General features: G+C 38.0%; 1 protein-coding gene across 2 annotated transcripts; it reads right to left on the bottom strand.

Moving 5' to 3' along the window:
• Window positions 1-49,405: 49,405 nt before the first annotated feature.
• LOC131071444 (protein THYLAKOID RHODANESE-LIKE, chloroplastic) lies at window positions 49,406-128,620 on the bottom strand. 2 transcript variants are annotated; one of them, XM_058007279.2, is made up of 7 exons: window positions 127,537-128,620; window positions 127,301-127,403; window positions 50,924-51,277; window positions 50,650-50,811; window positions 50,361-50,540; window positions 50,036-50,233; window positions 49,406-49,909 (listed from the first exon to the last, which is right to left on the bottom strand). In XM_058007279.2, exons 1-7 carry the CDS (start codon window positions 128,154-128,156, stop codon window positions 49,862-49,864), a joined length of 1,665 nt encoding a protein of 554 aa, XP_057863262.2. In that variant the 5' UTR covers window positions 128,157-128,620; the 3' UTR covers window positions 49,406-49,861. The 2 variants fall into 2 exon arrangements, with proteins under 2 accessions (XP_057863262.2, XP_057863263.2); XM_058007280.2 differs by lacking the exon at window positions 50,650-50,811.
• Between the last annotated feature and the right edge of the window lie 15,559 nt (window positions 128,621-144,179).

The raw sequence follows: 144,179 nt of genomic DNA, 5'->3' as shown, positions 1-144,179 counted from the left end.
ACCCTAGTACCCCAACCGGTAAACAAGAATGTTATAGGTAATAAATGGGTATTCATAAACAATTTAAATGAAGATGGTGTTGTAGTTCGCAATAAGGCAAGACTAGTATGCAAAGGTTATGTGCAAGAAGAAGGAGAAGACTATGGAGAAAATTTTTGCACCAGTAGCAAGACTGGAAGGTGTCAGAACACTACTTGCATTTGCATCTCATAAGAAGTTCAAAGTATACCAGATGGATGTCAAGTCTGCATTCTTGAATGGGATACTAGAAGAAGAGGTTTATATAGAGCAGCCCGATGGTTGTGCGTTGACAGATAAGGAAGACATGGTATGAAAACTGCATAAAGCTTTATATGGATTAAAGCAGGCACCCAGAGCATGGTATGAACAACTTCATACTCATCTGATGAAGATAGGCTTTTCTAGAACCAATGATGGCATCAACATTTATCTCAAGTCTGAAGGAGATGTTATACTGGTCAGTGAAGTATTTGTAGATGACATTATATTTGGAGGAAATGATGCATGAGTAATTGTTTTGCAGATGAAATGAAGAATGAATTAGAGATGTCATTAGTAGGGGAAATAAAAAAATTCATAGGTTTACAAATACAGCAAATGAAGAATGGTATTTTCATTACTCAATCCAAGTATGTGAAGGAGATTTTGAAGACTTTCGGTATGAGTGACTGTAAACCAGTTGGAACCCCAATGGTTACAGATTGTAAATTGACCAAAGAAGATACATCTAAGTCTGTAGATGAAAAGGAATTCATGTCAATGATTGGCAAACTACACTATGTTGTTCAAAGTCGATCAGATATTGCCCATGTAGTTGGTATTGTGGCTAGATTTCAGAAGAGTTCAAAGGAGGCACAATTGATGGCAACTAAGAGAATCTTTAGATATCTGAAAGGTACTGTTGACTATGGATTATGGTATCCATATGGTGGAGATTTTGACTTGCAGGCATACACAGATGCTGATTGGGCGAGAAATATTGATGACCAGAAGAGTACTACCGGTGGAACATTCTTTCTAGGAGGAAGGCTAGTCTCATGGAGTAGTAAAAAGTAGAGTTGCACTTCACAATCTATTATTGAAGCTGAATATATAGCAGTTTATATGAATTGCACACAAGCTAAGTGGATGAGGCATATTTTGGAAGGTTTGAAGATGAAAATCTCAGAACCTATAAATATTTTGTGTGATAATACAAGTGCAATAAACATTTCTAAAAATTATGTTTTGCACACAAGGACTAAGCACATTGAATTGAAATATCACTTCTTGAGGGAAAAAGTTCAAAGTAAAGATGTTATCTTGGAGCATGTTTCTACCAAGGAGAAGCTTGCAGATATCTTTACCAAACCTCTGCCTAAGACCACTTTTGAGTATCTTAGAAGTCAATTGGGGGTTGTCCCTCTTCATGAAGTTATTTGAACATGATGTTGATTGCATCAGTCCCTGAATTACTTGTAGAATCTTATATGGATTGATGAAGGCGTGGATGTATTCCACAAGGAGAGCATCAAGTTGCAAAATGATGTTGATGCATGGTGAGAACAGAATTAAATGTCTTACTTTCACTTTGGCATTGTTGTCAAAGGGGGAGAAGAATTATGTGATTAAGGAGAATAATTATGTGTCTGATAAGGTGAATACTTGGTAATGTAAACCAGGATTCCTATTCACCACCGGCAAGCTGAAGACACACAGAGCAAAGTGAATACTTGGTAATGTAAACCAGGATTCCTATTCACCAATCTCAGCAGCAATCAGAGGCATTGATATTTGTATTGCCATCAATGCCAAAGGGGGAGATTGTTGGCATTTTGAGTTTATTATCATTTTGCATACAGATTGCATTAATGATATGTTGTCATTGATGTCAATTGAACCGTTAAATGGTATTCATGTTATTGCTGATATTGTTGTTTTTTTTATATTGGCTAGTAACCCGTAAGAAGAGAGTTGTAGAAGATGTTGTAACCAGTATGTAAATTTTATGAGTTGAACCGGTGAACTGGTGTAAAGGGTCAAACCTTTCTATGTAATGTAACTGGTAAACCCTATCAGCTGTTAAACCCTAATTGATCAAGTTTGTTGGTTTATTATCTGGTGAGCAGTAATGATGGAGACACGTGTGATCATTGTATGAGGATAAATTCAAATTGGTTTGCCATGTTTGTTTATTATCTAGGGAAGCAGCAAAGTGGATTGCATTTAATGTACAACGTGTGATGAGTTACAAAGTCCGATGGAGCGGTGATCATGGAGAGGTTGGAATTGTCTTGAAGAATGTGAAGAGATTGTCATGATTTCTAACAGTCAAGATTGAACTGACTTGTTTGTAATCTCAATGATGAGAATTAGGTTTTTGTTGTGTTACCGACCTAATTGATTTGTATTTAAGGTCGATCAAGTTGTTTGTAAAGGTTGTTGGCAAGATTGGTAGAAAACCTATTGAGTGTGTTGTTTCCCAACCAGTGAATGGATTTTCACTTTGAGTGAAGGCAGATTGAAGCTTAGAAGGATCCGATCAAGCAAATGTAGTGCTACTCAGATAGATCAAGAAAACCTGTTGTTTTCTAACAATTACAGCAAAAGCAAAATCCCTTAACCGGGTAAGCTCTAACAAGCTTGGTTACTCATTAAATCCTCTAACAAGGTGGTCCATTAACTTGGATTCATAAATCCTCCAGCGAGGTTACTCCTAACAGGGTATTGTGCTTCTAACAAGGCATATTTGTAAATCCCTTAACTGGGTGATTCCTAACCAGAATTCGTTCTTAACAGGACCTATTGTAAAGCTCTAACAGGCTTTGGCTCGTAACAAGGTGAACTTTGAAAGAGTTCAAATAGCTATCCTTGTGAGTCCCATCTCACCGTGGTTTTTAACTATTTGGGTTTTCCACGTATAAACATTTGTGTCAAGTGGTGAATGCTTTTGTGGTTGTGATCTTATTTGTTGATTTGGTTAACTTTTGATAAGGCATGTTAAGTAGAAGCATCGAGAGATGAATATGTTGAGTTAAGATTTGGCATTGTTGATGTTTACAAGATTGAAGGTGTTTACTGTTAAAAGTTGTCATAACAGTTAAACCGGTTAATGTCAAGTATTCCTAAGAATATTGATCTTAAATGAGATATGTTTACATTGTTTGACTGAGCTTGAGCTTGGGAACTTTGTATCAATTTTTCAATATACTGATTCACCCCCCCCCCCTTGCTCTTAGTATTCCACCGGATACTTATTCTTTCATCATACCATCACTCACAACATAGGTTTAACCATACCTTGGGTTATGCTTCATATTTCCCTCCTGCAGCAAGCTATAAACAAGTTTCCCCGATCTGTAGATCTCAAACCTACTCGTATCCTCCTTATTTATTAGACCATCATGTTGCTTAATACTCAAATGCACAAGATTCTGGTGATGGATATGTTAGAGGAATAATGTTGAGTTTTCAAGAATAGTTGAGGTTTATTGAAAACAAAAAATAGAGATTTCGGAACTAGTTCACTTACTATGTCCGACTACAGTAGTAGAATTAGAGAGTCAAGAAGGGAAACAAGAGAAAATTCGGGCACCTTAGCTTGTCATGAGGAACAAAGGGTGGTTCGTATGCAAAGAAAAATTGACTCCTAATTTCAAAACTTTAAGTTTCAAAAAAAGGGGTCACTAATCATGAAATGTCTACTTGCGAAGGCTCACAATCTATTATCTCTCAGAGAATCCCTGCATAAGTTTCCCATATCTTATTCAAGACACATATTTCCTTCTCGGATTTCTTATTTCCACACCATCTCACTCCTCAAAGGTGGGATAGTTGTCTGAAGATCAAACTATTCTCATGAACAAAAGGAAAGGATGAAATAGTATGGGGATTGCAAGGTCCCATTCACACATGAAGAGAGACAAGCAATAAATGATGAGCAACCTCAACAATAAGATGTCCACTATGATTCCAAAAATGATGTAGCTGACGAGTCATGCCTTTTCTTGCATGGCCTTCCCTTTTTCTTTAAGGATGAAGGAAAAATGATTTCATGTCAATTTTAGGGGCAAAACCAGAACAACAAGAGACTTAACAGACCTCCACAAATAATCAAGGTGTTGAGTCAACTTTGGGAACAAATAAAGTGATAAATGAGAATATGAAGGTTTTTTTATCCTCACAAGAAATCATGAAAATCTGTATGAAGCAAAGAATTCCCTATTCAAGAAGAAAGAAAAGAAGAGATAGATGAACATCAATTCTGGGATGAATAAGAACTTTTCTACTCATCCATAGAGGTAAATTCTTCATCTCATAAAGTAGAAGATTGTTAGAAATATCAAAGAGACAAAGTTTCCACACCATCAAAATAGTCATCAAGCCCAGTTCCTACCAATAGAAAAAGTACATAAGAGGCAGTGTGTTGTTGTAGTCTCATTATTGAGTACCTAAAATTTACGCATTGATGCCCTATTTGACATCTAGCTCGGTAGGAAACTTGTTAGCTACATCTAATCATGTTTCCTTGAAAGCATGAATATGAGTTTCAAAAGAAAGAAGGATCGCCCACTCACTCACTACTAGAATACAATATCGGGGGGGGGGGGGACGGTATACATCATGGTCTTTGATGCATGGGAAATGTTTAGATAGTCTGCTAGCTATTTGTTATTTTTGTATTTCCAACCATTTGTTTAGAAACATGCAAAATATCAGAAATTGAGAAGAAAAGGAAGTTATTTTGAAAAACATAATAATGGTTTAGTTTAGTCTCATTCTTTTTAGGTTTAGGTTAGTTTAGGATACATTTAGGTAGGTGTGGTTTTGTTTTCAATAAGTGCTTCTACACATGTCCTTTCCTCCTCAAGGGGATAAGTATGTATAGCTCCCAATTTCCCTCCAAGAGCACTCGTACACATGTTTTTGACCCCTTTCCTTTTAGGAGTTCCTACATGTGGTTGCTTGAGTTTCCAGTTCTACAATGTCTACAAATTTCTCAAAGATTTTTAGCTTTCACGTATAGGAGATCCAAAATTGATAATTCACAAAGTTTCGCCACAAGATGATGCTAAGTTTATTAGGTAATAGTGACACAAAAATACCAACGCATCTTTGTTCTTTCACAATCAATGCTACTTAAGAACATAACATGTTAAGGCTTGAGCGTGGTTGATTTAATATACTACCTTTCCTCATCTAGTTATAGGTATTTTCTATTCAGCATCAGTTGTTGTATGCAATGTCTAGAGGCCATATCTAAATTATTGTACCAAAAGAGTAGCTAGTACTATTATGTTTTGGCTAGATTTGGTGTTCTTTCGAATATTTAAGATTATTCATTTTCATGCATAGTTCTCACAATGAAAATTCATTATCCTAACTTGTGCATTTTAGACATGATGAAAAGAATTTTTTTGTAGAAGCAAAATGTAAAACAGGAATACCATAAACATTTTTTTTGAAAAATATTTAAAGTTGTATATATTCATTATATGCGAATTTGTAGAAGTATAAATATATTTTTTTACCCTTAGCGTGGTAATTAGAAAACTCTAAAATGGGTCCTTCTATAGTTTGCAAAATCAGTCATAGAATTGTTAGTAAAAAGGGGCACAAGTGTGAGCAAAAAATCAAAAGCAAAAGAGTGCATGTAACTCTAAAGGGTTGTCATCTCCATCTTCTTCATCCTTGTCATCCTTGTCAGTCTCCAAGATGGCTCTCTTGTTTGACACACTATAATCATTATCCAACTCCCATCTGTACACCATGATCCTAAACTCTTCTAACTAAGATAAGTCAAAACTAGAATCTTCTCCTATTACCTTCTTCAAGAATGAAGAAGGAGATGAATGGTCTCAATGTTCTCCTATGGAGGTGGTCCTAAAATTTGAAATGAAGGGAATCCATGACACAAGTGAATCCCTCTATAGGTACGCCCCCAGGTCAATGACAATGGGAATGTCAATTCCATATTGAGCTACAACTAGAACTTCATCCAAGCCACCACTGTAGTCACTTCCAAATAGGCCCCTAGTCAGCCTCACTATTCCAGGCTTCAACTCCCTTAAGTCCAATAGAGAACCCACAAAGTGATACACTATGTTAGTATCCACTCTATAATGAACCTTGTTGACTAGTAAATCTTCTCCTAAAATCCACTTCATGGCGACAATCACCAAGTTATTGTTAGTGTTGAGTAGGCACTCTAAACGTAGGTCTGTAACTAGTCCTATAAATGCTCATTGAGCTTTGTTAGCACTAAGCCTAATTGGAGTATCCATTTATGCCTAATCTTTCTCTATTAAGCTAATGCTCTCTACAATAATAAGCTTGATTTCTAAATTTGGAATGCATTATCCAACAAGATGGCTCCATTTTATAGAAAATTTTGGCTCCCCTCACATGAACAAGCAGTCATCCGCCTACAATTTGAGGCAAGTAATCATGTCTCTAGAACTAAGTTTGAGGTGCTAGGTTGGCATGTGTAAATATTTCATTATCAATGCCCATTAATACAATTTCCCCTTTGACGACAACAAGGATTATATGAAAACTTGGTTTCCTTTTCAAGTTAAAAGGAAACTAATGCATTTATTATTTTTATTTGTCATAAGATTTGATCTAAAATTCACAAGATTTTGGTTTTCCTTTCAAGAATATCTACATGGACAAATGTCATATCATAAGCCAACACTGACCTCTATGGAATTCAATAATAATACTAAAATTTAATGCTTTCCCAAGTGGAGGTATGACAGAAACATATGTTCTTGTTTAAAGTGAAAAATCCCAAGGTTTCCCTTGCTACCACTTTGGTTTCCAACCTGGCAACCTAGCTTCATTGCCAACCAAATTAAATCCAAATATAAAAGTAAATGTCCGGAAATGAAAAATACAATTCAAATAATTAACACTCAGGTGATAAGAGTAACTCTACCAGAGCTACATATGCTTGACTGGTAGTAGAGCTATGCTCGAAGCAAACCAAAGTGATATCCTTGTTGGGACTATGGACGCCTATCCAGAAACAAAGCTCTATCTAATTGGCTATGAGGGACGGACCCAGTTATGTAACTTTATGAAAGCATGGTTTTTGTTTTTTCCCACCTCGAGAAAAGAGGGAATGAAACACAATGCACACACTAGAATAACTAGAGGTCTATGCACTATGGTAATATTTTCTTCCCCACATAGATTCTCAATGAGGAAAAAAAATAATTTGGAAAGCTTCTAAAACTTTGTCATAAATTTTAATAATAAATGCAAGGATTTCTTCTTTTCTCCAAGGAAGTGACTCATTACGTTTTTCATAAAGTTTCATATCAATCATGCTCGAATTGGGACACTTCCATTGTTTGCTTAAAGATCATTAAATTTGTTGCCAATATAATCTTTTTGCACTTTGGTGAAATATGTCACGTAGTTAACTCTTTTAATTCTAGTTGTACCTTTGTGCTTGCCACATATCTTTCCTATGTGCAACTCTAAGGAGGGACGCACGTTGCACATCAAGAGAATTTTGTAGTAATGTTGCGTGTCTCATTCAAACAAAGTTCAATATTCAATGCTTTGTAATCTTCCTTTTATGATCCTAACGTTGTTTAAGAAGTGTAAGAGTCGATAAAGTTTCTTTTCAAAACTTTTGCTTGATTTTTAATGACAAATTTCCGTGACATTGGAAATATTTTTCTTGTAGGAAATCGAGGACCATGTGGAAGCATGACACTCTCTCTTGAAGGTGCAAATTATTTCTTACCACTAAAACCCACGGGCATGCCACGTGGTATCCCACGTGTTTTTGGATAGGATGCTTTGTTTAAATTAGACATTAGGAAATGCTTTGTTTTTTATACTTTCCACTCATCCATTCTCTTCGGATAAGGAAATTAGAATATGCTATCAATGGATGAAACTTGTGAATGGTTAATTATTGTGAAAATCTTGAAGGATCTATACATTTTATCAAGTCTTAAAAAGTGCTTCACATGGTAAGAATTCGAATATCATACATTATGTTTGTGTAACTTTGTGTATTTTTTCTAACAATGAAAGGTTTGTGTTGTGTTGTGCTCAATTCCAAAAATTGATATTTCCTTGTGTTTTTATTGGGGAAGGTTTGAAGTGTTGTAAAAGCTCTGCATCGATGTTTCACCTTAGTTTAGTAGTTTTCATGTTTATTCCCATCTCCTTTCTCATCCCCCTGAAATCCAACGAGTTGGCTTCTAAAATCCTGAAGGTTATTTCATGTTTCACACAAAGTCACATAGTTGTGAAACATTCAAACTGCCCTCATAATAAGAAAAAAACTTCAGAGGTCAATACTGACCAAAGAGACACACAAGTTATAATCAAGGAAGACCCAATGGATGAGTCAGTCCCATTTATTAGACCTTAAGATGCCATAAGTTTGTTCTAATTGTGTTTGTGGTAAAAGTAGATGTGTAGAAGGGTAAAATATCAAAGTTAGTTCACACTATAATAAATGAAATGATCAACACAAATATAGTTTTTAAATTATTTATGTTTTGAACTTTTAAATGATATAAACTGATTAATGTAGAACTCTTACTATAGTTTATTTATATATTTTTCACATAAATTGGATATAGTTTTTTCTAATACCATATTAAGCACATATAAATTTTGGGAATTATTTTGTATATCATATTTTTGTGCTAATACCTAGATTAATCACATATAATTTTGAGTTGTATAAATCTATGTAAGTTGACACCACTATCGAGATGGGATTTACAAACCTTTATGATCAAAGTCAATTGCAGGAGTCATCAACTACATTTTAGGTTCAACTTTTTTGTATGAACAACTTGTAGGTCTTTTAAATAGATTAAAACACATGTTTTAACCTAATTTATATACATGTGCTTTATTTGACCTTGTAGAACATTGTTAGTGACACTTTTGGTCCTGATCCTGCCACTCAAACTACGTCCCGAGATGAGCAACAAAAATCAATATTTGAATATTTTCATTTATTTAAAATCAATTATAATTTATACATGTGGGTTATAATGAAATTAGCTATAATTTCGAGCAGACAACTGAAAGGGGGGTGAAACAGTTGTCTCAAAAACTTACACAACTTAAACTTATTCTCAGATTTGATAATTAAGCATGAAAGAATAAATCAGCAACACATCAAGAACACATATAAAACCAATATTTTTGATGTGGAAAACCTAATCAAGGGAAAAACCACGATGGGAGCACACCCACAATAAGATTATACTTTGTTAGAAGTATAGAAATATTACAATGGTGAATGCACATGCATTTAGACACACTTCCTATACCTCACTGCTCAAAAACAACAAGGGCTACAACCTAGGGAAGACTCACAATCTTACAAACAAATTTGGATCACATCTGAAAGATTATGAACTGAAAAATAGCATCTCCTTAATGTCGAGTTACAATTCCAGTTAAGCACATAACAACTTTCTCTTCTTCACACTTCTTCTCTGCCTCTAAAGCATTAATACATTATTTGCTCATATACACTTCCTCTCATCCACAACACACTCAATTACAAAGATATTACATTTATGTATACATGACATCAACCTTGTGAAGATCATCAAGGTCGACTCAACACACATAAAATAATTACAATGGCATAGTTGTTGATCAGATACAAATTATCACACATAGACCAAACCAATGTCGGCTAAGTCATAGCATGGACCCAAATCATCACCTCAAAAATGCTACACCTCCAAGAATTGTGTGTCGAACATTTGCAACACGCTACAAGCATTTAGTTAGCCAAAACATGAAGAAAACTAACACATTGGAGAAAATCATCAATTGCGCGCACAATGATCAATGCAGATCACCAACACAAAAGGCACACGATCCAGAAACATCCACAAGCATCATGGATTACCATCGCAATATCTGTATCAACACATATTACTAGAATCACATCATCATCACATCGAACCTCAAGAACACTAACTGCAATGACTATCAACCTTGAAAAATCACTTGCGGAGCTCCAAACTATGAACCATCTGAATTAAGGATACACATCAATATCCCAAACATACCTCCAAATCCGCAGATCAAGATATACAATGTGAAGCAATGCAGATCAAAATACTGACACTTTGTCATCACTGAACAACTGAAAAACCAGCCACAACACAGATACCCATAACTCACTCAAATCTTCATGCGGACCTTTGAACTGAATCAACTATAAACAATCCTCTATAAACCCTTTAATCCACTAAATTTGATCTTCACCATGCTGACTACACTGAACAAATTAACTCACTAAACTTCACTGCATCACTATCACAAACAGTGAAATATGTTGACATCAATGACAATGCATCTCTCAGATATCATTCAAGCACATATTTACAACATGCTTCCAAATCTCCAATAGTTTAAAGTAAGTATAAATCAAATTTTAGTGTTCATGTGTTTTCCTTTTTCTTCTATAGCATGAGATAGGTCTGAGCCTACCCATAGAACCTATACCTAGACATGTAGAGCACCTAGACGTGGGAAAAGATGACTAGAATCGTATGGTAATTTATCTAATTTTATAAATTGAAGTGAATTAAATCATTTTAAATAGTTTTAAATCTTATTTCAAGTTGTGGGCTAAAGTAAGTTTGAATTGAATTTTAGTGTGAACATGTTTTCCTTTTTCTTCTATAGCATGAGACAAGTTCGAGCCTGCCCATGGCACATGTACCAAGACATGCAAAGCACCTAGATGTGGGAGGAGATGAATAGATTTTGTAGCATCCTAAATTGTACTCGCCAATAACTTTTTCCTCACCTAGGCCTCACTTTGGTGTTCTAATGTCATGTCCATCACAAAAACACTAAAAAACAAATTATAAAATCTAGAAAAGAGAGAAAAAAAAAATTTAAGTACAACTCATTAACTATACTAATTCATTTACGACGAGCTGGTGATAAAGGCGGAGGACCTGTTGAAGAAAATTACTATGTAGCGCCTTCTTTGTTTCTTTGTTGTTGTTTGTTTTGTTGTCCTTTTTGTTTGCTGGCTTTTTTGCCAATCATTTTGTATGCGGTTCTTAAGCATTGGACTTTTTGGTGTCTTATTTTAATCACCTTTGTTAAAGGTTTTGGGTCCTGAAAACCTGCTTTTTTAATTAATCGGAACTATACTAATTCATTATTCTTAAAGAATTACATACACAAAATACATAAGCTAAAGTGCAAAAGTGGAATATTTCAGAAAAAATAAAAACCAATTCTTCCCTAGGGTATCATAACATCATTACTTAACTACAACATCAAATAAGATAATATACATCAACTATCAACGATGCATGTTCATTCTTCTCTACTTATTCTCACATACAATACATCAGATATATCGTAGAATGATAATCATGAAAAAGCTCCATTAAAACCATTAAACATACTAATTCCAAATATTAGCAATTCATCATATCATCCTAAGATAATATCCACACCCTTCTAACCACTATTACATATGTCATTTTATATTACATATTGCATCATATATTGGTGACATGAACAAATACATATAATATGATGCATATAGGAAATCATGATATACAACTACTCCAAGAAGCCATAGCACAAGAACTGAAGATAAGTAGTAGCATCCATCACTCTCACAAACATCCAATAAAGAGAAAATATCCCAATGGAAGAAGGCATCAACCACCCGGCTTTGTGGAACCAAAAGGAACCACCCCCCATGATCCGAAGAATGATATAAGACCCCACACACACTAAGCTTAGATTTACACCTACTCCCCAAGAAAACACAAGATATAAATATGAACACAACAACACAAAACTATCAACACAAGACATTGGCTCAAACATAAAACAAAGACTAACACTAGAGACCAACCAGAGACTTCCATAAAACAAAGGCTAAGACCTAGGACACAAGTAAGGGAAAGTGTCATCACATGTTGTCATCAACGTTATCTCGGTAGTCTCTCTGGACCTCGACACCAGTGACACCCATGTGGAATGAACTCAATCTTTGAGAGAATCAAGGGAGTTCGGTTTGCCTCTCCAAGGCCTTCCCAAATCTCATCTTGAGCCTGCACTAGCACTCTAAGCCATGAGTGAGGCACCAAAACATTTTATTATCTTATTAATCTGAAAACCTACTACCCAACCCACCTAGATTTAATTAATTAAGATTATCGCTTGTTTAAAACATAACTTCCAATGAGATCTATTGGCAATCCTCTCTCTAGACCCTAGCACCCATGGAAACCACTTCCCCTACCATGTTCCTAAAGTCTAGGGATAAAATACAATAATCATAAAGATATTTCATAATTCTATGATGTGCATAATAACTCGGTTCCCATATAACAATCTGAACCATCATAGTACATTCGCTCCATACATATCATTCTAGAAGAGCATATCTTATGCAACATCAAGAACATCACAATAGTCAGGTTCACAAATTAATTAACCATCTCTAGAAGAACATCATAGACAATCATAGTACAATTGATTCATACATAATTCTAAAGGAATACAACTTATACAATATCAAGAATCACGAAATTCCTTCAAGAATCCAATCAAGGAATTCTAGAAAAACATCACAAGAAATTCACAAATCCGAAAATAAGTCTCTAGCATGATTCAGATTGTCAAAAATCTAAAAACAAGTTAAAAAAAAAGTATAAATAACTTGAATAACACATTTGCACATTCTTGTCGCACATTTACACATTTGTTTAGCACATTTATTAATTCTTCTAGTGTATTTGCGACTTAGATTATTGCATATGTGAATTAGAATAGCACATATGTGACTCAGAATAGTGCACATTTCACTTATTTTAATGCATATCTTAATTCTTTTAGTGCATATGAAAAAGCAATAAAATATGAAACGAAACATAAATAAAATTCATAAACAAACTCTGAAAAACTCAAATAAGGCCCGACATAATAAAAAACAATCCAAGAAGAGACGTCTTTCACTCAAAAGCAAAATAAATAACTCCAAACAGAAAATTCATCCTTGAAAATAATTTCTCAACAAGAACCAAAATCCCCAAAACAAAATTTATTTTCACCGGATAATTTCTCAACAAAATCAAAACAAAACTTCCATATACAATTTAATAGAATGTTGGAATAACACACAAAAATCACATGCACAGAGACAAATCTTGACCAGAAAAAACCTTGAAAAAGCCCCATTGTTGGAATCAAGGTGTTGACCAGGTCAGCACCTAATATGGGTCATGACATGTGCTTCCTCCTGCCTCCCATTGATCCTTATCGCTTGTCGCTCTCCTATTCACTGAAAGCTCAATCTTTGAACATAGATGGACACTGAGAGGGGGTTGAATCGGTGTATTTATAAAAAAATTCTAAGCTAAGTGTGCAGATATTAAGAATTCAATGCAAATGAGAACACACACACACAAGAAACAGTCAACAACACAAGATTTACAAGGAAAACCAACAGTGGGGAAAAACCTCGAAGATAAATGTTGTTGGAATCTACTACTCCAAACTAGCCTCACAGTGAATAACAAATTACAATGTTTAAGGCACCAACCCTTGAACTTTAGGGCACCAACCCAAGGAGCACCAACCCCTGATCTTTTGAGCACCTACTCAAAGGAGCACCTACCCCTGCTTTGAGCACCCACTCAAAGATTTACAAAGATTATCAAAGTTTATAATGCAGTGATAAAACCTTGTTACAAATGAGTTTTGTAACACTTACAAATTTCTCATATCTTGAGAATGAATTTCTTTGCCTGCTAAAGTTCTTCCTTTGTTTCTTCTTCTTCATATGTCTAGTTGTCTTTTTCTCTCTGCTAAAGCTTCACCTTGCAGAATACTTTGTTCTTTCTCTATATGTACTTCCATAGATTGCTCTATTTTCTCTTAGCAACGACAACGCACTTTTTACAGTTCTTCACTACACACCCTATAGTAGTCTAGTTGAGACTTCTTTATTTCCACCTCTATCTCTCTCTTAACAGCTACACCTACCAATGTCATATCTCATCACATCTTTTGTTGGATTCAATCGACTCTATACACCTCATATTTTTCCTCCACTACAAAATTTGAATGTTTTATTCAAGTCGATTATCTTGGATATTTACACCTCTAGAGATTTTATTCTCTATCTTGAATATGATCTCAGGTTTGCCACCTCTAGTAAATGCATCCCATCTTTCTTTAGATCGTTCTTTGTACTTAAATTACAAAGTTTAGTAATCTTTCTTTTCCCAAAATGATTTGGAATCCTTCCTCGAGCCACACAACTAGCCTGCAAGTCGGTCACCATTAATGTATTCTCCATCCTCTATCAACCTACCCTAAAAGGATCAGCAACTACCTCCATCATCACCGACTTCTACGTATCTGATTTGTTCTTTTTCCACCAGGGAGCCTCATGTATTCATTTTCTTCATCCAAATCACTCAGTCAAGGTTGATCAGCTGCCACATAAAACTCTATGACTATTGGCATGCATAGATGTCATCAAAAGTCTTCTTAATCGACATCCAAGTCACTTGGTCAACCATGGTCAAACACCACGTGGACTCTTGAACTACACAGTGCCATCAAACTCCATACTATGACTAACTTTTATGTTATGCCTATCTTAGATATGTCTGCAGGATGGAAAAAGCCACTAGCTACTTTAACTTCGTTAGCTCACATCGTCATTCTCAAACCCCTTTTCCTCATGCGGGCTGGCAGGATGCACTATTTTTAATTTCTCTTGGCTGGCAAGAGTTCCATCCTCTATCTATTGGCATCATGGGATAGCGAGGAATGTATCTCCTTCACTTTCTTTATCCCACAAGTTTATCTTCAAGTCTGTTTTACTCATGTGGTCTAGCGGGATGTATTAGCCATCTTGCTTCTTGATGCCCTGCAGACTCCTTTTCATCTATGCTTCCCAACCCTGGGATAGCGGGGACACTATTTACTTTGTTCTTACTTACCCCACATGACTTTTCATCCTTGACATCATACAGTGCAGGACAATAGGAGACATATCTTGCTTCTCCTTTTGTTACCTCGCACGACCATCGCTTCTCACGTTTTGATGATGCAGGATAGCAAGGATCCTCATGCTTCACTGTTGTGTTATCCCGCGAGATATTTTTGTTGTGGTCCATCTTGCTGGAGGATAGAAGGAGTGACCTCTTACCTTTATCCTTGTTACCTCGCACAGCTATATCACCTCAAGCTTCTACGGTTTAGGGTAGTTGGATACACCATGTGCCTCCAACTTTGTTATCCTGCAAGGTCTCTTTCCTTCACTCGAACACACCGAAGGATACCACATGCATACATCATCATCTTGATGGACTAATGCATAATCGCCAACTGGACTTCAAAGCGCATGAGGAGGGCCCACTCGACACAAACTGCTTGTCATCAACACACGATGACCACAACACCGAAGATGAATTTGTTGGTATAACAATGAAACTCAATGAATCAAGTAGATGGTTTTGCCGAATCTCCATCTTACACCGAAAAGCATCGTCGGTGAGAAAGAATCCTTGTCTCACCAAAAAACTACCATCGAAGGGATTTTTTACCTCTGAAACCTACATCATTTGTGTAGCATAACACGACATGTTATGCACAACTGCACAACCTGCAAGTTATGTGTTTGTCATGCTTTCGTGTTATGCACGTCTACTACCTTCTTCTCTTCAACCTCTTGTCATCCCTATTACTCTTGTTGACATCAATGACAACAATGCCAACACAAGGAACACTAAGAGGGGGGGTGAATCAGTGTTCTACAATTTTTAACCTTGTTAATTTGTCCTTTTAACCACTTAATGCAAATGAAGAAAAGAAAGATGCAGAAACACAAAGAAATCAACAACAACACCATAACACCAAATTTAATAAGTGGAAAACCTAGTTAAGGGAAAAACCACGGTGGGGATGACACCCACAATATCAATATACTCTACAAAAATATAGAAATATTACATAATGGTGCAACCATGGTTAGGAGGGTCCTCAAAAAGAATAGTCTAAACCACACAACAAATAAAACACGACTCAAACAACTCAATGTAATGGAGGCAATGCAAAATCAAATTTATTATATCATAAAAACCAATTACAAATTGTCGACAACATTCGGGCACATAGATTTGGCTCACAGGCATGGGCACAGAACGTGCATGTTATGCAACATTCAACTCCAACAAGAATGCAAGCCAACTCGAGAACTCCTAATCTTAATATTTTTCTTTTATATGCTAAAACTTCTTTCTAAATTCTCAATTACATTGATTTTTATGATCAAGGATGATCCTCGGCTGCCCAAGATGAACAAATCTCGATGAACAAGTCGAAACGTGAAAACAAGGTTGCTTCAGCCAAAGAGATCCCTCCGGAAAATCCAAAGGAATAAGTGAGGACCTAAGGTAAGGTTGGCCACATGCCAAGCAACACTGGAAACAACAAAATCAGGCTCTGCAAGCAACGGAAAAGATCCGTAAGCATCAACAATAGCAAATAGGTTCAGGCGGCTTCGGTACATAGGAAAGAAAATTGTCCCATATTCCAGAAGCGACAACTTGTCGAAATAAGATCCAAACGTCCCATGGACCAAGGATAAGATTGATGAACATGTCCACTGACCAAATCCAGCTCCGCAACATCCAATAAGAAAACAAAAAGATATGCTAAAATAAATACTTAAATTACAAAATAAGAAACAAAATGAAAGGAAAAAAACATTGGTTGATGCAAGATTGCGAAGAACCAGGGATGCTCTTGCATCAGACATCCGAGGTTGATTGAAAAGTGAGCCTCTCACTTTTTCAGGGCTAAATGAAAACCAAGATGGTTCACCTCAACCTGAGAAATTCATGATGAATCTTTTTTTAGTCCCAACCGATTCTGAGAGGGGAGGGGTGAATCAACACTATACCGTCTCTACCAGATTTAACCTTAATCAAAGTTTCTATTAAAACTCAACACTTATTAGTATAAGAGGCATTAATAAGAAACATGCACACATAAAATCAAACGCACATGACTACCAAGATTTATCATGTGGAAACCCAAACGGGAGAAAACCACAGTGTGAGTAGAAACTCACAAAATATGCACTCTTCTAGAGTACGCCCAGTGAGGAGCCATCCCTATTAGGAGATTACAAAGACACTGTTAGGTGCCACTCGGTTAAGGTATTTTCTTCAAGACCAATTAGAACCTTTACCCTGTTAGAGGTAGCATTGTTAAAGGACTTAGGAACATCCACTAAAGTTAGATCCTAGCATCCAACTTCCCCATCACTTTGTTAAGCAAAGTGATCATATAACTAATCTCATCATGGAATTCTATTCTTGTAAGGTTCTTGGGAATTTTGGTGATAAGCTTTCTTTTTTTTAAGAAACCAAGAATTTTTCAAATATTTAATATTGTCTATTCATTTTCTTTAAATACAATTATTGATTCCTCTTAAGTCTTAGCACTCTTCCATGAAAGGGGAGATTGAATGTGTGAGATATCTAGTGTAGCATCCAATATAATGTTCCCATGTGCATCTTGTACTTTCCTAGTTGCAACATTATATTCTTATGTAGGCCAAAATCAATTTTGGGATTTTTACTTATAGATGGAAAACTAATTGCATGTGCTAATAAGCTTGATTGTGACAAAATCCTAGCACTAGGATCCTGTTCATCTCCCAAAACCTTTTCTTTCTTTTTCATGATAGAAATTTTGATTTGTGTCAAATATTTGAACAAACAAACAACATAATGGCATGTACAAATGGTTGAGCTTGGAAGAAAGAGATAATATTGATATGGTATTGGACGCAAAATAGATTATTTGAAGTAAAATTGTTTTTGTTTTCGTTTACTCAAATGCACACACTCTATTGATCACATGTTTCTTAATTCAAATATCATAGACACCTTGGACTTAGTAGAGAGTAATGGACATAGTAAAGGTGGGGAAGTGGTGGATGTTATCAAGTTTTTATAAATGCTTGCACATTTCTATTGAATATTGTCAGGGGTTTCTAAGAACATAAAAGAAAATGAATAAAAAGATTCAAGAATGAAAATATTGTTGTCTTCATTTGCACAACGATCATCATTTAGGCTAAGAAAATTCCCATGCTTTACCCTTTTTTCTTAAACAAGGAATATTTGGTCAAAAACAATGAGGATTTTTGTGCTAGAGAAAACATAGGAGTTGTGGGGAATACATGTTTATAATAATATTTTTATTATCAATTAGTATAGTAATTATAAATATTAATTAGTATAATAAATAGAAAATATATCAATAATGTAAATTTTGATCTATAGTCCCCCTATCCCCAATATTTCGTACATAATCCCCAAATCCCAAAAAATGTTTGGGTAGCTATAGCCCATAGCCCCCAATACGCAAAACTATCTATGTGTCCCCCATCCTCATTTTTTGAAAATCCACATGACATACCAAATTTATTTGTTGGGGTATTGACAAACCAAGATCATTTCTTATTTCAATAATCATACATACCACCATCTACTAAAAAAAAGATTGAAAGACAACCTCAACAAACTCTCCAACACACTATCCAATGGCTTCCACGGCCTCTTTCTTCTAGAACTCAAAGGGAAAACCAAACAATCTAATCCAATTGCCCTAATAGTCTTATGTCAAATGACCACTAGAAAATTGAAGAGATCAAAATTTAACTTAAACATTTATCACAAAAATGCCTTAATTTGGATCCTTCAAAGGGGTATCTTGATGGTCTTTATGATTATCGGATACCAAAATAACCATGCAGCAAAGACTAAAAAGAGAAATCTAAAGACCAAACCTTCTATTGGGACTCAAATTTTCATTATCTTTTTTGCTTGAGTCCCTTTCTTTTATGTTTTTGTGATGTGTCCATTTTGTGATCCCTCATAACTAACCAGTCTAAGGTAGTCTACAAACATCATCATGTTAAAATATGGCCCCAGCTATCTTTTCCCTTCCCATGTCCTTAGTCATTTACCCCATGTTAATAATTCCAAAAAATTGGTTGTTTAGAGTTTGTCTATGTTGTAAACAATGTAAAATGCTCAAATGGGTATCTATGTTTCAAATTTGGGGAAGATTAGTCAAATTGTGCACATTATGGTCGATCAAAGGTTTTCTTTGTTCTAGGAACCTCTCTCAGTGTTGACAATAGTTCCTAGAACCGCTAGGACCAACAACATGTTCCTAGTTCCTACTTTGTTGTCAATTATTGCCTTTTCTTCCATGCCTTAGCAAATTTTTTTGGAGAAACATGTTTGAGTTGTCCTTGGTTCTTATTCCTATTCTCGGTGAAAGTGTCAACAAAGTGGTGATGAATTTTATAAAGTGTTAGCGTCAGTGGTTCTGGTAGCTTTTGGAACCTCTAACTTGGTTCCTAACACCCCTTCGAGTTTCAACTTGCTCCTAATGGATCCTAAACCGGCAATTTGGGCATAATAGGTAGTCTATGCACGATTTATAAATTTCATATTGAAGATGGGCTTGTGGGTTCCTTTGTTTTTCATTGGACATTTTTTGGGGAAATTTCAACTAAGTAGTTTTGAGTTGGGGCTTCTAGTGGTTCCAAGAACCACCAAAACTTCCAACATGATTCCACTAAAACTTCCAACTTGGTTCCATATATACTACCAATCACCAACTTTGGAGAAATGATGAAGGATAAAGTTAAACAAAAAATTGATTTGGGGCTTCTCATACTTGTTCCTCTTCAACCATTGATGTGAGCTGTTCAAAAATACCTATTCTTCAAGGCTCGGGATTTTTGTGTTTTGCTTGTCTTCTTTGGCATGTAGTAAGGCTAAGACCCAATTCGCAACAGAGGCCTTCTCGAGAATGTCATTAACGTCATGAATTTTCACCTAGTCATTTGCAAAAAAACAAGAGGTTGAAGGTGGTCCTAAGGGCCAATTCCCCACAAATGTGAATGGAAAGAAAAGTGTGGAAACAACCTTCCTAATGCAAAATCTCACAGGAGAGTGAATTCAAATATTTCTTATAAATGAATACATAGTTACAAATTTAGAATCCCAAACGCAAGGTAGCTTCAAAACACATAAAACAAAAAACACCAAATTTACATGGGAAAACCCTTGCGAGAAAAAACCCACACACCAAAGCATAGATCAATTTTATTATAGTAATAGAACAATTACAATACAATAGAAGAGTCTATGCTCTTTTTAGGTGTAGTTACAATCATCAATATTTTTGGAGCGATTTTGATAGCCTCTAAACATCTTAGAAAATAAACAATGTCTCTTATCAAATCAACTAAGGCATTAACATATTTATAGAGCCCAATACACTAAATGTAGGTTCCCATGGTTTCCTAAACCATCCTCCATACCTAGCTAGACAAGTGGTGTCCAAAACAATAGCTTTTCATGTTCATGACTTGTTACAAATATAACTTTCTGAACCACTAACACTTGTCCTTCCAAAATTATAAATTTCATTATACAACAACACCCACATCATACAAACATGTCAAATCCATACTTGGGGGTCTAGCATGCATAAAGCTACTTGCTAAAATGAACATCATTGCATATTAACTCCTCTTCCACCAAGAGTTAACTCCACACTAACATGTCACATGGCATCTATGCGCTCCTCCCAATGATTTTACAATTCCCTTTGCTAAAATGAGTGCCATTGTGAAGAGTGGCTCAATTTTGTGCTCGCCACTTTACATGTGAGAATGCATCTCTCCATCGGGTCCCACAAAGTGATATGCAACATTAGAAACTTAACTCTTAAGATATATAAAATAAAATATGCACAATGGGATTATATAAATAAATAATGAAATCATGCTAGGAGTCTCAAAGATTAAAGTCACCTTAATCCCAACAAAGTGTTCTTCTTGGTAGGGTTTTGCATTGGTTTTTGCTTGTGTTTAGGGCCCAATTAGCGTGCGACCATGAGGTATGTTAATTTCTCAATCCCTAATAGCTCCTTTTGTAAAGGATTAGCGGATTTTTATGTCAAAAGACGTTTTGGGTTGATTTTTGCATTGGTGATGTTTTTTAAGTGATTTTTGGTGTTCTTTGTGGCCCATTGACTCTCTCTCTCACCGATCCAATTATCCAAAGTAATGATGCCCAATCACCCATCTACCAAAATTTAATGTGATTAATTCCCATTGATTTGGATCAGCATGATTTATCCTCAACCATGGATTTGGGTGGCTCTACAATGTTGTTTAAGGTTTTGGCGCCTAATGTACATATGCTGTATATTTTTCTCATTTTGAAAAGATTGGTTTAGTTGTGATTCTTCAAATTCCAAGGAGGTTGCAAGGCAACCATTGGTGCAAGTTTGGTTCATTTTGTGGGTACAAACTGTCAAAATAAAAGAAGACTAATATTTCAAGCCAATTTTGGTTCATGATGTCTCCAAGGCATTAGGTGTATATTCAAAAAGGTTTCTTAGACACATATAGGGATTTTTCCTTGATACATTTGCAAGCATGACTATAATATTTGGTCAAATGACTGTAACAACAATTTGAAAACATTGCAACTATTGTAACATCTCTCTCATTTTATACATGAATATATATAGTTATCTTGTGGATTACTAGGTATGTTTTATTTAAGAATTGCATGATCTCTGGTGTATGCAAATGCATTGAAAGTGTCAACAAAGTGGTAATGAATTTTATAGAGTATTAGTGTCAATGGTTTTGGTGGTTCTTGGAACCTTTAACACAGTTCCTAACACCCCTTCAAGTATCGACTTGTTCCTAATGGAGCTCAAACCACTAATTTGGGCAATAATAGGCGATGTATGCCCAATTCTAAATTTCATGTCGAAGATGGGCTTATAGGTTCCTTTGTTTTTCATTCGATATTTTTTGGGCAATTTCAACTAAGTAATGATGACTTGGAGCTTCTAACGGTTACAAGAACCACCAAAACTTCCAACTTGGTTTTGTTGACAGGTATTTTGACACACTCGCTAATAGTCAGGTAGTTTATATGAACACTCACTACCTCTCCTGAAAAGGTCTCTATAGTTGGGTCACGACATTGTTGGATCACTTAGTGGTTGATGTGATTGTACCTATCAAGGGGCCTACTGGTTGTAATTATTAAATTACTTCTTTTTTCTGATTTTCAATTTCTCAAAATAAACAGCAAAAGATAGATCAGGGGAACAGGGAAATAACAATGAAATTGATACAATAACAATTGAATGATCCACATGGTTAGAATTTCGTAATCCAAATATTATCAATACCACTGAATAAACATTCAGATGACAAACTCCAGAAAATATATAAAGTCAAGCAACTTTACACACCAATGGAAATGAATATCACCCAACCAATAATTGCCTTATCAATTTAATCCTCATATACCATTTACATGTGCAATATGATTCATAAAATAATAAAGCATCCAAAAGAACTAGTTGTTGATTCAGACGATAGAAGTTACCAGATCACGAAGAACACAACCATATAGAACACACAAGTAGATCAGGCAATCCACAAGCTACTTTTTGTATTAAACTTCAAAGAGTATCACAAAATCTTCTAAACTTATAAAAATCTGCATAAAATCTCTAATGAAATCTCTAAAATGGACCTCAAATCATCAATTCACGGACCCTGAAAATGGCCCAGATCCTACAATTTATAGGGTTTTGCCCTACATCCCAGGAAAGAATCATGCCTACACACTAGGGTTACAAAAAGGAAGGAGTCGCAGTCGCCATGCAAGTCGTTGCTTGTGAACTCCAGTTAAATGTTGCTAAATTGACACTCCATGTCTACTTCAAAAACGGTGCTCCAACAGCAAGTATTTTGAAACATGCATAAATCTCGCCCCGAAAGGAAGTATGAGAGACAACTCCATTTGACAGCTCAGTTGGGGTGATGGCGACAGTGCTCTAGCGTGCACTTGCTTTTTACAACTACTTTTTTTTTTTTTTATTCTTCTTGTTCTTTCTGTAGTTGGTGAGGAGACATTCCATGGAATCAGCCAGTGGGTTAGCAACAAACTGAATTCAGAACTTGGATACTCTAAGTATCTATTTTGCATTTTCCAACCTACTGACTATATCATCCATTATGGGCTCTACACCCTAACATTTAAAAACCACATGCAAGTACCTATCCATGATTTCTACAGTAAATTTTGTGATGTCCGCAAAATGGTCAGCAATGTATGAATCCCATCCGCTAAGTATGGTTTCTTGGTGTAGCAATCCTTCCTGCTTAAGGCCATAACCATACTTTCCCAACAACTTAATTATGAGTTGTTCATATTGATCAAGTGTCTTAAGAACTGGAGGCTTCTCTTTAAAGACCTTATCATGACACTACCCCACAATCTCTATTTTTAAATCTGTGATATCTATATAAGACTGTAACTTATCAAAACTTTCCCCTCCTAACAAATCTTCCTTTGTGATGATTTCTTCTCCCAGTCTTTGAATTTTCTTCAGAATCTTTTGTAACTGGGAGACATGAGAGATTTGTTGTTCCCACTACTTGGAACATGAAACAAGAGCCTTTTCATTATCATAAGCTTCTAAGACCACTTGCAATGTGCCTTGTAAGAACATTTTGACTTTATCCAATTGATTGTTTTCCAAGTCTTAACTGTTGAGGCTACCTTTCTCATCTCATACAATGCTTTTATATCACCTTGAGGAAGTGATGAAGTAGATGGTAAAGCATCATTGGTTCTAGAATCAAGAGGTTTGGCTATCTCTCTGATTAATTATTTGTATTGCCTCAATTGTGGCTTAACCTCCACCTTGGTCTTGTATTCTTTCTCCATCCTTGATTGGACAGTAGACGCAGCAACAACTAAGGTAGCCATCTCTCCCCACTTGGTTTGTTTTCCCAAATTCATTGTAGACACTTGATATCTGAGGGTAACCTAAGAGGGTCCTTCAGCATCTTGTACTGGTACTGCTATATCAACGACTACTTCTTTGGAATCTATTCTTGAAAGATGATGAATAGTTTTTTCTCACTTTGTTCTCCTTGGAGAATCTTGTAGCGTCCTAAAATTGCGACACTTGCAATTTCGACTGCATTTCGGTCTTCACGATGGCGACGCAACACGCAACCTGAATGGAGACCCCAAAACTTGCTCACGACACTGAAAACTGTATTTTTCAAGCACCATTGGCCTGAACCTCCTTGCACCCCGCTGTCCCGGAGGTGGGACCAGAGCGCCCAGCGCCCTGGTCCCTGGGTCCTATTTTGGGCCCGGTTTCCTAAGTGATATCGGGTCTTTTTTATTGCAATTTGGAAATATACTTCCCTGGTCGGCCTAAGGTCGGGAAAATCAATCTATCAGCCCTAATTGACAAGTATATAAACTACATTTTTCTCTCTCATTTGGGATAGAAGACATACATGACGGAAAAAGCGTGGAAACTATACTCAAGCATTCAAGCATTCAAGCAATTGATCATTCCAAGTCTCCATTCAAGGCTAAGTGTTGCATTCAAGTCAAGGATTCAACCATTGAAGAGGAGATCACTTATTACATGCTACATACTACAACATACAACATCTAAACCTTTGCACATAAGGATACAAACATCCTTAGAACAAGGTATTAGTACTTGTTTTACATTACAGTCATTGACATTTATAGCACTTGCTCATTTCTTGGTTAATTCCAAAACCGGGGTTTGACCTAAAGGCAAACCCCTAATCCCTAACCCCCCAATCGTCTTCGCTTTTCTATGTGTAGGTTGCAGGTACACGGCTGAGATTGAAGATTTGGAATCCTTGTGCAGAGACGAACCGATCCCACTTCGTTTCGCGGATTTTTCGGAGGACCGTGGCACCGGTCGCCATCATCCCGACAACTTTTTCTCAAATTTGCAGGACAGCGTCGTATCGACATTCTACTGCTAATTCCAGGTCCGCAGCTTCATCCTATAACCTAAACTCAGTTTATAAGCGAATCTTTATGACTTTCTATGCATCCTTAGCTTAATTTCCTTAATCAACATTCTTTACAAAAGAGGGTAGCTTTGCTTTCCAAACCCTTGAAATTCATTTAGCATCCAATCTTACATCGTGTGGGATTGAATCTTATGAGTTTCAACCCCTCTTTTGAATGTAAAGTCTTCCCCCTAAGTGAAAACCCATCGAATCCTAGTGAACCTCCCTTCTCTCTCCTCGGAGTTAGAAGAGGGGAGACCAACTAGGGTTCGACCGCGATTTTCCGCTTTACATTTTGGTGAACCCGACGTGAACATCCTTTCTGATTATTCATGATTAGATCTGAAAATTGATTCCTTGATTACATTTCCATGTTTGATCTTTTGCAAAATTTTAGAGGTGATTGCATAAAAACCCTAAATTTTCTTTTTTTGAACACTGAACTTGCGAAATGTTTAATTATTAATGCTTGCTTCAGATCTGCTTTTCTATTATAAATTATCAATTCATATCTGTACTTTAATTTTGAAAATTAAGTGGTTAAATGTCAAAACCCTAATTTTTGAAACCCTCTTAATTCAACCTTTGTTTGACAATTTGACCGATCAAAACATCTCCAAATCAGCTGTAACTTTGGATTCTGTAATAAAATCACAATATCTTTCATCCCTGAAAATTTGGAAAAAAGTTGCGAGGACCGTGTTGCACTCCGAGCGCCATCATCCCCGACATTTTTTCCAAAATTTCGGGAGCGAGATCTTGCTGTATTTTCCTGCTAAAATCCAGAATTTTGGCTGATTTTGTCAATTATAACACTTTCAAAATTACAGTCAAAGTTGGTCTTGTGATTGCTTGGTTTAAGGCTCCTAATCATTCAAAAATTGTGGAAATTGAAATTTTGTGTCAAAATTGCTTTCTTACTGTCCTAAATCTGAAAATTGTGTTTGCATTCATTCAAAATTTCAGTGCTTTATTCAAATTCTTGCAATTTGTGACTTTTGAAATTAAGTGCTTAATTACAACAACTTTGATTTCCGCTTTCAAAATTGAATTTTGCGTAAAATTGAATCAATTTTTAAATTTCAAAACTTGCACTGCTTTTGACATTCCCTCTAAAATCATAAAATTCAAAATTTCAGTTTCCCTCTCTTTTTCAAAATTCAAATTTTGCATTTTTCGACAATCTTGATAGGGTTCAATTTTGAGATTGCAACTTTAATTTGACCTATCTACAGATCGTAAAATCACTCAATTTTTTCAGATTAGCTCTAAAATCATCATACCTTTCATCCCTGCAAATTTCGAAAAAAGTTGCAAGGACCGTGTTGCACTCCGAGCGCCACGGTCCCGAACATTTTTTCCGAAATTTCGGGAGACTGTTGTGATTGCATTTAACAGCTTAAATCTGGAAGATTGGTTGTTTTTACTAAAAATTGCTACCTCTAAAATCAAAATCTTCTCTCTCTCTCTAGTGCATGAGTTTTACAACAGTAAGCCCTACTTACACTATTCCCGTTAGAAGAAGCCGTAGAATTAAGTCTTTCCGAGGTTTAACTACTGAGGAGATGGAACCTAATTTGAGTAGCCTTTTTAACGAGGACATGGGTAATTCCTCTAATCCTCCGAATGATGAAGAAGCTCTCCATGAAGTTTCCGTTGAACAACTTTCCAAATTGGATAACCAATTTGACGATTTTCACCAATGGATGTCTCATGAGTATCTCGATAGTCAAGCTCTTCCTTTAATTGAGGGTCTAAAACGCATGCTTCAAAGTGATAAGAATGGAATTGATGTTTTACGTGGTATCGCACACATTGTGGATTCGAATGTGATGCCTATGAAGAGTTGTGCTGAATCTTTAGGTTATACACAGCCTCCTACACAAGTCAATCATTCTATTCCTTTGACCACTTCTATTGCTAGTATACCTACCTTTACATCAAACATCATGGCTACTTCTATACAAGACATTCCTCCTGTGATCACTAGTCATGGGGGCAATCCTCCTTCTTCAATCAACCCTATTCCTTCATTCAATCCGACTTCTTCATTCATTCCTTCAATAAGTGTTCCTATTACATCTTCACAAATGAACATGACGCAAGGGGGCAATTCATTTAACCATTCCATTCCTCCTTGTAGTGTTCCTCCTATCCAATCATCCCCTATGGTTGACTATCATAGGGTCCCACCACCTTACTCTTTACCTTCTTTCAATAACATCACACCTCCATCTCAATCTAACACACCTAATATGAACTCTTCGACTGAAGCTACCATTAATAATCTTGCACAAACTGTCTCTTCTTTACAGCAACAAATTGCCTCTATGAATCAATCTAAGTTTAGTGTGCCCACATTTGATGTTGCGAGCCCACTTTCTCTTGACATTGTTCGAGCTATCCCTCCTAAACATGTTGAAATCCCGCATTTGGAGCTTTATAATGGTAAAGGAGATCCTCTAACACATGTTAAGACTTTTCAAACAATATGTACTGATTTTGCTTATGACCAAAGGTTGCTCGCAAAACTGTTCACTAGAACATTAAGAGACAAAGCCCTACAGTGGTATTGCTCGTTGCCTTCTTATTCTATTACTTCTTTCGAACAACTTGCAAATGCTTTCATTCAACAATTTCAAAACAATATAAGTCCTAAAGTTACTTTGATTGATTTAATGCATTGTAAACAAGGTGTTAAAGAAAAAGTGACTGATTTCATTGGTAGATATAAGCATTTGTATGCTCAAATTTCTTTTCCAGTGCCTGATAATGATATTCAAAGAATCTTTATTTCTAATTTGCAAAAAGATATTCGAGACAAACTTCTGTTTTCTGAGTTTACTTCTTTCCAACAGTTGTGTGCCACTCTTCACAATTATCAACTGACTGTGAGTCAAATGGAACAATCACATCCTATGGCTCCGAGTGATAAGGGTGATAGCAGTCAACAACCATTTGGGAAGTTTAAACCGAACAGAGATTCCATCAAATTCAATGAAAACATCATCAACAACAATGTGAATGCAGCATCAGGTGTGCCTCCTATTTCTAAATTTTTCAGGAAAGAAAGAAAGTATACTCCTTTGAATGAATCATTGCATGATATTATGAATAAGTTATTGGAACAAAATGTGCTTACTCTTCCTCCTGTACGACAAATTGATCCTGCAAAGATTACTTCACCTTATTTTGATCACAAATCTTTTTGTCACTTTCATCGTCAGCCTGGGCATGATACTGAAAAATGTTTTTCTTTAAAGGGTAAAATTCAAGATTTGATTGATAATAATACTATTTCTGTTTCTGGAGTGAATGATAAAGGCAACACATCTGTAGCTCCTCCTAACCAAAATCTTCAGATTTTTACTGATCCATTACCTTCTCATACCTCTCATACCTCTAATGCGATTGAGGCTAATGATTCCTCTTTCTCATCTGATGGTCTTGTGTCTATGGCTCCGAATGTGATTAACTTTGTAGAGCAGCAAGAAATCCCTAAAGAACCTTCCATCACATTTGATTCCAGTGAAACCATTAGAGCACCTGATGGTCCTTTATACATAGTTGCAAAAGTCAAAAATACACCTTGCCGTGGAGTGCTTATTGATCCTTCGTGCATGGTTAATGTTATTACTGAAGAATTTCTTTTTACTTTGCAATTGAATCAAGTGATCTATGACAAAACAGATGTGATTGTGAAACTATTTGATGCATTTTCTTCTCCTGCAATTGGTTCTATTACATTGCCTATTGAGGTTCATAATAAATCTCTTGATGTGAACTTTGCTATTATTCCATCTTCCGAACAATTTCGTGTGAAGCTTGGCTATCCTTGGCTATCTTCCATGAAAGCTATTGCTTCTCCTATTCATAAGTGTTTAAAATTTCCCCATAATGGTAAAGTTGTTACTGTCAATCATAGTCTCTTTAAACCAGCCGAAAGAACCTCTAGTGTTCCTATTGATTACTTTTGGCTCAAACAATTCCAATCTCTTCCTCCGCGAAGTGATCATCTTTTTAAATCTTATCAAAAGTGGAAAATAGATATGATCCTATCTCTAAGTGAACCTAGAACACCTAAACTTGACATTCCTATCATTCTTGAGAAGGAAATTCTTCCTTTGAAAGACAAAACTTATGTCTTTCCTCAAGAAGATTCCCAACCCGTCCCCATGGATGTGACTATGTCTATGCCTAATAAATCTTCTAAAAGTAGACCTATACCTCCTCGTCATGATGGACTTGGTCTTCTTCCTAAACCAAAAATTCTTCCTTTATATGGAGCAATTCCTCCTCCTGCCTTTTATAGAGAGAAGAGACCTTCTTCTTCTCCTATTATCCAGCCTAAGAGACCACAACCTAAACACCCAAGTGATAAGGATGAGAACATTCCTCTTCCTCTATCTTCTACACTTCCTACTAAGACTAGACGTAATCGTTCTGCACGGGAACGCCGACGAAAGCATCGTCTTAGGGCTCAAGCAGCTGCTTCTCAAACTTTACAATCTCCAAAAACACCTTCAACAAGCATTATTCCATTTTCTCCTCAACCGGATATTGAGCCTAAATCTCCTAAACATAAGATGCATGATGGTCTTGATCCTGTGCGAGTTAAAGATCCTATTTTTATAAATCTTGATGATGATATAGATGAAAATGTTATGCATGATGAAAATGTTACTCCTCTTGCTTCTGATAGCGAATATGAACTTGTTGATGTTGATAACCATTTATCTAATGAATTTTCTAAAGCACTTATCCTAGCTCCTAGACAAGAACAATGTGGCTTGGAACATGAACATAGCCCTTGTTTGGATCTTGTGATAGCTCCATCTGCTGTGTTGGATGTTCCTCCTCTAGCGTGTTCCCTGCCTTCCCGAAACATTGATCAGCAAGATCGGGGGGTAGATGACGTGCTAGACTAGTTACATTAGCATAGCAGATTCTCTCCCCCTCTCTTTTGTTACTTCTTCTATATGTTATTCTCATTCTTCTATTTGTCGTCCTTAGTGTTGTCTACTTGAGGACGATGCAAAGCATTGAGATCTCTTTGGTCTCTCTCATGTTGACTCAAAAGACACATGTGTTCCCTTCTTCTAGGTGACCTTCCTTGATTGGGGAATGAAGAACAATTATGCATACATACATATGATATATACATGACTTATCATACAGCATACTGACCCCGAGGAAAGCGAAGTCACCTCGTGCTTTGTGTTTTGTGTCTATTATCCTTGCGTTTATCTCACACTTGGGGGCTAAATCTTTGCGATAACGTGCTCCTTTTCCTTTCTCATTTCTTATGTGTATCACTATGTTAAAACAATCACCACCGTTGAGGCGTGTGCGATCGCTTTAACGTAGGGGGGCATACACCCTGTCTATCCTTTCAAAGATACTTGAAAATTTCTTGGCAAACTTAGCTTTGTCTTGAAGATTTTTGGTATTTCTTTTGCATGACTCATAGTGAGGGAACCTTACTACTGACAGTCATGGTTCTCCCTCGTGATCTTCCCTTTTACTTTGTCAATCGAAGTCGTAAGATCCTTAGTCCACTGGGGGCTTGGTGTATCTTGCCTCCTTGACGTGGTGAAATTCTTTCAACGTTGTTTCCTTGTACTTTACCGGAAGTATGAGCATACATACTCCCGCTAAAGTGGGGGCTAAATGAAGAGTCCTAAAATTGTGACACTTGCAATTTCGACTGCATTTCGGTCTTCACGATGGCGACGCAACACGCAACCTGAATGGAGACCCCAAAACTTGCTCACGACACTGAAAACTGCATTTTTCAAGCACCATTGGCCTGAACCTCCTTGCACCCCGCTGTCCCGGAGGTGGGACCAGAGCGCCCAGCGCCCTGGTCCCTCAGGACCAGGGTGCCCAGCGCCCTGGTCCTCCAGGACCATGGCGCCCAGCGTCCTGGTCCCTGGGTCCTATTTTGGGCCCGGTTTCCTAAGTGATATCGGGTCTTTTTTATTGCAATTTGGAAATATACTTCCCTGGTCGGCCTAAGGTCGGGAAAATCAGTCTATCAGCCCTAATTGACAAGTATATAAACTACATTTTTCTCTCTCATTTGGGATAGAAGACATACATGACGGAAAAAGCGTGGAAACTATACTCAAGCATTCAAGCATTCAAGCAATTGATCATTCCAAGTCTCCATTCAAGGCTAAGTGTTGCATTCAAGTCAAGGATTCAACCATTGAAGAGGAGATCACTTATTACATGCTACATACTACAACATACAACATCTAAACCTTTGCACATAAGGATACAAACATCCTTAGAACAAGGTATTAGTACTTGTTTTACATTACAGTCATTGACATTTACAGCACTTGCTCATTTCTTGGTTAATTCCAAAACCGGGGTTTGACCTAAAGGCAAACCCCTAATCCCTAACCCCCCAATCGTCTTCGCTTTTCTGTGTGTAGGTTGCAGGTACGCGGCTGAGATTGAAGATTTGGAATCCTTGTGCAGAGACGAACCGATCCCACTTCGTTTCGCGGATTTTTCGGAGGACCGTGGCGCCGGGCGCCATCGTCCCAACAACTTTTTCTCAAATTTGCAGGACAGTGTCGTATCGACATTCTACTGCTAATTCCAGGTCCGCAGCTTCATCCTATAACCTAAACTCAGTTTATAAGCGAATCTTTATGACTTTCTATGCATCCTTAGCTTAATTTCCTTAATCAACATTCTTTACAAAAGAGGGTAGCTTTGCTTTCCAAACCCTTGAAATTCATTTAGCATCCAATCTTACATCGTGTGGGATTGAATCTTATGAGTTTCAACCCCTCTTTTGAATGTAAAGTCTTCCCCCTAAGTGAAAACCCATTGAATCCTAGCGAACCTCCCTTCTCTCTCCTCGGAGTTAGAAGAGGGGAGACCAACTAGGGTTCGACCGCGATTTTCCGCTTTACAAATCTATAATCGCATCTTGCAATGTTATACTAGGGAGGATGACCTTCTCTTTCTATTTTAAAGTAAAACTTAACCATTGTGGGACAATGTCATCATGCTCCTCTCCTTGTACTGCTACTTCTACAGTGACCTTATGAGCCTCTAAATTTTACTCTCCCTCTTCTTTATGTTGATCTTCATCTTGTTGCTCCTCCTGTTGATGCTCTTGTTGATCCTATTGATCTTCAAGAGTTGGTGGTCTTTGCTGAAATTGAGCAGCTTGTTGGGCAAGACTAGTTTGAAGAGATTGGTCGAGTTGTTGTTGTATTTCTTCTAACTTTTTTAGAAACCTCTTCTCCATATTGCCTTTGTGTTTCATCTTTATTCCCCTGCTCATCTCCTCTAACCTGTTGAAGCAAAATCTCTTGATCCTGATGAGTGAGGACGATCCTTTCATCTTGTTCATCATCTTCATCATCAAGTGCCTCTTCTCTTGTAACCTGTACATGAATCTCCATAGGTTGCACTTGTACGGTTGGTTCTTTTGTAGCCTCTGGTTGCTTCTCTGGTTCTATGGAAAGCTCCTCCTGTGGTTCTTTTAGTTTCTTTTCTACTTTCCTCTTCTTTGCTACAATTTCAATAGGCTCATCGTCTTCATCTAAATTATTTCAAGATTAGGGATGATAACCATTTCTTGTGTTGGCAATGGAGTGGGTGTAGCTTGTTGTGTAGAAGAAGCAGGAGGAGGTTGCACTTCAGCTTCCTTCGTTTGAGTGGTAGGAGGCCACGGTGTTTTAGTTGTCTTAGCTTGAAAGACACCTTCACCTGGACCAAGACCAATTGTAGGAAGGACGGGAGTGATAGAATCCTACAGGATAGCTTGTAACCCTGTAAAAATCCCATGTTTTGCAGCAGTTTTCAAAAATTGGGACTCTTTCATCTTAGCATCCAATTGCCTTTTGAGCTCCCGATTGTTGCCTCTTGAGCTCCCGATTGTCAATTGGCATTGTTGCTTCTTCCAGATCGGTAGAGGTGTTCTTTCTTGAATCTGACCTCGTTCTCCTTACATATTCCTTGTGCACTTTGGTCTGAGGGTTATCGGTTGCTTTCCCCTTCTTCTTCTCCTTAGCAGCACTAGGATGGATTCTTAAACTTAACCTTTGCCTCGTCTTTTCCAAAACTTTTGTTGTAACAATTTCAATATCCAACTCTCCTTGGTTGGACCATTTGATGGGAGTGAGTGGTCTTTGATCAATTCCCTTTTCTTTGAATACAAGGTCAAGTAGTTCATCGTCGTCTCTCAACTCCTTAGGGATATTTATCTCAATCTCAAAATTCCTGATTTGGGGAACTGACAACCTATAATATCCCTTCTCTCTTACTTCAAAACTATCTTGGAGGTTGGCCCAAAAATCCTCCAATGCGGGCTTATGTCCTTCATATGATTTTGGCATCATTTGCTTCAGTTTTCCATAGGGATCATACCATTCACGAGCATAATCAAACTCTTTTAAACTCAAATCTTGAAGTTCTTGCTCGGTTGCCCTTGTTGCTTGGATGTTTGGACATGTATAATGCTCGAGAGAAACAAGCAAGGTGATTCCAATCTTATGCTTCAGTGTTAACAATGTTTGTAGACCCGCCAAGTGCCTGGCATACTCCAAAATAATGATTCTATTGCTGCAATATTTGGGTAGGAGGAATGGGTTACCTATGAACCCCCTAACTCGAATGTAAGTAGATTGTTGGTTTTGCAAGAACCAACACCCCCACATTTTAATCATTTGCATGGCTTCAATGGTTATCATATCTCCTACATCTCCTGTCAATTTTATTATTATACCATAAACAAATACATCATTTATCTTCTTGAAATGTAGTTTAGCTTGAGAGAGAGGTAGCTAAGTATGATACTCCCATACCCTTTTTTGTCTTGGCTCTTCTCCTAGCTTTCCCTTAGTCTTTAACCCCTGAAATTTACCAGTTCGAATGACCACCCATACTACATAAGAAGTTATAAAGAACTTCTTTGTCTGCTAGACTATAATCATTCGAGTGTGGATATTGTCGGAAATGATCTAAGGCCAGTCAAAATAATCTTTTCCAATCAAAATTGTGGTCATATAGTGAAACATTCATGTATAAAAGTGTCTACAATCTACCTTCCCAAAGGCTCTGCTTAGCATAATAATAAGGTCTCTTTGGGGCTCTTTAAAATCCGCCCTCAGAATATTTGTTGCTTTGAGACTGGTTTTTCTTGGCTTTGATGGCCATGCCTCATTAATATGCATTTTGTAATTAGAAGTGTTCTTTGTAAACAAAGAAATAGCATGTTCTTCTGTTGTCACCAATACCTTTTCCCTTACTGGTGTTCCGAAAGTCATTGCTATCATGTCTGGGGAAAGGTCCACAATTACATTTCCATTGCCATCCATGCATTGTCTTGTCTCTTGCTAATAGTTTTTTGCAAAAGTTAAGATGAGCTTAGGTGACTGCATCGTCTGAGGGAAAATGCTTACTTCTATTAAGCCCAATATTTTGATCCTTCTATACGGGGCTTCTAATGCTTTGGCTTGCAATTGAGCTTCAATGTCCTCCAGCTCTATGTGACCAATCTCTGTATCAATTACCCATTGCACTTTGTCTTCCAGCTTGGAAGCTAGAGTTTTTCCTTGATATTGATATTCATCACTATCAGCTTCTTGTCCAACTTTACCTCTTCTTTGGTCTTCTTCTTGCTTGGGGATGGGTCCATCAATCTTCTTTATCCTACAAGAAGAAATCCATAATTAGCTATCATATCCTATTATTAAATCATCACATACTCTAAAACTCCAAGGTTCTAAGGCATGAAAATCTTTGAAAGTAGCTAATTTAGGGACTCCAGAGTTCCAGGGTTCTGAGTTTGGTAATAGACCTCAAAAGGGTGATTTTGGAACTTCAGGGTTTTGACGTTCCGAGGTGGGTGAAAACACTATAAGGATCAACTTCATAACTCCAGGGTTCTGAGGTGGGTAAGACTGCTCAAAACACAAACTCCGAGATTCTGGGGTTCCGGAATCCCAAAATGGGATAAATTTCTCAAGGACGGATCTCCGAAACTACGAAGTTTCGGGGTGGGAAAGACCAAAATTTTAAATTGAGCTCAAGGGTTCAAGATTTCGGAGTTCCAAAATGGGTAAAATCTTTTAAACAGTCACTTCGGAATTTTGGAGTTCCGAGATCCCGAAGTAGGAAAGAAGGGCAAAATTACGGATGCCTCGGGATTTCGGTTCCAAGATCCTGAAATGCAGAGACTAGGGTTCCGTGAGGCAAAAAAAATGAAAAAGGCCCAAAAGTTATTGAAAACATGCAAATCTAATCTAACCCTAGCTAAAAAAGAAAGAAACACAACAAAGGAAACCAACCTAGAAAGGCGGCGAGACTAAAAACACGGACGAGTGAGGAGGCGAGACGCGCAAGAGGAAGAGCTTGAATTTCGTAGAAGTAGATTGCACAAATGAATGAAAATCATTCATTTCGGCCTATTTATACTCCCCCCTTTGCAACTGTACGACCTCACTAAACACGCCCTTGGGATTCCAGGGTCCCGAGACAAAACAAAGAGAAGCTTAGAACTCTAAGGTTTCGGGGTTCTGAGGCTCTGAACAAAACACAAAAACACACCTCGAGACTCAGGGGTTCCAGAGTTCTAAGGTGGAACAAAAAACAAGCTCAGGATTTTAGGGTTCCGGAGTTCCGAGGAGAACACAACAAGGCACGAAGACCTCTGTATTCCGAAACTCTACGATCTTGAGGCTTCAACAAGACAAACCACAAGACTTCGAAAATTCGGGATTCCGGGGTTCCGGGGCCTTGAAGCAAACAAAAAGGGGAGGACCTCGGGAGTTCAGGGTTCCGAAGTTCTGGGGTCCTAACAGAACAAAAGAACAAAGGGACAAGGAAACTATTTTGAAACTCCGGGGTTCCGAAATAGACCAAAACAAAAAAAAACAGCAAAGAGACTATTTTGAAACTCTGGGATTCTCAGGTTTTGAAACAGAATAAAAACAAGACAAAGATCACCTCGCAACTCTGGGGTTCTGGGTTTCCGAAGTGATCAAAACAAAAATTCAAAGGAAAAACAAAAAGAAGAAAGACAAACAAGAAACAAAAGGGGAACCAACATTTTGAAATCAAAGAAAATGATGGGGTGGGTATGCAAGGCATAACAGGTTCCTAGTTCCCTATATACTATTGATCACCAACTTTGGAGAAATGATGAATGATGAAGTTAGACAAAAAAAGTGTTGGAGATTCCCATACTTTCTCCTCTTCAATCATCGATGTGAACTTTTCAAAAAGGCCTATTCTTCAAGGCTCAAACATTTTGTGTTTTGATTGTCTTCTTTGGCATGTAGTAATATTTACAAAACAACACAAGGTTGAAGGTGGGCCAAGGGCCGATGCCCTATAAGTGTGAAAGGAAAGCAAACTGTGGAAATAGCCTTCCTGATGCAAAATCTCACAGACAAATGAATGCAAAAATTTCTTACAAACCAATACACAATTATAGATTTAGATGCTCAAAGGCAAGGTAGCTTCAAAACACATAAAACAATAAACACCAGATTTACATGGTAAGACCCTTATGGGAAAAAACCTACACATCAAAGCATAAATCAACTATATTACAATAATAGAACAATTACAATACAATAGCAAAGTTTATGCTCTTTTCAGGTGTAGTTACAATCACCGATATTTTTGGATCATTTTCGATAGCCTCTCTACATCTTAGAAAATAAACAATGTCTCTCATTAAATCAACTAAGGCATTAACATATTTATATAGCCCAATACATGAAAGGTAGGCGCCCATGATTTCCAAAACCATCTCCCATGTTTAGTTAGACAAGTGGTGTCCAAAATAGAAGCTTTCCATACTCATGACACGTTACAAGTATAACTTTCCCAACCACTACCACCTATCCTTCAAAACGGTAACTTTCATTATATAACACCTCATACAAACATGTCAAATCCATACTTGGGGGTCCAACAGGCATAAAGCTACTTGCTAAAATGAACTCACAATTGCACATTAACTCATCTTTACTCACAAGTCCTGACTTAGTAGTTCTCGTATCTCACCAATATTTAACTCCACACTAACATGTCACGTGGCATCTAGGCGCTCCTCCCAAGGATTTTACAATTCCCTTTGCCTAGAATAAGTGTCACTATGACTAGTGGCTAAATTTTACATACTCTCCACTTTACATGTGAGAAGGCATCTCCCCATTGGGTCACACAGAGTGATATGCAACATTTGAAACTTAACTCTTAGGATATATTAAATAAAATATGCACAATGGGATTAAATAAATAATTAACTAAATCATGGTAGGACTCTCAAAGATTAAAGATACCTTAATCCCAACAAAATGTTCTTTTTGGTAGGGTTTTGCATTGGCTTTTGTTTGCGTTTAGGGCCCAATTAGCGTGCAACCATGAGGTAGACTAATTTCTCGATCCCTAATAGCTCCTTTTGTAAAGGAGTAGTGATTTTTTATGCCAAAACGTGTTTTGGGATGATGTTTGCATTGTTGATGTATTTTAAATGATTTTTGGTGTTCCTTGCGGCCGATTGACTTTCTCCCTATCTGACCTACTCCAATTATCCAAAGTAATGATGCCCAATCACCCATCTACCAAAATTTAATGTGATTGGTTCCCATTCATTTGGATCACCCATTTTGGGCATGATTTGTCTTCAACTGTGGATTTGGGTAGCACTACAATGTTGTTTAAGGTTTTGGTGGCCAATGTATATGTTGTGTATTTTTCTCATTTTGAAAATGTCGGTTCAGTTGTTGTTCTTCCAACACCAAGGAGGTTGCAAGGCAGCCATTGGTGCAAGTTTGGTTCATTTTGTGGGTACAAACCATCAAAATATAAGAAGATTAATATTTCATGTGGATTTTGGTGCATGATGTGTCTCTATGGCATTAGGTGTATATTCAGAAAGGTTTCTTAGACACAGGATAGGGATTTTTCCTTGCCACATTTGCTAGCATGAATATAATGTAATGTCCCTTTTTGGATATCTTGGAATTATGGGACGATTAACTTGTATTCTTTAAACTTATTATGAATTACAATATCTTATGTCACTATTAACTTATGCAATTTATAATGTAAAGATAATAATATATTAAATGATTAATTTCAATACCACTTGCTATCTCGGATTTAGACAATTAGATGTATGCTTTAGCGAATTGACCTTGTAGATGAATTTGCACTTAGTGCAATAACCACTATGATCTTTGCTATATCAAATATGGCCACTAAAAATATGCAAGATGATCTTGTCTTATAGTAACTTATTGCTATGTCTGATGTGTGCAATAAAATGTAATATAGTATTGCTTGTAGCGATAGGATTATTGTCTCAGATATGATCCTTTAATTCATGCAATGTCTGATATGATAATATCACTTAGAGCGATATTGTTGCTATCTCAGAAATGGAAGTATAAACTTGCAACAAATCTGACGTTGTGTCTCATATATTTGGTTCTTCCTTGCAATCAATGGTGTTGTCTCTGATTTGTACTTGATGTGCTTACAACCGATAAAAAGTCAATAAGGCAGATGCTCAAAGAGAAAATCCAAATATGGATAAAAGAGATAAAAGCTTCCAAATCGATGATTGTCAAAGTGAATCTGATCGCTTCCTTATATCTTGCAAAATTGGAATGATAGTTTGTGTCCCAAAAGACATATCCAATGCCTATTCATGATCGCCTCTTTTCATTATAAGCTAATCGCACCACATAACATATAATTTGTTAGTTATCTCATGAATACAAATTAGTCGTCTTCTCATTAACCATTGTCTTCTTCAGTCATAATAATAGATTGCTGCCATTAATCTTCTAACTTGTGCCTGTTCACAACTCCATCGGTAATGATATAGATTATAATCAATGTTGATTAACATAATGGTTGTTTATTATAACTAATCATTGTCACTTAATGGTTGTTTATTATAACTAATCATTGTCACCCATAACAACCTGTTGTCATTAAAGTTGGTTATGACTAATGATCGATTAGTCAACTCATTTCTTAAACCGATATCCTTAACCATTGTTGATAATGTAATCTCTTTGATCGTGTCTCCTTACAGGATATCAATAGATCGAATATTACTTGTATAATCGATGTTATCCATTTATGTGTGGCATTAGTTAACTTATGTCTAATGGGTGACAATTGATTGCCAACCAATGATCTTCATTGTTATTCATTAGAACCGAGATGCAATGATAGTTGTCTTCATAGTAATCAATATGATTATGCTTATGTGGATTCTATACTGAGTGAGGTACAATGATCACTTTTGTCTACAAGCTTGATTATCTTTAATCAAATCCTTCTTCCATGAAGGTGGTCTTCTCACTTCGTATAAGAGAAGTATGATGAAATGAACATGTTACTTATTATCTTTATTTGAGATGATGATCATTGCCATGATAGTGTTGATGGAGACATCATTCACCTTGGATCCTGATCTATCCTTATATCTCCTAATGTGACTAAGGGAAAATTGTCATATTCATAATATTTCACGATTTTTCAAGTATCTTATTATTCTATCGATTTGCTATATATATTTACTTCAAACTATCTTTTATAGGTGCTCAGGGGCTGCCACCCCTTAACCACATAAGTATCTTCTGGCTATTATAACATTAGGGCAAAGATGGAGACATCACATAATATTTGGTCAAATGAATGTAATAGCGTTTTGGAAACATTGCAAGTATCGTAACAATCTCTCTCATTTTATACATGAATATATGTTGTTATCTTGTGGATTACTATGTATCTTTTATTAAAGAACTGCATGATCTTTGGTGTATGCAAATGCACGGCTTCATATTCTTTTATTTTAGATTGTGTCTTCTTAGTGTGTTGTGGCTCTATTGCTCTATAGATAAGCACCACTCTAGGACCATTCGCCAATTTCAAACCATTAAAAAACACAAACTAGTAGTATATAGGAGCAGTTTTGTGTATTCATGAGCTCGCATTATAATCAAAGATTTATCTTCAAGAGAGCTATTCAAATGAATCTATCTCATGTGGGTCATGTTGTAACCTTTTCACACATCGCCTCATTGCAAATGGGGACCCCCTTGTTTTTGTTTTTTAGGGCTTTGCCTTGGCATCACAACTACTAATCATCAATCTTTTTACAATGAGGAGTTAGAATTTTTAGGTAGGCATCAGAGTCAATTAGAGAAATCATGATCGGAACAGTGTTTAGACACCATCAAAGTGCTTAGAGGGCCCGAAGGACGAAAAACGCAATTGATATGAGTCAAATTGGACAACTTTCTATTTTTAGAAAGTTTGTTTTTTCTGCTTTTTTCTAATTTTTAGGGAGTTTTGTTTTTGGCAATTTGGGACTGATCCCTGAAATGGCTACTTTTAGAAAGTTTTTTACTATTTTTTAGTGAGCCATGCTTTTTCTATTTTTGGAAAGGAGATCTAGGGTTTGGTCAGTTCCTGTCTTCAGAATGCAAGTTTGTACCTCCAAGGTAAAGAAATCAAGGAAAATCATCGAGAAATCCATCAAGTGTAAATGGCCAAAAAAACTTTCTAAATGGAGATAGCCATGTCTCAAGCCAATACAAAATCAACCATGATGGAAATGGCAATGTCTCAAGCCATAACAAAGTTTGCTTGAGAAAAGCACAAAATGTCCTGACGCATGATGAATTCTGCCAAGGTATGATAGAAATGTCCTAGCAAAGAGCAAAGTCCGCCTAGTCAAATCATGCAAATGGCTTGCCAAAGTGTCTAGTCCTCCATGGAGGGAGATGGGAGTGTCTCGTGCCAAGTTAGATTCCGCCCAAGCAATGCAAGAAATGTCTTAAGGAAGGGTGAAGTCCGCCATGCCACATGAAGGGAATGTCTTGACTAAGTGTCAAGTCCGCCTAGGAAAAACATCAAAGTGGCATAACACCTAGCCAACTCTGCCAAGGAAAAGCAAGCATTGGCATGACAAGGTAGCAAGTCCGCCAAAGTAAAAGTAAAGATTGTCTTGCCAAGGTGCCAAGTCCACCAAGATTGGAAAAGAGAATCGTTATAGCACCTAGCCAAGTCTGCCTAGCACTTAGCATGAAAATGGCATGGCTAAGGGTAAAGGCTGCCCAAGTCATAATGGAAATGTCCCTAGGAATGGCTAAACTCTTCCAAGCATGAAACAAAGATGGCATAGCAATCAACAAAGTCCCCCCCACCCCCAAAAAAAGAGTGAATTGTCTAGACCAAGTGTCAAGTCCGCCCTGCATACAAGCACATGAAGTCCACCAAAGGGTTAGAAATGGCATGGAAAAACTTAAACTCCACCCATGAAGGAGAAAGAAAGGCCTAAGGCCACATAAAGTCCATCATCTTGAAGTTGGAAATAGCATGACACCACATGAGCTCCGCCAAGGTCATGAAAAGAATGTCCTAGCACATAGCAAAGTCTGCCATGGATGAAGAGTTGACCAGGTTTGGAAGGTCAAGAAAATTCGCCCAACACTTGGAGAAAATTTCCTAAACACATGAAGAATCTAAAAAAAAATCCTGCCAACACATGGACAAGATGAGGACAAAGTGTGAAGTGGCGCCAAGAAACAAGAATAGAAACTTTCTTTTGAATTTTTTTTTTATGGGATTGAGTTGCCATTTTGAGGAAGATGAGAAGAGTAGGTTCGATGAATCCATGAAAGAATGTAAAGATGCTAAAAAGGATCAAACTTCTCAACCTTATATCAATTTCAACTTGTCATTTTCATTCTCATTCATTCTCAAGTTTGAAAGTGAAAGTTCGAGGAAGGAAAATTATTTTCAAAGTCCTACCCAAGCGAGGAAAAAAAATGTTTGAAGTCCCACCCAAGCAAGGAAAGGAATTTCTAAAGTCCGACCCAAGTGTTGGAATTTGCCAAGAGGAAACAAAAAAAAGGGGGGGAATGAAAAATGGCTAAGTGTGGAGTTTTCCACATTAAAAGAGTCAAATCTTGGCTAAGTTTTGAAAGGTCCACATGAAGGTGTTACAAAATGAAAATGAATAGCCAAAATTTGGCTGTGGGGGAAATACTTCACAGAGAATATTCCAATTTCCTCCATGACTGGCAAAAGCACAGGTGAGTTCTTCTCCAAATTCAGGGCACTTGAAAGAATTTCAAAGCATCAAAAAAGAAAAAACCTCAGACTTGGTGAAAATATAGAAAAAAGAATTTCAGACTTCTTGGGGGATTTCATCTACAATCCCAGACCTATTGAAGCAATCAGAGCAACTTCTTGAAGGATTTCATCTCCTAAGGAATTGAAGACAAGCTCCCAATCAAAATCAAATGGAAACATGGAAACAAGAGGAGTACTCCAAATAAATTTCCATACTTAGACAATTTCTTGACACAAATTGGAGAATTTAGAAAGATAACATCAGTCCAGTTCAAGTAGGAGGAATTTCAAAGCAAACTGGAAAGAAAATTTTAATAACTTCAAGCACAGGCATTGCTCCAAACGGAGACTTCCAAACCTCAAAGATTCAAATGCAAGTGAGAAAAAGAGATCAAAATCTTGAAAGGAATCCAAGATCAAAGCTAGGAAGAAGTAAGCGCAAAGGACAGAGTTGTCGGCAAGGAAAGATATTCTAAGGCAAGTACTTGGAAGAAGAACAAAGTGACCAAGGAGGACATCCAACACCCTAAGGTCGCACCTCGTCATCTTCCAACCAATCAAATTGTTCCAAGTCAACATGTCCAGGTTCAATGAACCTGACCTATCCACGGAGGCTTCTAGAAGGCACACTCCACAACGCAACAACTTTCTATTTTATTATTGGTTTATATTTAGCAAAAGGACAAGTGTCCCCAAATGTAGTTTTCTCATTGGTAGAGGGGTAGTTGTGACAAACCCTAATTAGGGTTTTATTTTGTAATCTCGATCGTTTATTTGAAATCAATCCTAACCATTGAATTGTAATTGAAAAGCCTATAAATTGAGCTCACCCCCCGTTTGTAAAACATGGAAGTATGTTGCAAAACATATTGAGATAAGCAAATTGTTGTTTGTGACTACCAAAGTAATAAGTAATGCATTGTTTGAATTGATGGTGCGATTACTTCTCTTATTTTGGAGTTTGCATGGTTCTTGTCCCTCGTCATAGTTTAAATTTAATTTCATGGTTGTTAGACGAATGCAAGATCTGATAAGTATTGATTTATGGTGAATCTTTCGCTCATACTTTTGATGAACAGATGAATTTTGTTCATTGTGTAAAGTTAGTCTAAGTTTACTTTGTGGATGCTTAACTTTTGTCTGGATAAATATTGTTCGATTTGATGGTAGTTATTCATGACGTGAAAATCATAAGCACATCCCTTGAAGATTGCACTCACTTTGTGTAGTTGTCCCCAGCATGGTGAGGCAAAGCGTGGTTATTGGTTTCACCGAGTCAATACCGTCTCTTGAATTCTTAGGAACAAATTAGAACTGTTACCTATTTTTCGCTCCTGGCTGAAAAATAGGTTGAGAAATGCTAGCATGAACAAAGGAAAGCTAGTGTATACTTATTCTCTATTTTTGAGTTTTAAAGATGGTGTTTCTAAGTACTTCTATTCTGTAACAATAAAGAGAGAAACATCTCATTGCAAAAGAAAAGTATTTTATTCATATTCAAAATTGCATCCCACACAAGGAGCCGTGGGACTAGCTACGTGCATCCAGTGCAGAAAGGAAATATACATATATGTATGCAAGTACAAAGGAAAAAATGAGGAAAGGCATGTCAAGAATGGAACCAGTCATTGCCTGAATGACTGGAACAGTTGAGGTACGCTCGTCGTCGCCTTTGTCTTGCTGCTCCACCCTGGTCCGTTGATGCTTTCCCTCTGATATCTGCAAAAAGTTGAAACAAACAATGTGTTAGAACATTTTGTTCTAAGCAATAGCTGGCTGCATTTCTGACATATGTACTAATGCACGCATATATATATATGATCCCTACGTGCATCAAATGCATATAGCTCGCATCACAAAGGAATCTCGAAAGGCAAAAAATCAGATCAAAGGAAGGTCACCATACATATGCATTTTTTGCTAACAGGTTTGTTTCATGTGCAGGAAAAGGAAAAAGGACAACTTGCTGGTCATAAAGTTCACTAAGATGAGTGGAGATGAATGCGGCTCCCACAAGGGTTGAGCCCAGCTCATGTGGGGAATGGCAAGGTTTCATACAAATGATCAACAAGACGACATCTTATGCATCAAGCCTAAAAGATTTTTATGATAAGCTGGAAAAGGTGTGATTGATCAGACATTTCAACAAATTCAAGACAGTTGCGTCCTTGGAAATAATATGCAGATTTTAAGAGAATAATGTTTAAATGGCAGCTACAGTTTTCATAAAATACATATCTTAATGCACAGCATTAAATGACAGATGACAAAGGGAGAGTTTTTAATGTTGTTTTTTTTCACCATTTTCAGTCCAAACAGTCATTCAGAAATGCACAACAAAATGCCAAGTTGCTATTGTTGGAAGTATCACAATAAAGACTATATAAAAGGGTGAGATTATGACAAAATTCTCTGCAATTCCTGGAATAAGGGCCCCTAGAGCTGGAGAAAGGAAAGCAAAGGATAAACAACCTTTCATGTTTAGCAAGGTTTCAACCATGCAGTCTGTTCGCAAGTCTGAAGTAACTATATGAAGATGACAGACTTTAAAGGATCATGGAGGGTTAATGATTTATTCTTCAAAGAGATAATGAGAATCTATGGTCCACCAAAAAGCAATAATATGGACAGGAATATGAAGTTTTGTAGCTACTCTTGGAAGACTCTTCCAAAAAAGTTGAATACATAGTTGCCATTCAGTCCTACAATACCCTCACAAAACAAGGATTTCCAAGAATCGAAACAGTTTTGGCTACATAAAAATGGTTTGGAATTTCCCAAAGATTGTTCCTATGTAAATGTTCAATCTACTACGTATGAGGAGAAATATAAAGCCTGGATCCCTTCAAGTCTTGTGTTTAGAAGATCTGGACTGATGCCAGTGGCTCATACAATAAGAGCTTCAAAGGTGTTGCATGCTCTTGACAACTTTAAAACATGTTCAAGGAAGGCCAATTGAAGCACATAGAGCTATTTTAGTAGCACGCTCACCATTTTTCAAGAAGAAATTCCAGACAGACTGGAGGCTTGATATAGCTGTGGATGACATGGAAGATTTGGTTAGAATATGTAAGGTGTGCAAATGTGAGGGACTGAAAACTGCTGTTGGGAATGAACTTAAGCATCAAAAATATGCGAACTATAAATTGTTGAGAGATGCCGATGATTCTCAAAAGAGATTTATTTTACAGGGATCCTCTCTCCCAGAACAAGAAAGGCTTCCTGCTGCCATGCACCGTCTTTTACATTTGTCGCTTGAGAAGTCTCAAAGAGAGATGAAAGGTTCAGAAAATATAGGACAAAGCACTGGCCTTATTGATTTTTCGGACACCTTTGATAGTTCGAATATATCCAAGACTATGAAAAATACAAGTGCAAACATGGAAGTTTCCAGTGAAAACGGGGACTTAAAGGAGTTTTTTGGACAAGATGTAACTGCATGTGGCCAGAAGATGGAAATGGGCATTCAGTTTCAAGATAAATGTGAAATTTCAAACAGTAATCAGGCAGAAAAGTGCTGTCAAGAGTCTGAAATGCATTGCAAGCTTGATACTGATGAAATGTCTTTGATTGATCATGCTGATGTCTGTTTCATCGTTGAAGGGAAAAAATTCCGGAGCCATCAAGTGATTTTGGCTTCGAGGTCAGACTACTTCAAGGCCAGGTTGTCAAGAACTACTGGTTTTCTTGAAGGAAAGGATGTATTGCAGAATGGAACTTCTTTGATGGAGGCACTCCAAATTTTGAGAGCACGGGTCAAGTTAATTCATCCCTGGAAGTCAGTACATGGGTCACAGCCAAAGATATTCTTGGACAGAACAAGAAAGGAAAGAGTTATCTGGCACAGAAGATGATTTTCGTATGTCAAGACTAAATGCTAGTAAGGACGAACATGAATACCTGTGAAGAATAACAGATGCATTTTTTTTTTAATGTTTATCTATTCCTTCAAAGTTTTTCGAAAAACACAGAGAGAAAGGCCATGCATACTTCATAAAAAAGCATTTTTCCTTCTAGAATCGGTAAGGGATAGCGGACCTGTGCAGAATAACGGATGCAAGGTGAAAGGATCGCGCCCAGCAAGGAAGGAGTCACTTCGAACACCCAAAAAATGCTCAGAAACGCAACGGATTTCCACAGCGGCTCCAAAAAATGAGCCCGAAACTAGCAAAAACGCAGACAAAGAGCAGGCCGTAAGGAGAAACAGAGGCCCAGCAACCATTTCGACACCCAAAACAGTGAAGAGACCAAAATTTTTCTTCCTTCCACGCCCAGTTCGAACCCTAGCGGCGCCCAGAAGGATGCAGAGCGAAGTTTCCAGAAGTCTTGTATATCAAATGTGAAGAGGCGAAATGAGCTTTTAGGGTTATTTTTTCTCCTAAAATATCTTCGAAATCATCTCTATTTTCCTTCACTTTCTTTTCCTTTCTTATGCCACGCAATATGCATGGGGGCCGCATGTTAAGGTTCGCAACATGCTTCCAAGTGATTTTGATCACTTTAAAATTTTGTAAAACTTTCTTTTTCCTAAGTGACCTTGTGTCACTCATTGTCCCCTCTTGCATTTAGCTTAGCAAGTTTTTTGAAAAAACTCAAAAAATACGCCCTCAAAGATGTAAGCAAATGTTTTTAAAGTTTTCCTTTTTATTAAAAATTTATTATTATTTGATCAAACATAGGTTTGATTTTATTTTTATTTTATATTTAAAAAATAATAAAATATAATAAAAAAATTTATTTATTAAAGTGTTAATCAAACACTTTTATTAAATATATTTTTTATTACATTTTATTATTTAATAAATAAAAATAATAAAATTGTGTTATTAAAGTGGTTTATTTATCACTTTAAATAAAACAATTCTATTATTTTTATATTATTAAAACCTTTAAATATAAATGAAAATAAAGTCAAACAAATGTCTGACCAGATAATAATAAATCTTTTTAAAAAAAAAATCACTTTATTAGATATTTTGTTTGGGCAAAGGGAGGGATATTTTTGCATTTATGAGAGCTTGCAGGCCTGTCAAAGGCATTTCAGGGTCATTTATGTTGCATTTATGAGGTTTTATGGTTGCAGAATGGATGACTTAGCCTTTTGGCTCAGGTTTATCCCTTTTGAGATATTTTTGAGGCCCAAAAAGTAGGTTTTTTGAGTTTGCTCGACCTAAAATGAGGAGGTGGAGTCTTCTTGATAACTCTGGGAAAAAAACATATATACTGGGAGCCTTCATTTTTGTAAGGGTTCTGATTCATTCATCTTGGAGCAGACTGTAATTTTTTTAGTTCTCTCTGCAAGAAGGGATGTCTTTGTAACACATTTTCAGGAGTTATAAAGCTTGGTGATACCTGTTTGGCAAGGATAATAGCTTGGTTTGCTGCTCTACTTCTCATCTTTCTCTGTTACTGCATCTTCAGGGTTAGTCAGTTCTTTGGTGGTTGGCTTTTGCCCCCCTTAAAATTTACATTTCCTTTTGATGCCTTATGCAGAAACATATATACTACTTGCAGGTCATAAGCTGTGTTTTTTAATGATTAATAGTCTTAGGTTGTGAAAAGGATTTTTCCCTCTTAGGACTGTGATTATCCAGCCTGCTTTTGAAGCATTGATGCAAGGGTCATGGGTTGTTGGTTAGTGTAAAAAAGGGTTTATTATCACTATTGTACTGTGTGTCCTTTGCTTAGTTAGATTTCAAAAATACCATCTGGTGCAATCACCTTAGATTCAAATTTTAGTTTTACATTTTCTCCTCCTTACTCTTTTCCCTGAAGAAATTGTTAGTTTAGGTGCAGAATCTGAAAAGAACCAGCTTACTCTGGAGGTTCACTCCATTTTTTAGGCAACCCACAGGCCTAGGAGGGTTCCCATGTGTCACAAGCCTGCTAAGTTGATAGCTTAGCAAACAGGGGTACAGGTTCAAGTGATAACAAGAACTTCTAAACCTTTGTCTCCTTTTCATTTTTCTTGAAGTCCATGATCCAAGACCCAAACAATAGAGCTTCATTGTCTAGATCTTCATTGTGAATTGAATGAGCCAAGCGTAAGTCCCTTTGTGTACTACCAGCATATCACAGCGCCCATTGAGCTTATCCACACGTCACGACCTGACAAAAGAAACCTTGGAATCGCCATATGATCTTCTTGCAATCTTAGCATATGCGGTGATTTTGTTCAAGAGAGGATAGAGTGTCTTTGGACATTTTTTTGTGTTCGGTGGGTAATAAAACCTACACCAACAGGTTATAATTGCATATTGTTATCAACTACATAGGGATTATTGAGGCAGCCAGTTGTTCTTGGTCCAATAACAGTCTTTGCGCCCAAGTCAATAAGTTGGTTTGGTTATCGTTAATTGTTAATAGTCCATTTTGTGTGAATTCAATACCAGTTAATGTGTACACCTGGGAATTCCCTCCTGAGTCTAACTTGAGCTCAAAGTGTAGTTGATTTAACTCACTCTCGTAGAGTTGGCCTTTAAACTTCCATGGTCAATTGATGAGCAGATTTCATTCGCATGACAATAACCTTGGCCTTGTGAGTGAGATTTTTATTTAGGAGGTGGAGCAACGGTTTTGGGACCCAACACCTTCTTCATCAACTCCCAAACTCCTTCACATGATTTGACCTGTCCTTGACTGAAACTAGTATCACCATATTGGATAGAAAGCTTCTTTCAGCCTCTACTCCAGAACTACAACAGGAATCTTAGCGGAAACTGCAAGGACTTCAAGCAACCTTGAAGAGAATAGCATCAGGAGAGTTTTTCCCAATGGATATTGTGCCCATGTGACCACAACTAAGCCCGCAGAAAATCTGGCTCCCAACAGTCTGTCAACACCTGATAAGAACTGCCTGGAACCTCTCTGCCTCCATTTCTGATTTTCCCACCTATGGCCATTCATAAACCCAAACCTGTATTTCTTCTTCATTTTTCATTAATTAAACAAAAAGAAGTGTTATGGATGTTATACATTAAGATATTGAACTTGGGTAGATAAAGCAGGGCTGTTAATATAAAGCTGCACAATCACTCAAAATTTTACCATACAATTCATCAACAAAAGGGAATTTTATCTTTGTTTGCAGCCAACGATGTAGTTGCATCCAAATATGGTATAAAATTTGTATATACTAATCAATGCAATATATTAAATAAAACTATTCTGCTTCAACTACTTGGTGGGGTTTTCATCACTTCACATATACACAAGCCATTGATGGTACCTATTTCATGACTCATGACCCAAAGGCATCAAACGGAACAAACAACATTGTTAACAAAAAAAATTTAAACATTTTATGGTCAAAATCATTCATCAACAAATTGATTGAAAAAGAATTACAGAAAAGGTAATAGAATACCAGGCTGCTTCACACTTACTATCCTAAGAATATAAACGCACTCTTAGTCGCAATTTTACAACAGCCATAATAAGCCTCCTATAAAATTTTCCTAATCAACAAGGAAATTCCTTGACTACATCCTCACTAGTTCTCAACTTGCAACCGTAGGATATTTCCATACAGGATTGTGAAATAGATAATTGAATGTGACTGACTTCTTGAATTAGAAAACCCACAAGGTAAAATATCAATTTACAAACAGAAAATTGCAACCATCTGCCAGTAACATGGAAGTTTTGAGTGGATATGTTCATTTCAAACTATGTACAAGGCCAATTAGGGAAACCTCTTCAATGCGTACAGGGCCCATTGGGGAAACCTCCTCAAGGCCTTGATGGAGTTGGTGATGTGGGTGGTTTCAAATCTGGATACTGCACACAAAATCATCCAGACAAGTAGAGTATAAGCGTGCCTTGAAAACCAATCTTCCATATATATGCAAGCATCTTTGTTTGTAGAAATAAAGAAAATAATATCATTCTAAAACCATAAATTACCACAGAGTATGGTGATAATGTTTTGTAATGGCAAGAGGCCTCAAAAGCAGGTGCAATTGGTGCAGATTTAATTGCTGGAGCAAGTTCATCAACATTTTGATCCAAAACCAGTGGAATTCTACCAGTAGCAGCATCTATAGCTTTACCCAAACTTGGTTTTGATGGAGTTGGTGATGTTGGGGGTTTCAGATCTGGATACTGCACAAGATATCAACAAAATAACTAGATGACAAGTAAAGCTTTAGATACAGCAATTTTCCATCCAATCTACTAACTATATAGATGCATCAAGAAAGATACCAAAAATGATTAGAATATTTGATACCTGTGCATATGGAGACAATGGCCGTGAGAAGCAAGGGGTTTCAATTGCCGATTTAGTAATTCGGGCAGAGCCGTCAACAATTTGGTCAGAAATCACTGGACCATTGTTTGTAGCAGAATCCAAAGCCATTCCAGTTGGCTTTGATGGTGTTGGTGATGTTGGGGGTTTCAAATCTGGATACTACAAACAATATCAATTGTGTAACATCAAAAACAACATTCTCTGCATTAATTATACATAGTAGTTTAGATGCATCAAAAAAGGAAAAAATGATAAGACCACATGATACCCGTGCGTATGGTGACAATGCCTGGGAGAAGAAAGGGGTCTCACTAACACCAACAACCACCTTCTCATCTGCCATAGCTGCACCATTATCGGTAGCAGCATCCACAGTTTTGCTGGTTGGTTTAGATGGAGTGGGTGATGTTGGCGGTTTCAAATCTGGATACTACAGAGAAGACCAATGAGTTAACAATAGAGGATAAGAATATTGCGAAAAATAAATTCATTGCATCCAATATAGAAAGCAGTTTCAAACGCATCGACAAACCATGGAGTACCTGTGGATATGGTGACAATGCCCTGGGCAAGGAAGGAGCCTGAGAAGAAACTTCCACTGGTGCAGTCTGAGATGCTGAATTCACTCCAACATCTCTGTCCAAAGATGACGGAACTGGTGTAGTTACATCAACCTTTTTATCTGGCATAACTGGAGCACCCAGAGGTACCAAATTAGTTCTGACTTCTGGGTCCATAGAAGATGGCATGGTCCTCGATTCGGTACTTTTATCTTGTAGAGATTCTTGTTTTACTGTCGAAGAGGCAGAGGCATTGATTTTTGGATTTGGAGAAACAGTTGCCCCATCTCTAGCAACGACTTGTGTACTGTTCGTAAATAGTTTTTCTTCAACTGCCTGTGTAACACAATGCATAATCTTTATTTTCTCATAGTTTGACAAGTTCCAATTAACTATAACTATAACTATAACTTGGGCAAGGGCAAATTCATAACGAGTTCAAAAACTAAAACAAACTTAGCACTCTTTATATATGCTGTGTGCATAAAGCTCACATGTATCTCAATGGCATCCCCTTTACTCCAAAAGTGAAATCAACTCCTCTTTCAACAACAGAAATTTTTTAACAAGCTAGTATCTGAAAAATTTATTCTTTCCCATAAAAACAAGCTATCCTTTACCCAGCAATTTCCATCAAACAATGTTTGAGATTAATCATCCCAAGTAATAGATGATTTCTTTGTAACAGTTCCTTCAGAAGTATCAATTTTCAACTCTTTCTCTGCACAATTTGTTAAAAGAATGGATGAGAGTCTGTGTCATCGAGCCTGTTGTGTGACAAATTAATAATTGAACGGGCAATATTAATTAGTAATTGTGCCTACCCACTATCCACATAAAATTGCAATCTATTCTTATTGAATATATTGTGATATTGGAATCCTTGAGGGATTCCTCCTCAATTCTCTATATTCAAATATTTCAATGCATATTGTGAATATTTACTTTTTGTTAATTATGAATATTGCATTTAAACACTCGCATGGTACTAAAGCCTGTGGTTTTTTAACCTACAGTTTTGTGTTTTTTCTAATCACACAGTTCAATGAAAAGCATACTGAAAAACAATGAATTTGGTCAATTAAGGCTAGTTTGTTAGGGACTGGATTTTGAAAAGGGAATCTCATTTTGATATATGGGTGGTGTTGTGACCTTTTCACACATCGCCCCATTGCTAACGGGGACCCCCTCTTTTCCAGCTTCCTGCGTTGTTAGGTTAGGGTTTTGGCTGCCTAGTGGGCAATTTTGCGTTTCCCATGCCCGAGTCTCGGAGTTTTGATCATGCCTAGTGCCGTCTAGGGTTTTTGAAGTGTTAGGATCAAGTTGCAAAAGATGATATTTTAATGATCCTAAGTTTTGTCTAAGTGTAGACATATTGAACGTTAACGTGTTTTTAAACATGCGCATCAAGTGATATTAAAGTGCTAAGATATTCACAGACCTTTTGGAGTTGTTTTCTCGCTCCTAAGGTAATATTTAAGTTGGTTTCTGTTGTGCGTTGCACACGCCCCCTGTCGCCGACAGGGTCCCCCTTTCCGGTTTTGAGTTTTTTATCGTCATCCCGAGAATCGAAACAGAGTTTCTCGTGTCTCCTCGAGCGAGTTCGTGATCAGTTCGTAAGCTGATCGACGTTGGAATAATGAACCAATGAGTCCTCTTGACTGATCTGGCTTTCGGGCGTAAATACCGAAAGTTTGTTCCAAAATTTCAAAGTTTAACATGATGCATCTCCTTTTCGGACCCCAGGTCCGAACTTGGCAAAAGTCAAGTTGAGGTAAAAAGGAAACGTTATGCGCTCCCCCTTTTGGATTCAAGCGTCCGAGAGTGAAAATTCAAAATTTAAAAGCATAAGGTGGCAATCGCATTTCGGACCCCAGGTCCGAAATTTCCAAAAGTTGAGTTTTAAAAACATAAGGCGAACGCCGTTTTCGGACCCTAGGTCCCGAAAAGTGAAAGTTAAGTTAAAACATAACAAAACGTCCATTTCGGACCCCCGCGTCCGAACTTAAACCAAGGCAAAAGATTAGGTTTTTAAGCATAACACAACGCGCATTTCGGACCCCCGCATCCGAACTTCAACAAAGCAAAAGGCAAAGCCAAAACATCGGGCGAATGCCGTTTTCGGACCCTAAGCCCCGAAATGACAAAAAGGGAGAGTTTAAAAGTTAACAACGCCCATTTCGGACCCCCGCGTCCGAACTTCAAAAGGCGAAGTTAAGTTTTAACGCAGTGCAAACAATGCCCACTTCGGACCCCCGCGTCCGAACTTCAAAAGGGAAAGTTTAAAAGTTTAAAACATCCGTTTCGGACCCCCCCCGCGTCCGAACTTCAACAGGGAAAGTTTAAAAGTTAAAAAACGTCCATTTCGGACCCCCGCGTCCGAACTTCAACAAAGGCGAAGTTAAGTTTTAATGCAGTGCAAAACAATGCCCACTTCGGACCCCCCCGCGTCCGAACTTCAACAGGGAAAGTTTAAAAGTTAAAAAACGTCCATTTCGGACCCCCGCGTCCGAACTTCAACAAAGGCAAGTTAAGTTTTAAAACAGAGTGCGATACACCCATTTCGGACCCCCGCGTCCGAACTTCAAAAGGCGAAAGTTAAGTTTTAAAACATAGTGCGATACACTCATTTCAGACCCCCGCGTCCGAACTTCAACAAAGGCAAGTTAAGGTTTAAAACAGAGTGCGATACACCCATTTCGGACCCCCGCGTCCGAACTTCAAAAGGCGAAAGTTAGGTTTTAAAACATAGTGCGATACACTCATTTCGGACCCTCGCGTCCGAACTTCAACAAAGTGATAGGGCAAAAAACGTTTTCGGACCCTAAGCGTCCGAAATTCCAAGGTGAAAGTTTAAAAGCGAAACATAGTGCGATCAACTCTCCAGACCCTAAGCTCCGAGCAAAGCTTAAACGCAGAAAGCGAAGTCCAAAAAGCTCCGAGCAAAGCTTTAACGCAGAAAACGAAGTCCAAAAAAGCAAGCAAAACTTTATCGCAGAAGGCACAGTTTGTAACGCGGAGGCCAGGGCGAGCAAACCCACGAAGGTTAGATCCGAAAACAAGGAGGTAAGACACTGCATCATCCTCCCATCAACCATTTAAAATTCAGGTTGCTAAGCACAGAACCATGTGAAATTGATAAATCCTCTTTCATCTTCCAAACCGCGAAAATTTAAACAGGAAGGATAACCGTTGGGATTCAAATTTTGCAGGGTCATCCGCTCGCCCCGCGCGACAAGGTCGGGCAATCACCCATCATTCGCTCCAATCAGGATAAATGCCTAAATCAGCGGCAGAATCATCAAAAACACCCGCTGCAGCAGAAACCTCACGAGCATCCAAATCAGACATCCCACGGAAAGTTGAAAGAATGAAGTATCAGTATCAGAGGGGAGGGTTAAGAGAGTCAAAGGTCCAGAGCATCTGGGACAACATTGGTGACACCGACCTTGGCCACATTGATATTCAGGATTTCAGGGATCGGGTCTTCTCACCCAATGCATATGGCAGGCCTAGGCAAATGCTGGAAAGTGGCATCGCCCAAGCAGCAGGTTTTCCTCCAGCAATCCAGAACTATGAATTAGTAGTGGAAGCTGCTCGGCATTACGAGCCAAAGTCCAGATTAGTGCTTCTGGAAGATATCACTATTGCCGACTTCTCCCCTGAGGCTATCGGTGATGCATTTGATATCCCCTTTCCAAATAATCCCATAGCTACAACAATGGACGAGGCACAGGGGGCGTATGATATGAACCCAGCCCGATGCAGGGCATTGATTAACGAAGAATGGTTCAAAGAGAAAAGGCCTTCAAGCACCAGGATTGTGAAAAAGACCCCCAGAAGTGACTTTCATAATGAACATGGCGATATGGTCACCTTACTTAGCCGAGTCATGGGACTTCCTAAGTCCAACTACTTTGAAGAATGGATGTTCTATTTTACAGAACAGGTCTTTGCCGGAAAGTCTAAGTTTGACTGGGCCCAGATCATAAGTGATAACATCCACGCTCAGCTGATTGAGCTTGAGACAAAGAAGTATTTCACCATGACCTCCTATTTGGTCTATATGTTCGCAAAGAATCAACCACTGCCAGGATTAATAATGAAAGGTGAGATCGGGAATGGGCCTGGTCAGGTAAAGGTTTATGATTGCTACCCGCAGCTGCACTACCAGGATATAGCTCAAAGGGAAAAGAGCAGCCCGGCTTACGCGGTCGGACAGTACGAACGTGTCAACGACGCCTTCACAATGCGCCTAGTCAAGCTAATGCAGGGAGGGTTACACATAAGGCTCTCGGAGCAAGCTACCATTTTAGTGCAGAGGTATGGGGCCTGGTTTATTCAGTTCCCAAGATTCTCCTACATCCGAATTGCTGGCTTTGAAGGTGCCCCCCTTCGACTTCCGCGGTACCCAATCGATAAAGTAGTCCTCATGGAGGTGGCAAGACAATCACGCCCTGCCGGCATATTATTACGAGAAAGCAAGCAGGCTGGATTCGCACTTCCAATGATCATAGGCAACCATGATGTCCAATTGAGAACTCCCACCCTAGCAGAAGAGTCCCTTGCAGAGCTAGCCTCTTATGGCCTACAGGAACATTTCCCAAGAAAATGTTTTGATCATGACAATTTGGCAAAGAGAGCTTACGGTAGGCGCTACAGAGCAAAGGAGTCAATTGAAGATTACTGGAAAAATTACTCCGATGACTACGAAGTCAGGCGACGGGAATATTCTAGATTGAGTGTGCAGCAAATGCGACTCTTTGAGTACCGTCAGGTCCCGGATCAGCTCACAGACTCGGGGAACTGTCTCCAAGTTCGGGAATTCGAAGCAGTAAGGCATCTCTTGCCAGGCGTTGATTGGTCTCAAGACCCAATCACGGATTTCGAAGCAGTCATGGCAGCCCCGGCAAGATACACGGATCAATGGTTACAACACCAGATCGAGAGGCTAGTCCATGAAGGGGTCCAGTTTACTTACCATCTGATGGGCAGTTTCGACTCTCAGTCTTCCGAAGATGAAAGGACATCAGCTGAAAAACCAGAGAAAAGGAAGAAAACTAAGGCTTGCAGAGGGACTCGGGCATCCAAGAGAACAAGGAGGGAGAAGATTCCCATAAGAAGGCCAGAGACCACTTCATCCTCAAGGGATCCCAGTTCGTCCGACGACGCCATAGATTTGGATTGCATACCTGCTCCGCCTTCCCAGAGCAACATAGAGGCATTCCAAGCCAATGATCCTCCTGCTCCAGATATGCCGGACACCGAGCAAAAGGGCCCCAATCCGACTAAGCCGGGTGACCAAATAGAGGAAGGAGAAATCCCATCCACCCAGGGGATCGAAGTGCATGAACCTACCCAGCAGAGCCGCCACGAATCGCTACTCCTCCATGCAGCCAAGGACGACTCAACTGTCGAAGGGGAACAAAGAACAGACGAGATCCATGAGCTCGAGGGAACCAAGGAGCCACCATCATAGGAAGATGTCAGACAATTATTCAGTGAGATAGGGGAGAACTCAGATGCAAACAAGGAGCTTCCTCCTTCTTCCACCCCTCCGATGGCGGGACAACTGTTAATTTGTGATCAACCAGTTGAAAGCATGGGAGAACAAGGTGCTAACTTAACCCTATCCTCAACCCAGACAGTGCCTCAAGAGTGGCTGATCGCTAGAGCTCAGCGCAGGGCCGCCACCAAGGTGCCCATCGATCTAGAGGACATCTTCTCACGAATGGATCAAGCAAAAGCAAAAGGGAAGAAGAAACCAAGAACATACTCTAAGATAACCAAGGATGAGCAAAGGAACCGCACTCTTCATATTGCTACCCCGCCCGTAAACAAGCCAGCAGATCAAATTAACACTGGCAGATTATAGCATTACGACTGTCCCCATCGGACGAGCTACAAAAGAGCAAGAAAAGGAGGAATTCAGGGACTCAGTGCAGAACATACTCAGACAGCTCGAGGAAATCACGGCTGAAAAGGATATGTATCGGGCCCGTGCTGAACAAGCCGAGGGATACATCGATAAGCTCCTACGGCCACTACACAACCCCTCTGAATCCCATATTCCCCCAATGGCATTAGCACAAAGGACCACAACTGAATTTGAAGGAATCCGGGATACCTCAAAGGCCGTTAAGGAATGGGTGCAGGACATCAAGAAAAAGGGAGAACAGATCCTCAAAGAAGTAAAGGAAATGGCTCTCCATCGAGAGCTAACTCTAGTCAGGCTGTTGGAAGTAAAGAGGGAATCCCTTCACATGCATGAAGTAGCGGCCTCTACCCTTCCCCTCCTAAGAGCTCTTTTCTGGACACATACACAAATTCCCACACTGCCTGACATCCTGGATCCCCATAGCATCAGTGTTCTCAAGGAATGGTACTGGACCGTCACCATGAAGAACGACGCCCATGAAATTATTGACAAAGAAAATGACGCATGTGAGGCAATTCTGGGGAACATGCAAGAACTAGGCAAGACCATCCTCCGATCAATGGTTTCGGGGTGGATAAATGACCTGTCCGACAGTGTAATCCGGCCGGATTGGGAGGAAAGGTTGGGAGCAGATAAGGTTTCTTATTCCATTGAAGACTTGAGTTTTGCTGGTCAGTTCCATTCAGACATATTGTGCTTCGAGCGTAATCGCTCCAGCTGGAAGGACGGTTTAAGGCACGTGGACCAGTATCTCGAAGGCATGCAGTACAAAATTCGCCACCCTCCCATGCCACCTTTTAATCCCCTCTTCCAATTATGCATCAAGTTTTAGGAATATGTCCGCGAGGAACGAGCAGCAGGTCGTGATTTATGGCGAGAATACCTGCATGGCAAGGACCAGTTTCTGCAAAAGGAATGTGAAACCAGAATAGAGAAAATAGTTTCTCAAAAATGCCTTTTTCCCTCCAAGTCTTAAAAGGTGCACTTTTGTCCCAAAAAGGTGACAGTTGACTTTTGGTCAACATATTGTAAAGTTTTTGTGCACCTCCCTTTTTTTTGGATTATTTCAAAGTTGTAATTATCCTTTGGTAGTTATTGCTCCTTTTGGGGTAGTTGTAGATATTTATCCCCCTATTTATGAGTGTGGGTCCCTCTTTTTGTAAGGATGAATCTGGGCCACTTGTCTAGATTAGATCTTGGCCATTCATCCATTTTTGGAAACCTATTTAAGGGGACTGGTTTTCCCTCATAAAAGGAGGAAGTTCTTGAATTGTTGCGAAAGCTCTGAAGAAATTTTGCAGGAATTAATACAATGGATTAAAATTACCTTCAAATTTCCTTGTGAGTGCATGGTCTCCTTCTTCATTTAAATTAGAAAGTTTTTAAATTATGTCTGTTCATTTTGTACAGCAGTTCTTACCAAGCATCTGATAGAACCTTCACAGTCCATACCATTAGAGGATAGCTGATTGCTTTTTTTCCTTTCTGCATGGTTAATCTGGGCTATTTTATGATTCAGTTCGATTATCAAATGTATACATATCATGAATGTAGAAGTTCTAATATTGTATTTGGTAATATGAAAATCTGGTTTCTCCTTTGAAGATTGCACTAAGTTTATGCAAACATTGTGTCTGAATGACTGATGATGCTTAATTTGGTTTCCTGGAGGTGTCTATCTGCTTGGGTAAATCTGTTGTCCTAGTTAACATTTACAGTTCTCTTTCTCCCTAACCTTCCTTTCTTTCCTCCCAATTTTATCCCCTTTTTTGAAATCTGCAGTCCTGCTAAATCAGCTTCAAATTAACCAACATCACCTGAAAGAAAACCGTAAGAAGTCCCTGGGAATTCGTATATGGAATTGCCAATCAAACGTAAGCCCCCTTGTGTTTCCAGCAAAAACACATCAAGCCACTGAGAGATCCCGCAGTCAAGACCTGACAAAAGAAACCTTGAGGTTATCCCCATTGATCAAAACGTAGAAAATAGCATTAGGGATTCCCTTATTTCAAGAGAGGGTAGGATACTCAATGAGTTTATTCTATTCTGCGTTGGCCGTATGGAATTTGCAGCGATGCGATTTCATCCACGTCAACAGTTTCGCACTTTATTCCAACATTTTCCTAGCGTTTCGCTCATATTTTTGGAAAATTAGTCTAAGCCCAGTTAAATTTAAAGTCGCTGAGTGATTTTGACTGGTTAAAATGATAAAATCCTAAGGGAAATTCATATTCCAAGGGTTAAAGGGTCAAAATTCATGCTAGAGGTGATTTTCCCCTCACATTCCAGACTACCCAACCCATTCCCCACTCAAAATCCATACTACACATGGGTTTCCCCTGGAATCCATACTGGCCACTAATTTCCCCCACTATTTATCCACACCTAGAGCGATTTTCCCCTGGAAATGCTAAAATTAGGCTAAGTGTCAGGATTTATCTAGACTGCCATCGAATTTCCCCTGGGAGTGCGAACTAGAGTGCGGACTGGAGTGCAAGGATAATTCCATGCCTGGGTCGTTTTTCCACCAGGATTTTTGTGACAACTAAGTGAGGATTTTTGTCCGGATTTTTATCCAGACAGGGATAGATCTTCCCCTAAGCATTTTTGTAAGGATTTTTGTCCGGATTTTTATCCAGACAGGGATCAACTTTCCACTAGGAACATTATGAAGAGTTTTGAGTTCGGATTTTTGTCCAGACTGAGGTCGAATTTCCACTAGGGAGGTATTTTTTTCAAGTTAAGTGAGTTTTGAGTGTGGATTTTTGTCCAGACACCCATCGAATTTCCCCTGGGGGGTGATTTTTTTGCAAAATGAGTGCATTTTTGTCTGGATTTTTGTCCAAACTCATATCGATTTTCCCCTGGGATGGTTTTTTGTGCATTTTGATGAAATTGAGCATGGATTTTTGTCCAAGCATGGGTCGAATTTCCCCTGTGGGGCAAATTTTGACACTTAAGTAATTTTTGAAGGGATTTTTCAATCCCAACTGATAGTGATTTTCCCCTGGAGGCTTTATTTTGGATTTAAATTGGAATATTTTAATAAATAAGCCCCATTTTGATTTCTTTTAAATAATTATTAAATGATTATTTAAAATTTAAAAGCAAATTTAATAACTTGCAATAATTATTAAATGTTTGAATCTTCTAGAAGCAAGTTAGGGTTTCACCAAGCAAGTATTTATACAAGTGTTTTTTATTCCACATTGCTTGTGTGGTGAAAGTTGGAAGTGAAAGCAAGTATATGAGAGGAACTTCAGCATTATTTTATTATTATTATTTCTGCCAAGTGTCTCCATGAAAGCGATTTTTTCTCCAAGTTGGGCGAATTTTTATCAAGGCATTTTTGTGAAGTGTGGTATTGAGGATTTATTTTCCTCCATTTTTTCCAGCTTGCTGATTTATCCTCCTTGGCAAAAGTTGGCAAATTCATGATTGAAGACTTGGGCGATTTTTCCTCCACCATTTGTGCTTGCTGTTCAGACCTTCATTGCTGCAGATTGCTGCCATTAACAACAATTTTCAGAATTTTGAAAATTTAGATTTTTTGCTAAGGAAGGCGATTTTTTTTGTGTTTGGGGTATCCAACCCCAACTTGGGCGATTTTTCCAGATTGCTGCCATCCTTCATTGTTGCAGATCAAGGCTGCCATTGACATCAATTTTCAAAATTCCATTTTTCGCGCTAGACTTGGGGAAAATTTGATTTTGCTTGGGAGGTGTTTTGGTGCCATGTTTTGATGATTTTCATGCATTTTTGGTGGCTGCCATCACTTCCAGCCTGCTGATTTGCTTCAGATCTGAAGTTTGCTTCAGATTTTGACCTCCATTAATGGCTGCCATTAATTTTCAGACTTAAGTTTTTATTGCCCCAGCCAATTCTAACTTAAACATTTAGCATTCGGAGGTGTTTTATGGAGTTTTCTGTGCATTTTTTAGACCATTTTATCGTTGTTGCAAGTCTGAAACTCCATTGTTAGGCGGTTGTCCTCAGAAATTTTCATTTCCAGCCACCTAACCAATTTTGGCGAATTTGCTTGGGGCTGTTTCCTTAGCAATTTTTCATCATTTTCAGGGATTTAAACCACTTTGCAAGGTGCTGGTAAGTCTAAAGTGTTCGATTTTCAGACTTGTCCTCAGAAAACTAAATTTTTACCAGCCATACTTATATTCCAGAAAATGATTGTTCTCATCAATAAAACTGATTTTTATTGATTTTATGCACATTTTGAAGACTACAACATGTTTTTGAAAGTCTGATTTTTCAAGTTGTCTTCAAAATTTTGACCTCCATTGTTGACTGCGGAAGGTGTCTTGAGACATTCATTGTGTGAAAACACAACCTTTCACACTTTTCCTTAGTCACCACTTATCCGGTATACTCCTTTGCATTCTTTGCTTGCATATTTTCTAAGCATAAGGAGGTATAAATGAATTTATGGAAGGCTTCCATGCCTTAGTGTTGTCACACTTTGAACGTAATTGCTAAAATTTACCAAGTGTATGGATTATTTTCCTGACTCCATGCTCTAAATTAGCTAAATCTTTAGAAAGTCAGGAATTTTATTACAAGTATTTATTTTTTATCCTAGGACTAACTTCCAGCTTCGTACAGGTGCGATGTCAAAATCAGGATACAAGGAAAGGAAAGAGCTGCTAAAGACGTTGGAGACTGGATTTTATCCAGAGTTTAAGATTTCCTCCAGATGGAAGGAGATCACTGATACCAACATGCATTTCCTGGACTTCGACCAAATGCAACGTTGGATATTCGGATCCAGAGATCAGGTTCCTTCTCCAGCATATGCGAATATTATGAAGAGTGGCATTTTCCATGCCGTTGGGTTTCCACAATCCATACAGTGCAGTGAGTTGATCCTGAAGTGTGCACGATGTTACGATCCGCTCACAAGAATGATCAAGAGTCCTAAGGGCGTTGTCATCGCCTACCTTGCTGAGGATGCCATTGCTGAGGTGTTCGGAATTCCACGCAGTACAGACATGAAGGATGTGACCAAGGAGGATTATGCAGACAAATACACGAAGAAGATGGGTGTATGCAAGAGTTTAATTAATATTGCTGAGGTGTTCGGAATTCCACGCAGTACAGACATGAAGGATGTGACCAAGGAGGATTATGCAGACAAATACACGAAGAAGATGGGTGTATGCAAGAGTTTAATTAATAAAGAGTGGATGATTGAACCTAGGAATCATCATTCCAAGGCTCCCAAGACACTTATGTGCGTAGATTTTAAGGAGGAATATAGTGATTTGATATTCCTACTCAATAGAGTGATAGGAATGTTGCAGGGAGCAATATTTCATGGATGGATGTTCTACTTCATCCAGGATTGTCTTAGAGGAACACTAGTGAATTGGTCCAAGATCATAAGCGACAATCTGGATTTTCAGTTGAGAAATGTAGAGCGATCCAAGTCATTCCCCATGACTTCCTACCTGGTGTACCTCCTCGCACGATTCGTTTCATACAGAGGATTAATATGCAAAGGTGAAGTCAGGAATGGGCAAGGACAATTTAAGAGTTATGAATGCTACCCCCAGTTGAGTATGCACAGAATTGAAGACTACAAGAGAGTGAATGATGCATTCACTATGTACATCACACGGATGCTGCAGGGCGGAATCCACAGAAGATTGTCCAAGGAGGCAACAGAGTTAATAGAGAAATATGGATCATGGTATATACAGTTTCCCACTTTCACATACCTTAGGATTCATGGGTTTCAATCTGAACCCTACAGACTTCCTAGGTATCCAACTGACAGAATGATATTGTTGGAAGTGGTAAGACAACTTCTAGAGTTCGATGTTATCCAGAGAGAGAAGCACAGGACAGGAATGACATTCCCTATTTCAATTGAGAAGACATCAGAGGTCTGCCAATCCGCCATAGCTGTCAGCACTGCAGGTGAGGAGATTGCATTCTATAGATTTGCTACCTACAAGAAAAGAGAAAGATTTGATCCAGACAAGAAGGTCGGAAGGATCAGAGGAGAGAAGTTCACTCATAAGGTTGACATAGAGGATTATTGGGCTAACCTGATGGACGAGCAAGCAGTGAAGAGAAGAATGTGGTCCAGAATGTCAGTGGATTTCATGAGGAAGTGTGGACTTTTCCTCATCCCTGATCAAGTATTAGATGATAGAGATCATACACAACAACATTATGAGAATGAAATGAAGAAGGCAATCCTATTGCCAAATTGGTCAGAGTCAGAAGAGATTGACCTGAATGTATTGATGAGAGAGGTCTTGAATTTCTCCCGCACATGGGTGGATATGCAGATGAACAAATTAGTTGACATGGGTGTTCCCTTCACTTATGAAAGGATGAAGCCGGAAGAGTCTACTTCTGAGGATGATCAGAGGACTGTCAGTGATGTCAGGATTCATGCAGACGAAGAGAGTCAAGCTCCCAAGAGAAGGAAGAACATGCCTGGAGAAGTCAAGGCTAGAGGGAAGAAGATTGAGGATGTGAAGAAGAAACAGAAGACTATCATTCCTCCAATTATCATTCTTTCACCCCCTCCCAGTGTCTCATCAATCGAAGTGATTGAAGTAACAGAACAGAAAAAGGAGACTCAGCAGTGTTCCAACACAGTGATACTACCAGAGAATATTCAGGAATTCCATGCCACAGCAACATCTGCACCTCCTGATGAGAATAATGATCAGCCAGAATCCCCTACTGTCCTTTTGGAAGTTAGCTTGGGAAATGAAGTATATGATTGGACTAAGGATAATCCTGATGATAATGAGGAGGTTATCTCGGCATTGAAAGGACTTGATCGAGAGGTATATCTTGATGATGGTATGGAAATGGCTGCTATTCCTGAATGGCTGAGGAGAAGCATGGAGAAAAGTAAACAAATGATAGAGGTACAGCCTATTGATGATATTGATGACTACCTAGCTAGGAGCGCTAAGAAGAGGGAGACCAAGAGAGCGGAGATTTTGTCGCACATAGCTAGAGATGAGACAGAAATGCGGATTGCGCAAATCGTTGTTCCTAGAGCTGGCGTGACAGCGGACACTGCTACTCCCATGGATTTCCAAATCACTTCAGTCGCCCTTGGTCATCCATCCGCAAGGCAGGAATTTCAGGAGATTGGTGACAACCTCCAAGCAATCAATGCAAAGTTAGACACAGCAATTGCGGAGAATGAAAGGTACAGAGAAGAAACTATTAGACTCAGAGAGTATATTGCAGGGACAAGGCGTGGAGATCCCACCCTTATTTCCCCTATTACAGTTGACCATGGAATACATTCACACTGCGAGGTAGCGAGAGGTACACACTCAGAGGTGGAAAAGTGGATTGAAAGCACAAGGAAGCAAGCAGATGATTTCCTTACTCAGTTTGTCCAAGCATATGATAAGACAACAACGCTTGTATTCAGAATCCAGTATTTGGAGGGAGTTTGGGAAGAATTCTGGCCTATCCAAGAGAAGACTATTCCACGCCTCCTGGCATTGAAGAAGGTTCCTAATTCCACCTTGGTCAACGAGAACATTGTGCACAGTGGAGACATATATAATTTCCATAGCTGGTATTGTGCACTAGCCTTGAAGAAATCAGCTTATGAGAACGCCCAATCGAGTTGTATGGAGATGGAAGGATTAATTCACGACATTCAGATGAAGATCCTTGCCTCGATTGAGGAATTATTGGGTGTTGATGTTAGTGATGCTAGTGGTTTACACTTAGCCGAATTAAGAGACAAGATGAAATTTATGTATTTTTGCCAGTTGGACTCTTTGAAGAAGACTCAGTTGATGACTTGGTCTCTTTGTTGATTCATGTTCATAATTCGCAGAAGCTCATGCCTGAATGGGAGAACACTTTGAATGCTTGCTCGGATTCATTGGATGTGATTGATTTACAGCAGGATACCTTGCCTAGCATTTCCATGAAGGAGTTAGATTCAATATTGGCTAGATTCTTGGAGTATGCTAGGAGAGAGAGAGAGATGCAGGAAAGAATCTTCTAGAAGATTCTCTAAATGATGACTAGGTATCTTTTCATTGGGCCATATGTTGGTGGCGCCATTTTTTATGTAACTCTAATTAGGGCAATTCTAGGGTTTTGTTGGCATGATCTCGGTCGTTGATCTTAGATCAATATGGGCCATCCATTTTGTAAGAGACTCTATATATGCCCCTTTGTCTCTCATTTGTAAGAGAGAGTTTTTGTAGAATTGTTGGTATATGCTGCAGCTATTTGAATCCTAATCATTGTTCAATTGTTGGTGATTTCGCTCTTCAAATGTTGTATTTGCATTCATGGTTCTCAATTCCTCCGAGTTAGATTAGAATTTAGATTAAAATTTATTTTCATGTATGTTAGATTGAATGAAAAATTTGTTGAATTCATTTGTGTGGAATCTTTAATCCATACCACTAGCCTCTTTCCGCTGGTAAGTGTACCTTGTGTGGTCAACTGGAATTTGAGTAAGCATAACTTCAACTATTATGCGTCCGTTGACAAGCATCAACTTGGATGGTGTCTTCGTTTGATGGTAATAGTTTGAAAATCATTAAGTATACCTTAGATGATTGCACTAAGCTTGTGTCAATACCTGATTGTGAGACCTTGCCTGGTTTGATTCCACTAAATCCATTCATCATTTCCTACATTCTTACTTTTAGAATAGATTTCCTGAACCCTATTCTTTTTCCCCCTTTTTTAGTAAGAAGTAAATCCAAAGCCTTATTGATAAATCTTAAGTTGTCAGCAAACCTATTCCGCATCATTCATGATAATCCAAACATTTGCGTAAGTCCCCAAAGTGAAACACAGCAATTCACATCAACCACTGAACTTACCCACTCGTCAAGACCTGACATGTAGAAACCTTGGAATCATTTTAGTTGATCTCATTCTTAGCATCTGAGGTGATTTTGTTCAAGAGAGGGTAAATTACTTTGGTAATTTATTTTGTATTGTTATGTGCATAAAAAACACATCAACAGGTGGTTGAAAGGAAATGTTCATGGTAGATCTGCAGAAGCTTATGCAAATTGGAGGTGTGAATCACTTCTTTTTTGCTTGTCTGGTGCAAGAGTTGTCCATATAGGAAGATTAAAGTTTCTAAAGGAAAGCCCTATTGGAGACGGAATCTCTAAGATCTGATCTACATTTTTATATTCCTTACAAAAAATCATTTGAGGCCTCAAATCCAAATAGAAAGGTTTGGGAGAAAAGAACAATTGGCAACCACAAGGCCGATGCCAGGACTACTGGTCACACCAAGTGACAATGCACTATTCAGACGGGATGTGCACAGAAGTTGATTCTTCATACAACCTCATTCCCTGTGTGGTGGACTTGCAGATCTTTGTTTAAAAGGCTGCCACAATATAAAAGGGATAGGCACAAGGCCCATCCAACCCATCTAATGTCTTCATTTCATCCAGTGAGATTGTGAAGGACAAGATAAAAACCACCTTGGATAAACTATGCAAATTGTGAAGTGTGGACCTTTAGACTTTGAGTAAATCTATGATTATCACACAGATAAAGGATCTTGAGCATCAGATCGCTAAGTGCGGAGCAGAAAACAAGATAACTGATCAACAATGGTGCACACTATGGTTGAAAATATTAAGGATCTGTGTCATGTATTTCTGTCTTCATTTCATTCCAACGAGATTGTGAAGGGCAATGAAAAAATCATCTTGGATTAGCTGTGGAAGATGTTACTTCAGAAGCAAAAAATACTCATCAGAGCTAGCAAAATATTAAAACTCAAGCAATAGATGAATATGAATCATAGGAAATCAGAGAAGTCCAAGTGAAATGGAGCCAACAAGAGCATCCAATGGGATACTGATGTACCAGCAGAGGTGAGAAAAAAAAAAGGGATCTTATTGAGGTGTTGACAAAGGTGACTACTGCAGCAATGGCAATGAATGCAAGAAGAAGAAATGATGCTACTATTGTGGTGAATTGGAACATTCTGATTATAACTTCACCCAAAAGATGCAGGATCTCATCACTGAGAACAAAAGATTTGAGAGCAACTGTGAAAATGCAGTTGTATTATTTATACACATATCTCTTTCACTTTTAAGACTTTGCATGAACATAATTCTAATTGTAGTGGATAGTTAACTTGGGTTGTATTCATCACATTGTAAAGGATGAGCAATTATATGCATCAGAGATAAACCTGAAGATGACAAAATTTATATTATAGACAATTCAACATTGGCAGGTGCAAGGTATGGTACAATTAAAGTGCCTTGTGCGGTCATTGATGATATATATCATGTTCTTGAACTTGAAATTCCCTATATCAAATGACATAAAAGAATAAGTTGAAATTCCAGGCTAATTAAATTGTTGTGAAGGATATTGCTAACAAATTTCAGGTAGTTGCTGAGAAAGCATTGGATAAGCCCATTTGCTCATATTTTCACTGAATTTGAGGATTTTACAAAGAATCAAGGACAATTAGCTTTGGTGGCCAAGACAGATGATGATATCTGCCTTTGGCAATGGCAATTGGGGCACCTAAATTTTGAAGCATGTAGTTGATAGGTTGTACAAAGATGGTCCCTGCCTTCCTTCTATTACTCCTGCAAAAGGCATATGCAAGAGGTTCACTCTCAGAAAACATTACAGAGAAAAGTTTAAGAATGGTGAGGCATGCCATATGAAGGCACATGTAGAGCTTGTTCCTTCCAATTAATGTTCAATGTATCATCCATCTATTGCAAGTGCCAGATGCATCTTGATATTCGCTGACAATTTTCTAAGAAGACATATGCCCCCTTTCAGCAGAAAAAGTCTTCCACTTTGGATAAAGTCATTGAGTGGAAGGCAATGGTTGAGAGACAATGCTAACACCTTGTGAAGTGATTAAGATCTCAAAGAGAGGAAAATACATCAATTATGCCATTGAGGCATCCTATTTCAAGTTTGGGGCACCATGGCAATTACCCTCACATAATGGTGAGGTAGAAAGGAAGATTGGACACTGGTAGAAATGATGTGCTATATGTGTTGACATGTATTTTTGTACACTATCAAACACAGAATAAAATACCCAAGGGTACCTTATCCTCTCTTGAATAAAGCCTCTGATTGCTGAAGATGTCACGAAAAAGGATCAATCAGGATGACTCCAAGGTTCTTCGATGTAGGGTCTCTACGTGTGGATAAGCACCAGTGGTCGTTGTGGCTATTTCATCAAGGGGCCTTACGTATCCGAATTGCAGGAACAAAAATTTCATAAAACTAACAAGTTCTCAAAAAAGATCAAAAGGTAGGGTTTGCAAGAGATGAATTCTAATCTAATCCTAAGAATGACTCAATGTAGGCTAGACTTGGTAAGATTCTACCAATTTCAGTATTGCCAAGGAATTACAACTTTACTGGAATTGATGCAATCTTCTAAGGTGATTAATGATTTTTCGAATCATCAAGAATTACAGACACTACCATGAAGCTACATATCAATAGTTCAATAATGATCGAAGGTTCAAGCAATCTATATATCTCCAGTTGACCACACAAGGCGTCCTTACAATCAGTAAGAAGTTAGTGGTTTGGAACGTAAATCTCACCAAAGATCAAGCTCAACACTTAGTCCTTCAAACTTAAGTACTACTTCGACTGAGAATGATTCAAGAAAGTAAACAACCATGAAGATAGCCACAAGAATTGCAATAAAACACCATAACTTCAATATTTTATTGATCTCAAAGCCAAAATAGACAACAATTGCTTGAAATTCTTTCTTCAATGCTCAATCTTGCTACAAAATAACTTTCTTCTCTCTAATATCTAAAATCTGATTTCTAATCTCAGTGAGGGTATATATAGCATCCTCAATTACAATGAACGGCCCAGATCGGAAGAAGATCAACGGCTGAGATTCTGACACCTAAACCCTAATTAGGGTTTGTTACAAAAAGTTCCCCTTTTATTGAACAATATTAAATGCATAGCCAAATATTTAATTGGCACAAAAATCTAGGAAACATAGACCAATGATAATTAAGGCGCCACATCATCTACAACAACCTCTCTTCTAGAACCTTATTCCCTTTCCAATGCTCTTTCTTAGCATATGCAATGAATCTGGACACAATTCCTTCAATCTCAGCAATAGGAATCTCGGGGAGATTCCTCATTCGTTCCTCCAAGTGGATTACCTGATCAAAGGCCTTGAGAAGAGCCGCATCCCATCCATGTTCAAGTTCTTTGATCTTCTCAATTAGGAGCACAGTAGCGAGCATTTGATTCCGTTGCCCATCTGTGATGACATTCTCATCCTTGCAAAAGATGACCTTGACCCTTTCTTCCAACTCTTGAAGGTCCACATCTGTCTCAACTTCGATCCTTCTGCCCAGAATGGTACATAACACCTCAAACACCTTGTCCTAAATTGGATGGATGACACCCTCAACTTGATTGCATTTGGTGCTGATGTCCTCGAAAAGAACCTCCTTCATCTGAAGTAGGGTTGACCACTGAAGTAAACTATGAGCTCCTCCATCCATTATCTTTTCTTGTGCTAGGATCTTCCTTGGTGTTTGCCTGATTACTTGTAGAACAGGAATGATAACATCTCTAGTGTGAGCGAAAGCGGCTACTGTTATCATCAGGTTGTGGACGATCTCAAGGACCTGGATAGCTCAGTGGATTGTCTGCATCAATCTTGTTGCAAATTCAACGGCAACTGTGTGGGATTTGTCAATCCAAGAGCTCATAAGCTGAACCAAGCTCTTGACTCTCTCTGCCTCGCCAACTGATTCAAGGGGAAGTGCTCGCACAGGAGACACTGTTGGATCTTGACGTCCCAAGGGCTGATTGAGATGGCTAAAGTAGCCTCTCCAAGCACCAACCTCTCTTTCAAGCTTTCTATTCTTTTCCATTTCTTCCCTAACCTTGTCTTTAAGTGCCTCAAATGAATCGGTTGCCTCATCCAGTGCCTGCTCAGCAGTGAGTGGGCCAACTTCAAATGTTTCTACATCATACTCCTCTGCAAGGATTTCACCTTCATACTTGTCCACTGCTGGTGTAGCTATCTGTAACTTCCTGGACCCTGTCTCATCTCTAATCATCTTGGACATCTTGGACATCTTGGTGGCCTTCTTCCTTGCCGTTACTTCCTGAGAATTCCCTACAAGGCTCTCTAAGTCAATTACATTATCTTCATCTTCAATCACAATCACCCTTGTCAATCTCTCCTTCAACCAATTTGGAATGGCGGATCTTGTTTCTCTGACTTGTATGTCTTTAGGCAAAGGTTCTTCTTCTCGAAGAGGAGATGTCGCTTCATCATCATTCTTGTCTTCATGTAGTTCATTGACTTGGGGAGATCGACTTGATGAATGTTGAGGTGCCTTCCCTCTTTCAGGTCTATCATTCTGTACTATTGACTCCATAGATTCATCCACCTCAGGCATCGTCATCTCTTGTCCTTCAACTTGACTTGTCCTTTTCTCATGTCGAGCTGATGTACCTGATGAGCGATCTCGATTAGCCTCTTGTTTCTTCTTGGAGGGTTCCCTCTTCTCGGGTCTTTCTTTCCTCTTCGTGCCTCTAGGATGAGAATTGTCTTCACTTGCGCTTGCTCCTCCTTCTTCTGGTCTTTCCTCCAAAGTATAAGTCATTGGTACGTTCTGTTCTCTTAACTTTTGATGTTGTACATCCACCCATCTGTGAGTACATGACAAAACTGGAGCCATCAAATTTCTCAAATCCGTAATCTCAGGCTCATTCCAATCTATCTTCACTGCCTTGTCTTCTCTATCATAGGATGACTGGAGATGTCTGCCACTGTCCTGAGCTTGATCGGCCACTCTGTAAACTTTGCATTTCCTGATGAAATCTAAAGGTAATCTGGAATGCATCTTTCTTTTCACTTCTAAATCACTTGAGAGATTCATTCAAAAGTCTTCTACCTGAAATTCGTGCTTGTACTTCCTACCATATGTTTCCTCTATATACCCATAAGGGTCAAAATTCTCCCTCAAGGCAAAGAACGTGAATGAACATGAGGCCAACTCCCTCTCTGCATCATCCAAGGCTAGAGCATTAGGACATACCTCAACTGAATTCCCCAATATGATGGGCACGGGAGCTCCATTTCTATGCCTCTGTCTGAATGTCTTCGCATAATCTGCCAACTGCCTAGCCACCTCAAGTAGCACTATCTTGTCTGTCGGATACCTCGGCAACATGTAGGGGGGTGAAGGACATCCATGGACTCTGATATATGTAAACGTTTGAAACTAGATGAACCAAGCACCGTACCTCTTTATAAGTTCTTGTGCATCTTGAGATAGTCGATTGTGAATCCCGCCTTGTAATATCCTAGTGATGTTCATCGTGAAGGTATCATTAACTAACTTGTAGTCACTTCCTAGTGGATGATGCAAATGAACATAAGACTCACAAACTCTAACTTCTCCGGGTCCTCTTCCGATCACTCCTCTGTGAGGTAGTCCTGCATATTCGAAACTCCTGATCAAGGCATATATGATGTATGAGCTCATGTGAAATGACTTGGTAGCCTTCAGTCTTCTTAACTGCACGTCCAAGCAATGGCTAATAATTCTAGCCCAATGAATCGTTCCTTTTCCTTGAACTATCACTTGGATGAAGTAGAACATCCACTTCTCAAAATAGAAGGCCTGAGGAGCCCCTGTAACTCGATTGAGCAAAGTTATCAAATCTTTGTACTCCTCCTGGAAGTCGATCCTATGTGGTGTGTTGGGAATCTTGCTCAGGCGAGGACGACTTTTGAGTAACCAACTCTTATTGATGACGCTCAAGCAAGAGTCGGGATCATCTTCATACATCGACCTAGCTCCTTCTAGGCTCTTGTAAATCATATCTTTATGCTCTGGAAGATGGAGAGCTTCACTTATAGCCTCCTCTGAAAGGTAGGCCAAAGTGTTCCCTTCCTTGGACACGATTGATCTTGATTGTAGGTCATAATGGCGAGCACACTCGATCATCAGCTCATGGCACTGGACTGCTGGAGGGAAACCGGCCGCCTTGATGATGTCACTTTCAATTATTCTCTTTGCGACAGGTGATGGCTTGCCAATGTAAGGGACCTCTCGAAACTTCTTCACACTGAAGTTTCCCAAGTTGGTATCTCCAATGTTGCTCCACTTTGACACGATCTTGGTCTCCAATTCTTCATTCCTCTGATCTTCCTTCATAAGGGCTGGATGACTAGTGGATGCTCCTATCTTTGGGGTCGCCATCTTGACACCTACACAACATTTCATAATGAGTAATATATTTTGCAACGTAGAAATATAGAGTAGAAAGGAAGACAAAAGATTTTAATTAGGAAACTTCATGATAAATCTTGAGTTATCATTTCCTAATTAACTACGCCATTTTCAAAAACTTGAAGTTCAAAATTCAAAATTTCAACATTGGGACTAGGATGATCTCGCCATACCTCCACTTGAGAATTAATTCTAAAAAATGATGCAAAAATGAGGTGAATTTTGGCTAGGTAAAATGCAAATCGAAGTCCTCCTTTAGCAAAATGCGCCTCCTTTAGTCTTCTCAAGCATCAATTCCACCACCTTTAGTCTTCAACACTTAAGATAATTCGCTCCAACTAAACCAGATTTCGCACCTCCTTCCTTGCTCCTCAAATCGCACTTGAAGTAATGAATGAATGATGATTAAAATTGCTCAAAATACCCCCATTATATAGGGCGCTCACCATTTCATTTCCCTATAGACCGACTTGACAAAATAGGCCAAAAAATAAATAAATTTGCAAAAAACAAGAGGCCGACCTAATAAAATGGATAAAAATAATACTTCAAGCGCTCCTTTTTCAATTTTAATTTAATAAAAATTAATTTTAAATGCCTTTCTAAAAACAATCGATTTTCTAAGGCTCAAAATTAATTTATTAAATGCCATGCGCCTTTATTAAATGCCAATTTGATTTAAATTTTTTCAAATATTTCGAAGTTGATGATTTTGGCATTTCATGCGATTTGGAGGATGTCAACATTGGGATATGGCAAAAAATAAAGAATGCACATGTTAAGCGCTCTGGTCCCTTGGAGAGGGACAGGAGCACTTTTTCATTTTTAGGCTAGGATTCTCAATTTTTTAAAGTCAAACCTTTGTTCACCATGTTTTAGAAAATCCTTCCCATCTCATACAACTTTGCCTTAGCATAATCTCAGAGGGAATTAGTTATTTTCATAAAAAGCGCTCTAGTCCTTCAGTGAGGGACGGGAGCACTTTTAATCCATTGCATGAATTCTTGATCACATTAATCTTCAATTTACCCTCAAGGCGTAGAATATCATATTTCACTCCATCTTGAGCCTTGGTAATAAAAATATCCTTTCAAAATGCAAGGTAAATGGTCATATTTGGAAATTGCGCCCTGGTCCCTTGGTGAGGGACGGGAGCACTTTTGCCAATTGTCGTCAAAATTTGCAACTCTCGCATCTCAATTCCACTTCAAGGCATTTTAAACACTTTTTCAAACTTGCGCCTTGGCCTCAATTTGTCCAAAATTGGCGAGAAAGGCGAGATAACATGTTAAGTGCTCTGGTCTTTCAGTGAGGGACGGGAGCACTTTTTCAGCCTTAAGCTTATCCGTCCTTCGCTAGCTTCCCAAATTATCTTCAATGGGCTAATCATGTCCTCTTCCATTCATTTCAATCACAAACTTGCCTTGGCCTTGCAGGAAATTTACCCTTTTTTGGAAAATCGCTCTGGTCCCTTGGAGAGGGACGGGAGCACTTTTGGAAAATCACTCTAGTCCCTTGGAGAGGGATGGGAGCACTTTTTACATCTTGGCATACTTCTTTGTTCTTTAAACCTCTCAATTGCGTTTAAGGCATAAAACATCATTAGTCCTTCCCATCCAAGTCAAGTTTTGCCATAAAATATCAAACAAAGAAGAGAAACTCGAAAAAGTGGCATGGTCCTTCAGTGAGGGACGGGAGAACTTTTTGTCATTTGGGTTGATTTACTCCTTTGTGAACCACTTAAATTATATTCAACGGACAAAACATGCCTCCCTTAACCTCTTCAAATCATAAAATCACCTTAACCTTGCAAAGATAGTGCGAATTTGAAATTCAGTGCTCCGGTCCTTCAATGAGGGACGGGAGCACTTTTTGCCTTCTAAGCCAAAATGTCTCACTTTTCACCTCGAAATTCCTTTTCTAGAGATGATTTCATCTTACTTCACGCTATGAATAAAAGTTAATGTCCAAAAGAGGTCTAAAATTGTGCATATAAAGAAAAGTGCTCTAGTCCTTCAGTGAGGGACGAGAGCACTTTTTACCTTCTAGGCAAAAACTTCATCATTTCATTGTTTTCAATCAAGTCTGGATGCTTTATCATGTTCATTTCGTCCTCCACTATGCCTTTGATGTTTTAATTTGACCAAACAAGGCCAGGAATGGCTCCAATAAGTCTTTTCGCCTTTGTCCTTCAGTGAGGGACGGAAGCACTTTGCCTTGGTCCCTTGGAGAGGGACGGGACCCCTTTTTCCTTCAACCTTCAAAATTCACCATTTTTGTGCCTTCAAAATCTTCAAAAGTATCAAGTCGTGTCCAATTATCATTCCGGAAGACCCTGCACAAAACAAAATAGAAAAGTCAGTGACAAATATGCATAAAATAACATTTGTGCTCTGGTCCCTTGGTGAGGGACGGGAGCACTTTCGTCCTTTCTGGCTAAAATATTCAAAATTTAGGTCTTCAATCATTTCACAAGGCAGAGTTAGGCCATCTTCAAGGCCCAAAATCGGTTAGCAAGGTCTTGCAAAATCAGAAATTGCACTTAGAATGAAATTCGCCCTGGGCCTCCAGTGAAGGACAGGAGCACTTTCTCTATTTCAGGCATCATCTTGCCTCCGAAATTTGATCAAAATTTACCTAGGCAAGAATATACAATTTCATCTTCAAAATACTAACACTTGGACAAAATTTGAACCCCAAAAAAACCCTGACTAGACCTAACCTGGGACCTATTTGACTTCCCGACATACTCACCTTATCAACTCAATCTCAATCCTCGGGAGGACGCTTAATAACTTTCAAAATTTGACTAGACTCGGCTTGAAAAATATCCAAAAGAAACCCCTAAGGCTTAGCCCTAGCCCAGACAACTCACTCACTCACTCAAAACCCTAAAAACAGAGAGAAGAACAGGCAAAACAAAAGCAAAAAGAGGGGGTCCCCATTTTAATGGGGCGATGTGTGAAATGGTCACAACAATATGTTACAACTTACAGGGGAAAGCAATAAAGATTATTATCTTGGGCCAAATTTATGAACTAAGCAAACTAGATTCTAGATATGGTTCCTATCAACAGTACATGATCTTACTCCATACAAGAAATGATGTGGAAGAAAATCTGTATGCATGCACTACAAAGTCTTTGGAAGTGTGGGATGGGCAACAATCTGAATGAGAAGCAAAAATAAATTGATCTGAATAGTCGCAAGTATATCATGGTAAGTTATTTTAAGGAGTCAAATACCTTCAAACTGTGGGAACTTATGAAGCATGAATTATCATTTAGAGATAAGTTATGCTTGGTGAGGAACCATATGTCAATGCATAGAAATGCACATGCTGTCAACATAAACCTCTCTTTTACAAATTTGTGATTATCCCAGATATTTTGATGATGATGAGGATGTGGCACCTGAAATCAATGACCATGCTCTTTCCATGGTCACTATAAAGGAGATTTGTCTGAGAAGATAAGAGGAGATTGCTTGCACTTCGGATGCATTCAAATCCAGGGCCTCTCTAATTGGACAAGCACATCCAAGTAGTGAAACTTATGATCATGAGATTCCCACACTATGTGATCATTCAAAGGATGTTTAGATTCAAGATGAGGAGAGTTTGACATTGATGAATCCGGTCAAATATATTGCTGTCCAAGATAAATCTAGCTCTACAAAGTAGACTATGTCAGAGGCTCTGCCAAACCCTGGAGGCCAAGGATAGTAAGAGGATAGAATCACACTTGGAGGAGATGAAGTAAAAACCAACAAATCAATTATACTCTCATTGCTCAGGAAATGGAAACTCATGACCACATTCCTATAAAGAAGCTTAAGGGAATAAAGAGTGAAAGAAGGCGATGGAGGAGAGTGCAACCCCTTGATAAAGCAATAGACTTAGGAGCTTGAAAAGAAAGAAAATTGTGAAGTGTGAAAGGATTTACAAAACAAAATTTATTACGTGATTTCCATTTTTGTATCTCCTACAACTCAGTGTTATAACATTTTCTTTAAGTAAATGACCTTGTTTAATGTCAAACCAATGAGAAGCCTTCAAGTCTCAAGAAAGTGACTTAAGTAGTGTTTCCAGACCTATTGACCAACTTTGACTAATCTATTTCAGGCATAGTTACACGGATTTTCTTGACAGGCAGGGGGGACATGGGGAGTGGTTTGGGAACGAGGGGACCAAGGGCCTAAATTTGGGGACGATAGGGAGACAGCGGCAAAGCAGCCATGGGGGGGCAGCACTGATATGCATATAGTACTTGAAAAAATAGTTATAAAAAGTTGTATAAGTATAAGAATTACAAATGAAACTTTGACAAATTAATATAACTTAAAAACTACTAAAATTTAAAGTGAACAACATTAACAATTTAGCATTGATCAATGAAAATGTCAAATTCGAAATTTATATTATATTAAAGATTTCATAATGATGATTACAAATGTTCAAAATTAAAAAATGCCAAAATGGAGTGAAGTGAGGCCTCTAATCATTCCCAAACTCCTCATCACTAGAACTGTTGGAATCCACATGGTCAAGCTCCTCCAAACTAATACCAAACAACCATGCTTGTGTAACTGTAGCATCCTCATCAATTTGGGTTGGCTCCTCTAGCTCTCCTCTAACTCTACATCCCACTATGCTATTGGACTCTCTTTGTACAAAAGTGTGTTGCAGTCAATGAGACACAACACACTATGTATAACCACAAACGTTTTTGCTCTCCTGGAGGTAACCATGTTCCTCTTAATAGAGTGGATGAAGCTAAAAGTGGACCAATTCCTCTTAGCAACAGAAGAACTAGAATCCTAAGATAGCAAACGAATGGCTAGTGAGGTAGTCAAAGAATTCAATCCATGCATAGACGACCACAAAATTGGGTCCTCATGTGCCATGATTTCCCTTTCCATCTTGGCCTCCTCAAAAATAAACCCTAAGAGTGGACAAAATTTTCCACTTAATACGAAAGATGTCAGTCTCGATAAGATCATACATCTTTTCGATGGCCCTTGTGAACCCTTCCTTCACCTCAACATCCAATATGGGTGTAACTCTTCTAGGCAGCCATGTGCAAGGGAGTGTTGAGCTTCTCCCACCTCTGATAAATGATTGGTTGAATGTTCTCATTGTAGAATGCTAATGTGGGTTCCTTCTCTCACATGGAAAGCTTCATATGGTTTACCATAGAATCAATGCCCTCATACACCGAGAAGGCTAGGTGCATTGGAATCCCCATATCTAATGACCTGAAAAATTGGAGTAATGATGGATACTATATATTTTGCCTCACCCCAAAAAACATCACTCTTCACTACATCCTTCACCCTCTTCACTTGCTTTGTCTTGGACGTAGGCACCAATTCCATTCTGCTATCATAACCATTACTTGCAATGCCTCTTGCAACTCAAGCATTCTCTCCAAGAGAATGAAATAGGATGCATATCTAGTCTCGACAAGTTTCGAAAATTCCTTCTTAGATAAGGTCTTGAAGAGTGCATGTGACGTATGGTGGTTGTAGATAAACATCTACATGTCTATAGCATCATTGACCACTACTTTGATCCAATCGATATTTCCCATGTCCTTGAGCGCACCATTCATGACATGCACACAAGGATTCCACCAAATATGTCTACGAACTGCCTCAATTAGGTTCCCTACAACTTTGCACACATGGGCTGCATCTGTCACTACTTGGGCCACATTTTGTGGCCCAACCTCAATAGCATCCTTGAGGATCTGAAACTGAAAATCAGCATCCTTGCAATGCTTTGAACAATCAAATGCCTTAGAAAACTGTTGACGTGTTTTTTGTACACTATCAAACACAGAATAAAATACCTAAGGGTACCTTATCCTCTCTTGAGTAAAGTCTCTAAATGCTGAAGATATCGCGAAAAGGATCAATCAGGATGACTTCAAGGTTCTTCAATGTAGGATCTCTACGTGTGGACAAGCACCAGTGGTATGATGTGATTTGCTGGAATCACAAGGGGACTTACATTTGATGATTGAACGTCTGATCTGCTTTGAATATTGCTGGAACACAAGCTCTTACTAGCTTTGATTTAAAAAAAAGGAAAAAAGACGAGGGCGAGGAAAGGATCTAATCCTAACACTAAGAATGTAAGAGCAATGAATGATCTTTGATGAAATTCTAACTAAGTCTTGTTTTGACATCCCAGGACCATCTCCACAAGGTTAGTGCGATCTTCGAAGGAAAGCTTTATGATGTTCAAATCATCACTACAGGCATAGACACCATCAGGTTGATGCATATCAATGAAGAAGCGACAATTGAAGTTAAGCTTAAGCTGAATGATTCCAGTTGACTACACAAGGCAAGTCTGCAATCAACAAACTGCTAGTAGTATGGATATACGAATTTCACCATCAATCAAGCACATTTCTTCCACTCATCTAATAACATGAAATCAAATATGAGAAGTATAAAGACCATGCAAATTATCGAATCGACCCATAAATTTCACCATTTCTTCAATGAAGTTACAAGTCTCTTACAACAACATCTTGGCAACAATCTTTGCCTTCTCTCTCTACTCTACTCTAATTGCTATTCTATCAACTGCTAACTACTCTCTATCTATCTTCTATTAACTGCTTCTATATGCCTTTACAAATGAAATGCCAGGGCTTATATAGTGCCCTCAATACAATTCGATGACTTAGATCAATTCGAGATCAATGGCCAAGATTCAATAATGAAAACCCTAATTAGGGTTTGTTACAACCATTACATAACATTTAATGCTCGACCAATGAAATAATTGTATTGCTTGGACACATGTCCTTTCTCTGGAAAAATCGACCAATGGATAGCCGAGGTAGGTATATCGAAGTTTGGGCCACCTTCCATGAGTTAGGTACATTGAATCTGGACATGCTGAGGTGGACCAATCCGACTGGAAAAGTGATGACTAGGATGCCAACTCGTCTGACACTTGTAACTTGGTAGATATTCAACTTGATGTTGTTGAGAAGCTAGCTTTAATTAATTCATCTGGAACTATCTGCTTCTTCAACGAACCCTTGCTCTGACTTCTTGTGTCCTTGATGTGCAGGATGATGATGTACCTCGCCTTGGAATGTTGGATTGGAAGAAGTTATCCTTGTTGATGTTTGATCGAAGGAAGCCATCCTTGTCGATGCTTGACTGGAGGAGGTCGCCCTTGTCCTTGCTTGATCTTCCAACTCCGAGATCTCCATTTGATGCCTACACAAAATATTAAAGTTAGTCTTTTGAGCATCAAACCTCAAAGCATGAAATTTAAGACCTTTCAAAGGTAAAACTTAAGACATTAATTTGAAAAAAGTCATGATAAATCAAGAATTATACATTTTCAAATTAATCATGAATGGAAATTGGATTTTCAAGACTTAGATTTTACAAAATTGCAATGGGATCACAATAAGTCTTGAATGAGATCTTCAAAAAAGTAATTCTTCATACCTCCTTGAGTATTTAAGTACAAAACCTTGAAAAATGAAGGAAGAAGACCGGATTTTGTTGGGCAAGATTTATAGCCATCCCTTGGATGAAGTACGCCTCCTTTAGCCTTCAAAAAATCTGGAAATTATACTCCAATCTAGCAAGAAATTTGCCTCTCCAATAGCCTTCAAAATTCGTACTTAGGAAAGAATGAATGAATGATTTGAAATATGAAACAAACCCCTCCAATATATAAAGCGCTTTACCTTGATTCTTGTTGAGGCCGACCTAGCAAATAAGCCTTAAAATAAAAAAAAAATAAACCACCAAGAAGAAGGCCGACTTGATAAATAAAGACAAAATAATGCCTTGTGCGCTCAACTTTTAATTTTTAATTTCACAAAAATTAATTTTAAATGCCTTTATAATAAAAATTCGATTTTTTTGAGGCCCAAAATTAATTTATTAAATGCCAATTTGATTAAATTTTTTCAAATATTTCGAAGTTGGCAATTTTGGCATCTAATGCGATTTGGAGGATATTATCACCCAAATATGGTTAAAAATATTGAATGCCACTAACTTCGCTCTGGTCCCTTGGAGAGGGACAGGAGCGCTTTTTCACTTTTGGTCTCAACCCTTCACCTTTAATTGCCAACTCCCATTGTGGGGTAAGTAATGATCTCTTTCATCCCTTTCATGCATGCCTAACTCGTTTTTGCAAGGCAAAATTGATTTTCCAAAGATTTTCGCCCTGGACCCTTAGAGAGGGACAGGAGCGCTTTTTGTATTTTAGGCTAGGATTCTCAAATTTTGAAGTCAAATCTTTGTTCACAATGCTTTAGAAGATCCTTCCCATCTCGCACAACCTTGCCTTAGCATAATCTCGAAGGGAAATTGTTGATTTCATAAAAATCGCCCTGGTCCTTCAGTGAGGGACAGGAGCACTTTTGAGTCCATTGTACAAATTCTTGATCACATCGACTTCAAATTACCCTCAAGGCGTAGAAGATCATTCCCCACTCCTTCTTGAGTCCTGGAAACAAAAATAGCATTTCAAAATGTAAGGTAAATGGGCATATTTGGAGATTTCGCCCTGGTCCCTTGGTGAGGGACAGGAGCGCTTTTGCCAATTGTCATCAAAATTTGCAACTCTTGCATCTCAATTCCTACTCGAAGCTTTTTAAACATCCTTTCAAACTTGCGCCTTGGCCTAGATTTGTCCAAATTTGGAGAGAAAAGCCAGATAATATGTTTTTCGCCCTGGTCCCTTAGAGAGGGACAGGAGCACTTTTGCAATTTCAAGCCTATCCGTCCTTTGCTAGCTTTCCAAATTATCTTCAATGGGCTAATCATGTCTTCTTCCATTCATTTCAATCACAAACTTGCCTTGGCTTTGCAAGAAATTTGCACTTTTTGGAAAATCGCTTTGGTCCCTTGGAGAGGGACAGGAGCACTTTTTACCTTCATGGTATATTTCCTTGTCTTTTAAACCTTCAATCGCATCTAAGGCATAAAACATCATTCGTCCTTCCCATCCAAGTCAAGTTTTGCCTTAAAATATCAAACAAAGAGGAGAAACTTGAAAAAGCGCCATGGTCCTTCAGTGAGGGACAGGAGCACTTTTTGCCCTCTAAGCCAAATTGTCTCACTTTTCATCTCGAAATTCCTTTGCTAGGGAAGATTTCATCTTACTTCACACTACGAATAAGAGTTAATGTCCAAAAAAGGTCTAAAATTGTGCACATAAAGAAAATCGCTCTGGTCCTTCAATGAGGGACAGGAGCGCTTTTGACCTTCTAGGCAAAAAACTTCATCATTTCATTGTTTTCAATCAAGTCTGGATGCTCTATCACGTTCATTTCGTCATCCACCATGCCTTTGATATCTCAATTTGACCAAACAAGGTCAGGAATGACTCAAATAAGCTTTTTCGCCCTGGACCCTTGGTGAGGGACAGGAGCGATTCACCTTGGACCCTTGGTGAGGGACAGGAGCGCTTTTTGCTCTGGATCCTCAGTGAAGGATAGGAGCGAAATTTGACTTTTTGAACTCTCTATCAGGATAATTTTTTATGGAATATAACATTTAAGTATAAGAAAGAAGAAACTACTTATACTTTAAGTTATATGCCATATATACTTTCAGGATGTTTGAGAGTGGTTTCAGACCTCCAGGAGTTATATTGCAAAATCTAGTTTTTTGAGGTTTTTCAGTTTCCAGACTTAGTCAAATTTCAGGATCAGGACATTCCAGACTTAGCCAAATTTCAGGATCAGGACTTCACTCAAGCCAGACTTGCTATCTAGGTGATCCCCTTGGCGACACTCAAAATGCAAAGGCTAACGGACAAAACCCTAAAAACAAACCCTAAAAAAGCAAAAAAAGCAGGGGTCCCCATTTGCAATGGGGCGATGTGTGAAAACGTCACAACAAAAACATAGGCCCTCTGAAAATATAACCATGATATTGATGAGTGGACTATACCTAATGTTTGTCCACCCATCCATGAGTATACTGCATCCACTTGCCACCAACATTCCTTTATTTGCTCCACTAACACACTTATCTTGGAATAGTTCTCATCTAAGATCATGGCTCTCAATTTTGTCTCCCCTAGTGGAAAATCTGATGGTCCTACCTTTGCCATTGCCTCATTATAATAAGGAGATTAAACCACATGGAATGGAATACAATTGGCAAAAGAATTTTTCAATGGCATCATCTACCTCAGCTTTGATTTGCACATAGAATAATTCAGCTAGAGTGTTAGGAGCATTAAACTTTTGTTCCCTCCTAGCCTCTACTGCATGGGCCCTTGAAGTAGAAGAAACTAGCATAAGTGCAAATTGCCTCTGCAAAGTAGAAGTAGAACCATGTGGCTGGCTTTGATGACGTAGGTGCAATTTCATCGTCTTTACCACCCCATAGCCTACATATCTTGGCCCTAAATTTCAGGTTTCTCCCCAACACCTCACATACACATACACCTTTTCCTCAGATATGAAGGAGGTGGGCACTAAGTCTGGTAATGTTGCCCTGAAATTCAATGTTACAAAAGTGGCACTTCCACAACCTTGTGCCCCCAAATGTCCCAAGCCTACTCTATAATTTTGTAAAGGAGACTTAGGATCAAAGGGACCCTCAGCAAAATTTGTCAATATTGTGGAGGGGAAATTCATATTTGTAGTTGCACTCGCCATGGAACTCATGGTTTGGGTTTCATGGTCACCCCTCTTTGCTTCTACATTTTAATTAACCTCAAGTGCATAATCAGAATCAGTTTGACTTTGAACCTCAACCTCATCTTCACTAATGCCATGAGAACTCATAGTGACACTACAATAAACAATATAAAATTATGAAATTGTAATTTTAAAACTAAATTTTTAACTATGCATGCAGCATAATATAAAGGATTAATACACGAAGATGTCCATTATGTTTTTCTTACTTCAAGTCCCATGAAGCGCAAAAGAAAAGGACACACAAAAGTTCCATCCTAGTTTGACAAAATAAAAAATTTGAACATATAATTTACTAAACTATTATAAGCAATTTCAATTTGGTAAAATTATATATAATAGAGAGAGAGAGAGAGAGAGAGAGAGAGAGAAACGAGACTCAGACTTGGCGCAAACTTGGCAAGGGTAACTCGACTCCATACTCGGCAAAAAAAATCAATGCGAACTCAGCAAGTGAAAACCCCAAGAAATTTAGAGATTTTTAAGGATTTAGAACTTGTTTCATGCACCCTCTATTAAATAAACCATAAAGACACAATAACATCATCAAGTAGAAGCTAATTTGATCACTTACACAAGTAAACATCGATTATCATTACATAATTATAAACGCAAACTATTGTTGAAGGAAATATCACACTTAGATATTTAAATATTGTCAAATGTATACAAAACTCATGGAATATGAAATCCATTACATCAAATGTTCCAAACAAATATCAAAACAATAACTAGAAGTCTATGGCTCAAAGGAGCCTGCATCCTGTTGTGAGGTATTCACACATCGCCCCATTGAATATGGGGACCCCCCACTTTTTTGCTTTCTAGGTTGTGTTAGGGTCTTTGCTATTAATCTTTGCATTGAAGGGATAGAGTTTCTCAAGTAGCTAGAGGGTCATCATGTCAGGTTGGAGTGAACTAAGTCATCAAGCATGTTGCAAGAATGATTCATGGGTGAGAGACTTGAGGATTGAACAAACTGAGCAAAGTCAGGTGAAAGGACTAAGTCAAGAGCCTTTCCTAAGGATGAGTGACTTGCTCCCTCCCTAGAGTGAAATTTGCCTAAGTACCTTGACCCTGTACCTTGCTAAGGACTGACAGGGAACTTTTTCATGTCCTTGCTAAGGTCCTAGAGCGAGCTTTTTCATGTCCTTGCTAAGGTCATAGAGCGAAATTCTTTTCACCAAAGGCATGTCCTTCCAAAGGTCATAGAGCGAATTTCCTCCATAGGTGCTCTCAAAGGTCGGATTGGTAATGCTTTCATGTGGAAAGAGTGGAGAATTTAAGGTTAAAATCAACAAAGTAAAAGAAAATTGAAGGAATCAAATCAAAGATCTTCACCAAGTCACGTATTTTACTCAAGATTGAGAGCGAACTCTGCCATGTCCTCACAAAGGTCCTAGAGCGAAATTCTGAGTTTTGTCCTTGGAAAGGTCCTAGAGCAAATTTCTCACCTTGGACCCTGTCCTTGCAAAGGACATGGAGCAAATTTCTTACCTTGGACCTTGTCCTTGCAAAGGACATGGAGCGAATTTCTTACTTTGAACCTTATCCTTGCTAAGGACATAGAGCGAATTTCTTACTTGGACCCTATACCTTGCTAAGGATAGAGAGCAACCTTTTCATGAAGATATGTACCTTGTTGGGGTCCCAGAGCGAAATTCTTTACCAAGTGATGTACCTTCCAAAGGGACAAGAGCGAATTTCTTCGCCACGGACATGTACCTTCCTAAGGGTCCAAAGCGAAAATTTTGCTAAGTTGAGTACCTTGCTGAGGATCAAGGGCGAATTTATCCAAGTGAAGATTGAGAGTGAATTTTGAAGGAGAGGTTTTTGAGCAAATTTGTTGAAGTCATGTACCCTGTTAAGATTTGAGATTGAACTTCCCTAATGAGTCGTGTACCCTCCAAAGGACAGAGAGTGAATTTCATCATGTGTACCTTGCCAAGGTCCTGGAGCAAATTTTTTGAAAGTGTGTACCATGCTAAGGCCCTAGAGCAAATCTTGGAGTGTGTGCCTTGGAGAGGGTCCAGGGCGAATTTTTTCAAATCATCTACCTTCCTAAGGGTCCAAAGCGAATTTTCAAGCATGTACCTTGCTCGAAGTTTGGAGCGAATTTCATCAAAACAACAGCAAATTCACAAAGGAAGAAAGGAGCTCATCAAGGAGATAGCAAAATTTTCTCAAAACCAAGGGGTGATCTCCCCTAAGACTGCACCTATTGGACCGGCAAATCATACAAAATGAGAGATTATGTCAAATTAAGCGATTATATAACCTATATATCAAGTGTATTTGATACTTGCTTGTTTGTTTTGCAGAAGATGGAGAAAGAAGTCAAGGAGATCACAGTGGAGAAAGAATGGAACAAGTCACTCGAGGATCAAATTTCAACATCAAGATTAAGATGCAAGGAAGATATCCTAAAGGGAACTTCATAGACAAATACAAGAAGGAGATCACACAAGATGCATTCATTTGCACAAAGACATGATCCACAATGTCAAAGACATGAAGGGAGTCACAAGAGAAGGAATTCCAAAGGAGAGAGACAATGCTAACATCAGAAGTTCATCAATACTTCGAAACTAAGACTTATACCTTGCACTTCCATGATCAAGACATTCGAGAAGACAATTAGAAGATCATCATCATCATCGCGGAAGCTGGACAATGTTGAAGTATCAAGAAATATTCCTTCATAATGATCTATCCAGTCTACAAAGTGCAAGTTAAAGGTGGCGTCCTAGTCATCATTCCAGTCACTATCTCTACCAATCGAAGAAGTTCCACATCAGCATGTCTAGATGCAATGTACTTGACTAACTAGTGATGGCACAAACTCCGAGGCACCTACCCTTCTTATTTATTGGTCCATACTCATTGAATATAATTTTCCCATTGACTAAGGAGAGTTTGTTATAACAAACCCTAATTAGGGTTTCATTGTAAAATCTTGGCCATCGATGGAAATTCAATCCTGGTCGTTCATTGTAAATGAGCTCTCTATATAAAGCTCAATCTCTCCATTTGTAAAGGTTAATAGTGACTTAATTCTCAATAGATGGTCTTCAGAGAGTAGAATAGAAGTTAGAGTACAGTAGGAAGAGAAGGCAGAAATTGTTGCCTCAGTTGTAAATGAACTTCATTTTCATTGAAGCTATGGTGAAGTGTGTTGTTTCTTTACAATGTGCATGGTTTTTGTTGGATCTTCATCTTAGATGATAAATAAATTAGATTGAATGGAAGAATTTGGTGAATGTAATCATGTAGAATCCGCCTAGTCCATACCACTAGCATCTTATTGATTGTAAGTGTGCCTTGTGTGATCAACTGGAAAGATATGAGCTTAACTTCAAATTGTTACGCGTCCGTTTTTTATGCATTAACTTGAATGGTGATCAATGTTCGATGATAATGATTTGAACATCTTTGAAATGTCCTTAGAAGATTGCATTGAGCTTGTGTCAAATTGTTCAGTTTGATGGTGAGACCTCGCTCGGTAGGATTCCATCTAATCATTCATCCATCTTCTCACATTCTAGGCTTTAGAATAGACTCTCTTAACCCTTCATCTTTCGCTATTTTTTCAAACTCTAGCTATTTTAGGATCAAAGAGCATCACCATATTGCAACATCAGATGATCTAAGTCCAGCAAATCAAGCATTCAGGCAAGTCCCCTTGTGATACCAGCAATCGCATCAACCAATAGAGCTTATCCACACGTAGTGACCCTACATTCATGAACCTTGGAGTCTTCTCAAGTGATCCTTAAGCTAATCTTCAGCATTTGAGAGATTTTGTTCAAGAGAGGATAAGATACTTAAGGTATTTTATTCTGTGTTCGCATGTGCCTAAAAAACACATCAACACATCCCTCCTATGAAGGCATCTAAGGTAGGTCTCACTAACTAGATCCTACCAGCCAGAGGGATGAACAATTGTTAATGCAACTTAGCCAAAGGTCTTTAAGGGCTCCAGAAAGGGAAAACAAGAAAACTACAATAAGCAAAGACAACACAAGAAGTGAACAAAAGGAGCAAGAATTTAGGGCCTTTATGGAACAAACAGCCCAAGCCTTCCAAAACATAAATGCCACCCTAAGTACTCTTAGACCTAAGGCAAGAAATGGAAGGGATGGAACTCCTAGCCAATCCGAGAGTGACAACCAAACCACCCTAGGATTGACCCCTAGAACAATTGGGCCTCCCTTCTTACTTAGGGAGGAACCATCAAGGAGAAATGGGGAGGGTAATGCACCCGATATGAATGCGCTTGCCGAAGAATACATAAGACTTGACCCCAAAGTCAAGAGAAGCATCCCATTCACGATGTATTGTGAGGCAGAGACAAGAAGGAACCATAGAAAGGAAAGGATTCAACCTAATCGGGATTTACAATATAAGGTAGGGAAATTGTCCATCCCTAATTTTGATGGATCGAGAAAAATCATGGCCCATGCATGGATCCAAAAACTAGAAACCTACTTGACCCTTAGCCCCAAGTTAGAAGAAGATGTCATTACACTTGCCATATTACATCTAGAGGGGGTGGCACATGATTGGTGGCATCATGGTTTAATCACCCAAGACTTGAAGTATAAAGACCTATGATGCCTTCAAAAAAAACTCATTGAAAGGTTTGAACAAACACATCCCCAAAACCACTTCAAGGAACTAACAAAAATAAGGCAAAGGGGAACCCTTGAGGACTATATCACCAAATTTCAAAGGCTAGCCATAATGGTCCCCGAAATACCCGAGGAGAGACTCACCCATTCATAGACAGGTTATCGGATACACTCCATGGCATATTTAGTGCCTTTGATCCTACCACACTCTAGGAAGCAATCCTAAAAGCCACATGGTTTAATGCCAAAACAAGGGAAAAGGATCACTTTAATAGGATGGCATCAAAAGATAAGCACTCCTATGAGAAGGACAAGTGCAAGAGAGCATACCTCTCTTATGACAATCGAGAAGAACTAAGGAAGAAAGGTCTATGTTTTGATTGCGACGAAATGGGAACGAGGATACACTTGTAAACAAGATGAAACCCATGAGAAAAAGTTATGCTTTATATGCAATGAGGTATAGCGGCCTGGACATATTTGCAATCGAAGGGGCCTTAAAAGTAAACACTTGTCCTACAAGTGCAAAGAGAAGTGGGAACTGTTGATGTGTGTTTTATGCACATACGAACACAGAATAAAATACCAAAGTATTTTACCCTCTCTTGAACAAAATCACCTTGTATGCTAAGATCATTAGAAGTTCATATGATGATTCCAAGGTTTCTATGGTCAGTTCTTGACATGTGGGTAACTCAATGGCTTAATGTAATAATGTTGTTTTCACTTGGGGACTTACATAATTGTTCAATTTGGGAATCTTTCATGGATTTGGAATTGGAATAGGTATGCCGATGGCTTAAGATTTTGCAATTCATCTCTTGGTCTAATCTAACAAAGATTTCTTAAAAAAGGGGGGCAAAAATAATAGGGTTTAAGAATTTTATTCTAAAGCCTAGAACACAAGAAAAGGGTGAATGATTCACTGGAATCCTACTGGGCAAGGTCTCACCATCAAATCGAACAATTTGACACAAGCTCAGTGCAATCATCTAAGGTGAATTTCAAAGATGTTCAAATCATTGCCATCAAACATTGATACCATTCAAGGCAATGCATAACAATGGACGTATAACAATTGAAGTTAAGTGCGCATAAAATTTCAGTTGACCACGCAAAGCACACTTACAATCAGCAAGATGTTAGTGGTATGGACTAAATGGATTCCATACAAATGCATTCAACAAATTCCTTCATTCAATCTAAAATACTTGAAAGCAAATTCTAATCTAAAGTTATAATCTAACTTGGAGGCAAAGAGAACCACAAATGCACACAACACTTAAACAAAAATCACCATCAAGTCGAACAATGATTTGTATTCAAATTTGCAGCATATACAGTCAATTCTCAAAAAACTCTCCCTTACAAATGAGAGGCAATGGGGTTTATATAGTCTCAAATGAAATGGATGGCCAAGATTGAATCAAAATCAAGGGCCAAGATCATGCCAACAATGCCCTAAAGTTTCCCTAATTAGGTTTTACATCAAAAATGGAGCCACCAACATATGGCCCAGCGAAATAATGCCTAATCATCAAGTACGGAATCTTCTAGAAGATTTCGGCCTCATCTTTCTCTCTCATAGCATATTCCAGGAATCTAGCCAATACAGAATCTAATTCATCCATGGAAATATTGGGCAAAGCATCTTGTTGCACATCAATCACATCCAACCTATGTTACCCCAAGTTTCCAGGACGGGGGGACGGGGGGACGAGTTTCCGGGACGGCAAATTTTTTTGCCAAATTTGGGGACGGGGGGGGACGGCAAAGGGGACGGCTATATAAAATATAGGAAAAATTTAAAATATATAGGAAAATTCTAAATGTTCATATGAAAACATGGATAAAGCATGCATCTATACATTATATTCATATGAAAACATGGATATAGCATGTGTATGATACTATGAAAACATTTTAGAATGCAAACATCGAACATACAACATTATCAATAGACTCAATACTCAATATGCACTCATAATTCAGAATTTCAATTCATTCACATTGTCAATATGCATATCATAATAGATATTAAAGAAATAACATACATAATGGAGCCTAATTAGACTCGGAGGTTAAATTTTCACTACTTCCATCAGCGTAGTTTCCCCCAATATTTTTCGACAGGGGTTTGGGGGCAGCGCCCCCAAGTTGGGGTCAAGGGGCAGCGCCCCTTGCGCGCTCCCTGTCGCGATACAGGGCAGGGTCGAAGGGCAGCGCCCCGCGAGGCCAAAAATACTTTTATTATTTTATTTAGGCGTCAGGTGTTATTTTTCTATTGGCAAAAAACCCTTCATGAGATATTTCACTCCCTCAATTACGCAAAAAACATCATTAAAAAAAAATGATAATACGACTTCTTTTATTTTAATATTTTTTCCTAGCCCTAGAAGTGAGGGACGTCTAGCCGTCCCCGGGACGGCTGAGACGTCCCCAATCTATCCCCAGCCGTCCCCGGGACGTACGGACATCCCCCACAGCTAGGGAAGCCGTCCCCCCGTTTCGGGGATGTCCCCTCAAAATTCTGGCAATTTGGGGACGGGGGGGGGGGACGTCCCCTGGCCGTCCCCAAGTCCCCGAAACGTCCCCGGGACTAGGACGGGGGTTTTCAGGTAGGGGACGCGTCCCCGAGTTTCATAGCATCCAACGCATCAAAACAAGCATCCAAAGTGTTCTCCCAATCTGGCATAAGCTTCTGCGAATTGTAGACATGAATCAACAAGGAAACCGAATCATCCATCTGATTCTTCTTCAAATAATCCAACTGATTGAAGTACATGAACTTCATTTTATCTCTCAACTCTACTAAGTGTGGGCCGCTAGCATCACTAACATCCACTCCCAATAACTCCTCAATAGATGTAAGGATCTTCAATTGTATCTCTTGGATTGATCCTTCCATCTCTGCACAATCCTTACGTGCGTACTCATAAGTGGATTTCTTCATGGCCAATGAACAATACCATCCATGGAAATCATACCTATCTCCATCATGCACAACTCCTTCCTTGATCAATGTGGACATAGGAATCTTCTTCAAAACTCGAGGCAGGGAATAGTCTTTTGTTGAATAGGCTGGAATTCATCCCAAACTCCCTCCAAATACTATATCCTGAATATAAGTGTCGTTGTCCTATCAAATGCCTGGACAAACTGAGTAAGGAAATCATCCGCCTATTTCTTCACATCTTCAATCCATTTTCCCAAATTCGAGAGTGTATCCCTCAGTGCCTCATAATCAGTATGAAGTCCACGATCAACTACAATAGAGGAAACAAAGTCGGGATTCTCACGCCTTATCCCTATATACTCCCTAAGTCTGATATTCTCCTCCTTATACTTCTCTTTCTCTTCAATCTCCCTATCCACCCTTGCATTGATTACCCAAACTGTATCATTGATTTCCTAGAACTCTTTTTCTTTTGTAGTTCGTCCAAGAGGAACCAAAGTGATCTAGAAATCCATAGGAGTAGCCGCATCCATAGTCGCATCACCAATCAGGATAGCCACCTATGCAATCCACATTCCAGTTTCATCTCTAGCTATGTTTGAAAGTATCTCAGCCCTCTTAGATTCTTTCTCCTGATTGCTCTTGGCTAGGTAGTCATCAATATCATCAATAGGTTGTGCCTCTACCATCTTCTTACTTTTCTCCATGCTCTTCATCAGCCAATCGAGAATAGCAATCATCTCCATCCCGTCATCAAGACACATCATCATCATCATTGTCCTTAGTCACATCATACACATTCTTTCTCAAGTTAAACTCCAAAAGGATAGTGGGAGACCCCAGTTGATCATCATCCTCATTAGGTGGTGCGGATGTGGTTGTGGCATGCAACTCCTAAGTATTATCTGGTATAATCACCATGTTGGAGCATTGTTCAAATTCTCTATTCTATTTGAGCATATCAATCTCCTTGATTGACGAGAAACTGAGGGGAGACAAAGGAATGCTTGGCTTTTGCTTCTTCTTCTTTACTTCTTCAATCTTCTTCCCCTTAGCCTTAGTTTCTCCTAGTGTATTCTTCCTTCACTTTAGAGCTTGACTCTCTTCATCTGCATGAATCCTTATATCACTAATTGTCCTCTAATCATCTTCGGAAGAAGAATCCTCCTATTTCATCTTCTCATATGTGAAGATTACACCCATATCTACTAATCTGTTCATTTGCTTGTCTACCCATTCTCTAGAAAAACTTATGACTTCTCTCATCAATTCATTCAAATCTGTCACCTCCTGCTCTGACCAACTAGGCAATAGAATAGACCTCTTCATTTCATTTTCATATTGTGGATGAGTATGATCCTTATCATCCAAAACTTGATCAGGAATGAGAAAGAGTTCACACTTTCTCATGAAATCCACAGACGTCCTGGACCACATTCTTCTCTTCACTACTTGCTTGTCCATCAAGTTGGCCCAATAATCTTCAATGTCCTGCTTGTGTATGAATCTATCTCCTCTGATCCTTCCAACTTTCTTGTGTGGATCAATCTTTCTCTTTTCTTGTATGTCCCAAGGCGATAGAATGCAAGCTCCTCAATCACCGTACTAGCTGCAGCAGCAGATTGACACACTTCTAATGTTTTCCCTATGGAAATAGGGAAAGTCATCCCTGTCCTATGCTTCTCCTTCTGGATGAAATCATATTCCAGAAGCTGTCTCACCACCTCCAATAGGATCATTTTGTCTGTAGGATACCTAGGAAGCTTGTAAGGTTCGGATTGGAATCCTTGAATCCTTAGGTATGTGAAAGTCGGAAACCGTATGTACCATGATTAATATTGTTCAATTAATTATGTTGCCTCTTTGGACAAGCTTTTGTGGATTCCACCTTGAAACATCCTCGTAATATACATGGTGAATGCATCATTCACCCTCCTGTAATCTTCAACTCTATACAAGCTCAACTATGGATAGCATTTGTAGCTTCTGTATTGCCTTTGTATGTGACAAATCGTGCAAGTCTATACACAAGGTAAGAAGTCATGGCGAATGACTTGGATCTCTCCCCATTTCTCAACTGGAAATCCAGATTGTCGTCGATGATTTTTGACCAATTGATCATCGTTCCTCTCAAACAAACTTGGATAAAATAGAACATCCATCCTTCATATAATGCACCTTGTGGCATCCCCATCACTCGGTTAAGCAGGAATACCAAATCGCTATATTCCTCCTTCAAATCTGTGTACATTAGTGTCTTGGGTGGCTTGGAATGATGAGGCCTTAGCTCAATTATCCACTCTTTGTTTACAACGGTCTTGCATGCATCCGCCTTCAATTTATACTTCGCCTCATACTCATCCTTTGTCTTGTCCTTCATGTCTACATTGCGTGGGATTCCAAACACTTCAGCAATGGCATCCTCAGCAAGGTAGGCAGTGGTTACTTCTTTGGGAGTCTTGATCATTCTAGAGAGAGGATCGTAGTGCCTTGCGCATTCCAGGATCAACTCACTGCGCTGTATGGATTGTGGAAATCCAGCGACATGATAAATACCACTCCTCATGATGTTTGCATAGGTAGGAGAGGGAATCCGATTCCTTGTTCCGAACATCCTCAACCGCATCTGCTCCATATTCAGGAAGTGCATGTTCGTGTCTGTGATCTCCTCCCATCCGGATGAGAATTTGGATTCCAGATAGAATCTCTCTTGGACAATCTTCAATTGCTCGTTCTGAACTCTAATCTCGAATTTTGACATTGCACCTGTACGAAACTAGAAGTCAATAACTTTGGAAAAAATCATCTTGATAGCCATTTTCAAAATTAGATAAGTTCTGATTTCTAATTATTTAGACACCTTTTAGAAATGGAAATCAGGAATTTCATCCACATTTCTAACAAATTCTGAAAATAGAATATGAACATGATAAGAATAGGGTCAAAACCCTCATAAAACCTCTAGAAATCATTATTTTCAGACTTAACTAAGTCTGAAGACATTAGTATACTCAGAAAATTCATCAAAATCAAAGTCATAGGGGTAGACCAAGGGTCAAATTCACTTGGAAAAGGTGAATAAAGCTCTGATATTCAGTTTCAAATGTCTGAAGACACCTTTCCAAGCTCACTAATGGCTGCCAAAAAGTCTGAAGACAAACTGCAACACTTAAAATCAGTCACTTAAACAAGGTTGCAGCCCTGTAGAATGCAAATGTGTGATGAAAATAACCCTCCCAAGGTCAAAATAGTCAAATATGGGCAAGAATGGAAGGCTGGTAAAAGAAATCAATCTGAAGACAAGTCTGAAAAATGAAGTTTCAGACTTGCCAACACCTCAAATAATGATGGTACACTCAGAAAACGACCACCAAATGCTCCCAAAATGCTCCCTTAGTGAAATCACCCAACTAGGAAGTGGCTGGAAATGGAGTTCTCAGACCTGCAACAGCAATGAAAATGCCTCAAATGGCCCTCAATCCAAAATCGCCTAGGTATGAATGAGCTGGGTGGTGAAGAATAAGACCAAAAATGCACACTTCAGCCAATAATGGAGGTCAAACCACCTTCAGCAATAGAGGAAAACTGCAGGTCTAAAAAAATACACAGCCAACACTCAGCAATGGCACCTCCCAAATGCAAGTGAATCACTCCAAGAATGGAGGAAATCTCCACCAAAACCAAAATCACCTAGCTAGAACAATGGCGCCACCTCACCAAAATCGCCCAAGTGCAGAAAATCGCCCCTCAAGCTTGCTCCAATGGCCTCCAAAAATGGCGACCAGGTCTGATTGGGCAGAAAAAAGCCTTTAATCTGCAAACTCCATCTTGAATTGGTGTCAAAATTGACACCTCTCCAAAATCACTTGGCTGGAAAAACTTCAAACAGTCATTAAAATGTCTTCAACTTTCCACTCAGCTGTCACAATCAGCAAATATAATAATATTTTATTGCTGGGCAAGCACTTTTAAACTTGTTTTCACCTTGTAGTTTCACCACACAAACAATGTGGGATAAAACCTTTTTTTTATAGCCTGCCTAGAAAAATCGACTTGCTTCTAGAAAGTGTTTTTTAAATTAATTATTGTTGCAAGTCATTTAATAATTGTTTTTTATTTTTTAAATAATCACTAGTTATTGGCAACAACAATTAAATTTGGGCCCACTTATTTTAAAATTTTCAAAATTTAATCAAATTTGGGCACCTGGGAGAAAATCACCCCATGTTTGGATTAACAAAAATCCAAATAAAACTTATTAAAATATTAAAATTGCTCTCTGAGGAAAATCGTCCTCTATTGGGATAAAAATCCCAATCAAAAATCATCACATTTGTCATTAAATACCTCTAGGGGAAAATCACCATCCATCTGGAGTCAAAATTTCACTTTATTTCATCACTTAAGTCCAAAAAACTCACCTTGGGGAAAATCAACCCCTATCTGAATAGTCATTCAGATCAAAATCTCATCACAACTACATTTGGGGAAATTCGCCCTTCATCAGGAACAATTATCCACATAAAAATCCTCAAAATTTGATCATGAACTGGCCTGGTGGAAAATCGATCTGTAATAGGAACATGAATTTCACACGCATCAAAGCCATTTGCACTCCTAGGGGAAAAACGTAGGTCATCAAGAGGATTTCCCAACACTTAGTCAAAATTTACCCTTCTGGTGGAAAATTGCCCTCCATCAGGAATCTGAATGGGGGAAAAATAAGGTCCATCGGAACTTTGGTGGAAATTCATACATCAGGATTTTGAGTGGGGGAAAATCATGGGTCATCGGAAATGTAGGGGAAAAGCACCTTCCATCAAGAATTTTGACGTTTAGACCCTTAAAATATGGATTTTCATCAAGAATTTAATAATTTAAATACTCAAAACCAACTGAACACTTCAAATTTTCAATAAAACGCATCAGGACTTAGGCAAATTCACCGACATTTGAGCGAGACAAAAGGAATTTCATCGGGATAAAGTGCAAATTTAACTTGAATAACCTCCTAGAAGTGAGAAAACACCCCTTAAAGAACCTTAAAACTCTTAGGCACTAAAATATTACCGACTTGAACATTTAAAACACGTCTACGCTGAAAAGGTCTACACTTAGACAAAATCAGGTTCACTTAAACGTTTAACATTTTACACACTTGATCCTATACAAAATTCAAAAACCCTAAATAGCAATTAGGCATGATCACATTTCAAAACTTGAGACTCGGACATTGGAAGCTCAAAAATTGCCAGTCACTTTGCCAAAACCCTAAACTAGCAAGATGCGGAAAGCAGAAAAGAGGGGGTCCCCGTATGCAATGGGGCGATGTGTGAAAAGGTCACAATAGGAACCAAGTCACATGTGGAAAGAAAAGCCAAATACATATAATAGAGGCAACATCAGATGAAGAAGCGGAAGGAAACCTGAAAAAGAAAACAAGGTATGACAAAAGAGATCTTAAAGCAGCCCATTAAAAGAAGAGGGGACAATTAAAAATTAAAGCTTTGTGTAGGGACAAATCTAGTAATCATGACACCCTCATATTCCCAAGATTCCCTCAATAAAAATTGTAATATGTCAACTCATAAGACCCCAAACTTTCCTTGTCAAGTAAAGGAACACCCTCTTCACTAGACATTGCAAGGTAAAAAAATGAATACATTCTAGTCAATAAGAAGGATCTAACAATACTTGTATTTGCATCTGCATATAATCATGTGTATGCTCTGTGTTTTAATGTGCATGCTCTATGTTTGATTCATACCTGATGAGTTTTCAGTATGTCTACTCCATGAATATCTATGATTATTGTAAATGTATTCCTATCATCATGAAGATTTCTATTTTTGGTTGATCTAGAACATGAGAATAACAAGAGTGAACCAAAGAGATATGAATTTATTTAGGAAAGAACATTGCATTTAAGGTCATCGATGTGTGTCATGCTTCTAATCCTCATCTTAATATATGTTAAGCTCACCCTTTCTTTAACACAAAGAAGTATCATCTTAATATGTGGAAGACTCATCTTAAATTATAAATCCATGCCATTCCCAGATTGGTTATACCTCACATTCAAATTAAAGGTAAAATGTATTCAATCTGCAAATACTGGAGTAGCGCAGTGGAAGATGAGGTACGAATTAGACTCCCAAAAGGGTTAGAAGTCACATACATCAACCCTTTTCTATCTGAGTCATCTTAAACACTCTCCATGATCATTGCTTGAGGACAAGCACTCTTGGGTGTTGTGATGTATTCAGTTTCACACATCGCCCCATTGCAAATGGGGACCCCCACTTTTTCGCTTTCTAGGTTAGTTGTCTTAGCTTAGTCGTTGGTAGTTGTCATGTCTTTGTTATTAGCCTCTTATTTGTAGTTGATCAGGGGTTGATCAAGTCTCTCTCTTTAAGATGAAGTGAGGAACAACACTTCCTTCACCCTCCAAAGCTTCCGATATGCCTTTCCCAGCACTACTAGTGGATGCCCAAGCCCGATCGCTTCCCTTCCTTCTCCACCTCACCTTCCCAACATTTCATTCATTGTAAAGAGCTATCCATATAAGGCTCAATTTTCTCATTAGTAATAAGGTTGATAGCAGGACAACAAGAGTAGTGTAATAGATAATAGTTCATAGATTGCAATCAATAGTTAGCAATTAAAATAGAAGTTAGATTAGGAGAAGGCAAAGATTGTTGCCCAAATCTTGTTGTAAAGAGCATATGATTTCATTGAAGCTATGGTGAATTAATGTGTCATTTCAACAAGTTGCATGGTCTCTACTTCTCAATCCATTTGCTTTCATGTCAATTAAATAAATGATATGAATTGTAAATGATTAATGGTGAAATTCATTTATCCATACCACTAGCAATTTGTTGATTGTAAGTTTGCCTTGTGTGGTCAACTGGAATCCTTAAATGAGCTTAACTTCAATTGCTATTCGTATCTTGATATGCATCACCTTGATGGTATCCTTGTTGTTGATAGTGATTTGAACATCGCCTGCTTTCTTTAGAAGATTGCATTAAGCTTTGTAGAGTTGTTGCTTTGCATATCAAAGCAAGGCTTAGTTGAGTTTCACCAAAGGTTGTTCATTGTTCTCAAATTCTTAGGAATAGTATAGACTTCTTAAACTCTATCTCTTTTGCCAATTTATTTTCCAAGCAAGTAGTTATAATTTAAGTTCCAGCAACATCCAAACGTTCAACATTCGAGTGTTCAATGTAAGTTCCCTTGGATTACCAGCGATCACATCAACCATTGAGCTTATCCACAAGTCAAAACCTGACAATAGAAACCTTGGAGTTGTCTCATTTGATCGCGAAACACAGAACTTGAGAGACTTTATTCAAGAGAGGATAAGATACCTTGGTATTTTATTCTGTGATACCTTGGTATTTTATTCTGTGTTCAATTGTGCTAATAAAACACGTCAACATTGGGCAGGGCAGATTGTAATGTCCCTAAATTTTGAAAGATATCTTTGCTCGGATTGAAATTATCATAATCATTAAGGAGCAGCAGTTATGAGCAGCGATTATAATATAATAAACAATGATTATAATTAGTGGCAGCAATTACCTTATAAGAAGCAGCAATTCATTTTTTATAGAGCAGTGATTAAATAAAAAGAAAAGTGACAATAGAAGACAAAGTCATATAAGACAAAAAGCATATAGGAGAAAATTAGATTAAGAGAAAATGTGTGCAAGAAAAAGAAGCAAATATGTTTAGAAGAAAGGGCAGCGATAGAATGTGTTAAAAAAGATAATGATTTAATAAAAGAAAACGCAGCGCTTGGGTTTATTAAGGCAATGGGATCATTAAGTTAACAACAACAATTTAGTGAAAGAGCAAAGGGGCAATTGTAGAGAGCCACCACTCTAGAGAGGGTGGTGACTGTGGGAAAACGCATAACCCTCCACCACAAACTGAGGGATATATATATACAGCATATTGGCCACTCAAAACGGACAGGAAGAGAATCAGATTGGATATTAATAACAGACAAAGGCATATAGAAGTTTGATAATATATCTGTGATTTGGTATGAATTCTTGTGATTTGTATAGCATAATAAATCCGGTTATGATTGCAAACTTCTGAACTGAACTACATGTATATAGTCTATGTAATGTCCCCATTTTTCCCGTGATCATTCAGTTGCATAGTTTTGCCTGTTAGCCATCTCCACAGGCAATTACTGAGGCTAGGGGATGATTGGCTTTACCAAGAGGAGTCTATACTTAGTCACTTTTTTGCCTTGGTGAGCATAAGTTACATAGACTTTATAATAATTCATTATAAAGTTACTTTTTCTATAATTAGAAAAATTATAAAGTAACTTTATTAGAAAGGAGATTAATAAAAGTTAATGATGAATTATAAAATGGCCCCTTCCCTAGAAGTTATAACTTAAAGGTTAAACTTAATAATATGGCCACTTTTAATAAGGAATTAGACCTTCAATGGGTCAAACCACTTAGGGGAAGTTATTTTTTAATAAAAAGAAACATTTTAAAATGTTTTTTGATGCCAAAAGTACAACCCTAACCCAAAATTCGAATTAGGGTTTGAGGAATATTTAAAAGACATTGGGGGCAACATTTTATTCATTTTTCATTGGATATTTGACAATTTCTTCCCTGGAGAGCTCTGCAACAGCAAGCTTGATTGGAGTTTCAAGTTGAGAACGAAAACTCTCACCCTTATTTAGTGTGTGGACGAAAACCCATTCAGCTTTGCATTGAAGGAATCCTCTTTCAGGTCATTTGGGGCCAATATCTGGAGGAAAATTCATACTTTCAGCAAGAATAGATCATCTACAGCACATTTGAGCAGATTGGAACAGATTGGGGAACATTTTCCAGCAGTTATTGTGCTTTTAATGCTAGCCATACCATTCCCACGCTGGCCGTATCCTCTTTGCTTCTCCTGTGAAGCCAATAAAATAAATTAGAGGGTTTTGATTCAGAAATTTGTGTGTAAATTCATTGTTGGCAACAAATAAAGACAGATTAGCGGTTCTTTCAGGGATATTTTAACACATTTGGGCTACATCAGCATTTTAGTGGGGAAAAAGGGTCAATTATGGAGGTTTCTCCTGGCAAGAATTTGGAATAAGCACCTGATCTACTATTTCTTCCTTAAATTGGTTTTGATAATTATATATAAGGAGAATAAAACACATTGGAACAATTTGCAACACCTAGAGGCTCTTGTATTGCTTTGTGCACCACCTCCAGCATCAAAATAAGTTCATCCAGGCAGGGCATTGGACACCTGGTAGGCCAGTTTTGGCGCTAGTTGTCTTAAATAGTCATTCTCTTGAATTTATAATTTGCTACAATAAAATCTATGTTCTGAAATTTTATTTCAGTCAATTGTTTCTTTTATGTATTGCATTCTTTTGGCAAATTTTCATTGGCATAAGCAAGCAAAACCCCCAAAACTAAAAAAACATCAAAGTTCACCTCAAACCAATAAAACAATTCGCTGGTCATAGATTTGAAAGCAAACAAAAAAACTTCAGACTGAATCAAATTCTCAGTTGGCATCTTTCAGTCTAGCGATATGGTATTAATAAATGCTTTCTTATATATATATATATATATATTCATGTGGAATTCTTTATATGTTTGTTTAAATGATACAATCAGCCACGACAAAGGTAATAAGGGATTACAAGGAGGGGAAACAGGGATGAGGTCCTCTCTTAAGTGCACCACCTCATGGTGGTGACCAAATGGTCCCATGAGGCCAAAGGGACACAAGGAGTGTTTCCCTTGGGCTTAGGAGGGAAGAATTATTCAAACACTACTGTAGTCAACCTGGCTTCCCTATCATGATTGGCCCTAAGATTAAGGAAATAAGATCATGGGGGGAAGACAAAGGAAGGATGGTAAAGAGAATGGCTACGAGATTCCTAACTAGGTACACCACCTCATGGTGATGACCAAATGTAATTTCCCCTTCCCAAATTGCACATTTCCTTACCTGTAAACATAAATTACATAACTAGGGGTTAGGGAATGATCATACCAATCAATTGATTTGTTAACAAGTTGATCTTTTGTAAGTAGAATCTGCATAACAACTTAAGAACCAAAAATGTGATTTCATGTTTATCTGATTATTAGAGTTTGATCAAGTACTAAGTTTAACACATAGAGTTGGAAGGAAGGAGACATGAAGGTTCGCCTAGGGCCATTTCTACACCAAGCCCAAGAAAGGTTGCCTTCTACAACCTTCTTGCTCCACTTGGCGGCCCATACTTGCTGGCCTACCAAGTCTACTTCTTCAATATTTTATTAGGCCTTGTGAGGGAAGGGGTAGAGAATGTGACTAGGTTCCTTGACTCCTCTATGTAAGGACCGTCCCAGCTCTTGAGGTAACTTTGGTCATCCTAGGATGGCTCACTTATGAGCCCCTCATCACCCCTCCATCACATTACATACCCCTCCTTCACAAAGTGTATTCTCATATTATTTGAAAGTTTTCTAAAAAATGTATTTAATATTATAATGATCTTGCATATACAACATTTATAAACATGTTCCATATTTATGATGATTATACTTGTTAATATCTTGTTCTTTATGTTTGACATCTTAGAGGATTATACATACTTATTATTTAACATTTTGATGTTTAATATCTGTATTGCTTATGCCTGTTCAATATCTATATTCATTACACTTAATATCTAGACTCATTATATTTAATATCTACATTCATTAGATTTAATATCTATATTCATTATATTTAATAGCTATAATCAATATATTTAATATCTGAAGAATTATGCATCTCTAATATCTGCATTATGTTGTCTAACACCTACAGTAATTATTAATACTTTACTTAAATTCAGTTATGATTAACTACAAGCCTGATACCCACAAACTATTCTACATTAGTTCCTTAAGAATGCTACCAAAGTTAGAATGATAGAATGAAGTGTTTATATCTTATTGAATTTCTGATGTTGTTACAGTAAGTAGCAGTTTAGATACATCATACCCGTGTGGGATGTACTACGTATTGACCTTACCTTTGACTCTTCTTACTTCTGCGATTTCCTCCAGCTTTCTCCTCGTTTTCCACAATGCCTTCCACAAAAGGATCGTGAGTCTTTTTATACTATCCTTCCCCAATGATGGGTTGTTTGGATCAGATGTGTCCTTTGGCAATTGCTTCTAACTATTGACCTTTGTTTGCTTAGATGTAATCTTAATCATTGCATCCATCCATTTTGTTGTTATTCTCTTAGCAAACTAGTCACTTCTCTATTGCCTTTATATTGGTCGGCTGGACCAAGAATATAAATTGAATTGCCTTTAATACAGATCGCATTGCTTGATAAATAGTTAAAACTCATTTCTGTCATTAATCACTGCTTGTAGATTAGTTACACATCCATATTTCCACCCTTATTATTTATCTTTACCATTGCTTCGTGAAGACTTGTGAATTGCTTGTCTTATCCTGTTTCATTGCTTAGTCAATTGTTTAACCATCGTATCTTATTATGAAAATATTTCCACTTCCTTTACGAGGCTGCAAAGTCCCAATGCATGGACTCATCTTGTATCACCATGGGTGTGATATAAGTCAACCTTTGTTTCCTCCAATACTGTTGCAAATTCCCAACACATGAGCTCGTGAGTTTTAGAATATTATCGCTGTATGTCCATCCTAGCCACATTGAATCTCCTTTATGAATTGTTGTTCAAACATTTCCTTTGTAAGTCGATCACTCCCTTTTTCTTATTGATCATTGTCTTGTGAAAACTTGATAATTGCTCCTTCAAATTGCTATGGTAATTGCTCCTTCCAATTGCTATCTTTTTAATAAAGTCGCTTGTTTTCAATAAATGTAATCAGCCTCACAAGCTTGTCGTCGCTGCCTTATAAATTAATGATTGCTACACCAAACAGATTAAGTCGCTATCATATAAGTCAACTTTACACTTGATATCATAATTGTTGCTTCTTTGATCTTTGTCTTGTATTGCTGCATTACTATGGTGTTGTTAAAATGCAAAACATATCTTCATTCTACGAGTTGTATTCCCTCATCATCCATGACACCACTTATGTCGTTGTTCTTAATTAGTTTTCTCATATGCTTGACAATGATCTTGCCTATGTACCTAGACTTTAATGATAGTATTTCCAATTCTATTTGGATTGTGTATAAAGCTCTTTCATATAAATCACAGGTATCCAATTCCTTAACAACTAATGACATTCTCACCTTTGATATCAATGACAACATTCTAACAGTACTAACGATGTAAGGTCCAAGATAGGGGACATTACACCAAATGGTCCCATGAGGCCCAAAAGGATTGAATAACCACTCTTGGGCCTAGGGTAGAGGAACATTCAGGCACCCTAACATACCCTTTATCTTAGCCCCTTACTATGGTTGAGATCCATCATTAAGTTATGTTTGTCTTATTATCAATTCAATGTTCCTAAACCCTAGTAACAAGATCTATGTTTTGCTTACTATTTCTAACAAAGATTTGTTTAATTATGTTTTCAATGATTATCTGACATGTTTGTAGGACCTCAATTCAATTGATCTAAGTTGATATGTAACCATCTCCTACTTCCTTTGAAATTTGATTTTAGGGAAAAAAAATAGGGCATTTAATAAACAGGGGCATTACAAATAATAGTAGATTATAATGTGGAACAATGGAATTACTGTATGAATATTTGATTTAGGTCAATTTTGATCCTTTTACAAGGATTTAATGACAATTGAAACTTGATGCCTATGTTGTGAATAGAAGTTAAACTGTGACTTTTTGCATTGTGTTTTAAATTTGATCTTGAGTTGTATTTCCATGTTCGTGGAGTACATGATGATCCTAGGGTGTAGCTATTAGGTTGGTTATGGGAGTGGCTCCCAATGAGGGCCTAGGCACATGTAACCACCCAGTTAACTCATTGGAAGTTGTGTTAAAAACAAGTGAAAATGAAACAAAACATGATAAATGGATTAACTCAAGTGGTAGTATGTTCCCTCTCATGCCTAGAGTGCCTATATAGGTTTAGAATGAATTGGGAAATATGTGACCATCCCTGCGACCTTGAGTTAGTATGAGTGAGTCTCCTTGTCTCCTTGAGAGGATGACTTGGTTCTGCATGAGCCATACCTTCATGCTATGCTATGACACTCCCCTTCCATGACTCTAATACCTAACCCCTTTTGTAGCTCAATTAGCACCCAAGAGATGTAGCACTCCTTTCCATATAGGGTGTTTCATCCTTGTGTTATTGTATGATGTGTATACTTCATGATTGGCATGTGTGTAAGCCCTTCTCCCCAAGTGTATTATGTGTTTGTTGTGTTTGGGTCGTGTGATCATCTCCATATCACAGTGGGGTGTGTTGATGTGTGTTTTGTGACACTCTCCAACACAGAATAAAATACTAAGTATTATATCCTCTCTTGAATAAGAAAACCTCAAATGCTAAAGATATGATCATATAAGGTTACCCCAAGGTTCCTACTATCAGTTCTTGATGTGCAATAGATAGTCTCAATGAAATGATGTGATATTGTTGGTATCACAAAGGGAATTACGCTATGCACTTCTACAAAGCAGCTGGAACTTTAAACATTCGATATAGGTTCCTAAACTAACTTGAACTCTTCAAACAAAAGGACATGAGGATAAGGGTTGGAGAAATTAAGCTAAGAACCTCAGGCCAATGATGATAATGGATAATGTTTTAGATAGACAAATTTCTTATGGAACTAATTTCTACTTGACCAGAGTTAGCTCATAACACCATAGAAAGAGTGCAATCTTCAAAGGTAGTAAAAGATTTTCATATTGTAAACATCCATCCAAATACCCAATGCTGGCACAATCTAAATGAACATCCACAATCAAACTATTGTCACAATAAGGTTCAAACTAACCATGCAGAGTAATTTGCAATCAACAAACTCCAAATGGTATGAAACAAGGAATCTATCAAATATCTTCGTATTTCACCATTAAAATCAATAAACTTTAACTAAATGTTGAGAAGTAGAAACCATGCAAAATGTTGAAACTTCATACAAATGTTCACCATATCTTCAATGAAAAAATTATGTATTTATTCCAATATAGTCTTGGCAACAATTTCTAGTCCTACCTTTTACAAATGAAATGAGCATGCCTTATATAGACTTCTCGATTACAAACCAAGGGCCCAGATTGATTCTCAATCAATGGCCAAATAATTCAATAAAACCCTAAAGTGGGGTTAGTTATAACTAACACCTCATACATTTAGTGCCATCCAATGATAAATTGGAAGTCTTTGAATACATATCCATTTTAGCGAAAAGACAGATAAGAAAAAAGGTTGTAATATCTTATTTAATGCCTTTTACACGTTTATTTCCCTCTTTGTATGAGGAAGGTTCAATGAATCTAGACATGTTGACCTTGAATTATTTGATTGGTGGGTTAGGTAGGATTTCTATCCTTACACCACCTCAACTCTTTGTTTCAACTCCACTTCTATATCATCATAAAGAAGTCTCTACATCTCCAGCAATATCTCTTGATACTCAACATCATCTAGTCTTTATTTTTTTAAGATTGTGATGGTTCATATTCCCAAATTGCGTCATCTTTATCAGATATAATAACATTCTTTATATCTCGACCGGATGAGTTTCTCACTTTGATTAACTCTTCTGAAAATTCGCAATGCTTTCTTTAGGCTTCATTACACACTTCCGTCTTCATCTTTGTCATCCTCCTCCTTGGATATCCTTGACTTTAACTTCCTTGTCATAGTTGCATCCTTCATGCTCCGATGTCCTTCTTTGTCACCTTCTTAAATATCTTGATCTTGTCTTTCCTCATGTTGTTGAGTCCTTCTTCTTTATTTGCCATTAGTTTCCTTGCATCAATCCTGAAAAGAAAGAAAATTCTTGGATTAAAGTCGTGGATAAATTACTCTTACAAATTCCCGATTTTGGAATTCCTAACAAATTCATGAAAAGATCATGGAATTCCAAACTTAAACATATGCATTTCACCCCTAATTCTCTTGTGGAAGATTTAAAGATATTTCATGCAAAACATTCTTCCAAGGAAATTGTGAAAAGAACTAATCAATTTCGGACTTTCAAAAATTAAGTTTTTACATTCACTTCACAATCAAAATGCATGCACAAAAATGATTTCACGAGACTTCCTAAACCCTTATTTTCATTTTGCACATAATTTTCTAGAAAAATGAACTTTAATACATTCTGATTTCACTTCAAATAATCTGAAATAACACTTTAAACTTGGAATTTTCTGGAAATGATTTTCAAATCTGGAAAATGCTCAAATTATTTGATTGGTGGGTTAGGTAGGATTTCCACCCCTAATTCTCTTGTGGAAGATTTAAAGATATTTCATTCAAAACATTCTTCCAAGGAAATTGTGAAAAGAACTAATCAATTTCGGACTTTCAAAAATTAAGTTTTCACATTCACTTCACAATCAAAATGTATGCACAAAAATGATTTCACGAGACTTCCTAAACCCTTATTTTCATTTTGCACATAATTTTCCAGAAAAATGAACTTTAATACATTCTGATTTCACTTCAAATAATCTGAAATAACACTTTAAACCTGGAATTTTCTGGAAATGATTTTCAAATCTGGAAAATGCTCAAATTGGTGAAGGAAAACACTCAGGTCTCCATGTAAATCGCTAGTATTATGCCCAATAAATTACTTCTCCTTATGGTCTTCAATGACAAATCATTTGCTTCCTTCTTTCATTCACTTCTTTGTTCCAAACCTGACTTTTTGTTTAAATTCGCCCTTTTCTCTGCTAGAATTTGCTTGTATCTCAGCTATTAGATTGCTCTGAATTGAATTGGATTGTGAAAATGATCTTACTTGTCTAAACTTTATAGGCGTTCATAGGGGATTTGTTTTTTCTTTGGCAAAGGGTCAGCCACCTTTCTTTTACTCCGTTTCCCTCCAAATTTTCAAATTGTTCCATTCCATGTTAAGCCGGCCTCGCAATGCATTGTATTTTGAAGAGATTTCATGTTTTAATCCAAGTTGGACCTCTTCACTTCATTACACTTCACCCTATCCTTGGTGGGGATTCGATCTGTCCTTGGATTCTCAAGCGCAAATCACATGTGCAAGGATTTCCTAGCGGAAATCAAAGGTAATCCCACACTTTCAAGCGGAGATGTGACTTGCTCAAGGATTTTTTAGCAGATTTGGAGCATGGACAAGGATTTTTTGGCAGAATTCCAAGGTGTCCTTGCATTACATTTTATGAATTTCTTCTTCTTTTGAAACATTTTCCTTGGCATTTTCCTCCATGCTCTTCATGTTTCAATCATTCAATCATTCAATTTGCTTTGGGAAAGAAACTTGAATTTCGTTCTTCATATTTCAAACTCATCATTCAATCTTGCATCTTACAGATTTCACATTTTTTTTTGTTTGGAACAAGACTTTGTGCAAGGGAAGATCGGAAATCCGACCTTCCTTGGAACGATTTAACCTTGGAAATTTTTGTTCTTTGGAATTCTTTTTACCTTGAGTGCCTAGCCTCTTCATTCCAGAATCTTTCACATTTTTTCCTTCCTTTGCCAAGGCATCGAATGCTTGGAATTTTCCTTATCGTGGTCCTGAAATCAAGAAATTTTCCTTGTCTTAGTCTTGGAATCATGGAATTTCCCAGATATCTTTCTCCTTCCTTGTCTTATTCCAAAAAATAAATCCTCATTCCTTTGTTAAGTCATGACAAATTCCTAATTCCTTTTTCATTCCTTGGATATTCCTTATTTCAACTTTGGAGTTCTTCATTGATCCTTATCTAAACTTTGAAATTTTTTATGATCCTAATGTGGATTTGCAAATTTATCCAAGAGAGGGTCGAAAATCTGACCTCTCTTGATCATATAGACTTCTCTTCTTCAAATACCTTTCACCTCCACAATACTTCTACCTCTTCTTACTAATTTCCATGCTTTGTCCAATAAAATTCCTCATGATTTTTCCCTCTATTCCTCATCTTGAAGATCACTCATTCATGGATTTTAGACTTGGATTTCCTAACTTGACCTATGCTTTGTTTAAAAAATGGCAATGTAATGGTTTGTAGTTCTCGGGTAGTTGTTAGTTGCCGGCAGTTGGCACCCTTAACCAACCAGCAAGTGCTATATAGTTTTGGCTTGTATCAAGAACAGGGACTCTCTGTTATTGTAAACATTACATGTTGATAATAAAGATATATCTTTTGGCCATATTTATGCATTGTTTCTGAATTACTGTGTTGAATATGATCATTGTTATATTTCTATTTACTCTATAAATTACAGCACTCACCACTACACTACAACGGCTAAGTAATTGCACTCTAGGATCATTCATACCTTTTCATGACTAAGTTGTTTCACTCTAGGGTCAGTCACTCAACAAGGATTAGGGGATTCTCATTATTACTTAGGCAATTTTGACACAAGAAAGTGAAATTGTTTCCTTATTCCAAGGGTTGTCCTTGCTCACTTCTGGATTGACAGGGACCTTGTTACCTTCTCCCAATAGCTAGGACACCAAAACTACTACCAAGCTAAGCAAAACTAAGCCAACAAGTAAGATAACAAGCAAAAAGAGGGGTCCCCATTTGAAATGGAACGTGTGTTTACAAGACAATAAGGTGGACCTACAGGTTCCACATGGTCGGGTGGCATGGTAACCACCATTGGGGACCAAAGGCTTTAGCATCGGAGTCAACATCAGACTCTCTCTCTCTCTCACCCTTCCTTTCATGTTTTCCAATTATTTCAATTATGGAAAATGTATAACTCAAAGACCTAGTGTCCTATGTTGTGTAATGATGTAATATGTATATTGGACCCTAGTTATTAAGGAATTGTAATAAATGTAAATGAAATGGTCAAAGTAGTTTACGTGTCTCGGTGTTGGTGCTAAGCACGAAGTACTAGCATGCTTTCCTATTTATCTTTAATGTTGCTCAATGGTTAAAATTAATTTAGGAATACTTTTTTAGGCCTTAAAATGAACCTAGTTGTGTTTGAAACACTATGGTGGGTGTTTGTTGTGACCATTTCACACATCGCCCCATTAGAACGGGGACCCCCTCTTTTGTCTTTTTGGTTTGCCTTCTCTTTGCTTGTTTTTCTCTCTGCTTTTAGGGTTTTGGGTGAGTGAGTGGTCTATCTGAGCTGTCTGGGCTAGGGCTAATCCTTAGGGGTTCTTTTTGGTATCGTTCAAGCTAAGTCCAGTCAAATTTTGGAAAATTGTTTGTCTCCCTGAATAATTGAAATTGTTAGAATGAAACATGCATTTCAGGGGAATCAGATAGGTCTCCAATTAAGTCTTGATTGAAAGAGGGTTTTTGGGTAAGGTCCAGTTTGTTTCTAAGTCTGAGTTATCTAAGCATGGTCAGTGAAGAAAGGGAGTCTAGTCGGCCAAGTTAAATAGGGAATGAAATGGACCAAGAGCCTGAAAATGTCAAATTCGCTCCTGACCCTCTCTGAAGGTCCAGGGCGAAATTCCTTGTAGACTGGATTTCCTTCACAATTTTGACTAAGTTTTGACATGTTTGAAGGTGAAATTGTGTGTTCTTGCCTGGAGAAGTTTTTGATTGATTTTGGAAAGCAAGAGAAGGCCTAAAATTCAAAAGTCACTCCTAACCCTTGCTAAAGGTCCAGGGCGAACTTCATTCTAAACACAATTTCTTGTTTTTGGATGGACTTGCTAACTGGTTCCTGGCCTTGAAAACGACTTGACTTTGCTTTGTGAAGTGGTTTGAAACTTAACATTTGAGCAATTTAGCCTAAAATGAGGATTTCGCTCCTGACCCTTGCTGAGGGCCCAGGGCGAAAATGTTATTTAAGTTTATTTGTCACTAATTTTGGCTAACTTGTTTTGTGCAGGGTCTCCCAGAAGGAAGATTGGACGTCACTTGATGCAATTGAAGGTTTGAAAGCGTGCAAATTGATGAATTTTGGGCAACAAAGGCAAATTCGCTCCTAACCCTTGCTGAGGGCCCAAGGCGAAATTTTGAATTTTCCTCATTTTGCAGTGAAAAAAGATCAAGTTTTGGACATGAATGGAAAATGAGCAACTCCCTTTACCTGCTTGAGAAAGTTTTAACTTGAAAAGATGAAGGACTTTGTTGAAAACCTAAAAATCGCTCCTGACCCTCTCTGAAGGTCCAGGGCGAAAATTTCTATTGGGGTCATCTTTGGCCTTGTTTGGTCAAATTGAGGTATCAAAAGCATGATGAGTGCTGAAATGAGCATGATGAAGCCCCCAAACTCGTTTGAAGATCAAACGATGAAGGAGTTTTGCCCAGGAAAGGCAATTTCGCTCCTGACCCTTGGAGAGGAGCCAGGGCGAAATTCCTTTCAAGCACATTTTTTGACCTTTCTTGGACATGAAATCCTATTCATAGCACAGTGCAAGATGAAATCTTACTTGGCAAAGAGGTTTTAAGGTGAAAAGTGAAGCATTTTGGTCAATATTACAAAATTCGCTCTTGACCCTCTCAGGAGGTCTAAGGCGAAATTCTCAAAAAACACCTTTTCTTGCAAAGTCAAAATGATTTTTATGGTTGGAGTGGATGTGAAAAGGTATGTTTTATCTTGTGAAGACAATTTGGATGATCAACAAAGGAGCAATCAAGCTAAATAAAGAAAATCGCTCCTAACCCTTGCTGAGGGCCCAGAGTGAAAAACCTAAAATTGGACTTTTTCCTCCAGAATTGAACGAAGCTGAGCCTAGGCATAGATTTAAAACGATGTTTGAATTGCCTTGAAGTGGAATTGGAATGCTAAGGATGCAAATTTTGATGCCAATTGGGAAAATCGCTCCTGACCCTCTCTGAAGGTCCAGGGCGAAATTTCCAAATATTCCTATTTTCCTTGCATTTCGAGATGATATTTTGTTCTCAAGACTCAAAGGGGAGTAAGGCATGATGTTCTTTGGAAGTAATTCGAAGTTGGAATGATCAAGAATTTGCTCAAAAAACTCAAAATCGCTCCTAACCCTTGCTAAGGGTCCAGGGCGAAAATCATAAAACCAACATGTTCCTTTCAAGTTTGTGCTAAGGCAAGGTTATACCAAGGTAGAAATGGCCTTCAAAAACATGATGAATGAAGATTTGCCTCCAAAACTTGATGATTCTAAGCCAGGGAAGAAAAATCACTCCTGACCCTTGCTGAGGGTCCAGGGTGAAATTTTGAAAAACTCTTATTCTACCTTGCAGAAACAAAGCAAACTTGGATGGAGTCGATAAGGAGGGATATTGCCTAGTGATGAGTGAAAGTTTCAACAAAAAATGATGATGGATTAAGTCTAGATTGCAAAATTCGTTCCTGACCCTTGCAGAGGGTCCAGGGCGAAAAGCTTGGAAGGAGGATTTTCTTGCTTGGTTTGGAGGCATAGACATGATCTTGCGTAGTGAAGGGGTTGTTAGATAAGGAAATGAGGATTTTTAGTCAAAGTTGCAAAAGTCGCTCCTGACCCTTGCAAAGGGTCCAGGGCGAAAATCTTTCAAACACCTATTTTGCCTAACGACAACAAACCAAGCATGCATGGAATGAATGAAGAATATCCTTGCTTAACCTTGTGAAAAGGATTGAAGCCAAATGATGGAGGAGTAAGAGCAAATTTGAAAAATCGCTCCTGACCCTTGCTGAGGGTCCAGGGCGAAAAAACCCTAAATGCACTTTTCTTCAAAAATTCAAGTGAAATCAAACCCAAACTCCAGTAAAAGATGCCATTTAACATGCCTAGGTGAAGTTTGGACGTGTAAAAATGAGGTATTCAAGGCCTAATTTGAAAAGTTGCTCCTAACCCTTGCTAAGGGTCTAGGGCGAAATTATTGATATTCTTCATTGATACCTTAGTCAAGCGTTGATATTCCTCAAATCTCCCAAAATTGCTAAATTCGAGGCATTTGAAAAAATTAAATCAAATTCGCATTAAATTAAAGGCATTTTAATTTAATAAATTAATTTTTGACCTTGAAATAATTAAAACAAGCATCTTGGAAGCATCTAAAATTAATTTTTTAAATTAAAATTTGTTAAAAAAGCGCTCAAAGCATTATTTTGCCTTTATTTGGCAAGTCGGCCCACATTTTTAAAGGTTTTATTCATTTTTTTTACCTCTTTATTGGCAAGTCGGCCTTGGGGAAACAAGAGGTAAGCGCTCTATATAATGGGGATGCTTTGTTCAAATTTTAATCATTCATTCATCCCTTCTTCAATGCGAAGTTGAAGTGCGAATTTGAGGAGCGAACTATAGCATGTTTGAGGCGAATTTCTACTAAGTGTGGACACTAAGGAAGGTGGAATTTATTCTTTTAAAGTTAGAGGAGGCGCAATCCATCCAAGGGAGGACTATAATCTAGGCCTTGTCTATCAAAGTCTAGTTTTCTTTCATCATTGTCAAGTTTTTTTTGAGTACTCAAGGGGAGGTATGGCAAAATTATCTTAATATCCTCTAAGTGTTGATTAGTTAATTAGGAAATGATAATTCTAGATTCATCATGAAATTTCCTAATTAATATCTTAGATCCTCCTTTTGAGTCTTCTTTTCTACCCTTTAATGCTCAAGGACTAATTTTGAAATGTTGTGTCGGTGTCAAGATGGCGACTCCAAAGGCCGGAGTATCTACTAGTCGCCCGGCTCTCATCAAAGAAGATCAAAGGAATGACGAATTGGAGACCAAGATCGTGTCCAAATGGAGTAATATCGGAGACACCAACTTAGGAAACTTCAATGTGAAGAAGTTTCGAGAGGTCCCCTACATTGGCAAGCCATCATCTGTTGCGAAGAAGATAATTGAAAGTGGCATCATCAAGGCTGCAGGTTTCCCTCCCGCCATCAAATGTCATGAGCTGATGATCGAGTGTGCCCGCCATTATGACTCACAATCAAGGACGATCGTATCCAAGGAAGGGAACATCTTAGCTTACCTTTCAGAGGATGCCATAAGCAAAGCTCTTCATCTTCCAAACCATAAAGATATGATTTACAAAAGCTTAGAAGGAGCCAGGTCAATCTATGAAGATGATCCCGATACTTGTCTGAATCTCATCAATAAGAATTGGTTGCTCAAAAGTTGGCCTCGCCTGAACAAGATTCCCAATACACCGCATAGGATCGACTTCCAGGAGGAGTACAGAGATTTGATAACTTTGCTCAATCGAGTTACAGGGGCCCCTCAAGCCTTCTTCTTCGAAAAGTGGATGTTCTTCTTCATTCAGGTGATAGTCCAAGGAAAAGGAATGCTTCATTGGGCTAGAATTATTAGCAATTGTTTGGACGTGCAGTTAAGAAGGCTAAGACCCACCAAATCATTCCACATGAGCTCATATGTTATATATGCTTTAATCAGAAGTTTCGAGTATGCAGGACTACCTCACAGAGGAGTGATCGGAAGAGGACCCGGAGAAATAAGGGTTTGTGATTCTTATGTTCATCTGCATCATCCGCCTAGAAGTGACTACAAGTTAGTCAATGGCACATTCACGATGAACATTACCAAGATATTGCAAGGTGGGATTCACAATCGTCTGTCTCTGGATGCACAAGACCTTATGAAGAAGTATGGTGCATGGTTCATCCAGTTTCAAAAGTTCACATACATCAGAATTCAAGGGTGTCCTTCACCTCCCTACATGTTGCCAAGATATCCAACAGCCAAGATAGTGCTACTTGAGGTGACTAGACAGTTGGCAGCTTATGCGAAGGCATCCAGACACAAGCATGGAAATGGAATTCTCGTGCCCATCATATTGGGGAATTCAGTTGAGGTGTGTCCTAACACTCAGGCCTCGGAGGATGCAGAGAAGAAATTATCTTTATACTCATTCTCATCCTTTGCCTCGCGGGAGAATTTTGATCCTCATGGTTATATGGAGGAGACAGTCGGCAGGAAGTACAAGCATGAGTTTCAGGTAGAAGACTTTTGGATGAATCTCCCAAGTGATTTAGAAGTTAAGAGAAAGATGCATTCCCGGCTATCCTTAGATCTCATCAGGAAATGCAAAGTTTATAGAGTAGCTGATCAGGCCCAAGATAATGGTAGATACCTCCAGTCATCTTACGAGAAAGAAGACAAAGGAGTGAAGATAGATTGGAATGAGCCCGAGGTTTTCGACTTGAGAGCTTTGATGGCTCCTGTTTTATCATGCACTCACAGATGGGTGGATGTACAGCATCAGAAGTTGAAAGAGCAGAATGTATCAATGACTTTTACTTTGGAGGCAAGACCAGAAGAAGGAGAAGCTAGCGTGAGTGAGAACACTTCTCATCCCAGAGGTGCAAAGAGGAAAGAAAGACCTGAGAAAAGGGAACCTTCCAAGAAGAAGCAAGGAGCCAATCTTGGTCACCCATCAAGCACATCTTCTCGACATGAAAAGAAGGCAAGTCAAGGAGAAGATCAGGAGAGGATGGTACATGAAATTGATGAGTCTATGGAATCCATGGTACAAAATGACAAGCAAGAAAAGGGACAGACACCTCAGCAGTCGTCGAGTCAATCTCCCCAAGTTGATGCTAATGAGCTACATGAAGAGAAGAATGATGATGAAGCGACATCTCCTTTCCGAGAGGATGGACCGCTGCTTAAAGAAATACAAGTAAAGTAAACAAGATCCGCCATTCCAGATTGGTTAAAAGAGAGACTGACAAGGGTAGTTGTGGTTGAAGAGGAAGAAGATGTATTTGATTTAGAAAGCCTTATAGGGAGTTCTCAAGAGGTGTTAGAAAAGAGGAAGGCCACAAAAATGTCCAAGGTAATTCGAGATGAGACAGGATCCAGGAAATTGCAAGTAGCTACGCCAGCAATGGACAAATATGAGGGTGAAATTCTTGCAGATGAGTATGACTTAGAAACATTTGAGCTTGGTCCACTTACCACCGAACAAGCGATGGAAGAGGCAACCGATTCATTTGAAGCACTTAAAGACAAACTTAATAAATAAATGGAAAAGAATAGGAGGCTTGAGAGAGAGGTCAGTGCATGGAGAGGCTATTTTAGTCATCTCAATCAGCCCTTGAGACATCAGGATCCAGCAGTATCTCCTTTACAAGCACTCCCTCTTGAATCGGTTGGCGAGGCAGAAAGGGTCAAGAGCTTGGTTCAACTTATGAGCTCTTGGATTGATAAATCCCACATGGTAGCCGTTGAATTTGCAACAAGAATGATGAAGATAGTTCATCGAGCTATCTAGGTCCTTGAGGTTATCCATAATCTAATGATAATTGTAGCCACTTTCACTCACACTAGAGATGTTATCATTCCTATCCTACAAGTGATAAGGCAAACACCAAGACGGATCCTGGCACAAGAAAAGATAATGGATGGAGGAACCCATAACCTCCTACAGTGGTCAGCTCTGCTCCAGATGAAAGAGGTCCTTTTTGAAGACATCAACACCAAATGCAATCAAGTTGAAGGTGTCATCCATCCAATTCAAGATAGGGTGTTCGAAGTGTTGTGTACCATTCTTGGCAGGCGGATCGAGTTTGAGACAGATGTGGACATCCAAGAGTTGGAGGAGAGGGTCAAGGTCATCTTTTGCAAAGAGGAGAACGTCATCACAGATGAGCAACAAGATCTGATGTTCACTACCATGTTCCTGATTGAGAAGATTAAAGAACTTGAACCTGGATGGGAGACAGCTCTTCTCACTGCTTTTGATCAAGTCCTTCACTTGGAAGAACGAATGAAGAATCTTCCTGAGATTCCCATTGTTGAGATTGAGGGAATTGTGTCCAGATTCGTTGGATATGCTAAAAAGGAGCTTAGGAAAGGGAACAAAATTCTAGATGAAAAGTTGTTATAGGGTGATGTGGCAGCTTAATTCCTATTGGTCTATGTTTCCTCAATATTTGTGCCAATTAAATATTTGGCTATGCATTTAATAATGTTCATCTAAATGGGGACCTTTTTGTAACAAACCCTAATTAGGGTTTAGGTGTCAAAATCTCAGCCATTGATCTTCTTTCGATCTGGGCCATTCATTGTATTTGAGGATGCTATATATACCCTCACTCATTTTCATTTTGATAATAGTTAGAAGTTAGAGAAGAGAGAGAGCTTAGAGAAAAAAGTTATTGTGTAGCAAGATTGAGTAGTGAAGAAAGAATTTTGAACAATTGTTGTCTATTTGGCTTTGAGATAAATAAAATATTGAAGTTATGGTGTTTTATTGCAATACTTGTGGCTATCTTCATGATTGTTTATCTTCTTGAATCATTCTCAGTTGAAGTAGTATTTGAGTTTAAGTTTGAAGGACTAAGTGTTGTGCTTGATCTTTGGTGAGATTCACGTTCCAAACCACTAGCTTCTTACTGATTGTAAGGACGCCTTGTGTGGTCAACTGGAAATATTGAGATTGCTTAAATATTCAATCATTGTTGAAATATTGATATGTATCTCTATGATAGTATCTATATCCTTGATGATTTGAAAATCACTGAATCACCTTAGAAGATCGCATCAATTCCAGTAGAGTTGTAATTGCTTGGCAATACTAAAATTGGTACAATCTTACCAAGTCTAGCCTACATTGAGTCATTCTTAGGATTAGATTAATATTCACCCCTTGAAACCCTTATCTTTTGCTGTTTTTTGAAAATCTGTTAGTATTAGGAGAATCCTGTTCCTACAGTCAAAAGAGAGTAATATGGACAAGCTTTCTCAGAAAGTACGTAAGGCCCCTTGAAGAAACAGCATATACAACGACCACTGGTGCTTATCCACACGTAGAGATCCTACAACGAAGAACCTTGAAGTCATCCTAAATGATCCTTTTTCACGATATCTTCAGCATTCAGAGGCTTTAATCAAGAGAGGGTAAGGTACCATTTGGGTATTTTATTCTGTGTTTGGCTGTGTACAAAATACACATCAACAGTGTTGTATACCCCTCATGTTGTTGTCTTGGCTTTTAGTGCCTTTCTTTGTTGTTTCATAATGTGTTGCTATGTTTCCAATTTCGTTTGAGCCCATTTGGGACGTCTTTTGTAGTCTTGTAGCATCCTTATGAAGCTTTTGTGCTTGTCCTTCCTTAGGGCTGGAGTTTTTGAGGTGGGTGAGGTTATTACATATCTCCCCTTCCTCTGCTTTCATGCATCGATGGCATCTCTTCTTTTTCCTTCCCCGACTCTTGGTGTTTTCAGCACACCTAGAGGATACCAACATGTCACACTAGTATTCCTTTGGCGTAGTAGTGTCCCAATTGGGCACCCAAGTCCACTTGGGGTGCCAATATCCTCAATTGTTTGTTGATGGGCTTTTCAAGGCCACAAAAGGGGGTGTCTCGTCCTCGGAAGTTGCCCATCAAGTCTTGGAAAGTCGAGGGAACCTCTAAGGTGGTCCTTGGATGTTGTCAGTGTTTAATTTTGTTGTTGTTTGCTTTGTTTTCGTGTCTTTGGCTGCAAGAGGTCGATCATCGCACTTAGGACTGAGGAGATGGCCTAGTTTATCAAGTGATCTCTTGTATTGTCTTGTGAAGTCTTGTAATGGTTGAGACCCCTTATCGGTCCTTCCTAAGATGTTCCAAGCCTTCCTCATTGGTCCATTGGCATTTTGGAGCCTAAGTCTTCTACTTGTGTGTAGTTGAGTTGTGATGGGATGTCGTAAGTCAATAGTTTGAGCTAGTGAGCTCCTGTTTGGGTCGTAGTTGTTTGGGCTTGAGTTGGTTAGCCTATTCTTATGTGGATTCGAGGTGGATGATCCCCTCATACTTTCTTTGTGTTGTGTTGCAAGAGAACACGATTGTGGGTTCATACCTAGTCATCGTCAAGGTGTCACCCTCTCTCTCAAGTCAATCATGATGAGTTGTCACACGATTGCTTAGTCTTTCACTGGAGACTCTCTACTTTGCCATGTTCAATTTGTCTTGTGGTTCTCTTCCTTGTTGTCAGTGTCTCTTGCAACACTTGTGTGCATGTTGTGGTGCAAGTGCCACATGTTGTGTCCTACCTTTGGTGTGTTAGTTGTTGTCTCTGACTCTCTAGAATAGTTTCAAAAAAAAATTATTCCATGTTCCTTTTGGCTTGTTTCCTCGAGGGTTCTTTGGCGAGGCATTACATGGCAACAATCTCAAATTTAATAAACTAACTCAGCAACAAAGAAGGAAAGACACTTACATCAATGGTACATATACAAGCTCAAGCCATATATTTTTTCTACCAAATTGTTTTCTGCTCATGAGGAAAGCTATACTAAAAGATTGGATGAATTCTCAACTTCATCCCACAAACCATGAATAGTTATTAAAACAGATTGCTGATGAGAATAGTAGCATGGGTGGGATTGGAAAAATTGGTCATTGGTATGCCTAAAGTTAAAGCACTTGGACCTAATGCCTCAATAAGCATGAGAGAGCCTCAGGTCAGATCCTAAATGAACAAAAGTCCCAGGCAATGTTCTTCAATAGAGATAAGTACATTCAGCATTGAATTCTTCAGGTTTGAGGATTCAATCTGGGATCCCTTCAAATGAAATATCTTGGAATTCATGCAGATCTTTTACCCTTAAAAAAGAGGACTAAAGTGAGCTGTTGGACAAGCTTGAATGAGGTTGAACAACTAGATGAATATGTAGCTGTCCCTGGCAAGGAAAGTTTCCCTCATCATAATTGTACTCGAGGTTATTTTCATTAACTTTTTTTCAGTCATTCCCACTCCAAAAGCAGTCCTGAAGAACATGGACACAATTCATAAGAAATTCCTCTAGGTTGATGGCCTCTGGCAAAGAAGGTGGAATCTTCTTGACTAGGACAGAATCTGCTGCCCAAAAGAGTATGGGGTCCTGGGACTGAGAAAAGCACTAATTGGTAATGAATCTTTTTTCTGTAAGCCTTTTTGTTGATAATGCCAAGAACCTTCTAAATTATGGGAAAATGCCAAAACATAGATCTGGTTGCGTTTGGCAGAGCTCTTCCATCCCTTCTGCCTTCAGAGGGGGTACCAAGGTGGTGCAAAAGAGCTTAAATTTTGGGGGATGGATATAAAACAGAATTTTGGGTGTAATTCCTGTTGCAAGCAACAGGCCTTGATCACCTAATTTACTTCCCTTAGACTGCTTGTGGAGAAATGTTTGGAGAAGGGATAGATAACTGTCAATAGCTATATGAAGGTCATATACCATAATGATTGGTACCAGACAAAACGGACTTTACATAACAGAACAGGTTTGGAGGATGAAGAGCCCCTATGGCAGTATCTGAGAAGATTTCTAGCAAATAAAAAGGGTAGGGAGGAAAATGAAGAAGATGTACTGGCATGGGCCAACGATGGATTGAGTATTTTGTAAGGAAGAGTTACAGATACATCCTCCAAATGGAAGAGAAACCTCCCTGAAATCTGAGATTAGTTCTCTAGAATGGTAAAAAAATGATAACCTTCAACAATCTTCAAAAAAGGGAAGTTCAGGGTTTGATTTGTCAGCTATGGTTATGAGAAGAAAAATCAAAGCACAATTCATCAAATAGACTAATGCCATTCAGATATGGAAACAGGTATTTGAGACCTTTAGTATCAAGAAAGAAGGATTCCAATCAACTTTAAATTTACTGAGGCCATTTCAAAATCAACTTGTAATGCTTAGGGGCCAAGTATGACCTATGTTATATGCTTAAGGGTTGTTGTTTGGTAGATTTGGCTGAAACGGAACATAAGAATCTTTCAGAATGCCATGATGGAGGTCTGGTCTGTTTGAAGGACAATCATAAAATTGGTGGTAGAGCTATGTTCAGCCAAGGCAGAGTGCTAGGAGACCCTCATCAGAAAGAATGGTAAATTTTTTACCATTTTTTAACTGAGGAGCCCCCTGTAGTCAAAGGGTAAGTGATAAGAAGAGAACGCCACCAAGGTGAGAACCTCCTCCCAAGGATGGATTAATCATTAATACTAATAGAGATAAAAAGATGTCAGCTTTCCCTGCTTGGTTCATGTCAAGAATGGGAAGTACTTCAAATAATGTTGTAGAGGCTTGAGCTTTTTGGAAGGGGAATTGGAAGGCAAAAATAGCTGAACCTAAAAAGGATATAAGAAAAATGGAGTCTTTGATTCTAGCTAATATATAAACAATGCATGCACCTCCAGAGAAGTGACAGTAAGGGCAATTTATCAAAAACACCATTAAAATCAGACACATACTTGAAGAAGTAAAGGTGGCTAACTAGCCGGTTGAAATCAATTGAACAGTTGACTATCTAGCTTATGAAGCTTTGTAGCTGCCATGTGATATGACTTTAGGTGCCAGATTAGGAATATCGATCCAAAGATAATAGGTTTATTTTTTATATAATGCAATTATTATTTATTTTTGTGTGCACGTGAGGATGGAAGTTGAAAGTTCATCCACCTCATTTTTGTCTTTGGTGTATTTTAGGAGAATAAGGAACATGAACAATCAACTCTTCTTCTTGCCTTTGTTTTTCACCTTTGTTAAGTTTGTACGAGTATGGGATGGTATGTGGACATCCATCACAAACTCCATAATCCTTTTTGTTGAGATTAGGAAAGTTGTCTCAGCCCAAATGGTACTTGGGGAGACCATCTCTATTTTGTACATGTGGCATTGGAGCCTCATGGATGAAAGGCATTATTAGCTGTATGGATGAAAGAATTCCCTAAGTGCTGCGTGGATAATCTGGTGACTAAAAGCTTTTGTTTGATGATAATGATCTCTATTTTTTTCACCCATCCATCATCGTGTCGTTTGTTTTTCCAACTTGTTGCTGAAAAAAAAAAGGTACAGGAAAAGAATTTGGATATGAAATGTTGCTGCTATTTCCATGCCTCAGGTTTAACAGAATGTATTTTGGGGGAGTTATAAGGTGGGACTGTGGGAGAATTACCTGGGTTCGTTGAGTATTTTTGAATGGTGTCTTGATTTTTGTGTCTTCATTTTGTTAATTTACTCTTCTAATGACATTTTAGATTTCATGACTATTCACCAACTCAAGTAAGTTAAATAGCACACATTACATAGAATGGAAAAGGGTATTAAAAGGAACTTTATCTTCAATTATTTGTGAAAAGAAGTAGAAGATAAAAATAGACCTACTATTCCTATTGATGCTACTTGTTGGTGTGCATTTTATTACCCACCGAACATAGAATAAAATGTCCAAAGACACTCTATCCTCTCTTGAACAAAATCACCACATATGCTAAGATTGCGAGAAGATCATATGGTGATTCCAAGGTTTCTTTTGTCAGGTCTTGACGTGTGGATAAGCTCAATGGGCATTGTGATATGCTGGTAGCACACAAAGGGACTTACGCTTGGCTCATTCAATTCACAATGAAGCTCTATCGTTTGTGTCTTGGATCATGGACTTCAAGAAAACTGAAAAGGAGATAAGGGTTTAGAAGTTCTAATCTATTCCTAAGAATTCAAGAGACGGTATTGACTCGATGAAACCACAGTTTGCTTCACCACTCTAGGACAACTACACAAAATGGGTGCAATCTTCAAGGGGTGTGCTTATGATTTTCACATCATGAATAACTACCATCAAATCGAACAATATTTATCCAGACATAATATAAGCATCCACAAAGTAAGCTCGGACTAACTTTACACAATGAACAAAAATCGTTTGTTCATCAAAAGTATGAGCGGAAGATTCACCATAAATCAATACTTATCAAATCTTGCATTCATCTAACATACATGAAATAAAATCTAAACTATGATGAGGGATAAGAACCATGCAAACTCCAAAAATAAGAGAGGTAATCACCATCAATTCAAACAATGCATTACTTATTACTTTGATAGTCGTAAGCAACAATTTGCTTATCTAAACATGTTATGCAACATGCTCCCATGTTTTACAAATGAGGGGCGAGCTCAATTTATAGGCTCTTCAATTACAATTCAATGGCCAGGATTGATTTCAAATCAACGATCGAGATTACAAAACAAACCCTAATTAGGGTTTGTTACAACTGACTACCTCTCGACCAATGAGAAAATTACATTTGGGGACACTTGTCCTTCTGCTAACCAATAATAAAATAGAAGGTTGTTGCATTGTGGAGTGTGCCTTATAGAAGCTTTTGTGGATAAGTCAGGTTCATTGAACCTAGACATGTTAACGATGACGAGGTGCCACCTTAGCGTGTCGAATGTCCTCCTTGGTCACTTTGTTCTTCTTCCACAGACTTGCCTTAGAATATCTTTCCTTGCCACGACTTTGTCCTTTGGGCTTGCTTCTTCCTAGCTTTGATCTTGGATTCCTTTCGAGATTTTGATCTCTTCTGCTCACTTACATTTGAATCTTTGAGGTCTGGAAGTTTCCCCTTGGAGTAGATGTCTAGACTTGAAGTTATTAAAATTTTCTTTCCTGATTGCTTTAAAATTCCTCTTGCTTGAACTGGACTGATGTTATTCCTCTGAATTCTCCAATTTGTGTCAAGAAATTGTCTAAGTATGGAAATTTGTTTGGAATACTCTTCTTGTCACCATCTGATTCTTATTGGGAGCTTGTCTTTAATTCTTCAGGAGATGAAATCCTTCAAGAAGTTGCCCTGATTGCTTCAATATGTCTGGGATTGTAGATGAAATCCCCCAAGAAGTCCAAAAAAAAATTTCTCTATTTTCACCAAGTCTGAGGACTTTTCTTTCTTGATGCCTTGAAATTCTTCCCGGCAATAGGCCTAGGCAACTGTCCATCGAGTCCATGCATTCTCTTTTTGAATTCTCTGAGATCAATATGTCCAAGGTTGGTATCACCAACCTTCTTCCATTTTGAAGACATCTTCGATTCAAGTTGGGAATCCTTATTTGCTTGAAACTTCATTTGTGTTTCCTCAATGAATCTGCCTCAGCTGTCATCTACAATCTGCAAAAATCAAAAACATTACGTTAGAATCCATACTTTGAGTGTAAATCCAAAGTTTTGATGGTATTTATGAGTTCTGATTTTGGCCCCTTTTTCACTTCATCCCTCCAACATTTAAGTTTTCAGATAACCAACAAGCTGCGAGTGTGAAAAAAGCACCGTGAAATTGATTAGAACTTAGTAAAATTTGGTCTGATTTTAAAGTTTGGGACTGAATTATCATGTGATCATCAGAAGTTATGTCATCTCAGGTACGGGCATTTGAATTTGCATGGTTTGACTGATTTGCAAGGAAAGATGTGGTAAAAAAGAAAAAAAAATTAAGCATGCATAATGGAAACAATATCATCAAAGGTTTCAGCAACAATAGAGTTTGAGGGCTAGTATAATTTTCCAATTGATTCATAGTGATATTTGTGATATGGATTCTTATACATATGAAGGGAATAAGTATTTTGTACTTTTCATTGATGGTTGTTTTCATATGACATGGGTGTATTTATTGAAGAGTCAATCTAACAAAAGGACATTGACTTTGAGATCAGATAATGGTGGTGAATACATTTATGATGAGTTTTGGGATTTTATGAGGAACATCGCATATTTAAGCATTTTACTACTACTCACACACTACAGCAGAATGCAGTAGCAAAAATAATGAACTACTACTCACACGCTACACCACACATAGCATCATATATTATATAATAAACAAAACCACCATAAAAAATATAAAATATTACAATATTAATTAGTCAAACTTGAATGTTATGATATATGTTAAGAATTAAAAAATAATAATGGCAAATTGCAACAATCATCCATCGTCATATGGGTTTTCAAATCATCATCATCACCATCCATATTAGATGATGTAGGTATTGGTATATTAGAAGAACCACAAACAGTGCCACTGCCACTGCCACTGCCACTAGCACTAGCACTCTCATGCTTGCTAGTTGGCTCATCTTTAACATCAATTGTCACAAAGTGAGAAGTGGAAGCATCCAAGTCAATATGCTCTAGCTCAACATTCCACTTCCTTATGTCCCCTTCCTTGCAGCCACTTTCTTTGTGTTAACAAGCCACAAGTTTGAATGCACATACACCAAATCCTTCGTCTTTTTTAAGTGCAGTCAATTGTGCTTTACTAAATGGATGAAGGAATATGTGCTTCAATTCATGCAGATGAACTAGCAACCTCTAAAGACAAAATTAGAGAGTCTAAGAAGTTACAAAATTTAAATTATAAATTAAATATAATGAAACATAAAAGATAAAAGAATATTTTTTATAAAACTTGCAATAAAATTTGATTGCAAGAGGTTGTAGGTGTGTGAATTATTGGCCACAGAAGTACCACCAACTATGAACATCAACCTTATACTTGTCGCGAAGAGCATCAATACTAAAGTCATTGGAAGGTACAAAATCTATGAACTCAATTCTCACTGCATCCCACGTGTTAGACCAATGAAAAGTATACAAAGTGTTGCCTTGTACCCTTGACTAACTTCAACATCTCTATTTGGGGTAATTCTTGTTGACACGGAAAGGAGCTCAGCACTATAATCTTTGGGACTCAATGAAAAAAAAAACAAGATGTAGCAGAGTGATCATTTTGTTCCATCTCTCTTCAATAATAATGTGTAGTTGTTTGAAGAAAGTTTATTTTGGATCTTGCTCTTTTGCATTTATGATGGCTTTCATCTTCTCAATCATTGAGTCAACGCCATCATATACCTCACCCAAACAAGGCCTATCCATGTCAGTATAATAGGTCATGCTCTATATGGGCTCAAAAACTAAGGAGATATTCAACACAATCCAACCAAATGTCATCTAAGATCATTTACTTAACCTTGGTTGCCATTGTCGTGCTCAATTGCCTCCATATGAACCAATTTGGGTTGATGACCATGCTAGAAAGTGCCTCACAAACCTTCACAAGTCATATCAACACAATTTTGTTGGAGGCAAAATGGGTCTCGACAACCTAGTTGAAATCAAAGTTAAACAAAAAAATACAAAATTTAAGATTATAATAAAATCAAAAAGTTTATTAATGTGAAACATATTTAACTTGCCTTTAGCAGCTCCAATTTTGATAATGTTCTAAATATGTCTTGTGAGACATGGAGGTTGGTAACGAACATTTGGATCTCTTTGGCCTCAACATACACCTATTTGATCCAATCAATTTTGGTGTCAATGTTTTGTAGCATAAGGTTGAGGGAGTGAATAGCACAAAGTGTCCAAAAATGTGTGAATAATGCTCCTCAACCAATAACCCCTTCACTCTAAAATTTTTGGCATTATTTGTTATAACTTGCATAGCATTTTGAGGTCCCACAACCTCATTGGCTTGACAAATAATGTTAGCAATAAATGCCCCATCCTTGATCTCCCCTTCAGACTCTACCACTCTCAAAAACATTTCACCTTTAGGGGGCAGTGCAATAACATTGATCACTGGCCAATTTCTTGCATCTTTCCATCCATCAAAAATAATGTACACCCTATTTCAGCCCACAAATCCCTTATGGGCTGCAATGACTCCTCTATGAACTTCACCTCTTTTTCCAATAAGGTGATACGCACTTCTCAAAATTCAAGCCCTTGCACCCTTTTGGAGCCTCATTAATTGCTTTCACCATTTGTTGCCAATATGGTGAGTGAACAACATTGAATGCAATTCATTTGCATAAAGACATCTCACTATTTGTTGATACTCAATCTCTCAAGACTTGTTTTGAAACGTCATTTCCAACAGTCCCTTTGATCTCTTATGTGTAAAGGCCACAAGTTGTTCTTCAGGTGTGGACAAAATTGGGTGACTCTCTTTAGGTTGAAGATTAAAAAAGGGTGGAGGGGGCTTCATTCCTCGAGATCCTTTCTTTAACAAAGGATGACTTGATTTGCAACTTGCTACTTGATATGTATTTTCTTGCTCATTAATATATGCCATGACTTGCGATTTGGAATGGGTTTACCATATTTGCTTGGGCAAGCTTTGATGCCCAATCCAAGGATGTTGCACAGATTGCCTTTCACTCGACTATATAAGCTTAAATATCTTACATCACACCCACTACAAATCTAAACACAGCCCCCACCACTTAAAAGCTAGTGTACGATTTCAACATAATTCCAAAGAGGAGAATTTGAGTTTGTTTTGAAGTGGAGTTGTCTCAAGGAGCTAAAACCAAATGCCATTGTAATACCTATGACAACAAGTTGAATAAACAACGCATTCAAAACAAATGATATATATATATATATATATACATGGAAAATGTAGGGAAAAAAAACCAAAAAACGTGGAAAAAAAATACTTCTTTTTTTGAAATCTTCCTCAATTATCTCCTTGGTGACAAATGAACTCTTGCAAATGCACAAGAATACCAAACCAACCAATTTGGAGCATTCACTGATCAATCTTCAACTCTATTCATGCAATGGCAAGCAAGAAAAAGTTCAGTAAAAATGAATAATATTTTTGTTTGTCACTCACGATGAGAAATAAGTTTGTCTTTAAGATGTCTTGGATACCATGTTTTAGGGTTTGGGGGGGAAATTTTCACTTTTTGGTCCAACTTGGAAGTTAAAAAAAATTAAAATTAAAAAAATGGTGAAATTCGTAGCATACCCACCAAATTCATTGCAGGAACGCCCAGTTCATCCTCAACAGACCTGCAAGCGATTAGCAGGACCCTAGGCAACCCCAATGATAGGGGGCTTTGCATGGAAAACCGATAATATAGATTAGAAGCTCTCCTCAACTTTTCACTAGATTGGGGAAGAGACAGATGTAAATGTTTTAATACGCAATTTATGAATTATGATGATGTTTTTCAAATGCAACCATTATGAATTCATAATAGTTGCCAGCTAACTATTGTATCAATATTCTGCATGATGAAGCTATTTTGTACTCAATTTATATTCAAATGAACCGCATTTACTAGAAAACACCTTTGAACTCATTTATGGACTCATTGGATGCATTTTGTCCTTGAATTTTGTGAAAAAAAGTGTTTTTAAAAAAATTAAGCAATTTCTAAAGTTAGTGTTTTGCTGAGTCACAAATTTAGGGTCTGCTGAGTCACTGCCAAATCATGCGTTTTGGGTCTGCCAAGTCAGAGTCTGCCAACTATGATATCTACAACATTCTTTCTTGCCTTTCCAACAGGGAAGAATTTAACAGTACATTGCCTAATGGGTGCATTTATTCTAGAAATGATTACATGATTTGACTAAGAAGGAAGGCAATGCCTTCCACGCATCGAAGAATAAGGAGAGTCCCCAGATAACCTTTCAGTTTTGCCAGTTTGTCAGATATGTGGCATGTTTGACAACAGTTGAGCCATCAGGGACAAAATTGATCGTGGTTAAATCTCTAAAACCTTGTCTTACAATTTGCAAAGGTCATAACTTTTGCATGTGAACTAGAAACGAGATGCTGTTTATTTTTTAAATTACAAACTTTGTGAGAGAAATTCAAATAGGCGAGAGATATCACAGTTAAGATAACTCCATCGTGCTGTTTTTGACCCTACAATAAAGCAGCATCTCAATGCTACTAGTAGTCCAGCTATGCTTGAATGTTTAGCCGATAACTTTTTGAATCAGCAAATAACTCAGCCTAGTAGAGATCCAAACACAATTTTATAAGTTAAAGAGTGCTTCTAAGTTTCCGGTCATCATTAGTAACTTAGTTTCAGATGGATTTAACTGGAATTTTCCTTCGATTCTTTCAAATATGTATCGATTTTTATGTCACAAACGAACCAGATGCCAATTCGGTATGCAAGTTTAGGAATCAGCGAAACCTGGCCAATCCAACTACAACCAAAATACCTAATGCCCACAACTGAAAATACTTGAATTCTACATTCAATAAAGAAGAAACAGCTTATAAACAATAACTTACCTGCCAACCATTACTTCCTTGGAATCCATCTCTGATTGCATATGCTGTTTTGAAACCATTTCGTGTGAGCATCTGGGCTACTTGCATTGACTTTCCATCATACCTGTATATCCACACATTGCCCACATCGGTAGAATCCCCTAGCACCATCACACTTATATTCTACTTCACAATTGAAAGCTACAGTTATAGTTCTTCAAATTTTATGAAAAAAACTGCATGATATTGGAGCTTACATGTCAAGAATGTACAATGTGGCATTATCTGGCTCTTTGAATCTATTCAGCATCTCACCCAAAAAAGCAATATCATCTCCGTCATAGGTTACCTGAACAACTTCTTTGTTGAAACTCGAAACATCTGGAGAACCTATATCATTGATCTCGTCTACAGTTCTAATATCTACAAGTTGGGATTCTTTTTCATCCCTCAGCTTGGAATAAGCCTCTTCTGCTGTAGCCCATTTGTTGGATTTATCAACTTGATCTCCTAGCAGAGGAACCACAAAAAATACCACAAATGAGACTCCAAATGCGAAAAATGGGTACTTGTCAAGGAAGGCAGCCACATCATTCACTGGACCCTCTGCATCAAAGCGTCCAATTGGTTCGAGGGCAATGGCTGCTTTCTCTGTAAGTCCCCATATCAGAGACGTCATCAGTGTACATACTGAGGCACCCCCAACTGAGCTGACCCAACTCGATTTCTCTACCTTAACCTTATTCGATGCATTTCTTTTAATGGAACGAAATTTCAAATTGTACATTGTAGAAACCATTTTGGAGCTTATTCTCTTCTGCGGCCATGATAAAAATGAGACTGCAGTTACTGCGCTACTTGCACTAAGGATCTCCATGCCCCTGCACGTGTACTCTTCAATCCACTAATTCACAGTCCAGTCTTCACCATAGACAGACCTCCACTCCCTGAGGCAATGCCCGATAATCAGCCTCTGACTAGTGAGACGAGACAATTAGAAAAGAGGGTGGCAATTTTCAACCTCCCCATTCACAGCTTTCCCTATTCATCATCACCTCAATTCAAGAATAAAACATGTTCATAGAGTGTACTTGGACGAATGGCTTCGAATAATGGATCTATGGGGAAATACTGCCAAATTGATGCCGACTTTCAGACAGGAATTCGTTTCTACCATACATTCTAGATTTTAGATTTTGTCAGATGTAAAGATTATAGCCGATTTTATGATGAAAATTTATCCAGAAATTTTCCAAAAGGGTGTTGAATATTCCCGACATAATAGGTCCTATGTTCCTGCTCTCCATCTTATCAACCTAGGTAATACTTTAATGAATGAAGAATGATGATGAAGAATGATGATGAAGAAGAAGAAAATATTTTAACGAGACTATATATAGCTTATGGGACAAAAGGTAATGAATGAATAAATGAATTTATTTTAATCTAGGAAAAATGAATGAAGGAAGGTTTGTTACAAATCTTGATCAAGAAGCTTACTATTTTGTGAAGTCATCTCTCTTCAAAAGCTCATTTAAATTGTCCACCTTCAAATCGTTATCAAACTAACTACAAATATCTTCATACATTACACACTCCTTGATGAAATGTGTAACTACCAGTGAACTAAACACTAAAGAAATAAATTCATTTTACTTTTCACAAGTTAAAAACCAAAGAGGTAGTAAGTCATGAAAAAATTTTGCTTGTATTTCAATCAATCATTAAATTGAATGCATAAATATATCCACTTAAAACTTTATGGAAGGGTAATCATATTTTTTTATTGCATTTACATAGCATAAACAAAGATTACCAAAGTTACCCGCTTAGGAATACTATTTATGTCTCACCAGTCTTAGTTGGTTAACTACAAGAGGGAGAGCATCATCTTGGCACTACTCCTCCAATCACAAAAAACAGTCTCCCACACACCTTCCTACTAGAAATGGTCCTACCTTTCATGAAGAGTATAGACAAGGGGACCTATTTTGAGTCATATGAGTACTGGTGTTGTGTGTCACATATCTCATTCTAACCATACTACTTTAGACTATCTTCTAACTAAGTATGACCAATCTAGAAGATCTATGTTCTGGCGACACTTGTGAACTGACTAGTCACATGCAGTGACAAATACAACACTTTGACCAAAGTTTTATTTTTAAAATAGTCATAAGCTCACTCACCTCTTACTCGACTTGAAGACTACACTCATCCTAGGGTTTAGAAAGTTTCAAATCTCTAGTCAAATCACAAACTGTCACAAACAAAACAAGGAGTTTAAGTACTTATCTAAATTGAACACCCTCCTTGCTATTGCAAACAAGGTTTTGGGTTACCCTCTTAGTCCATGCGAAAGTATATATAATACTTCTTACTAACGTAAAATACAAACGTGTAAACTTGGAAACATTACTTATTTGTCTAGAACCCAATTGACTAAATATTCTTAATTGGACTAATGAGTAACATCTTACATTATCTTACAACTAGTAATTAGACAATAGTTTTCTTTCTAAAGAGGAGAACAACTCTTATGTTCCATAAACCTTACAAAATAACAAATACAGATATATAGGCACACATAAGAAGGAACATAGACATGACTCCTCGTGCATATCAAGCTATTGTTCATACTGATAAGATAATAATATCTAAACCCAAATAGGTTTTTCCATATTATCATACAAGTATTTCAATAAAAATACGCATTTCCTATGCATACATTGTGCATCTATAATATCAATTAAAATGAAGAAAAATGACTTCCGAGAGAATGGATAACATGTTTGGATAAGGTTTTGAAAAAATTGAGACAAGAGAAGACACAAACCTTTGACTCCTTCACAAAGCAAGCTCCTCCAATATCCCTCCCAAACTTCTCAAGTAGACAAGGTGAAATCAAAAATCTCTATTCTCTATCCTAACTACGAAAGAGAGAACACTAAACTAGCTACTTTCTCTTGCAAAGAAAAACTCAAATGTTATTGTTAAATAGGATTATCAATATAAAAGTAAATGTCCACACCCTATAACCTACCTTGTGGTGCTATTAAAAAATGAGTGGGGGGGTAGTTTAATAGTTTATTTACCCTTACTCCATGAGAGTAGGGTGTGCATGAATATCCTCACTCTCATGTGAGTAGGGCGTGCCACCTATGGTGGTCACCCCTCCTCACACCTTTACAACTTGTGTGGCATTTCCTCCCTCTCATTTACTCACCACTAAGAGGTGGTTAGCACTTTTTCCTCACTACGTGGTGATTGAAGACTTTTCCCAAAGAACCCTCCACATGGTGTTTGACCAAGTCTCCCACCACGTGGTGATGAAGACTCTTTAATATACCCCTTAAAACCGATTCATTAATATTATTGTTATATATATATATATAACAAATTTGATATAAATTCAAATTGCATTAATTTATATTATCGTATACTTACATATGGATACATAAATACATACATTTACGTATTTTTCTTATGTATGTATGTATATATTTGTGTACATACATACATATGTGTGTGTGTGTGTGTGTGTGTGTGTGTGTGTGTGTGTGTGTGTGTGTGTGTGTGTGTGTGTGTGTGTGTGTGTGTGTGTGTGTGTGTAAATAGCCAAGATCTAGAGCACAATGAATAACACAAAAGAGAGACAATAGATTTGATAAGAATAAATTGTATTCTAATCAAGATGCAAAATACTATCAATTGGATCATTACATATAATGTAGATGAACTTTCTTATAAAGGCAAGGCCATATGGATATGTGAGCACATGAACATGACATGTAGCTCAATGAGAAACGAGGGTAGGTAGGGGCAGGTAGGAGAAATAATAAAATATTCCACAAGAGGTGGATCAGCCATCGAAGGTGGAATGTAACAACAAGATAAGACCACACAAGGTGGAATTTTTCCTACAGACATCATCCCTATGTGCACACTTTCCTAAGTGTCTCATATCCAAACTACTATGAAATGCATTATCCTAAGTAAACTTAAGTAAAGTGTAATTATGAGACATAATTTACACCAACAATATGTGTGTGTGTGTACACATACACACACATATATATGTATGTACATATATATACATACATATGTATGCATATATATACATATATGTATGTATAAATATGTATGTATACACACACACATATGCATATGTGTGTGTTCATAATATAATGTCACATCCATTTAAACATATACATATATCTATAAATGTATCCCTTTACATATATACATATATGTATTTATACTTATAACATATTTATGTGTATTTATAATAGTTCACTGAAAATATGTTATGACCTCAATTACAAAAGTGAGATTTAACACAAATCAAAAGACCAACACAAGGTCAAACTCTAAGGTTTAAAAAAGATAACTTACAAAATTCATTTGATCCAACACAGACTGATTGTGACACTTACTCATGACCATTGCAACCTCTCTCTCTCTCTCTCTCTCTCTCTCTCTCTCTCTCTCTCTCTCTCTCTCTCTCTCTCTCTCTCTCTCTCTCTCTCTCTCTCTCTCTCTCTCTCTCTCTCTCTCTCTCTGTGTGTGTGTGTGTGTGAGTGAAGGTCTCAAGATGGCGTCGACACATTTTCTCTATGTCTATACTCCTCTCCCAAATGATACTCTCCATGTTCTTTAAATAGGATGATCCTGATGAATTCCTTCCTAGACATCACTTGGACATTTCAGATGTAAAGTCATATTCCATAATGAAACATTCTTATATTTCAAATTCATTGTAAAAATAAACAATTTAATTTGTCTTTCATTGTGAGTTTCAAACCACATTAGAAACCACATTGACATCATAACACATCATTAATGACAACTCATCCAAATTTATAGTAATTCATGAAAGTTAAAAGTAAAAACCATTCAAAATTGAAATGAAATACTAGATAAAATTTGGGGATGTAACACATTCCCCCCTCCTTAAGAATCATCGTCCTTGATGATTGCAGTATGTCAAGTTTAAAAAAACATAGTATCAAAAATGGAATTATAAAATAAGTGTTTTCACAACCATAAATATCAAGATAACAAATGGAGTAAATTTTGATGAATCTCATCAAAATCCTCCCAAGTAGCATTTTCTTCAAAATATTAGTTCCATTGGACCTGGCACTACAAAACCTCATTAGCCTGCAGGTGAAGCCTATGCATTTCTATCACTCTAAGAGGCTTTGATCATCACCACTCGTGGATCCTATACCTATAATGCATTCCAATCCAAGATATATTCAAACCCACTTATGTACTTTGTCAAATAAAAAACATGAAAAACATTGTGTAATTGGGCAAGAGCTAGTGGTAAAGCAATTTTGTAGGCAGTCAAGTTAACTACTTTGAATGAACCTACAAACCAGGGTGCTAGTTTGGATGACTTTCCAAACTTAATGGAGCTCTTTTGGGGTTTCACTCTCAATAAGACTTTGTCCCCTACTAAAAATGTCTTGGGGTACGCTTGGCATCAACATAGCTTTTTTGCATGTCATTAGACTCTACTAATCTTTTTCTTGATTACTTTTACTTGCTATTTCATTTCTGCTAACATATCTAGACCAAGGCTAATCATATCCTCTATCTTATCCCAACTAATAGGAGTTCGACACTCTCTTTCATATAATGCTTCAAAAGGAACCATTCTGATTGCAAAATGGTAATAGTTATTGTAAGCAAATTCCACAAGCAGAATATAATCCCCCCACTTGTATTACTGATCCATGCAGTATGCCCTTAATAAGTCTTCTAAGACTTGGTTAACCCTCTTGCTCTAACCATCATTCTCGGGGTGATAAGTGGAACTTATATTGAGTTGAATCCCTAGGAAAGAAAACAAGGCTTGCCAAAACCTAGACGTTATACAGGCATTTTAGTTGAAATGATTTTCTCGAGAACTTTATGCAATCTAAGCACTTCTCAGAAAAATTTACGGGCTATAAGCGGTGCACCATCTGTTAGGTTTTCTGGTATGAAATGTGTCGCCTTGGTGAGTCTATCCACCACAACCAAGATAGAATTATGCTTATTCCTTGACATAGGAAGACCTTGCACAAAGTCCATACTAATGATTTGTCACTTCCTTTCTAAAATATCATTATTAAATAGGAGTCCTATCGAGTGTTGATGTTTTTCTTTTACCCTTTGGCATTATAGACACCATGCCACAAATCTTGCAACATCTTGATTCATTCCTTTCTAGAAATATAGTGGTTTAACATCTACTACAAGCTTCGTCACCCCAGGATGTCCTTAATATAGAGCGATGTGAACTTCTTTCCACATGGTATTCCTCAACTCCCCAAAGTTTAGAACATACATTCTTCCCTTATACCTAAGTAAACCATATGGTTCAAAAAAAAAACCTTCATACCTTGGATCAAGGGGGTTGATTGAAAGTAACCACTTGACTTTCTCATAATACTCATCCCCTAATGAGTTGCACAATACTTGATTCTTGAAATCTGAATGTATGGAGACCATAGATTCTATGTGTTGTCTATAGCTTAAGGAATCGACCACTTGATTCTCCTTACCTGATATATAGTTAATCTTAAAATTATAATAAAAAATCAACTACATCCATCTTCTTTGACATGCATTAAGGTGAGGTTGGGTGAACAAATAGCTAAAACCATGGTGGTTTGTCTTCAACTCGAATTTCTTTCCTAGCAAATAGTATCGCCACATTTGCAAAGCATGTACAACCACTACTAACTCAAGATCATGCAAAGCATAACTTTTCTCATAAGTCTTTAATTTATGGGACTCATATGCAATGACTCACCCTTCCTACATAATCAAGTTTATCCTAATCCCTCTCCCGAAGCATTGGTAACAACAACAAAGTGACATTCAGGATCAAGAACTTTCAATATTGGAGCAAAAGTCAACATGTCTTCAAGAAGATAAAACACTTTTTGGCATTACTTTGTCCGTTCAAAACATTTTCCTTTCCTTTTAAAAGAAGTAATAGGGTATGCAATCTTGGAAAAATTGACACAAACTTCCCATAACAGCCTGCTAAACCCATGAAACTCTTGACCTCATACACATTCTTCAAAGAAAGTCATTCTTTAATTGTTGTGATCTTTGCTAGGTCCACTATAATTCCCTCGACAAAGATTATATGACCCAAATACTGAAATTCCTTCTAGAAGAAGGTACATTTCAAAAGCTTGGCATATAATTTGTACTATCTAAGACGTTGAAGAACAAACCAAAGATGTTGAACATGTTCTTCCTCATTCTTGGAAAAAATAAGAATGTTGTCCAAAACACTAGGACAAACTTGTCAAGACAGACTCTAAACACACTACACATCATGTTCATAAATTTTGTAAGGGCATTAGTCAATCCAAATGGCAAGACTATGAACTCATAGTATTCATACCTTATTTTAAAGGTTGTTTTATGAATATCCTCATCCTTGATCCTCAACTGATGGTGCCCTAACCTAAGATCAATTTATGAAAATGTAGTCACCCCATGCATTTGGTCAAAAATATCCTCTATGCATGGTAGTGGGTACTGATTCTTTATCATTGCCTTATTTAGCATACGATAATCTATGCACAATCGTCAACGTTTCATCTTTCTTCTTAACGAAGATAACTGGGGCTACCCAAGGTGAAACACTAGGCCTAATCAAACCTTTACTCAATATTTATTGCAACTAATCCTTCAATTCTATCAACTTCATAGTGATCATTTGATAAGGAGCCTTTGAAATTGGTTATGTTCTTGCTACAAGCAAAATAGAAAAATCAAAGATCCTCTTAGGGGGAAATCCAAGAAGTTCTTCTGGAAAAACATCCTAGTAGTCTTGAAGGAAGGGGTAATCCTCCAATCTTGGTTTCCTTTTCTCTTCAAGATGCTCGTCACCCATTACCCAGAGGAGGGGAGAGTTACCAAAGACTAAATCATCTAGGACATAGGTCTCATATAATTTCTCTACCTTCTCCATTTTGACTGCAAAGAGTTGATAATCTCTTCTCTTGGCCCTTTTTAGCTTCATGGCCAAAATTAATCTTAACTTCCCTTTGAATTCACTAAAGAAAAACTTGTTTTCCTATGTCATCTAAGAATTAAACTCTTTTGGAGTAGCAATCCACCTTAGCCCTATGTCTCCATAACCAATTCATTCCTAGGACTACATCATACGAACCTAAGGGTACTCCATAAAGATTCACCTCGGTAGATAAACTTGAAAGTTTAACCATGACTTCAAACAAACATTGCTCTATCTTGGCTTTGGATTGGTTCGCATTGTCAGAGGGAATTTACTAAGTACTTTAGGTGCAATAAAGTTTTCAATTGCACTAGTATCAATTAGAATAGATATAAAAACTCTAAAAAGTGTACCCAAAGTTTTGATGGGAATGATTTGAAATTTTGCTTGACGATTGTCAATAGGTGTGTGAATTATTTGTTAGAAGGAGGCTTGTTAACTTGGTAGTGAGTTGTCTCAAGGCTGAGAAACTTGGTTTTTATTCAATCATTGATAGGAATAATGATCACCACCGCAAGAGAAACACCCTCCTAGAGGTCTATTCTTTTCAATAGAGTTTCCCCATTGTCTTCGTTCTTCTTGGCATTAAGTTCTCTTTCATCCCATACCATTATCATCCTTCTCAAGTTCTATCTTATTTCCATTTTTCTTGAAGGGCTAATTTGAAGGAGGCTTGTTGACTTGGTAGTGAGTTAGCTCAAGGTTGAGAAACTTGGTTTTTATTCGGACATTGATTGGAATACTGATCACCGCCGCAAGAGAAACACCCTCTTAGAGGTCCACGCTTTTCAATAGAGTTTCCCCCATTGTCTTCATTCTTCTTGGAATTAACATTCCCTTTCATCCCATACGCACCATTATCATCCTTCTCAAATTCTAGATTATTTCCATTTTTCTTGAAGGGCTAATTTGATTGAGACCAGTTATACTTCTTATGACTCTTCTTTCATTTAGCAACTAAGGACTTGAGATGTTGTTCTTGTTTATCGGAATTCTAGTAGACTTGGTCCATAGTTATAGGGCTAAGGACATCCACCTATCCCACAACATAGGTATTAAAACCGATGAGGAATTTCCTCACTTTGAGCCTTTCATTTGTCTTATATTTGAGGTACATACTTTAGAAGGTGGGTGAAAATTTCCCAATACTCAACCACAATCATACTTCCCTGGGTCAAATTTTGAAATTCATCTATCTTTTGATCAAAAAACAAATAGGGTATCCATCTTTGACGAATGATGACCACAAATTGATCCCATGTCAAAGTCACGGGATTTATCCCTATCTCCACTTTCTTGTTCATCCACCACATGGATGCCTCCCAGATAGTTGAAATGCTGCCTAAGTTGCCTTGGAAACTTTGGAGTAATTCCTAATGTCAAATTCCATCTCAAAAATCCAATATTTTGTTGCATCACCGCTAACTAACCCATCAAATTTGAGAACAGAGTCACCTTTTTTATATTTCTTAACAAATCTCAAACTTTTTGATCCCTCTTGTTACTTTCATCTCCAGAATGGTTATCATTTTGTCCACTCTGGTGAGTCCAGTCATGCCTAGACTCATCCTCTTCCTCTTGATGAATTTCTCCTTCTGATTGTCCTCGACCCTCTATTATTTTCTCCAAGGTACCGATTCTCTCAATCGCCTAGTTATGCCTTGCTAAGATCTAGTCAATCTTATCATTGAAATTTTTGAAGTGGTTATACATCCTGACTTCCCCCAAGGTTAATCTTACTACACACCATAATTGGCTTCCTTTAAACCTAGATAGCCATCGATAAAGCTAATTAGGCTATCAAGCAAATTCCTATGTATAAGGGTTTAAAGGTTCCATCATTCACATAAAGTCAAATAACATTAAAAAGGATAACTTGCAAAAATTCCACTTTTTTAATATATTTCATCTTGGAAAATTACATCCTTGTTTATAGTAAGATTTACTAATACAACTACTCTTCATTTTTGAGAGGGGTATATCCCTTGGATTCATTTGAGCTAATCACTATCACCTTAGGGGGCGGTTGTACACACTAGTGCTCCCTTAAACCTACAAGGTTGACTTGTGGTTTGGTCATACTACACTCGCTAGGCACATGTTTGGTGAAGGATGGTTCCTTAGTTACAACTAGAGGGGGATTAATTATGTTTATAGCAACTGAGGCCACTTATTTTAGCTCTTTCCTTTATTCTCTTAATCGAAAAAGGGCTTTGCTAAAAGTTTTATCATCACCTAACCATTACTCTCCTTGGGTGTTGGTTCCTTCAATGGTTTTTATAAGACCTATATGCTCTTCCTTAACCCTAAGTAATCTCTCATTACCACCAACTAACATTCTAGTGGTGTCCTTGAACCTCATAGTTCTGGTATAGGAACATTCAAACATTATCTTTCTGTAATGAGCTCATAGGTTGATGAGTTCAAACCTAATGCTCTAATCCCACGTGTAACAAACACTAAACTATATAATAGAGAAATAAATTCATTTTACTTTTTCACAAGTTAAAAACCAAAAAGGTACCAAGTCATGAAAAAAATCACTTTTATTTCAAACAATAATTAAATTGAATGCGTAAATATATCCACTTAAAAATTTATGGAAAGGTAATCATTTATTTTCATTGCATTGAAAAATTAATACGTTACATAGCATAAACAAAGATTACCAAAGTTATCTGCTTAGGAATCTTGTATCTATTTTGGAAGTCTTGGCTAGTCAATTTTAGGAGGGTGAACATCATCTAAGCATTACTCCTCCAACCATAGACCAACGATCTCCCACATACCTTCCTACTAGAAGTGGTCCTAACCTTCACAAAGAGTATAGACAAGGGGACCTATGTCGATCCATCTAATTACTAGTGTGTGTCACATATCTCATTTCGACCATACTACTTTAGACTATCTTCTAACTAAGTATGACCAATCTAGAAGATCTATGTTCTTGCGACACTAGTGAACTGACTAGTCGCATGCAGTGACAAATACAACACTTTGGCCAAAGTTTTATTTTTAAAATAGTCATACTTTTTCACTCACCTCTTACTCGACTTGGATACTATTCTCATCCTAGGGTTTATAAAGTTTTGAATATCTAGTCAAATCAAAAACTATCACAAACTAAACATATATTTTAAGTACTTATCTAAATTTGACACCCTCCTTACTATTGCAAACTAGGTTCTAGGCTACCACCCTCAGTCCATGCAAAGGTATATATAAGACTTCTTAATAACATAAAATTCAAACATGGAAACTTGGAAACATTACTTCTTTGTCTAGAACCCATTTCACCAAATATTCTTAATTGGACTAATGAGTAATATTCTCAAAAAAATCAATTTTAGAATAAAAGTAATTTTATTTTCTTTTCTAATTTTATAACAAAAGATAAGCTAACATTCAATAATTAATTAAAGAAACAATGGGAGTGGGAGAAGGTGGCGGCAATGGGCGAACTCAAATTTCAAATTCTCTGCAAGGCGGGAACTCTAGTTCCAATGGTGGGAGCGACCAGATCAATGCAGCTGGTCCCATAGGATCTGGGCTTCTGGGGGAAGGGTCCAATAGGGGGCCCATTCCACGTGATGACTCTGTTGACAGTGGAAAGGAAAAAAAGAAATGGTCTTCCCTTTTTGGAACTAGACCAACTGGTAAATCCTCCCTACCTCCTGTCAAGAATATTTCTGACCCTCCTAGTGGTAAGTTCGCTATCTCTATCCCTGACCAAGTTTTGGACCATAATATTAACAATATGTCAAACTCCTTGGTAGGGAAATTTATGGGTTCGCGTCCTAATATTGAAGTTGTTAGGGCTTTTGTCAAATGAAAATGGGTCCTCAAGGGAAATGTTGAAGTCTCGGCTTTACCTAAAGGCCTTCTATCTTTTACTTTTTCATGTGAAGAACATAAGGTTAAGATTTTGTGCGGGAGCCCCTGGATGGTAGGAAAGACAACATTGGTCCTTCGAAAATGGCATCTGAACCTGAATATGAACGATTCTCTCTTGGTGCAAGTTATAGTCTGGATAAAGCTTCCAGGCTTGCCTCTTGAATATTGGGTAGAAAGTATCTTCTTTGGAATTGAAAGCTGCTCTCTATAGATCCAGTCACTACTTCAAAAAGGAGACTGACTCATGCTAGGTTATGTGTAGGAGTAGCCCCTGATGCAGATATGCCAGAACAAATAGACCTAGTTTCAAAGTTGGGAACTTGGAAACAACACATTGAATATGAATCTATCCCTTTTACCTGCTTCCATTGTAAAAAAGTAGGTCACTGGGCAAAATCCTGCCCATACAAGCCGAAGGTAGAACCTAAGCAGCCTAAACCCCATATTGAAAACCAAACGCTGCCAGAGAAAATGGTGTGGCAAGTTAAAAACCCAGAGAATAAGGAAGACAAATCCAATCGCTTTAATCCTTTGGGGGAAAAGAAGGAAGTGACATCAAATTCTATCTCTAGCCCCTCAACCCAGGAAGCAGTGAGAAATGAACCAACCAAAGCCAACCCCTTGGGTACTACTCAAAAAGAGGAAATGAAAGATCAGACTGAATATTCAAATGAGTTAGTTGAAGTGGTTGCTGACACTTATGAAGGCAAGGAACTGGAAGCAAAAGATTACCAACCTAAGGAAGGGGAGATCCCTGACCCCCAAGAAGAAAGGATTGACTCTTCACTAGCCACGCCAAGTTTTGAAATTCAAGAAGCCCAAAAATGTGCAATTTTGGGTATGAACCTATCGGACTCAGAACAAAGTTCAAAAATAGTGAACAATGTTTCAACTGAATCCAAAACTCCTAACTGGGGTAATGAAGAAGAAATCCCCAAAATCCTCAGCAACCCGGAAGAGGCTCTTGTGATAAAAGCTGAATGGAAGCAACCAAAATACAGGAATATGAAAGGATCTACTCCCACGACTTCCCTTCTAAGGAAATCCAGCAGAATAGCTCCAGTTGATGTGGGGTACATCTCCTCTTCCCCAGGGCAACTCTCTAACCATAAAGTCAGAGATAAGGAGGCCAGCAAGAACATTGCAGATGGAACCCAAAAGATTCTTAAGGAGTTGGGAATCGGTAAGTAGCTATGAAGATTATCTCCTGGAATATTAGGGGACTCAATAATCCCCATAAACATGATATCATTAGGAATATGATAAGAGATAGTAATCTTGATATTTTTCTAATTCAAGAAACCAAAATGAGTAGAGAAAAAGTTGAATCATTGAAGTTCTTTAAAAATGGTAATGTTAGTGGTGGCAGCTCCGAAGGTGCTTCTGGAGGCATTGCTACCATCTGGAACCTCAATACTGTTAAAGGTCATGTTATTATTCAGGACAATAATTTCTCTTGTATCAAATTTGAGCATTTAAAATATGGTACTTCATGGGTTCTCACTAATATTTATGCTCCTAATACTTTGAAGGCTAGAAACTCCTTTTGGAAAAAAATTATACAGGCTGGGGACAGCTTCAAAAATATTAGTTGGATGGTTATGGGAGACTTCAATACTCCTTTGAGAGAGGAGGAAAAATTTGTTGGAATTCCTCCTCAACTAGAAAGTAGGATGGCCCTCATGGATTTTATTAATTCTCAGGCTCTCAATGACTTGGAGATACAGGGATGCACTTACACTTGGACTAACAGAAGAACTGGTAATGATCATCTTGATAGAACTCTCATCTCTGATGACTGGTATAGTCATTACTTATGTTCTTTAATGGCCCACATTCGGATTGGATTTGATCATTTCCCTATCACCTTCATTGTTGACTCAATCAATAGAAGGAGAAGCTTTCCCTTCAAATTTGAAAAAATGTGGACTCTCCACCCCGAAATCAAAAGAAATATTAAGAAATGGTGGAGCATTCAAGTTGAGGGAACGACTATGTTTAAAATTGTCAAAAAGCTCAAAAGTGTGAAGGACAACATAAGACTTTGGAACAAAACCAGCTTTGGGAACATTTTTGAGGCTACGAGAAAAGTTCAGGAAGACCTTAAAGAAATACAAGATCAAATCCAGAAGGATGGTTTCAGTACTATGTCTATTGTTGATGAAAATGAGACTCTAAAAATATACCATGATATCATTGCCAAAGAGGAAATGTTCTGGAAGCGGAGATTGAGATGCATTTGGCTTAAGGAAGGAGATAGGAATACAAGATTCTTCCATATATCGACGATTAAGCATAAAGCAGTTAATAGGGTTAATAAGCTAGTGGTGGATAACGGGGAGTTGGTCAAGGAGGATGAAATAAGGAATGAAGCTAAAAGGTATTTCTTGGACCTCCTCAAGAGGGATCATAGTTTGGATGTTGAAGCCCAATCCCTCTTTCTTCAGAACATTCCTTGTCTCATTGATGATCAAAAGAATGCCTCTCTCTCTCTTCCATTCCCTCTAACTTCGAAATTAAAAATGTTGTTTTCTCCTTTGATGGTAACAAAGCGCTTGGCCCAAACGGCTTCCCAATGTTCTTTTTCCAAGAATTTTGGGAGATTGTTGGAAAAGATGTATCCAATGGGGTTAAGGAATTTTTTGGGGCTAGAAAACTCTTGAAAGAAATCAATGGCACTTTTGTTTCTCTTATCCCCAAAACTCAAGGTGTTGATTCTTTGGACAAATTCAGACCTATTAGCCTCTGCAACTCTTTTTACAAGATTATTTCCAAGGTTCTTACCTCTAGAATTTTGTCTGTCCTTCCTACCTTAATTAAACACCAGTAAAATGGTTTTGTTCCTGGAAGACAAATTCTTGACTCCATTATTATGGTCCATGAGAACATTCATTCTCTTGCTAGAGCAAAGAAACAGGGTTTCATCATAAAGCTTGATCTCTCCAAAGCCTATGATAGGGTTGACTGGTCTTTACATCAAAAAGTCCTCACTTCTTTTGGTTTTTCCTCTAGAGTTGTCGACCTCCTCTCTCAACTTACCACCTCTGCTACTTTCGTTGTTCTTGTCAATGGTTCTCCCTCGTCCTTTTTCCAAGCTTCTAGAGGTCTAAGGCAAGGGGATCCTATCTCCCCCATCTTCTTCATTATTATGGCAGAATGCTTTGGAAGGACTATGGAAAAAATGGTGTTGCAAGGCTCCTTTAAGAGCCTCCAACCATCCTCTGTTGACCTTATATGTTCCCACCAACAGTTTGTTGATGATACTATTATTATGGGGGAATCAAGTATTTCTAAAGCTAAAGTTTTGAAGAGCATCCTATGTAAATTTGCCTCTACTTCTGGTCAGCTTATCAATTGGGCTAAAAGTGAAGTTGTTTTCATTAATACTCCTGAGAGAAGACAACAGAGGATCAGCAGAATCCTGGAGTGTAGGATTGTTAATCTTCTTGCTACCTACCTCGGTCTCCCTATGGGCATTGCACCTCCTGATCCCTTCTGGAGTTCTCTAGTGGACAAATTCCATAAAAAACTCGCAGGTTGGAAAGGAGCCCTCTTAAGTCAAGCTGGCAAGCTCCAACTCCTTAAGGCAACTCTTCAAAGTATTCTGCTTTATGCTCTAAGTCTTTTCAGAATTCCAATTAAGTATGCTGATGCAATCGAGAAAATTCAAAGAAGATTCCTATGGTCTAGGGTTGAGGATAAGCAAAGAATGTCTTTGGTGGCTGGGACCAGGTCTATAGGCCAAAAAGAAAAGGTGGTCTGGGAATCAGGAGGATTCGAACCCTAAATGAAGCTCTCTTGTCCAAACAAGTGTGGAGAATGTTTCATTCAAACTTTGAATGGTGTAAAATTTGGTGAAGTAAGTACTCTCTTCTGTCCTCCTCTCTCTCCTCTTTTATCCATTCAGACCTTAGTATTAATGGATCCCACATATGGAATCATGCCTCTAAATGTAAAGAAGGTATAGCCAAAGGAGTGATCTAGAAACTAGGAAATGGAAGGAAAATTAAATTCTGGGAGGATCCTTGGCTTTTTGATAAACCCTTGACTGATATCAATGAATGGGCCCCCCATGCTCCCTCTTGTATTAGAACTTTTGGCTCCTTAGTTGTTGAGTATTGGGTTGGTAATGAATGACAGAACATTGAAAGCATCCACCCTAGCCTTTCTAAGCTTAAGACCCATCTGTCTGCGGTATGAATGAATAAAGAAGAAGACTTCCTAATTTGGAAACATGATCCTAAAGGTACTTTATCTATTTCCTCTATGTATTGTGTCCTTCCCCCCCCCCTCTCTATCAACCCTTACTGGTCAAAAGCCTGGATTAAGGGTCTCACCCCCAAAATCAATATTTTCTTCTGGACCATCCTCCAAAATAAGATTCTGACCCTTAACAACCTCAAAGGCAGAGGCTTTGCCCTTCCTAATAGATGTGTGTTGTGCCTTCAAGAGGAAGAGTCTGTGGACCACCTTTCTCTCCATTGTTCCTTTTCAGCCTCTGTTTGGGAAAGTTTTCTTAAGAGCTTTAGTATGGCCTAGGTGTTTCCGAATAACATCAGTGACCCGTTCTCCTCTTGGAATATTAAATGGACTAACTCTTTATTGAGATGTTTGTGGCAACTCTCTCTCCCTCACATCTTGTGGGGATTATGGAAAGAAAGTAATAAGTGAATCTTCAGGGATGTCTCCCTTAATCAGGATATTGTGTTCCAAAAAATTCAATGGTCGATTCGGGAAAATATAAGGATCATTGAGGGTCTTTGTTACTCGAACAACTCACTAGAATCAAATATCTTGAGGGTATGGAATATGAAGATTACTCATGGTCCTAACAACCACAATAAAAGGCTTGAAGCTAAATGGCAAACCCCTCCTCAAGGTTGGTTCAAAGTTAATTTTGACGGTGCTGCCAAAGGTAAGCCTGGTCCTTCAAGTTGTGGAGCTATACTTAGAGATGACAGAGGAATTTGCAAG

Source organism: Cryptomeria japonica, chromosome 6 (assembly GCF_030272615.1).
Source record: "Cryptomeria japonica chromosome 6, Sugi_1.0, whole genome shotgun sequence".
NCBI lineage: Eukaryota > Viridiplantae > Streptophyta > Pinopsida > Cupressales > Cupressaceae > Cryptomeria > Cryptomeria japonica.
This window is presented reverse-complemented; position numbering and strand designations above follow the sequence as displayed.

What these genes read in the sequence shown, in the direction of transcription:
- LOC131071444 (XM_058007279.2), bottom strand. Translation starts at nt 128,156, where the DNA reads ATGGAGATCCTTAGTGCAAGTAGCGCAGTAACTGCAGTCTCATTTTTA. An exon ending in AAGGAAGTAATGGTTGGCAG is followed by an intron (nt 51,278 to 127,300) that starts GTAAGTTATTGT and finishes TGTGTTACACAG; the next exon opens with GCAGTTGAAGAAAAACTATT. An exon ending in CATTGTCACCATACGCACGG is followed by an intron (nt 50,541 to 50,649) that starts GTATCATGTGGT and finishes TATTGTTTGTAG; the next exon opens with TATCCAGATTTGAAACCCCC.